The sequence below is a fragment of the Squalius cephalus genome, assembly GCF_949319135.1.
Source record: "Squalius cephalus genome assembly, chromosome: 5".
Taxonomy (NCBI): domain Eukaryota; kingdom Metazoa; phylum Chordata; class Actinopteri; order Cypriniformes; family Leuciscidae; genus Squalius; species Squalius cephalus.
In genome coordinates, this window is record NC_137126.1 from 22,883,304 (window position 1) to 23,027,482 (window position 144,179).

General features: G+C 36.5%; 5 protein-coding genes across 9 annotated transcripts in view; 2 read left to right on the forward strand and 3 right to left on the reverse strand.

Annotated features, from left to right (window-relative positions):
• The first annotated feature begins 4,201 nt into the window (after window positions 1-4,201).
• ssbp2a (single stranded DNA binding protein 2a) lies at window positions 4,202-34,829 on the forward strand. Of its 4 annotated transcripts, none has more exons than XR_013821316.1 (17): window positions 4,202-4,411; window positions 14,252-14,324; window positions 16,560-16,621; window positions 17,319-17,403; window positions 29,956-30,027; window positions 31,327-31,386; window positions 31,479-31,539; window positions 31,792-31,859; window positions 31,955-32,022; window positions 32,138-32,186; window positions 32,271-32,306; window positions 32,406-32,471; window positions 33,359-33,429; window positions 33,499-33,571; window positions 33,689-33,717; window positions 33,829-33,927; window positions 34,012-34,268. XR_013821316.1 is itself a non-coding variant. In XM_079871966.1 (17 exons), the coding sequence occupies exons 1-17, from the start codon at window positions 4,359-4,361 to the stop codon at window positions 34,039-34,041; spliced, it is 1,044 nt and encodes a 347-aa protein (XP_079728092.1). In that variant the 5' UTR covers window positions 4,202-4,358; the 3' UTR covers window positions 34,042-34,829. The 4 variants fall into 4 exon arrangements, 3 of the variants coding, with proteins under 3 accessions (XP_079728092.1, XP_079728093.1, XP_079728094.1); XM_079871966.1 differs by having other exon boundaries at window positions 32,417-32,471; window positions 34,012-34,829; XM_079871967.1 differs by having other exon boundaries at window positions 31,330-31,386; window positions 32,417-32,471.
• On the reverse strand, window positions 34,824-39,249 carry f2r (coagulation factor II (thrombin) receptor). Its single transcript, XM_079871964.1, has 2 exons — window positions 38,985-39,249; window positions 34,824-37,342 (listed from the first exon to the last, which is right to left on the reverse strand). Exons 1-2 carry the CDS (start codon window positions 39,052-39,054, stop codon window positions 36,165-36,167), a joined length of 1,248 nt encoding a protein of 415 aa, XP_079728090.1. The 5' UTR covers window positions 39,055-39,249; the 3' UTR covers window positions 34,824-36,164.
• Window positions 39,250-39,518: 269 nt separating this feature from the next.
• iqgap2 (IQ motif containing GTPase activating protein 2) lies at window positions 39,519-97,592 on the reverse strand. Its single transcript, XM_079871963.1, has 38 exons — window positions 97,308-97,592; window positions 91,323-91,422; window positions 75,909-76,065; window positions 74,855-74,932; window positions 72,863-72,939; window positions 68,666-68,733; window positions 67,326-67,439; window positions 67,016-67,194; window positions 65,558-65,645; window positions 64,459-64,622; window positions 64,280-64,367; window positions 62,286-62,446; window positions 62,028-62,194; window positions 61,795-61,919; window positions 60,612-60,775; window positions 57,462-57,552; window positions 56,497-56,664; window positions 55,923-56,065; window positions 55,660-55,830; window positions 53,336-53,419; window positions 53,140-53,211; window positions 52,988-53,057; window positions 52,659-52,867; window positions 52,233-52,385; window positions 51,675-51,838; window positions 51,265-51,489; window positions 49,560-49,700; window positions 49,145-49,229; window positions 48,650-48,882; window positions 46,836-46,968; window positions 45,369-45,471; window positions 45,011-45,152; window positions 43,664-43,751; window positions 43,342-43,554; window positions 42,887-43,047; window positions 42,120-42,263; window positions 40,871-40,979; window positions 39,519-40,747 (listed from the first exon to the last, which is right to left on the reverse strand). The coding sequence occupies exons 1-38, from the start codon at window positions 97,387-97,389 to the stop codon at window positions 40,634-40,636; spliced, it is 5,028 nt and encodes a 1,675-aa protein (XP_079728089.1). The 5' UTR covers window positions 97,390-97,592; the 3' UTR covers window positions 39,519-40,633.
• On the forward strand, window positions 58,559-60,617 carry f2rl2 (coagulation factor II (thrombin) receptor-like 2). The gene is made up of 2 exons (XM_079871965.1): window positions 58,559-58,704; window positions 59,260-60,617. The coding sequence occupies exons 1-2, from the start codon at window positions 58,608-58,610 to the stop codon at window positions 60,297-60,299; spliced, it is 1,137 nt and encodes a 378-aa protein (XP_079728091.1). The 5' UTR covers window positions 58,559-58,607; the 3' UTR covers window positions 60,300-60,617.
• A 12,898-nt stretch (window positions 97,593-110,490) lies between the features above and the next one.
• The window catches only part of sv2ca (synaptic vesicle glycoprotein 2Ca), a 35,703-nt gene continuing 2,014 nt past the window's right edge, over window positions 110,491-144,179 (reverse strand). Inside the window, exons 2-13 of one of the 2 annotated variants that reach the window (XM_079872604.1) lie at window positions 139,968-140,578; window positions 128,721-128,901; window positions 125,032-125,183; window positions 115,966-116,099; window positions 113,936-114,025; window positions 113,324-113,434; window positions 113,153-113,241; window positions 112,908-113,072; window positions 112,665-112,798; window positions 112,320-112,523; window positions 112,069-112,228; window positions 110,491-111,923 (exon numbers count right to left, since the gene is read on the reverse strand). In XM_079872604.1, coding sequence (XP_079728730.1) covers window positions 111,740-111,923; window positions 112,069-112,228; window positions 112,320-112,523; window positions 112,665-112,798; window positions 112,908-113,072; window positions 113,153-113,241; window positions 113,324-113,434; window positions 113,936-114,025; window positions 115,966-116,099; window positions 125,032-125,183; window positions 128,721-128,901; window positions 139,968-140,553 — 2,190 coding nt within the window. In that variant the 5' untranslated portion in view covers window positions 140,554-140,578 and the 3' untranslated portion in view covers window positions 110,491-111,739. Of the gene's footprint in view, window positions 111,924-112,068; window positions 112,229-112,319; window positions 112,524-112,664; window positions 112,799-112,907; window positions 113,073-113,152; window positions 113,242-113,323; window positions 113,435-113,935; window positions 114,026-115,965; window positions 116,100-125,031; window positions 125,184-128,720; window positions 128,902-139,967; window positions 140,628-144,179 lie in introns of both variants that reach the window. The other variant, XM_079872603.1, reaches the window with a different exon arrangement.

Genomic DNA, 144,179 nt, shown 5'->3' on the forward strand with positions numbered 1-144,179 from the left:
GCTTCACGCTCCACCCATTAGTCTGCAGTGAGCAGCCTCATATTATGTCTGCAGTGGTCTGCAGACATAATATGAGGCTGCTGCAGACATAATCCATTGGTCTGCAGTGAGCAGCCTCTTATTTCTAAAGGTAATATCATATTATTATATGATATTACCTTTAGAAATAAGAAATGTGACTGCTTGGTAAAGTTTGCATTAGAAATCTCAATTCTTATCAATCCTAATTATTCTGAAACTGTATTTAAAATTGTATTTCTGCATAACAATCTTGGTCTGTTTTTTTTTTTTTTTTTTTTTTTTTTTTAAATTGTCCACTAGGTGGCAGCACGCCATTGTTACCAGGCAGCCAAGACCATATGCTGCATTATGCAAATGTCTTACAAACCAATATAGGACACTTTGATCTTTATTACACACTACATCTACAATATACACACTACAATATATATATATATATATATATATATATATATATATATATATATATATATATATATATATATATATATATATATATATATACAGTGAGGAAAATAAGTATTTGAACACCCTGCTATTTTGCAAGTTCTCCCACTTAGAAATCATGGAGGGGTCTGAAATTGTCATCGTAGGTGCATGTCCACTGTGAGAGACATAATCTAAAAAAAAAAATCCAGAAATCACAATGTATGATTTTTTAACTATTTATTTGTATGATACAGCTGCAAATAAGTATTTGAACACCTGAGAAAATCAATGTTAATATTTGGTACAGTAGCCTTTGTTTGCAATTACAGAGGTCAAACGTTTCCTGTAGTTTTTCACCAGGTTTGCACACACTGCAGGAGGGATTTTGGCCCACTCCTCCACACAGATCTTCTCTAGATCAGTCAGGTTTCTGGGCTGTCGCTGAGAAACACGGAGTTTGAGCTCCCTCCAAAGATTCTCTATTGGGTTTAGGTCTGGAGACTGGCTAGGCCACGCCAGAACCTTGATATGCTTCTTACAGAGCCACTCTTTGGTTATCCTGGCTGTGTGCTTCGGGTCATTGTCATGTTGGAAGACCCAGCCTCGACCCATCTTCAATGCTCTAACTGAGGGAAGGAGGTTGTTCCCCAAAATCTCGCAATACATGGCCCCGGTCATCCTCTCCTTAATACAGTGCAGTCGCCCTGTCCCATGTGCAGAAAAACACCCCCAAAGCATGATGCTACCACCCCCATGCTTCACAGTAGGGATGGTGTTCTTGGGATGGTACTCATCATTCTTCTTCCTCCAAACACGTTTAGTGGAATTATGACCAAAAAGTTCTATTTTGGTCTCATCTGACCACATGACTTTCTCCCATGACTCCTCTGGATCATCCAAATGGTCATTGGCAAACTTAAGACGGCCTTGACATGTGCTGGTTTAAGCAGGGGAACCTTCCGTGCCATGCATGATTTCAAACCATGACGTCTTAGTGTATTACCAACAGTAACCTTGGAAACGGTGGTCCCAGCTCTTTTCAGGTCATTGACCAGCTCCTCCCGTGTAGTTCTGGGCTGATTTCTCACCTTTCTTAGGATCATTGAGACCCCACGAGGTGAGATCTTGCATGGAGCCCCAGTCCGAGTGAGATTGACAGTCATGTTTAGCTTCTTCCATTTTCTAATGATTGCTCCAACAGTGGACCTTTTTTCACCAAGCTGCTTGGCAATTTCCCCGTAGCCCTTTCCAGCCTTGTGGAGGTGTACAATTTTGTCTCTAGTGTCTTTGGACAGCTCTTTGGTCTTGGCCATGTTAGTAGTTGGATTCTTACTGATTGTATGGGGTGGACAGGTGTCTTTATGCAGCTAACGACCTCAAACAGGTGCATCTAATTTAGGATAATACATGGAGTGGAGGTGGACATTTTAAAGGCAGACTAACAGGTCTTTGAGGGTCAGAATTCTAGCTGATAGACAGGTGTTCAAATACTTATTTGCAGCTGTATCATACAAATAAATAGTTAAAAAATCATATATTGTGATTTCTGGATTTTTTTTTTTTAGATTATGTCTCTCACAGTGGACATGCACCTACGATGACAATTTCAGACCCCTCCATGATTTCCAAGTGGGAGAACTTGCAAAATAGCAGGGTGTTCAAATACTTATTTTCCTCACTGTATATATTGGTCAGCTTGGTCATCTGCATTTTCCGGATCAGATAGCTGTAGTATCACCTGTCATTATTGCTTTGGGAGCTGATGTTCCAAATATGGTAAGGGGCGTGACATTTCCGTCACACGCTTAAGGTATTCGGGCCAATCAGAATGCACTGGATCGCTGGCCAATCAGAGCACACTGGACTTTTCAGAACGATGAACTTTGTATAAAATCTATGCGTTTCATAAAGGCGGGGCATAAGTCCCGCCCATCCGTAAAACCCCACTGGACCTCTAGGTTGAAAAATCGTCAATGCAAGTGAATGGGAGAAAATAATTATTTTCTGGTCCCGTTTGAATTGTGCCATGAATGTGAACATATGTTGTCTGTGAATTTTTTATATAATTTTTCATGTTACGAGTTTGACAGTATATGGTATGATTCTTCGGCTAGCAGTTGTGGAAAAGACATAACGAGAAAGACTACATGTCGCCTATGTGACGTCACCCCATAAAGTTGACGTACCCGTGGTTTTCGCCAACCTCAACCTAGATTTTTCAACTTAGAGGTCCAGTGGGGTTAGCGGAAGGGGCGGGACTTACCAGCTCTGGTAAGTCCCGCCCCTTCCGCTAACCCCACTGGACCTCTAGATTGAAAAATCGTCAATGCAAGTGAATGTGAGAAAATAATTATTTTCTGGTCCCGTTTGAATTTTGCCATGAATGTGAACATATGTTGTCTGTGAATTTTTAATATAATTTTTCGTGTGAAGAATGCTACAATTTAGCGGGTAGAAGTTTGATACGGTTAGACTTTGTGTGAGAGCACTTTGTGGACTGCAACTCTTCGTTGCTTTCAGACGGGAATCTGAAGAAAGAACAGCCCATTTGGTTTGAATGGTGACATTTGGGTACAAAATACACAGGCATCTCGATCTGTCTCCATAGATTATCGCAGCATTAGCGCCGTGATTTGACAAGTGGAGGGAAATGTGTTATGGGGTGACGTCACATAGGCGACATGTAGTCTTTCTCGTTATGTCTTTTCCACAACTGCTAGCCAAAGAATCATACAATATACTGTTAAACTCGTAACATGTAAAATTATATATAAAAAAATCACAGACAATATGTTCACATTCATGGCACAATTCAAACGGGACCAGAAAATAATTATTTTCTCACATTCACTTGCATTGACGATTTTTCAATCTAGAGGTCCAGTGGGGTTTTACGGATGGGCGGGACTTACCAGCTCTATAGAGGAGCAACGGTATGTGTAAAATAATGACTTTTTTTTTTTAACCTAAAACCACGTAAACACGTAAACACATTGCATTAAACCAAATAATGTTGTTTTTTGAACCGTCATATGATATGACTCTAGCTTTTAAAGTATTTCAGCATACTAATCTTGGTCTGTATATTACTAAAGTGGATTGTTTTGTTCACTAGATGGCAGTGTACTATCTAGTTGACTCTCGCTTACAAGTTTGCCCCAAGATCAGTACAGAACCACAGACTGGACAGATAGTCACCAAAACTCAAAAGTCGATGATGATAATGATGATGATGATAATAATAATAATAATAATAATAAAACTAGTTGCTTATTAGCATGCATATTACTAGGATATTGGCTGTTTATTTGTAGCCTACTTATGAAGCACATTTTAATGCCTTCATGACCATTTTCTACATCCTACATCCAGCCCAGTTCAAACCCAAACCTTACTAACTATTAATAAACAGCAATTAGGAGTTCACTGAGGCAAAAGTCGTAGCCTAGTTAATTGTAATAAGTGTTGTTGCAGGCTATATCACACGTAGGTTACAGTCTTTCCAACTACGTACATTAGTGTTTAAAAAGCAAAATCACTTGTCACTTAGGAATTAAGACATTTGATGGCTTGTGAGGGGGAAATGTCATCAAAATAAATTGTATTGTGTGCAGTCACACACTTTCTTAGTCAGCCTTTATGTCATGCTTTGTGGGGTCAGACATCAAATTCACCGGATCACAGGGGGCGTGGCTGCAGTCAGAGCGAAAGAGAGAAAGGTGTTGAGTGGGCGAGGCCATTTAGGTTATTTGCTCAGAAATCGGGAGAGAGAGGGAGAGAGGGGGCGCCTGTTCTTCACCGACGTCCATCCAATGGTGAGGAGCAGACTGAGTCGCTATGGTGACGAGATTGTTTCGACGGAGGCTGTGATGGGTTGACAGGTGCGTGACAGTCGCGTCTGTGCAAGCATGTACGCCAAAGGCAAGAACAGCGTGCCATCGGACAGTCAAGCCCGAGAAAAGTAAGTTATATTGAGCAGGCGGTGGAGGAGGAATTCTCGCGGTCACATCTGCAGTCGCACACACATTTGGACAGAGAAGACATTTAAAAGACAGCAGCTGGCGCATGTACGCTTTGCTCCTCAAGTTACGTGCTTTCTGCATTATGAAAAAATATTTATATATCACTAAGTGTATCCTGTGGTCATTTATTAGCTTATATGATTATCAAGAATAATTTAGTTTCCTTCAACGTTCTTGAGCAGTCGATGGCAGAATCTTTCTTATACAGCACGTAGTTAACTTACTCGGATAGTTTGCTTCGCTTTTCCTACCAAAGTGTTTTATGCATTTTGAGTGACCTTTCAGCTGTCCATCTGAATGTCTCTTGGCTGGTTTTAATTGTTTTAGAAATTTTGACTGATCGTAAACAAATCAGGCTTGGTTGTGTTATGTTATGTTGTTCTTAAAAGGTGCTGTGCAAGGTGTTTACAAGGTGTGTGCAAGGATACTCAAATCATTTCACGGTTATTGGTAGTTGACAAATAGCATGGACATTAACTTTTTTATTTTAAATATCAAGATTTTAGGCTTAAATGTTTATATATTTTTACAGGAAATTGTTTTTTTAGGTGCTTTAACCATTCATTTTGGTTTCACCATCTGTTTTAAAGGGTTAGTTCACCCAAAAATTATTGGCGGGTCTGTTCATGTGTGTGATGCTGGCCAATAGTGAGCTTATATATTGCTATACGTACAACCCAGAAGCGATGCGCTGTTACACTACGTGAACTCACTCAGAGGCCCACACAGAAGAAAATGAATAATTGAATAAAGTCGTTATTTTTGTTTGTTTTTGCGCACAAAAAGTATTCTTGTCGCTTGATAAACTTATGGTTGAGCCACTGTAGTCACTTGGACTATTTTAGGCTAAACATTGTCTTTACTAACTTTCTGCGCCGGCAAGTTTCAATTACATAGAAGCCTATGGAGAAGTGAGGCAGCTCTCAGATTTAATCAAAAATATCTTAATTTGTGTTCCGAAGATGAACGAAAGTCTTACGGGGTTGGAACAACATGAGGGTGAGTAATTACTGACAGAATTGTCATTTTTTGGGTGAACTAACCCTTTAAAGTTTTCTTATTTTTTGCTGTTCACTTCAATAGTCCAGTGGTGTGATATTCTCCTTTTTTTTAAGTTTTACACATAAGTTTTACACATAAAGTGAACATCACCTCCAATTATGTTCATTCACATGAAGTTATTCTATATAAGTATTAGAAACGAGCTTTTTTATATGGACCAACAAGCAGTCCTGACATCACAGTTCCAAACTAAATTCATAGTCAAAGACAACACTAAGGCCTGGTTTCAAAGACATTAGATTACACCAGGATTAGTTCAATTAGGACATAGCTTTCTAAAATATGCCTTAGGAAACGTTACTGGTGTGCATCTTGAGAAAAACAATGGCACTGACATATTTTAAGATATGTCAATGCAAGTTGCTTTCTGTTAAAACAGCTCAAACCTGCATTTTAGAACTATAGGCTTAAGCCTTGTCTGTGAAACCATGGGTTTAGGTGTTATATAGCCTAAAGTGTGGAAGGTGGTGTCATTGTATTGTGTGTTGGGTGTTGTCAATCCCTTAGCAAGTTTAGGCCGAGGGCGACGCATATATCTGTCTAAACTTTAATTTTAGTTTATCCTCTACATTTGAACAATGACAGTTGAATAATATTACTGGATTAAAACAAATGTATAGTGAAGGTAAACCTTGTAGGCCTAGTCCTATATTGAACAGCAATCTTAAGCATCATCTTAACTTATAAATTGCTCTGATTTTAGACAGCTGTGAAGACCAGCAAATATTTATAAGCTCACCCTGTAGTCATTGGTTTGTAGGCCTATCTCAGTTTGAGGAGTCACATTTGTTCAATCTTCACTATCAGGAACGTGATTAAAACTCCCCTATAAGTAGCAATTTGACCTAGATAGCCACTGCGGTTAGACTTCCATAGTTAAGTATTCTCAAAACTATGGTTTTAGGGGTTCACTCTCTAGATAAAATGTCCCAAATTAACATTTGACAGCTGCTAAAAGTGAGTAAAAATTGACTTTGGTAAGTAAATAAAATAGGGTGACCATACGTCCTGTTTTTCCAGGACATGTCTGGCCAGGATTTCGAGATCGCCCAAAATGTCCGGGATTTGGCTTTTGCTTTCTACAGTCACCATTCATTATGTTTACATTATTACATTATTTGACACTGACACGTACGTGCCAGCTTTGCAGGTCATGCATTCTGCTTCACACGGATCCCGACCGAGACGAAAACACAGGAATTTTCTTAGCAATGCTAAAACGCACATCAACCGATCTTGTTTAGCGTTCATGTAAACACTACATTCAGATTCACCAATCGGAATTAATTCAGTCCTATTGAATCAAAAGGTGTGCATGTAAACAAAATAAATGGCGACTATAGAAAGCAAAAGCCGAATCCCGGATATTTTCTCGAAATCCCGGCCGGACACGTCCTGGAAAAAGAGGACGTATGGTCACCCTAAAATAAAATGTCAGCTGGGCTGTAACTTTATTAGGAACTACAACAAAATAATGGTTTAAACTCTCACTGATGTAAGTGATCTGAGCCATTCAAATCAAAGACATACAAACCGTCTGCTAAAGAAAACACCTGTCACAACGTGTCTTCCAACAGCTTTTAGCTCAGTGGAAAATGTACCATAGGATGTTTATCTAGAATGCCTGAATTCTTTTCTTCTCCAGAACTCCATATGTGGAATACACATTTGAGCGGCCACAACAAAAAAGAATGAAACAAAATCAGAATTTTTTTTTTTTTTTTTTTGAGTTTCCATAGATAGGCCTATCCGAAAGGAAAAAAAAGTTCAATAATTCAGCTGTCATTGAGATATAAATGTTTTTTTTGTTTTTTTTTACGTTTATGCATCGGCAGATGTTCTTATCCAAAACAACAATTTTTTACATTTTTTTTATTTCATGCATTACCTGGAACTCAAACCCATGACCTTGGTGTTGCATCAGCATTATCATGCTTTTTACTGTTTTAACACCTCAAAAACATTTCTACAGTTTCATTACAGTTGGAGAAATATGTATGACCCATAAATTGTCTTAAACCACTGACCATTGGCAGGTGTGGCCAAAAGTTAATTTTGAATCCTGCATACATATACTTTAAAATTTTGTTTCATTAAATACTTTTATATACTTCTACTATAAAGTTCCAGAATGATGCCTTTCAAATATATGTTCTCTTTATATTTTCTAATGTGGTGAGAAGTGTAATTTCTCTGTTCTGCAGTTTTGTTCAGTTTGTTAGAGAATGACTGGTTGTCGTTCCTGCTGCTGGAACAGTTTTTCCGCAGAGTGGTTGGCCTCTGATATTTCTCTCCATCATTGATATGCAAGCGGCATCACACCGGCCCTACTGCAAGGTTAAGCAACCGTGACGGCATGGCTTAGAAACCGGCTAGGAGTATTTTCTCTCTGTCTTTAGCCTATGTGTAATACAGCCTTCCTTTTTTATTCACAAATCACACACAGTCTGTGTGGTCCTATAGTTTTTCCATGCGTCCTTTGACCTATTTGAAATCCAACAGAGTTTCTCCTTTATTGTCGCTTTGGTCTATGTCTAGTTGTAAACTAGACTAAGATCTTCTGCTAAGATTGTGTTGTAAGTTCTTTTCCAGAGCTGCACATTTTCTCCATGCTTTCATCTGCAAGATAAGCTGGCATTTCCTGTTGTTGTCGTGGAGAAAGGCATTGTTTCTCGAGGTGTTGTACAGCATGCTTTGGTCTAAACCCCTGAACTTCTGGTTTTCATTTAGACTGTACACATTTTTTACCATCTACAGGTACATGCCTGCTCCAGTCAAACACCATTTTTAAAAAAATATTAAACACACACACTTATAAGCTGTGTTGTATTTTTATTTTTTATAAAATGATTTCTGTTGACACATTATGATAAAGATGAAAGCAAACCACATTCATATTAACCTAGTAGAGCATCTTAATTAATCCAGAATAGGCTGAGGAATGTAGCATTGTTCTGTCCACACAGGATATGAGTTTCATTCCTTAGACTTACCTAGATGGCCTTTTCCCCTCTGAAATTGTTCTGTTGTTCTTTCATTGCTCCATTTTTTTCCAGCAGTGTTTTTCCAAACAGACTGATTTTTTTTCCAACTGACACCATTTTAAAATTCAGCCATGAACATGATTTGCTTAGAAATAAATGTACAAAACTAAATTGAGTTATTAAATTGATCAAATGTGATAGTAAAGACCTTTTCATTGTAACAAAAAAGTTTCTATTTCAAAAATGTTCTTTTGAACTTGCTGTTCACAAAAATATTAAGCTGCACTATTTTCAACATTTATAATAATAGGCCTAGGCTAACTGTTTCTTGAGCAGCAAATCAGAATATTAGAATGATTTCTAAAGGATCATGTGACACTGAAGACTGGAGTAATGATGCTGAAATTTTAGCTTTGACATTACAGGGTTAAATTACATTTTAAAATATATCAAAATAGAAAACTTATTTTAAATGGTTATAATATCTTTGTTTAAATACTTTTTTACTGTATTTTTGATCAAATAAATGCAGCCTTGGTAAGCATAAGAGACAAAAAAATATTACTGACTAATTTCTTAACGCTTGTGTGTATGTAGCCTATATAATGTATTATACAGTATCTTCTGCAAAAAATATGCATCCCTGTATTCCGCCATTGTCTGTTGGCTACACATCAAAGGTCAAAATGACCATAATGTGTATAAATGTATAATGTTTCAAATGTTTAGTTAAAGATGTCAGATGCTGATGTTTCATGCACTGTTTTGTTAAATAAAAGCGACTTGTAATTTGTCAGCTATTTTACAAACCATGGTTGCGGTCATTTTCCACCGTTATCCTCATGTCACTCTCCTTCCTCCTTTTCAGCTCTCACCATTAATCATTTATGAGTTCCTGCTTTCCTGTCTCTCCTCTTCTACCCATCTCTATATTTGTCTTTCTGTGTTCATCCCCTGTTCTCTTTCACTGCAACTACAGTAATGTGTCAAACATATACCCATAGACAGATTTGTCCCAAAGATACAAATGCACACAGAGACACCCCGCTCTCTAATGTCTCTTGGGAAATGAATCTGTTTGCATCTAGCGAGTGTATGGCAGTCAATGAAGATGTTATCAGTTCTGGAGAATGGGAAAGAGCGCTGTGTTGATGGGATGAGGACGCAGCATGAGGTTAATGATGCACTCTTGCCACTGTTCTGTTCTGTCATTATTACCTCTCTTTATATAATTTCTCATATTGATTGTACAGCTAGTGTCTTGAGCTGTGAGGTCATTTTATTTTTTTTATTTATACATTGTAATTTTATTGATCTAAATAAGTGCAGATGTAGTTATTAAAGTGCCCCTATATGCTATTTTAAAGTTTCCTAATGTTGTTTTGGAGTCTCCTACAACAGGTTTACATGCATCAAAGGTCATTTTCTCATAAAATTCATTTGCACATCACTACATTTTCAACGACTCGTCAGATGAATCAATCTCTCTAAATCCATCCTTTCGGCGAGCTACTCTGCTCTGATTGGCCAGACAGCTCAGTCTGTTGTGATTGGTCTACCACGTACAGCGCGAGTCGAAACAAAAACGCCCATTGCCGTAACAACGTCAGCTCTGCATGTCCTGAGGCTTCCTACACTGTAAACTAAACACAGTAACGAACAATGACGTCGATTTTACCATATCAATCTGAGAGCGAGTCCGATGATGAAACATTGGAAGAACTATTCATTCAACCCGAACCTCCATCGCAAGATCAACTGCACATTATGACACATTATGAGATGTTGCAACTGTAATGTCCATCAACAAACAGATTATTTTACTTGTACTTATTTATTTACCGAGTATTTTTCTGATTTATTGCGGTGAACACGTGGAAACTGTATCAATAACAGTGCATTAGCCGAGCTCTAGCGTGAATGACTGATGAAATATAAACGTTGGTAAAACAAGTATTGTTCCATGCTTAATCTTTACTCAGTTTTAGGTAATAGTGGCCCACAACTGATTAGCAGAAGTATTTCAGTAAGACAGTAAGAATGTGAGTAACCAGTTAGCAGGAGACCTACACAATATAAAACTAAAAACTAAGTATTTTAAACACCATCTTTCAAGAGCAAGCGGTTTGCGAATCCTGCACTGAACTAGAAGTCTTCAGTAAAATAAAGGAAACACAGCAAAAGTTTAGGATTATACTGCTGTGGTATCATGGTAAAGATTAACTTTAACCACTGATTCTTCACATGCTTGTCCTTGGGCAGTGAAAAAAAAAAACTGGCTTTACCTTCACATTGTAGAGCACAGCGTCTTCTCAACATGATGCTATCCAGTATCCAGAGGAATCATCTGCCAGTTTGAGGGGGTTCAAGTTTTCCCTGGTGTCTGCGTGCGCAATAAGTGGGCGGGCAATATGCTAATGTTTCGTCTTGACGTCACAACGAAATGGCTTATGACTCGTTTAAAAAACGACTCAAAAGTAAGAGTCGACTCTTACTTTTGAAAGACAATAACTTTATATAGGGTGCACTTTCAGATTTAAAACTTTGCAGGATGTTTTCATTCACGTAGACCTCTGTTACACACTACATGAAAGGTCATTTTCAAAAATCCATAATAGGGGCACTTTAAAGTTATTTATAATTTGATTATGAGTTTGTTAATTAATGTTTTGATCAATGGTCCTTAGTTAGCTATTAAAAACTGGCTTAATATCAATCTTGTGCTCATTAATTATTTTATTTAGGGTTGATTACTTGGTTATTTGTATTTTAGTCTTTCTATTGCTTTTTTTTTTTTACTCTTTTTTTTTTATTTTAGATTGTTTGTTGGTTGTTATATTTCTTCGGCCTGTAATAAAAGCCTAAGTAGGGAAAAGTTATATATATATATATATATATATATATATATATATATATATATATATATACCAAATATATATAGAGCCCCTTGTCTCTGTCAAACAAAAAATTTAAATACATTTTTCATTAATTCAGCTTAAAGCACAACAGAAATTATCTCTGTCTATGTAGGTCAACTCTGTCTAATTGGAGTTTAAGACAGGCATCATTAATATTGCCCATACTGGAATTAAACTTCATCATGTAACTTGACTGCAAGACATGAATAATAGCTCAAATTGTGTGACTTGTGGAGAAGTGCTATTACTTTTTTTTCCCCGAGACCTGTTGCTTTCTGCGTTTACACCACGGTCTAAAGTACAGTGAATATTAGGCAAATTAGTCCGGTGATGTAGGACTGCAAGCACCTCAACATATTTTTAAACCAATCAGCATGTTCAGCGCCCAAGCCCCACCCCCGAAAGTTCCTGAGCTTTGAGAAAGTACTACCTTGTAAGCAGGGACTTTCTGAGGGGGATTTTTTCTACCCGGAACTTCATTTAGATCCTGCTCCTGTGGTCGAAACACACCGAGTAGAGTACCACCCCAAAGTTCCCAGTTCCTGGGGAAAGTTCCTGTGGTGGAAACGTGGGTTAAGTGATATTCACTTGATATTCACGTGATATTCAGTGAAAAAATCTTGTAGGTTTGACCAGTAAGCAACTACTTAGCAACTACCCAGAACCACCAAGCAATGTTCTAGCTACTATTCAGAATACCATAACAACCAATAGCAGTACTGTGGCAATCATACAACACCCAGACCTTATTCTCCAGAGAAATAAGGTGCAGCCATCTATAATTTTGTCTTTGAACTTCGGTTATTGCAGTAGTTCTGTATATTTCTATGGCATCGCTGTCGAAGAGTATTTAGCTAGTGAAGTGGATTCACTTGTTGTAGAGTTAATGAAAGTTATCATGAGCATTGTAATGTTTGAAGCAGATGTCATAACAAATGTCTGTAGACCGGGAAGATTTTAAAACTAGCGGTTCATTCATAAATCCGTAAGATCTTACCTTCCTGTTGTGGAAACAAACCGGAAAACAGAACACAACCGGCACAGTGCTGAAAAGGTCTAGGCTATTGGAGGAAAATGTTAAAATCTCATCTTAAAGTTGGTGAAGTATGTCTGTGCTCAATAACTGTTATTCTTAAAAAACCTAGTTTCTTTTCTGCTTCTGTTTGAAGATTTTGGATTTTGTTCATTTGGAGAAAGGGGAAGACTGCCGGAAAGATCCTCTCTCTGTCTCTTTTCTATCCTTCGTCATTAGAATATGAAAGTTTGCTGACAGTCTCTGGAAGATTGATTCTCAGGAGCTCAGGACCCCCCATCATTCCTCCAATCTCCAAATCTCCTCCCTCAATCTCACTTGTGTGTGATCTTGGTTTGCCAATGTTCCTCTGTCATTATTCCACTAGTACTTTCTTCTCTTGCACAAACACTGTCTTATACGTTGTAGTGAATGTTCGTCATATTTTTATTTTTGTTTTGTCTGAGTGTATGCGCATATTCTGAACATTTGGAGGTCGTTTTGTGCATCAAGTGTTGTTTCTGCAGAAACAAGCAGGAGAGAGAATACGTCGTCTGCATACATGTGAAATATTTTTTAATAAGGTGCCGCTGGACTCTGCTGACTCAGGTTCCCTCACACATTCATGGAGGATACTAAAAAAAAATCAATATGAAAATCCTCTATACAATGAATTTTCACCAATACAAAAATGACCAAATGTTATCGCAGAGATATGGAACTCTTAAAAATTCCAAATGAGATTGTACAACTGAAAGTGAAATGGTGAACTGAATAGTAATGGAAGACTGAACTCTCTGTGAACTCAGTGTTTACCCAAAGTTTGTCTTGATTATGATATCCAAACTAGGACTTGAGTTGCCTTATTAAAATCACATATGGGTTGCTTAAACATATGAGATTATACACAGCTAGAAGGTAAAGATATGGGTTCAATTAAAAGCATAGTGTATCCAAAAATATATTCCCTCTTGTTTTCCATATAATGAAAGTGAATCAAAAAGTGGGGCGCCAGAAATAAAAATGACCATAACAACTAGGCTATAGCATTAGTCCGTATGACTATATTCTTCTGAGGTCATATGATAGCTTTGTGTGAGGAACAGAGTGGAATTAAAGTCATTATTCGCTAAAAATCTTTCCCTCTGCTGTAACTCTGAAATCTCGTTGGAGCAATATTGAAAATGGACATTGCCAGGTTCATGGTTTTGTTTAGTGTGGTTTAATTCAGTTTTTCTCCTGGATAATTAAAACGACTTTCTGCATTCATTTTGAGTCGTGTATTATACTACACGTGACACACATAAGATATTGAACATTTTCATATTTGGTGAATTAACACAAATTTCAATCTTTCAGTCTTTTTTCTCACACAGACCTCTCATATGGCTTCAGGGGACTTGAAATTATATTGCATGTGTACTTGTATGTCATTTTTGGAGCTTAATTGGTCACAATTCACTTCCACTGTATGAAAAAAGTAGTATTAACACTGCTAAAAATCTCCTTTTGTGTCTCACAAAATAAAGTCAGCCATACGGGTTTGGAACAACATGAAACCGTGTAAATGATTACTGAATTTTCATTTTTGGCTGAACTATCGAGTTAAGTTACTTTGCTATTTCAAAGAGGGCATGATAATTATTTCTAATTAATTATTTTTGGAAACTGAACAATTGAGTTTTATTTAACCATTGGAGCAGGACCTAAGATAAAGGCTTCCTGAAGGATCTTATACAGTATATGACATGATGCTTTTAAAGTAGGTTTCCTCAATATCTTCTTAATTTTCTGTCTCGGCAGGTTAGCTCTGTATGTGTACGAATATCTGCTACATGTGGGAGCTCAGAAATCAGCGCAGACCTTTCTGTCAGAGGTAAGTGAACCAGTTCTTTGCATTTTTACTAAGACATTTACTGTGAATAAGGTGGACAATTTAAGATGATGTACTTTTTAGGAGGTAATATTTACATGTAGCCTTACAGTACCAGTAAACAGCTCCTATGGAACCCTTACTGTTCTCTGATCCCAGCTTAATTTAATTACACTGGATACAAAAGCACTCTGGCACTAGAAACTGGGCAAACTGTTTCTGTTTAATGGCACTGTCTCGTAGAGATACAGCGGGGGACTGTAAGCTTATTTACACAGATTCTCCTAAGCACTGAGTGTCCACTTGCTCTGCTCTTTAAATGAACATTGTTTATCTTCAACATGAAGTTAAAGGCTTGCCATCCTCTGGAACTGTGTTTGGGAAAGAGATGTTTATATCGGTGTCCACGACAGCTCACTTACTGATGACATGATCACTGACAAGATACAATTGAACAGTAAAAGTAAATGCAGATGCAGATGAGTGTTCTAGCTCTGAGTCAAGTAAATATTTGCGAATGACAGCGGATCAGATAAATACTGGAACAGAACAAAGAGAGATGAGGGAAAACGGAATGAGACTGGCACGATGACAGAGGTAAAAACACAAAGGCTGGCCCACCACTCAGACGTGAACATCAACAAGCCAGACAGAGCTGTCGTGACTCAGTCCAGCCTCTGTGACTAAGCCACCCGCCCCGTCCATTGTGGCCGGTTTCCTTTGCGACTCCTGTCTTTTGCCACCCTGCTCATGTAACCAGTTCCCGCTGGACTCGAACCCAAAAATAGCAGTGGCTCTCGCAGCAGTGTATTGAGATAATGTTGGGCACACCCGTGTTGTTTATGGCAGCTGTCGTCAGTGCTTTAATGTCTGTAAACCCATCTCACATGGTCAGTGACTAAAACTGATGATCTCATCAAGATGGATGGTGTTTTCTGTTCCTGTTTAGTCTTAGAGAAAGAGTTGCGGAGAAAGGAGAAGGATGTGCAGAAGGTCTAAGCCTAAAGTATACTTCAGTTTTTCCCGTATCCGTACAGCCGAACACACAGGCTTTCAAAGTATACTTCATTTGAAAGCACTCACAAACACAGGTGTTCGACACATGCACACTAGAAAGTTTCATCCTTGTTCAGTGTCTGCACTATTTCTCTCCAGAAGTTATGAGCTAAAAATGTCTTTGTACATCATGAAATCGCGCAGACTCTGATCAGCATTGCCGGTGGTTCTGTGGCTTACATTTTATCATTTTTTTATGATTATAGTTCTGTCATTACAGTTCTCTGAGTCTTTGGCATGGTAATGGGTATGACAATGTTGATATGTTTGGTTTGGCAGATTCGATCATAATAAAGTGATTTTCGAGGCATGCAGTTCAAATCCATTCAAATGACTTTCGAGTCATTGGTTCTCAAGTCAAAGTCAAGTAATTTTATTCATTTAGTCATATAGGCCTAAGTCACAAATTTGCTACTCGTGTCAGACTCAAGCCATGCAAGTCGAGACCCCTACCTCTGGTTGTTGCCGTCTCCAGTAGTTTGTTGTTGTTGCATCTCATTCAGTCTTTCTTTTTCAACTGTGAAACAACCTGTAGGTTCTTTTGTTAGTGGATCGTACATTGTACGTGCAGTTAGAAAAATCTGACTGTGCATGTACAGTACATACATACTATGCTGCTGATGAAATTTGGATCACTTGCACTGTGTGCATACCCTTGCATACATGCAAAAACCAAAGTATACTTTAGGCTTTAATGGCTTGATAACTGACCATCGCCAAATCCAGCCTGTTGCTGACCAGTCCTACCTTAGCAACTGTTGTCATCCGCCATGTTTTCAGACAAGTTTTTGCTCTTTTTCTAAACCTATGGAAGTCCTGTGTGCTTGAATAGTATCAAACACTATTTTCCAGAAATTATACAACAATATAATAAAAAAACGTTGTCACTTCTTTGAAAATGTCCAATTCCTTCCAAGCTAACAACCAAGGAGGATGGAGCTTAGCGAAGTGTCAGTTGGTTAACTGAACTGAATAATGACTGAGTCACACTGAGACTGTTTCAAACAGATGCCAAGTTACAGTTTTATCCCTCAGATTTATTCTAGGCACCATGTTTGACTCTGAGTTCAGCTCTCCATGGCAGAATTTGCCTTTAATTATGTTTAAATCACAAAGGGAGCACAGGTCAACTTGTCACTGAATCTTTATATCTCTTCCTTTGTTCTCTGTTTAACTCGGCAGATCCGATGGGAGAAGAATATAACATTAGGAGAGCCGCCAGGGTTCTTGCACTCATGGTGGTGGTAAGAATATCTGCTATCAGATTTCTTTAGCACTATGTGAATGGGATTAGTGTTCTAAAATACGTTTGAGTTATAATTATTAGAATATGAACGTCTGTAATTTCATGGGATCTTTAGTTGATACTGAGGTGGAGTGGGGATTATGGAGATCATGTTGTCTGGATGTGTGCAACACGAAACCCATTTAAAAAAAATAAATAATATAATAATATTACAGTATACAATATATTAATTAAGGGAATTAAGAAAGTTCAAAAGAACAGCATTTATTTGAAATCTTTTGTAACATTATAAATGTCTTTACTGTCAATTTTGATCAATTTAATTCATCCTTACTGAATAAACATATTAATTCCTTTCAAATGCCAAGTTTCAAATAAAAATCTTACTGACCCCAAAGTTTTGAATGGTAGTGTAAATCACAGACATTCTCACCAATAATCAATTAAATTTCTCTGAGGATCCCCAAGTTAGCTGAACAGTATATGCTTTGTAATTTATACAATGTTGTGCAAGAAAACAGACATATTTAATTCTGACAGGATAAAAAAAATCTCAAAGTACATCTGTGAAACAAACATTTCCTCAGGGAAAACTAGTCCCGTCCAAATAGAGCTTTAATTAACTGAGGATAGTGATTCATTCTCACACTGCAGTATTAGTCTTTTTATATTATATTGTGCATCTTTTATTGCAGTGTTTTCTGGGACCTCTACTGTGCTGCTTCTGAGAGGAGAGAATCATGTGAACACTCAAGTGAAGCCAAAGCTTTTCATGACTATGTGAGTATAAATACGTTCACCTGCAATGAGGATTAACAGGATGTTGTGCTGTTACCATGATTTTATTGGCTGCTGCTAACCACTAATAAACCAATTAATACATTTCACTGTTTTGAACTGTAAACAAAACCAGTAGGAATCCACTGACCTATAGAACAGCACTGAGTGATTTAGAGCTGGTCCCTGAGAAGCCTTGCAGGATAATTGTGAGTGAGTGTACAGCTCATAGAAGGAGAGGTAAGGAGAGCAGGAGGGGAATGAAAAGCGGGAAGGATGATAAATTGGTGGTCCGTGCTGGAGGCATTTGCAATGATGTCATACATTTGCGGTCATCTTGGCTAGAGGGAGGAGGACATCTTGACCTCTGTTCTGAGTGTGAAAGAGAGAGAAATAGAGATAGCAATAGAGACAAATATGAAGTGTGATTAGATTAAAGGCTTGTCTATAAGAAATAATGACCCATTTGGGTAATTTCAAAATGAGCATAATAACCTCATTGTTCCTCTAATACCGCTAACACTGATTCCAACTACAAGTCAGGTGCCTGTTTATCTACCACAAATTATATTGACTTCAGGACCAGAATCATCAAGATTAACTACTGACCAGCCACGGCTCATTACAGGAAGAGCCTCCACTTTTAGTTCATGTGTCAATCATGTGAAGTGCCACACTGATCCTCAGTCATGCATGAATTGATTTACACATGTCATTAAATCATATAATCCTCTAAAATGAGTCATGGCTACATTAGACATATTTCCAGAAGTGATTTCATCTTAATTAAAGGGGTCATATAATGCCATTTTTGTACAAGCTAATATGATTCTTTAGGGCAGGGGTGGGGAACGTTGATCCTGGAGGGCCGCTGTCCTGCAGAGTTTAGTTCCAACCCTGAAAGAAACATTCGGCTGCCTGCAATTTCAGTAATCCTGAAGACATTGATTAGCTTCAGGTGTGTTTGATTAGGGTTGGAGCTAAACTCTGCAGGACAATGGCCCTCCAGGATCAACGTTCCCCACCCCTGCTTTAGGGTCTAAATTAAAAGTTTGTAATATACTTTAATTAAAAATTCTCATTAGTATTGTAAGAAAACACTCATTTTACCTGGTCAAAAACAGCTCTGTTTTCAGCACGCCGTTTAAGTGCATGTGTCTTTAAATGATAATGAGCTTTGCTCACCCCGCTCCTCTGTTCTGTGCGTACACCGTTTGAAATAACACAATAACCATAATGCGTTGTTCATTATAAACGTGGGATTATGAATTATATTGAGAATGTTGTACATAGAAAACATGCCGTAATGTACCCTGAGTGTAAACCTTAGACGCATTCATCGTGAAGCTTGCTAGCGATTTGCAAAGATTAATATAAATATCAATATAAAGGTTAATAAAACGTTACACTCACTTCTTCTTCTGGAGGTGCAGCAGGAACACGAATAGTTGGTACAGATCCTTTTTTCAGGAGCAGCTTCTTAGCAAAACCAGCTTTATACTGACCCTCGTTTATAAAGCAGTCTGGTGTGTGAAATGATTCGCGCAAACATGAAAGCATTGACATTGATTGTGGGGAATATTCCCTTCGAAAACAAACTCAGCCACTGCATCTTCAGCGGTTCGGATTTAGGAACATCAACATGATGCTGTGTTCCTTATTGCACCCAAGAACAGAACACCACAATCGCTTAGACGCCATTCTGCTCATAGACAGTGCTCCAGCGTATCAACAATGACGTGCGGACTATGATTGACAGCTCGCTCACGAGCGAGGGCGGGTCTGTGTTGAAACGCTGCTGTCAATCAACAATCGTGGGAGGGGCGTCCGACCGTGTGACGTCACACGGTCGAACGGCTTGATTTGAGAGAGGGAAAAACATATAAGGATATTAAAAAAAAACACTGGATGGATTTTTATCATTTTATGATGGTTGTGTACAGGCACTGCCAACACACATTTCAGTACAATCAACTTGTAAAAGTGCATGTACCATTATATGACCCCTTTAACATATACATTATATATATATATTAGAGGTGGGAATCTCTAGGCACCGTACGATTCGATTCAATTACGATTCAGAGGGCTGCGATGCTAAAACGATTATCGATGCATCTTTTTTTTTGTGTGACTACTTGGTACTTTTAAAGCAAAGTATTTATAATGACCCATAAAGAATTTACTTCCAATACTTCCTATATTAATTTTATTAATAAACAAATGGAAGTGATTTGGCAAGTCAACTGTAAGGTTACATTTGCCAGCATATGTCCCAACATAGCAAAGAACCAACAGGAAAATAAATGTGTGCTTGTACTATTAGCGTACTTGTAGTAAATGAATACAAACTTCAGCATATTCTGAATCTCTAGCATTTAATAATATAATTTTAACCAACATCTTCCTGTTATGTGCAATGAGCAATATAATCCTTCAGACAAAAAAAACAAAGAATTATTTTGCTGTGGCAAAATCACAAACAGCTTTCGTTCAAAAATATAGAATTATGTACCAGCAGCTCTCATACAAAAATCATGCTTGTGGACTTACGCATATTCTGAATAATTATTAACATACAAAGCCGCTCTTATAACTTACAACTAAATAATAAAGAGTTATGACTTGAAATTTTTGCTGTATACCACAATCAAAAACAGCTTATACAAAAAAAGTAAATGAACACCTGCAGAGAGTACTGTCAAAATGTAACTTTTTGTGAAATGTGCTATATATATATATATATATATATATATATATATATATATATATATATATTAGATAGATGGGTAGATGGATGAATGGATGAGAGATAAATAAATTCAATTTTATTTCTTTATTTAATATGAACACACTTTATTTAATTATTTTTTTATTATTATACTTGCATCATTTACATTTATTAATATATTTGAAATAAAATTAATGATTTTTTTTTTAGCAAAATTGTGGTCTCTATATTTATGTGCTTTTTAAGCAATACAACAGTAATGATTTTACACAAATTGTCATATTCTCACTTAATATACAAGTCCAAAATGTAAAGTAACTAAATCCTGATGAACGATCCAGTGACTCAACCCGCATTGATTTCCATTGTTTAACTGCCATTTTTAGCATAGAAATATTACTGCTGTGCTTTAAGTGCTTTTCAGATTATTCTCTCCTGCCTAAACGAGGACATTCCATTTCCCTGGCAATCATAAACGCACTCTATTTTTACCCACTCTCCCACATTGTTTAAAAAAAAAAAAAAAGAAGGCAGACAATGACTGGTACTCTGTTGCCTTTCAGTCTTTTACACACATTGAATGAAGCCTGAAACTCAAACTGTTGGATTTTTGTCAGGGTTATTTTGACCGAATAGGGCTACACTTTGCATGTGTACACTTTTCCCTCAGTTGCTCAGAGTGGGTCACCTGTCGTAGTGGAATAGTAAACATATTAAATAAATAAATAAATCCAATTAAAATAGTCATACAGATAGTTTTCACATAGATGAGATGACACACAATTGTATCATTGCATTACATATCGTTAAATATAACATGAAGCTGAATCTTCAGTCTAGTGACTGATCATTGATATTCATTGTTGCCAGTGCTTAAATATATTTTAAAAATCAGCATCCTTTTTTAGACTTTAAATGATCTCAATGTTCTTCTCAGTCAAGTGAATCAAATCATAATACATTTTTACAACCGTTAGTGTTAGTGATGAGAGGTCAGACTGTTTAGGCCAGAGGTCTTCAATCCTGCTCCTGGAGGGCCATTGTCCTGCAGAGTTTAGTTCCAACCTGCTTCAGCACACCTGCCTTTGAATATGCAAGCGATTCTGAAGAGCTTGATGAGCTGATTCAGGTGTGTTTGATTAGGGTTGGAACTAAGCTTTGCAGGACAGTGGCCCTCCAGGAGCAGGATTGAAGACCTCTGGTTTAGGCTAAGTACACAAAGTGAAGTAAACTACTAAACCATGTTTTAATACTTACAACATATTCTGGTTAATCACTTATGCAACAGTTGTGTCCATTCATGCCATTCATCTCATAGCCTGAATAGCATATCACAAGTAACAGATCTGCTACGCTGCTGCTGCATTAATAAACATACATAAATCCCATAGCAGATCTAGGCAGGTGGAGCTGGGGGAGGTGGAGGGTTCTAGAAGAACTCTGTAGTAGGGCTGTGCGATCTGGGAAAAAATATTTACTTGCCATTTTCTTGCAATCTGAGAGATATTGCAATGTTAAATCAAGCTTCATCTCAATATTCTCAATAGTGTGCAGCACACACTCTAAATTAAAGGAGTACAACATGCCTTTAACCAGGGTTCTCAAGTCTCACACATTGGCCGTGAGACACACGCAATTCAACCAGTTCACATGCTCACATGCCACACCGTGTATTTCTCACGCTGAAAAGGCAATGCCAAACAAGTTGTCCTGCAAGCTTTATATATAACGTTGTATACGAGGCGCAGGCACACAAAGGGAAGTTTCCTGCCGCCAGCACGTATCTCGCGGCCAGATTGCGTTCGTAACTAGGCAACATAGATGCGCGAACACACGGAAGTTGACGGAAAATTCTCGGCCACCGTAAGTTCGTTACTATGTAACGAACAACATCGCGCGAACACACGTCGTGATGGAGAAGGTAAGTTGGAAGAAAGCTCGTCTAACATTTTTAGGCTAGAACATTTAATATAAAGCCCATCGTATACAGTATTATTGATGCAGTCAAAAACTCTACAACTACTTTGCAACCAGGCCAGAAGCTTTGGCTCAGTTTGGCTAGCTTACGTTATCTGAAACTAAGGGAAATGTTAATGGGTATGGGAAGGAATGAAGATGTATTTTCTTCAACACAAAACACATTTCATAAGCTGGAGTGTGTACTCTTGTGTACACACACACACAAACACACACACACACCTTAATACTCTAATATGTAATTTGTTCACAATGTCCCACCACACAAGAAATCATTATACCATTTCGACTAGACACATTCAAAATGCAAAAAGATTTGTTTTTCCAAACTGTTTGGAGCAATTTGTTATATTTTAGTAATTTTTGTATATTTGTAATTTTGAAATATAACATTAAAGAGTATATTTGATGTGATGAATTGCTCTGTCATTTATCAGATTTACCAATTGTTATAATTTCAATTTGTGCTGGTTAATTATGAACAATGGGTAAAATTGGGGGGCGGGGACAGGCGGGGACGGGGCTCCATTAGGGCTCCTCCCCTAACCGCACGTGATCTCACTCCAAGCTTTTGATAAAACTTGAGAACCCTGCTTTAACTGTAGACTATTCCACTACATTGTAGTCTAGCAGATGCAGTGTGCCTTTCAATTAGCATTCATTTTGTCAGCTATGTTTTTTTTATTTATTTAGTCTTAATCCTGTCAAATGTGCTTTTTAGTTTTTATCAGATTTAGTCAACCGTGTCCTGTTTTTGTTTAGTCAAGTTTTAGTCTGAGCACTTTAATCTACTTTTTGTCAATGCTGCATAATGGTTAAATTGATCATTCTTTTGCTAAAAATTATAATCATAATGATTGTTGTCATTTGAGAAATGTATTTTTATTATTTCATTAGGACAGACTCGCGGCATATTTTTCAAAATTCATCCAGATCGCAGCCTATTACGATTAGCTAATCGTAAAGTTTCAAATCGCGATTGCGATTCGATTTCGATTAATCATTCAGCCCTAGTCTTTAGCATGCTGCAGGACTAGCTTACAGCAAACGATGAACTAGACTATTTAAATGTTGAGCAAGCAATCTCATTGGCTGCAGGATCAGCAGAGGCCAATCAGCTTGCGCCATGCGGTAATGATGTGATTGCTTGCAGATTGCATGTAAAGGACCTATCAGCCTGCGTTCAGTTTCATGACTGAACTAGATATTTTACTGTCAACCTGGAAACTGAAAATACATGGTGGCATGAGGAACAACTAATTTTGATTGGGATTGAATATACTAAAACATAAATGTAATATGATGCTATAGGGTGTTTTTATTTACTTTCCCCCCTTTATTTAGCAAAGCTGTTGTATAGAAATGCAATATTGTCCACTCTACTAAAATCACACTGTGATGTTCCTGACAGTCAGGGAGTGCTCTATTAAATACTGAATATATAAATAAATTTGTAGATATGTACTGTAGTTTGTAGCTAAAACTACAAGCCGTTTGATTAATCAGCACCATTTAATAAATCAGCAAATCCTGAGCAAATTCTGTGTCAAGTTCTGATAAGCTTTTAACATATTGTCTTTACATTCACATCCTTCATATTCCCTAGTGATTTTTCTCCTGCCTGGCTTAGGGCTAGTCTCATCTGCACTTTCATTTTCTTTGTGTTCGCACAGAGTAGAACACAAACAGCAGCAAATTAAACATGAGAGGAAAAGGGGAAGCACGACAGCATGAAATGGCTTATAATATTATGCAGCCTATTCAAGCATGTTAATGAAGATTTTCACCCCTGAATGGAGAGGGATATTTCACACAGTGTATCCACATTCAAGCTTGGATTATTGCTGCTACACTGAATAGTATAGCCTACATGTGCTTTTTTATCTTTGTTTATCTTAAACGTTTATCTCTTGCCAGAGAAAATTGGGGTGCTCTAGATTTAGATTTTCACTTTAAAATGTGCAGTTCAATCAATGACTTTCTTAATTCATTGTTCTAATAAGATCTGACAAGCATGGCTTAGTGGTCTATTTTTCCTTCCATGTTTTTGAAGCTGTTTAACACATTTTAGCTTGACAGAAATGAGAATTATCACTTCTTATGGATGATGATGATGATGATGATAAGGTTATATTTAGAATAATATTGTGAGTAAGTAAGTACTCAATACAAGAATCTAAAAACAAAATATTTATTTAAACAATATTATTCAAGATTACATAATATATCATATCAATATCAAGATATGCTGAGAAATAATAAACATTCCTAGTCTAAAAAAAGCATGCCAAGTGCCCTGCTAACAGGACATTGACAATTGACAGGCTATTTTCTCAAAAAAAAAAACTTTTACATGTTCTCCATATGTCTCACTGTGTTGTCTGGGCCAGAGTGAAAGGTGATTGGCATGATGGGGTGAATCCTTTTATCATTATTGTGTGTTTAATCTCTGTATGTTCTGATGCATAATATGAGCCAGGGTACTTTTACACACAACTGAATTGATATGCACACACAGATGCACACACTATTCTCAGACGTTCCTGTAATGTCTGGTTGGCCGTGTTCCAGAGGTAGAGAAGCGGACTCAGGGTGGAGTGAGTTAGCAGCTGGGCAGGGTGTTCATTGCGGGTTAATTGAAAACACTGTTGTCCTGAAGTAACCCCCTTACACAAACAGAAGTAAACACACCGGTTGGTTAAAGTCTGCCATCTGTAAAGCAGAGAATGTTTCCAGCAGAGAGAGAGACAGCAGGAGAGGAGATGTGGTGAGGATGACCTCATCACTGCATTAGATTAGACTGCAGATATTATGGGAAAGGTTGTCTGGTGGGTATAGGACTGCATCATTACCCAGGAGGCTTCTGGCTCCATCCTTTATACACACGTTTTCTAAGTAACCATTCTAATGTTGTTCCTTAAGCGGTCGTTTATAAAAATGCAAAACGTAGGGCAGTGGAATGTGAAAACCGTGTTTTTAAAGTCATCATGATACGGAAGTTGGGATCATCTTTTCCTCCCTCTTGTGACGTATATCTGAGTGAAACGGCTTCTTGAACAGGAAAAAATATTGAGTGGGGCTTGATTCTGTTTTGGTTCATTGTGGTTTGCTATTGCTCTGATCTCATGTGGGTAACAGGTTGTCCTGTCCTTGCGCCATAAATGTGTCATCAGAGAAGAGATGTTGTTGCAAGAGGGAGGAGGACTTTGATTAAAGATTACGAGGGCACAGTTGATTTCATGGTGACGTTAAATGCTGAACTTCTTTTAACTTGAGCTCCACATTTGTTGAACTCGTTTCATGCTAGGTCGTAAGACACAAGGTTTCCAGGTACTTTGTTTTTGCTCCAGCATTTAAAATAGTTCCTAACAAAGCCACAGCAGAATCAAATGTTGAGCCTCCAAGGATGTAGTTGCATCCCTGAATGAATCAATGTTGATGAACGAATTGGTTGAGTGAAAGATTCGATGGCTCACTCATAAAGACAATCGGTGGCTGCGTCATAAATAACATGCTCTCTTGAGTAGGTCCTTATTTTGAATAAGTAATTACTTAAGGTGAAAATCAATTTGTGAAAGTCTATGTTGTGTTTTAATATGCTTTAAGATAAACCATGTGCAAATTGACAAGTCAACACCATTGCTGAGTATGTTTTCCTTAAAACTGCAGTGAACCAAAGACACTCTCAAAAATATGGTTTGAAATCTCTGGTGTTTCTTGCGTAACAAACTACCTTGTAACAAATCACGCCAGTATGCGGGTGGGCTTTAGCATATTATTAACTGCAAGCAGGGGAGTCTCGAGAAGTCAGGTTATCCTGGTATATTTTTCTGTTGATATAAAAAATCAGAGGTGGACAAAGAACACAACTTCCTTACTTGAGTGAAAGTACATATACTACTGGTCAAATATTACTCCGTTACAAGTAAAAGTTGTAAAGACCGATTTTTACTCAAGTAAAAGTACAGAAGTACTTGTTTTTAAAAGTACTTAAGTATCAAAAGTAAAAAGTAAATGTAAATGCATTGTTTTATTGTTGTTGCATTGTTGTCGTATGTAATACTTACAGTACCTTATGCCTCTGAATCTATGCCTGCTTACCTACCCTCATTTTAATATCAAGTTTATTTCTAGAACACAGTTCCAGTAGTGGGATTGAATGTGAGATTGAATAAGTGCACTCAATAACATCCACAATGGTTTTGGACACCCAAATGGCTGTTCCCTCAAATAGTGCCCTATTTAAAGTTGTTTGGCTTTTAGTATGAAAATGTTAGCCTTACTGTCATCTATAAGCTAGTGTGCTTCAAAACAATGACAAAATTCGCATTTAGAAGTCCAAACCCAATGTTGAAAATGAAAATCAGATTGATGTCAGAATCCAACGCCAGATTGACATTATGTAAATGTACTTTGTTACTGTTAGCAATATAGCAGGTGAATTATGTTTATGATGTTTATTACGATATTATGATGATGAACTATATGCCTTTCTCCACTGACGTTCTATAATGTTCAAAGCGTTTCTAAGGATGCTGGTTTTTAGAAGGCAGACTGAGATGGTGAACGGAAACATGGTTTGTGTAATATTAGTAACACATTATTAGCTGTTTGATAACATAGTCAAGCTAAAGGCTAATCATATTAATTGCCATTATGTGTGACGTTGTAAAGAGCGATATCATTGTGCAGCGTTTACTACAGTAGCTTGAGTAAAGTTAAGCGAGCGCATCTCTGAGCTGGTAACCTATCAGCGTCAGTTGCGTTGCTTCACTTCCATTCACAAATCCTCTTTTGTGTCCTCATGGGATAGTAAAGTGTCCAGCGTATACACACTTCAGAATCTTCCCAGAAGTAGTAGGTCATCCGGGTACACTGTTCTATGAGTACTGTGAATTCAGACACACTTCTTTTGTCACATACTTTTTTTCACCTAATATATAGTAGGGAAGTATGCGATTTTGGATGCGGCACCTATTTAGTTAGGCCACTGAATGAATGAGGGTTCTTGATTGAATCGGTTGAATAAATGACTCAATGAGTTGCTTATAAGGACAGTCACTTGTTGCAAACTATAATGGCACAACAATGTAAACGGAGTCACTGAAAAAAACTCACCACTAATCACAACAGACACAGTCAGTAAAATGGCACAAACCGCAAAAGTCCTGAATTCTATTAAGGACATGATGGACATTTTACATTTTATTTTCTACAATAAATCCACATCCAATTTTGGGTTTCAACAGGAAGTGTCGGCATTACAGGGGATGAATGGATGAAGGGCGAGAGAGAGATTAATAGAGGACTAGAGACTTTCTTCCTGTCGGTATTATTGAGATATATCCTGTTATTATATTGGTCTGTCTGTATTCTCAGCTGGCTTACTCTTCCCATCCTATACACATGGCTCAGGTCCAACTGTCACTATAATGTATCTCTGTTGTCTCTCAGTCAGTGGAGCTTATGTAACAAGTCACATGCTTAAAATAACAGATGTGAGAATGAGAGAAAAAGAGGACAGACAACATAGCGAATAGGCATTGTTATTTTATTACATTTAATTTCCTTATTTATAAGTTTAGCTTTATTTAGGATGAATTTCAGTTTGTGAATGTGATGTTTTTGTATTTTGATATATTTCAATATCAGTCTCTCTCAAGTTAAAGGGATGGTTCGGAGTAAAATCAACCTAGGGTCCTTTGCACCATGACCTCGAGCCAAACCCCCCCCCCAAAAGCTTTAATTCCCTTGGTTGAACGTTATTAAAGTTAAAGCTTATATAGAGATATCAGCCGAATGGCTTAGTGCAGGCGCTAACGGATCCAAGGATGTATCTTGTAAATTACCCCACTAATAATGCCCAGAATGGTACCAAACTTATACAGTAGTACAAATAGGTTCTGTACTCATAAAACGAGGCATTGGAAAGTTTGTAAGTACATCATGAGCTTATTTAAATAACACTTGCCTGATGGCTTATGTTACCGCTAACCCGGACGTCGAGGTCACTTCAGTGTTTTGGGAAAAGCCCGTAAAAGTCCTTTGCAAAACTCACAAGTGTAAATAAAGGCCCTTGCACACTGAGTCCGAAATTATTAATTTGAAATTTCGAATTTTCTAATTTGAGCTGAGTAGATTTATTTCTCTCTCTGAGTGTAAGGACTAGGGATGTTGTCCTGATGCAGCTGATGAGAAAGTCTAGACAAGGGTACTTGCCATTCTACCCACGTTTCTCTAATGAGTAGAGAAATGAGTCTCTCTACCCAGCCAGCCACTGAAGGAATCTCTCTCTCACTCACACACACACACACACACACACACGCACGCATGCAGCCTCCTTATTGCAGACAGAAGGAGCAAATCTAATAAATATGGAAATGTACTGCAGGCTTAAACCTTAAGAATCTGGAACATGTCGGCCATGTGTATAGTACAACTTTTTCCTTCACCAAGTAAGAAGTGAGAAAATAAACAAAGAAATTTCATTGCACTTGTATACTAATTGTCACGGTTTAGTCCAGAGGATGATGATGTCATCATCAGATGCAAAAAGATCTTAAATAACAAAAAGGGTTTATTTAAAGGGGTGGTTGATTATGAGTTCACTTTTTTAACTTTAGTTAGTGTGTAATGTTGCTGTTTGAGCATAAACAACATCTGCAAAGTTACAACGCTCAAAGTTCAAAGCAAAGGGAGATATATTTCTTTTAAAGAAATTGCTTTTTAAGGACTACAACAAACGGCTGGTAGGGACTACACAACATTCCTCTGTTGTAAACATACCTATTATTTTGTATTAAGGCATAAAGGCATTATCATATAAAGATACTTTTCAGTGAATAATATATATATATATATATATATATATATATATATATATATATATATATAAATCACATTACAATGAAAATGTGCAGAGTCATAATTTTCCCCCCCAAAAAAACAAATGTATTTAGATATTTGGGATGAAATACAGTAAGACCCAGACACACTCCTGGTCATTTTCATCCTACTGTAATTACTGCTGGGCAGCTCATGGCACTTAGGTTGGTATGTTGAGGTAACTGCCATCATTGTATTTAGTGGCAAACAGGGAAAAGCAGTTGTTTCTGTTCCATTTCCAGTGAGTAGAAAGTCTAAACTGCCAGTGAAACTGTAGTACACCAACACTAGTGCTTTTAATTATTCAGTGGACAAAATGTGTTTGCCAGGAGGTGCAACTTCTCAGTGTCTATGTCTTCCCACTGTTTCATATTTCCTCCCATTGTTCAACTCTTAGGTTTGTGTGTGTGAGCGTGTCAGTGCTGGAGCACGTGATATCAGATGTGAGGTTTTAAAACTACAGGCTAATAGGGATAGTTCACCCAAAAAATAATTTAAAGAAATCTATCATGATTTGCTTATGACAAACAATGTTTTGATGAATGTTGGTAATTGTATGTGCAAAAAAAAAAAAAAAAAGAAAAAAAAAAGTATATATATATATATATATTTATATACAATTGAAGTCAATGGGAAAACGTTTAGTTACCAACATTCTTCAAAATATTTTTTTGTGTTGTGACTTTTGTATCTGATTTTGAAGTGTACAGTAACTTGTCTTATAAGAAAAGAGCTGTAATTATTTTACAGCACCAATGCTGAATTTTTTTTTTTTTTTTTTTGCTGCTTGTTTATTGCACTGGCTCTTCAAAGAATCCATACATTTTCAGGTTATTTATAGAGTATGTTATTCTCAAAATGATACGTTACATGTGAAATCCTACTCCTCTTCCTCAGTCTTCCTGTGCCCTTTATGTGTGGGTATTTCAACTGAGTTGTGTGTTTGTGTGTGTGTCCTGCAGAGTGCAACACAGAGTCCGGTGATTGGAAGTCCTCCTGGGGACGGTATGCCTTTGCCCCCGGGATTTTTCCAGGTACACACATACTGTATATATTAAAAGTTTTGCACTGAGACACTTCTGATTTGCATCTTTTTGTGCTTACCTTACCTGATAAAAGCCATTGAAAGACAGTCTGAAACAGGATTATATCACAACAAACAAGCAGCATGTAAAAAAAAAATGAATTCAGATAATGGAGGTGTGGAATACTGTATAAAAAGAAATTCATTTCTTCCTCTGTGATTGACAGTTGAGCCGGGGAGACAGTGCTGAGTCAGGAGAGATTATAGTGAATGGGCCATTAAATATTTATTCAGGTCAAGAAAACTATATGTGGATGTCTATAACAGCAGATTATGCAAACATTTCCACACTTTGATTTTTTTAATTGGAAAGAGAAAATGTGTGTCTTTTCAATTATTTGTTTAATTATCTGTTATAATGTGGTATTTTTGAAGGAGGATTTCGAGTGCATAAACACTGGGCTGTGTACGTCAGTTAAAATGCACCAGAACGTACATCGATTAACTGTCGGCAGACAGTCTGAGAGCTGCTGTCCTGCCTGATGTGTATTGACAATCGCTCAGATTCCAGAAGAATCCAGCTCTAACAATCCTTTTTTCAGTCCTCCTCTCAAACTCGCTCAGTTTGATCTGGTTTTATCTTAACCAACCCTCTGAGATATCTGCTTTGGACATCACAAATATAGCATTGTTTACTACACATCTGTTGAAACAGTACTTTTTCATTTTGAAGTCAATGTGAAATGCTGTTTGCAAGCCATTTGACATCCATTGTTTGATGTATTTACGAGTAAAACAGGATGTATGTTCATTGGGATTTGGTGATTAAAAAGTAGGTGTTATTTTCCAGAATGGAGCCAAACCTGAATGTGAGTTGGGTAAAATAATGCCTAAATAGAATAAAGAGCATCAATGATTCATTCATAATAAGACCAAGAATATGCATTTAAAAAGCAAATAGGCTCATTTTTGACTTGGAAAGTAAAGAGAGATGCTGTACAATCACTCAATTGACTTCTAATTGCATTACTGTTTACATGCTTTTGCTGTTTTGCATTGAGGGATCAATTGAAGCCACATATGTTGATTATAAAGTTTATCCCACACAGATTTGACATCAGCATTGAAGTTAAACATCTGTAAGACTAAATAACAGATTTAAAATAGAAATGCAGTGTTGCCATCTGGTGGTGTGATTTACAGTGCCCGTTGTGCTCTGGTTTGCCTGCAGGGTGAACCATGAAGGATTTGTGTTCAGGTTCTTGAAAATTGAATTGATCAGTTGTTCTCTGTCCTTGTGTTTCCTCAGCAGTTTCTGTCTCCTCGATACCCAGGTGGGCCCAGAGGCTCTCTCAGAATACCCAATCAGGTATTTTCACTCATATATTCTGTTTTCGGGAACTAGGTTTTCATTCCTCGCATTATAATGCCTGAAACTTCAATCTGAATGGTTTTGAACAGGCTTTGGGGCCTGGGAACCAGCCTCTCCTTCCCAGTGGGATGGATCCTACCAGACAGCCAGGTATTTAAAATAAAACTCTTATGATCAAGTCAACACTTCTACTTCTGCCCTTTGTGTGTTTTTTATATGAAATACTTTGGCTAATTTGAATGTGTATGCAGCTATCAAATGTATTTAAATCCATTCAACAGTTTCTTTCTATAATTATAGAAATTGTGAAAAAAGTCTGTCGATTCCCTAAACAGCCATAATAATACATAAAACCATAGCGTATATGAAGCAACCTCTTTGCTTAATTTGCCCATTTGCAAGGCCATCCCAACATGAGTGGGCCTATGCAGCGGATGACCCCTCGAGGAATGGTTCCTATTGGACCACAGGTGAGTTATCCATGGAAAATTAGGTAAAGGTGTGTAAGCATGTTCACAAACTTGAGTGTATTGTGATGTATTATTGGGTATAATTGATGTTCCAGAACTATGGTGGTGGGATGAGACCTCCCCTAAATGCCATATTGGGACCCGGAATGCCTGGGATTAACATGTAATTGTATTCATATCACAGTTCATCATCATTCCATAAATACTTCAGCAATCATTAAGTCAGAATCCCTATTGTTGTACTGTAAAACTATATATTTGTATGCTGTTGTGTAAAGGGGTCCTGCAGGAGGAAGACCATGGCCCAATCCTCCAAATAACAATTCGGTTAGTTCTCAACATGGCATGATAATTGATCAGAAGTCTTGCATCCTAAATCTAAATACCAGTACATGTTCTTTCTCCCTGCAGATCCCTTATTCATCTGGGTCTCCGGGCAGTTATTCGGTAGGTAATGTAATGCTGTCTAAGGTTTCTCTGGTACAGTACCTTGTCTTAGATACACTTTGGGTAACACATTCTGGTCATGTGAATAAGCAGAATCAGTGTGTTTGCAGGGTCCCCCAGCAGGAGGCGGACCTCCCGGGACACCCATCATGCCCAGTCCTGCAGGTAATTTTTTTTTATCTTAGGACTAAGTGTACGTTTACACGACAACGATGTATTTAAAGCAGAAAAGTTTTTTCTTTCCTATCCGTGAAAATGATTAAAAACGCCTTATTATTCTTCCAGGCCAGTAGTTGGCGTTGTCACTTTTGTAAAGAAACATTAAACTCCATATAAACTGAACACATAATATTCGCACGCATGACATCACAGTTTTTACAAATTCCCATTTTTGTATTTTACATGGAGACGATAACTTGCACTTTGAATCCTGTTGTCGTGTGAATGAACTGCAAAAACACATAAAGTTTTCCATTTTTAGTTGAAAACGGTGTCGTGTTCCATCCAGATGGAGGATATCAAGCATGTTTGATATTTTGAGTTGATTTTAGGACATATTGTTTTCATTCGTCATGCGTCTCCTAGTAATAAGCCACATTTCTGTGGGAGTTTATTTTTGAATGACTTGAAAGTTTGGTAGTGTCCTCATTCATTTAGTGTATGATGCCCAGTTTTTCTCTGTAACTATTTACAAAGTCAGCAAGTGTTTTTTATACACGGTGATTTAAAATCTGTTCAGTCTTGTATCCTAAACAATACAATACTGAACAGATTTTAAGATATGACTGTTTTAGCAACATTTGCTAACAGCATTGCCATCAGCAGAGAGGGTTAATCAATATTCTTGTGAGTTGCTGCTATGAAGTTATGCAGTGTTTCACATCAGTCAACGTGGTTCTATTTCAGTTAGCATTAGCATAGACGATAGTTGCAGCCTATGTAGATGCTAGACAGCAGGAAACACACTACATTGTTTACCCCTACCAAGTCGGTTCTTTTATCTTTAGCTAATAATGAAAAGACTAATGTGTGATGTACAATATTGATTTTAGAGTCAAACAATTCGAGTGACAACATGTACACCATGATCAGCTCAGTCCCTCCAAATGGAAACAGACCAAATGTGAGTATTTTTTTAAAATAAGAACATGAGAAGTATATTTTGTTTTCTTTATGGCATTTTTCCTTTCAGTTTCCTTTAGGTTCAGATGGCCCAATAGGCAGCATGGCAGGCATGGAGCCTCATCATATAAATGGTTCATTAGGTGTGACAGATTTAACTGACACAACACAATGTCAAACATAAACATTTTCCATCCATTTGCACATTCTCGCCTTTCATTCAATACTTTAGTCTTTTCCTTTTCCCCCCCATTCAACAGGATCTGGTGACATTGAAAGCCTCCCAAAGGTATGGGACATTTCTGTACTGTTTTGAAAGATATTTAAACTCTGACGTACATTTCTTTGAAATTCAGTGTGGTTGCTGTCCTCAAACTTCTATTTTTTCCACATTCATCAGAGCTCACCAGGAAACCTCAGCATGAATAATCAGCCTGGCACACCAAGAGATGATGGAGAAATGAGTGGCAACTTCCTCAACCCATTTCAAAGTGAAAGTGTATGTATGCAGAAAGATGTTTCCATAGGATCATTAAAGTACAGCAGCAGCTGTCATTTTAAATACCTTCTTGTCTTCTTGCAGTATTCTCCAAACATGACAATGAGTGTGTGAGAGGACAGCACGGGAGTGAAATTACAAGTTTTTACCACGTTAATTGACTAAACAGAATCTTCTCTCCATCGGCTCTTCGCTTTTCTACTCATTTTGTCTTTGGTGAACTATCGTGAATTACAGTGAAGTCATCCTACTCCAAATCTAAACAAACTCAAGCAAGCCATGAAAGGAAGCAGAAGACACCTAGAACAAGCTTTTGTCAAATTTTTTTTTTTTGTCATTACATGGTTAATGTCTGTGTCTTGTTTGGATTCACACAGGGCTGGACTGTACATGTTTACTTTTTTATATACATTTTTGTTTTCTGTTCTATGCAGTATAGCTGATACCAAGGAAGCCCTCAGTATCCCATACAACAGTTCCCCAATGATAACTTCCACTTTTAGATAAGCATCATTTACAGTTACACACTGTTATGTTTGAACAGCAAATGTTTTTTTTTTTTTTTTAGTTGAGCAACTGAGTATGTGGTGGTTTTCCTCAAGATTCTTCAAGGCTTTCATTCAATATATGTTGTTTTCACAAGTTTAAACAAGGTTTTTAGCTTCAATGCAATGAATTTGACCAGACAACCACTACTGGCAAAATCACCTTGTAACAAACACACTGTTTGGGCAAACCACAGTTTCGCTTAATTTCTGTTAGGTTGTGGAAAAAGACTAATGTATATCCTGAACTTACATTTTTAGGACTCACCTCAGTTCTTTTCATGTTGGATTTGTTCTTGTAAATACAGCTATCTGTGAAGAATTTGGATATGCTGATATATAAAAATCATTTTCACCATTTGTAGTGTTTGTGTATGTGACCTTTCTGGAAAAAAAGAGAGAGAGAAAAAAAAAAACCTGCACAGGGCACCATGAATATTTATATTGGTCCCACCCTGCTAGTTTATACTGGTGTTGATCTAAAACTACAATATTTCTCACTGATTAACTGGTCAATTGATGTGCTCTTGATGGATAAAAAAAAAAAGTGAGCAGGATTGGTTAAATAGCTTGGAGACAACCCTAAAACCAGTTCAAAGCACAACATATGTTGATGGTAATTTTAGCAGGGCAAAAATATGTTATGCCTTTATTTACATAATTTGCATTTGCAATTATGTGGATCTGAAAACAGATTGATCATAAAGGCAATATTTATTGGCCAGCAAGTATTCAGTGAAGTGATTGATGTCCATGTGTTATGTTTGAACTAATATTCCAACTGAGAGACAGCCTCGATAAACGTGATATAAGGGGTGAACTGTTTGATTTTTGGGTAACTAAACATGCTGAAGACATTAGAAATGATTTTTGCTAGTTAATTGTACTTATTTTACGGAATGAAGTTTATTCCGTAGCTTAGCTACATCAATTGTGTTACTCGGAGATTGACGTCTTGCTCGTCAAAAAATTTACATTCACCTGTCGCAAATTCATTGACTTATGAATATCAAGTTCCGCCTTCCCCGTTAGCAGACTGACTCGGTTGAAAAGAAATAAAAATCTTTTTCAACATTATAAATGTCTTTACCGTCACTTTTGATCAATTTATTGCATCCTTGCTGAATAAAGTAGGCCTATTCATTTCCTGACAGTATAGTGTAGGCCTATATATTGTAACATCTACCTACTCATCAAAGACAAAAAGAACACACCAGGCAACTTCATAAAAATAAAAAAAATCAGCCAGCTGGTCCATTAAACTAGCATGCAAATTACAGTAATCAGAAATGATGTTAACAAACCATTTTAATCTTTACAAGCATTAGTATCTGATTTGTACTGTAAACTGTTTTCATTAGCTATTTGACATGGTCACAATTCACAAATGATTACAAAAATAAGGCAAGAATCTATACATTAGCAAAGACGTTACAAGAGCACAGAAATGGTTGAAGTGCCAATAGCGTTATTTGGATACAAAAAAAAAAAAAAAAGCATGAATAATTAAAGAGTTCCAGTGAATGATAATGCAATCAACCCCCACCATTCTACTGAGCTAGGTTAAACGAAATGTGATTGAAAGTCCTTGGAAACCTGCTGCAGCTGGGTTAAGAAAGTCTCTCACTCAGGCCAGCTGCAAAGTTCTCAAAACCCCTCTAGAAGCAGCCATCAGACCAGCCTGTTTGCTTTTCATGCCATCAGCTTCCTGTACTGGTTGCTCACGCTGCTTTGAAAAGTCTCGACCTTGCTTGACCTGGTGCTGCTGGTGAACTGTGCGCTCCTCTCCATGCCCGAGACCGCCTGACACTTGAGAAAGGCGAGAACTTGTTTTTGGCACTGAGACGACCCAAAGTAGTAGATGAGGGGGTCCAGACAGCAGCTGACGCTCCCGATGCACGTGGAGACCAGGTACGCGGCGTAGGACGCATCGTTTTGCTTGCGAGCGAACTGCACGTAATGCGCCAACAGGATGACGTTTGTTGGTGTGAAGCATATGACGAAAACGGCAAAAACAGTTACCGCCATAAAAACGGCCCGCGTTTTCTTCGAACGGTTTTCCACGTTGGCTGCGCACAAGGCCTGGATGATGCGCACGTAGCAGACGGTGCTAAAAATGAGCGGAATGAAAAAGAAAAGTGAAGAGATGACGGGGAAGAAGTACAGGTAGTACTCGCGGAGATGGTGGATGTCAAGGACGTCGTGACACGTGGTTATGCCCAGGTCAGGTAAGTGAATGGTCTGATTGGAAATCAGCAAAGGCATCGTCCCGCCGATGGACAAAATCCACATGGCGGCGCACACGACGGACGCGGTTTGAGGACTGCGCCAGGTAAGCGAGTCCATCGGGTACACGACAGCCATGAAGCGATCCACACTAATGCACATAATCAGCAGCACTGAGCAGTACATGTTGCAGTAGAAAGCAGCCGTCACGAAACGACACATCCCAGCCCCGTATATCCAGTTATTTCCATTGTAATTGTAGGCTATTCTAAACGGAAGGACCAGGACGAACAGAAGGTCAGCGCAGGCTAGATTCATCATATAAATCGCAGCCGGTTTCTTTGGTCTCACTTTGCGCACAAACATGACGAGCGCCAGCAGATTTAGAGGAGCGCTGATAACAAACACTATAATATATATTGTAGGGATGACAGCGGTCACCACGCGGCCTGTGAGGAAGCTGGAGGCCTCTTGAGAGATGTGATAGGTCTTTTTGGGCACATGGTGGTGGTGGTGATCTTTCCTGGGTTTGGATGCTTGGCCCGAACTGGAGCCGCTGCCTTCGTCCTGCACGTCCAGATAATCAAATATTGGCTCATCGGTGACGGTGAGGAAATAACCCGAAAATGTCCGAATTAACGTTCCTGAGAAAAAAAACAAAAACAAAAAGGTGTAAAATGTTTAGCAAAAAAAAAAAAAAAAAAACATTGTCTGAACGATCGTTAATGTTGTTCGTCACTGTTACACATTATGAATAATAAAAAAAAAATTTTTTGTTTGATGTATTTATTTATTGCCTCTTAATTTTATTTATTTAAATATTTTAGATGAATATTTATGTATATATTCAAATATACTAACCCTGCTTAAATAAATAAATAACTAGGTTTGCTGGTTGCTTTCTGCCTGGTCATAGAGCTGCAACAAACGATTAATCTCAGTTACATTTAGGCTACATTTACACATTTGGCAGACGCTGACTTACATTGCTTTTCAAGGTACACATTTCCATTTTTATCAGTTATTGTTTTCCCTGGGAATCGAACCCATGACCTTAGCGTTGCAAGCGCCAACGCTCTACTATGAGCTACAGATTATTTTTTTTATAAATCCCAAAGAAAAATCTAAAGAGTATTAATACAACGTAATATTTTAACAATAATATTCCACATCCTGCCCACTGTCCTCCACATGTGTAAAATAAAGCCATGCAACCATATAGTAAATGTAGCCTACATTATAAGCAAAAAATATTCAAATTCATTCTAAAAAATCAATTTTAAAGTAGAAATTAAAACGACTCATTAAAAACGATAAGAAACAAAAAAGCACAAAATGCCTGTGTACGAGGTATACCGCAAGAAGAACACTCAGATGCACTCCTCTAAACATAAGGCTTAAATTATTAGCCTACATTAAAGGGCTATACCAACAAATTACTGTTACTCCTCTCGTAAATATGATTATAGTGTTGCATGTATATGTTTAAATCTACACTTAATTTCTAACAAAAAAATATTTTAGCAAAATGTGTTTTTTATTTATAGCCTAACTGTTGCGCTCCGTCTGTTTGACGCGCATGCGCGCACCGGCGCTCGTTCATTGACGTTTAACAAGACGCCTGTTGTCAGAATATGCAAAAAGGAGGATAATACGCTGGTCTTTCTAACATTTACAGATAAGTATAACCATAAAATGTTATGCGCTGAGGAAGAAAATTGTTAAAGGCATTAAACAGCACACGCTGTCAAAACACACAGCGCGCAGACGCGACCAATCGATAATTCAATTATTTATTTATTTTTGCAGAATGGATTTCATGATTACTTGGATGCATTTAAATAGTAATGTAGTTCATTACTACTCTCACTAGTTTCATTAAATTAAAATGTTTTTTTTTTATTATTACAGCAAAAACAACATTTAAGTATGACATTTATTGCCTCTGATTTTAACTTTATTTTAAAATTTAGATTGTTTATTATTTATATTTGAATATGCTAATATGCCTCCCTGCTAAAATGCTCATGGCCCTTTTCAAAGCTGGTTTAAACTTTTTTTTTCCCAGAAGAGATTAAACGATTACTTGGTAGCCTACAAAAAAAATGAATTACCATAAACGGAGTTGCTCAGGATTTCAACTTTAGACCAATTAGTCTTGCTTTAAGAAGTTAATTTCAAATGAATTAGTAAGCACCTAGTGTGTAATTAGCTCCGCTTACCAAAGAACTTTAAGTTACTAAAGTTGTTTGTCCAGTGCAAAGAAAGAGGCAGTAAGTGTCTTACCGTTACTGGGCAGCGCAACCGCAGATCCCTCCACAGCCAGAAGCCCCATCAACACCACAACCCTCAACATCACGACTGAATTAAACAGGGCAGCTCAAAATTCTTTTATTTTTTTTATTCACGCACTTAACATCAAATACTTTTTTCCCGAGTGAGCCTAATCGCGCACGCTCTCAAGACATCAGGAAAGAATAGAGGGAGGATGCTGGATTCAATCCGTCTGGCGCGTGCACGTCAACGCCTACTCGTGCAGCTCAAGGACTCTAAAATCCACTAACACAGGAAAGACCAGGACTAGTTGATACAAATGTTAACTTAATTTGATATTTCTAAGGGTTGTTATTTTACAGTATATTATATTGTTGATTTGTTTCACCAAGTGCTATTACAAACATATGAAGTTGCAGTTTTTGTCTGGAGGACAGAATTGACAGACAAAATTATTAATATTGAATTTATACTTGGGTTATACTTTGATTCATAATACAGCCCTAAAGTCAGATCTGCCCTACATAAATGAATAAACGCAGTTTTGATGTAAGATGTATTTAATTAAAACCAATACATTCATCCTTCTCAGTCAGTACATTTCTTTTAACTGAAAACGTTTAGGAATGTTCTTTAATAGGCATATTTTAAAAGATGTACAATTGAGCACTTAAAAATGATAGGCACTAGTTATTGTCAGGCCTGTGAAAAGTCTCCTCCAGTTTATCTTTTTAACAGCCACACGGCAGTAGTGCATTTTGAGTCATTTGTCTTATTCCCACATTATACATTTTGAACATATTAAAACATTGCAGCTTCCAATACATTATTTATTTGCCATCAAATATATATTTCAATTATATTTGTATTTCAAAAATATAATCCATACACAATTTAAAAAACAAAAAATTCCAGTCATCATGCAATATTGTGAACATCTGTTTCTTTGATTGTGGTGATTAAAGTAAAATCTTAAGTATGCTATGTATGTACATCTTGGCATGTATCATATCATTCTTAGAGTGGCGAGATCTCATTTTATAGTTAACTAAATATAGAAAACCTGCAAAAACAGTTGCACAAATACCCTGAATGCTCAAAGACATTTCTTTTACAAAAACATCTAAAAACCAAAGGCACGTTCCATTCTTTTTGCACAATTTGCAAAGTGTAAACTAACATTGATTGCTAGTTAATATTTCCAAACATATGTGACCCTGGATCACAAAACCAGTCACAAGTAGCACGGGTATATTTGTGGCAATAGCCAACAATACATTGTATGGGTCAAAATTAACAATTTTTCTTTTATGCCAAAAATCATTAGGATATTAAGTAAAGATCATGTTCCATGAAGATATTTAGTAAATTTACTACCGTAAATATATAAAACATTTATTTTTGTGAGTGAATGCAGCACAATCGTGAACATAAATTGACAATTTTAATTTTCTCAATGTTTTGATTTTTTTTACACCCTCAGATTCCAGATTTTGAAATAGTTGTATATCGGCCAAATATTGTCCTATCATAACAAACCATACATCAATGGAAAGCTTATTTATTCAGCTTTCAGATGATGTATACATCTCAATTAAAAAAACTGACTGGTTTTGTGGTCCAGGGTCACATATCTGCACTGCATTAACTCCAAGGGATTCTCATTTTCCATAGAACTTTTTGTTCAAAAGGAAGATCAGTAGATTGACGTTGACTTTGGCCTTGCCAAACATTTTCATGACAGCTACTCCCTCATACTGAAGCTGCAACAGGTCCTGACAAAAAAAAAAACACAAGACATTAAAAATGTCCATAAATACAATTCTGAATAATAAAAGTAGTATCCTGCATGCATTGGAGAAGAACTTGTGCCAGGCTCTGTGCACCTGGAAACTGACCTGGAAATGCAGTTGCACCTTCTCCATTTCAACACCCATAAACTTGGCCTTTATCTCAAAGTCACCCACTTCCTCACAAGGGCAAATGTCAAACATGACATTTTTTAACCTGAAACGTACAAAACACTTACTGAAGTACTGGAATAGGTGGGGCTTAGAGTGCAAAATGACTGGTAGTGCCTGGTCAAAAAGTACGATAAGCATAATACATTCCTGAAACGGACAACAAATTAAACGACTAAATCCCTTAGTACTGAAAGATAACATTATTAATATTCTTTTGATCTGCCTGAAGAGATAGTGAAAATAGTTGGCTTGTCACTCACTAAACTCCTATTTGGCCTGCATGAGGAAGAGCAAAACAGGATGGATAACTCCTCATAATCAGGGGCGTGTCTAGAGGGGGGCACGGGGTGGCACCGCCCCCCCCCCCCGGTGCCCCCCCCCCCAACATCATTGGGCTAGATTTACTGTCAACATGACAATGCCCAACGCCATTGGATCAGAGCACTGTCAATCACTGCTTGATTTGCGATCCGCAAAGCAGAATCACTGGTCCGCGTTTTTCAAACAGGAGAGAGAGACACCTCGACACGTCACTGTTTATGGTATAATACACACTCAATTACAGTATATATACTTTGAAGTATCGCACCGTATGTTAGTCTGATTACTTTCATGTGTGACTGATCAAGCTATTGTAATTCGCCAGTAACGTTAGATTAGCTAACGTAACTTCGTCAGACTATAACGTTACTGAATAATAGAGATGACTTGTCAGTGTTATTCAGCGGCAGTGCACTGCACCGCATAAATATAAAATAGATAAATATTACTTTATCTGTTGTTTTAAAGACTAAAGGCACAATAATATTTTTCCAAAAAAGCCATGGCATGGTAAACATTAAAATCTGAGAACGTTAACTAACACCATAGTTACATGCAACTAATTTTGATACTTAATGGTTTTTTATTTATTTTTAGGCAGAATTTAGTGTGTGTGTGTGTGTGAGAAGGACAAAAAAAGTTTTTTTTATTTATTTTTTTTAACAAAACTGTCGTCCAATAAATGCAGTGCCATTAATACCATCTATATTAGGGCACTGGGCATTGCAAAGATTTTTTAAATCGTGCTTAATATTTTCTAACCAAGTATTTATTTCCAGTTTAATTTTCTGATTTCCCATGGGCCCCCCCTCACTGGTTATTGGTAGAATAAAAATAAATGGTGTAAAGAGGAAGTACACACTGATTAGTCTGGAGGCCTTCAATCTCCAGAATGACTCCTTTCTCATGCAGTTTGGCAGCTGTGTACTTCAGGGACGAGGCCTTGGACTTCTTAGTGCTCTTCTCTTCTTCCTTTCTGTCCAGTTTGATGGACCTTCGTGAATTCCTGGTGGTGAAACAACCATTAGTGAAATATTATATGTCAGATAGGACACTTCCCAATTTACACACCACTAAGTGCCCCTCTTAAGCTATTGTGTATCATTGGTTAATTGCATTATGTATTGTGCCAATCAATAATCATTTGAGATATTAATAAACTTGTGAAAATGTCTCAACATGGGGATAAGATCAAATAAATTTAAGTTAGTCAGTCATTGGGACAGATTAAAAATTGGCTAAAGTTAATTAAATTAATTTATGAACAAATTGATATTAACAACAGATTTGGTGCTGCACCTCAAATGAGCAGGAAACCAACAAAAAGGCTAAATATAATAAAGAAAAGCAATAATTAAACTGAAAAAGCAAATAATAAATGTCATAAGTTTTAACATTATTTTCTAAATGACTACATTTAATTAAATATACAATGAATATATCTGTTTTATTACTTGATTAATTATTTGCTAATCAAATTGCAGGCTCTTATCTATGTATTAACACAATGAATTGCTTAATTGATTTCTTATTGATTATTGAGTGGTACAAATAGGCCCACATAATTATGAGCATGCTTGTACAAAATATGAAAAGTTGCCAGAGAACATTACATGTATCCCCACTCACTTTCTGTTGAGGTTATCCAGACAAGTTTTGATGTATGTGTCATAGTAGTTGATCTGTTCTTGATAGAAAGCTGCCTTGGAATTGAGCGCAGTCAGAGTCTGCTGCAATTTCACCAATTCGGCTTTCCTCCTCTGCCTATAGCGCCGCTGGTATCGAATGTCCTGCCACATGCAAAAAAAAAAATCATTACATTACAAAAAAAACAATACAAATACAGTCACACTAAAGACAAACTAATTAGTTGAAGGCGTTTATGGCACCCTGCAGTCCTAAAGGGAGCAAGATAAGGTCATGCCATTGTTTAATAGACGCATAGGGCATAGCAATCATTATATGGCTTAGGAATAGCTACATTCATCCCATATGCAATTACTCATCAGTGAGCCATGCTTAATGTGCGCCAAGCTCTTTTCACATAGTTCCTGCACCCCTGAATGAAGTCATAACGGCCTGACCTTGGAGATGTCATTGATGACTTCCTGGTACTTGTGTTTCGAGCTGGCCAGACCAGCCTGCTCTAGAGTTCTCAGGTTCCTGAGGATCTTCCTCTTCTTCTGCTCCAGAGGCAGCTGACGGTCTTCTAGCATGGCCTGGCTGCTCTTTAACCCTTCTGGAGTCTGAGAGTCCTGCACCACCTGACGCTCCACAAGCTTAGCATGCTCTGCCTCCTACAACACCAGAGAGAGAGGGTTGAGGTTAATCGTTTGAACTTCATCTGAATCTGTTGGAAGACTGGCCTCCATTCAATCTTGATCATGGGGGAAAGGCCTACTGTACCTGTGCAGCAGAGGCGGGAGTTTCCAGGATATCGGTGAGTGTCTCCCCTGGTTGAATTTTCACCACATCCACTATCAGTTTCTTTGTTCTGCAAAGTGACAGGCAGACAAAGATGAGGATGCACTTATCAGAGTGTCTCAACATGTTCTGCGTTTTCTCATCTGGTAAGATACGGGCTGACATTGTTCAGCAGATAATGCAATACAAGTCTACTTCTTTGAGACTTGATAAAGCCTGCAATATGCTGGTGACATAAGGGAAAAAACTGAATTTTAATTTTTGATTGAAATAACCCCAACTTAAAAATGTTCGAACTTGACTGAATTTATGCTTGTTGTGATTTTAAAAACTATTGATATTCGGACTTTTTCTTCTGCTGAGCATAAAAGAGTATATGTCTTAGTGTTTTTTTTTGTTTGTTTTTTTCTGTCTATACATTCTGTCACTGGGGTCCAATGTTGTTTTGGCTTTTTTATTAAATGGACAAGAACATTCTTCAAAATATGTTTTATGTTCAACAGAAGAAAGAAACAATTTCATGCAGGTTTGGAACGACATAAAGGAGAGTAAATGATAATAAAATTTTCATTTTTGATTAAACTATCCCTTTGAGAACAAGTTTGTCCAAAGTTTGTCTGGTAGTAAACACATACCAAAAGTGCTTGCAGGGAAAACACAGACTCGTTTGTGATTTGTCTCACAATGTACATACACAAACTGGCTGGTTACTGTAATTCATGTTTATATGGTCTGTAAACAGAAGATCATACACGTCTGGGTCACAGGGGCCTCACAGATGTAGTGTTTTTTTGGAAATGGAAATGGAGCAGGGTGTAAACATATAGACAATGAGTTATGATGTCACTCTTCCTGCTTCCTCCCTAAGGAAATACTGCCATAAAGATCCATAGACTAGAATTCTAGCAGTTAGCATGCAAGTTTAACAGAAGGACAATACTGGCCAGCAAATGATAGAATGAAACAAATGTTTCCTTTGAGTATTATTACACATTTCAAGTATTCAAGGCATTGAAATGTTTGTGTTGTTCTTAACAGACACATTAATATTGAAATGTAAAATGTTTGTTGCACTGAATTTTCACACTGAATCATCTTGTGAACAGGCCTTTACTTAATGCTAATTACACAAAGCGAGTCAAGAGGCCCATTTTAGAAGTGAAGATAAAACTGGTCACCAAACCACTTCCTCCCATGGGCAAGGAGAGATATGAAGACAGGAAATGAGGACAGTGAAGAATAGTTGAGTGTGGCAAGAGAGATATTTATATGTGAGGACATTTCAAATTTTAAGGCAGTTGAAGAAGTGTTGATTACTTGCTCCCTTACTTTGTCATTAGACCCTTCATGTCTTTGTCATCTCCATCCAGCAGCTCAAACTTGTTGGTGAGGGTAAGGGAGATCTCTGTTTTGGCCAGCTGACTCAGTGAGTTCTCCTTGTTGGGGTCATTTGTGTCCACAGTTCCTTCACCTGAGTGTCAGAGTGTGTTTTACTTTCATTATTGTCTAACTTCTGACAGCAGTTTCTGCTAATTTCTGTCATTTTCTATTAATCAACATTCAGTGAGTGAAAATGTATCTAAACTCACACACTTGCAAAAACATCAAATCAAGTCTTTTGTCATCTAGGTGGATAATTCTGGTGATGTCTAAAATTCTGGAAATGTTGTATTTGTTATCATATTACCAAGTAGAGACTCGATGTCAGGAACCTCCCCCAGGTCCTTCAGGAGCTCAAGCAGAAGATCATTGTGATCTGGAGCAATGGCTTCCTTGTGTTCCAGCACCAACTAGAAAAAAAGTACATTTAACTATCAGCTACAACTAGTCTGTATAGACTACAAAACAACAAAACGTATTAACACATCATCACCATATCAAAATCGACCTTGGATCAAGTTAATGTATATTGCAATTACAGATACTATTATGGTGATATCTACTTAAAGATGATGGTCAAAAAATCATTAAAAATGAATGCTCTTTATTCTGTAAAATGCAAAGTTGAAAATGTAAAATCTGGGAATCTATTTTTTTTAATAGAATCCGCAACATGACTAAGATGATGAGTATTTGTTTCCAATCCATCTCATTGTCCTAAAATATGGAAGAGAAACCAGGCCAACACCAAACTTTAGGATTCAATACACACAGTTCAATTTGAAGGGAATTTCTTCCTTGTATATCTCCTAAATATCTGTTTTGAACTCCACATCACCTCAAATCACAGAGTATATCTGGTTCAATAAAATATGTATATTACAGTCATAGAGCTGAAGACGGACATCACTTCTCTTAATTTATGTGTTGCACTCTTGAAAACAAATAAATGTTAGTTCTCCAATAGAAAGAATGTAGGCGTTTGGCTGAGTTGAGAAAAGTATACAGGCGCTATTTATTATGTCTGCACAGGTCATGATGTCACTTCCTCACACATATGGATCAAGTTAAGCCGCTCCTCACAGTAGATTCCTCTCATGACTCAAAGGTGGCTAATGAAACTCAGTCACAATGAGTTGCAGATCTAAAAAAAGCATTTGACTTCACATTCCAGATCACATGCCTACAGATACAGTAAGTCTTGAAAATACACGTTTTGACAAGTTGTGTGTCTCGTTTTCATATGAACAGCCCAGCAATAAAAGAAGAGGCCATCTCTTCCACTGAATGATGTTGTACAGCTGTAATACAAACCTCTTTGTTAAATTTGGCCTGAAATGAAAATTCACCTTATCCTTTTTTCTAAAAGCAAGTTATAGATCTTATTGTGGATGGTTAGTACAGGCACGTTTTATTATTTAATAATGTTTTGACCTTGTGATGTTAAATCTAAATGTCATAACTAGATCTTGCAGTGAAAATGACTTCTCTCTATTGATGCATGCAGGATTTCTCCAATCATTCAGTCTGTTTAAACCCCGCCCCTGCAAGCACTCATTTATCTGCCACCACTTTTGCCCACATCTCGAAATCCAATTAACAACTAATGCATAGAACCAAGTCCCGCCCTACATTTTGTTCTTTTCCGACAATCCGTTACACTCGGGTGCGTTACAATACGAAAAAAAAAAAAAAATCTTTTGCTACTTCCATTTCATTGCAACTTTGAAAAAAAGAGGTTTCTTTTGAATTGGTTGGTTCTATTGTGGCTTACAGAGTGTGTGTTGATGATCTCCTCAATAGAGATGTAGATGACAGGTTTGCTGAGTGTCACCATGTCAGAGTACTCGTCCACGTTAAACTTCTCCTCAGGAGCTGGAACGTCGCAAGCTGCCTGGAAGAAGCCCCTGAAAAGCAATAAAAAAAAAAAAAAGCTCACGTTTATTTGCCGGCAAAAGCTCCAGGGCTTTTGTGAAAACTACAGATTGTCCATCCACATTTTTGTATCCCGGCCCACAGTCGGGTTGACAAGGGGGTTATTTAGAGAACAGTTATTGTAAGAGTAGGTTTATCACTGAAAATTATACTATGTCTACTCTTTAAACAGCATTATAGTAAAACAAGAACACTATGGCAACAGCTTTCTTACCTGTACGCAATAGTGTTTTACTTTGGGAGGTTCTGACAGAACGGCAGTTTCCCCCCTCCATTTGGCCTAAAACACTGTTTGTGGTCATCCAGTTTGAAATGTTGACTACAAAACACTAAGGATTTTCAGATTTTCTATTGCGGCATTCTCTCCGTGTTCTTTGCAGCTTTTAGCCACTGCCTACAATGTGCTGGATCCTTCACTGGAAACCCAAAGTAATCCACTACGCTAAACATTTACACTTTAAATTCTTACAGACTTGCACCCAGGAACAATACAAGTCGACACCATTATGACTAAAAGTTTGCTAAGAAGTGTTTCCTACTAAAGCAAGGTGGTATCTGACTGGTGAGCGTACTACACACAGCAGACTGGTGGGAGTGGACATGCCCAGTGCATTATGGGTGTTTTCCTACCTATTTGACAAAAGGGAAGACAACAGGCCTTTTCTGTTTTTTCTTCTGTCAGGTAAGCACCTTTTTTTGCCTTTCTACCATATAGGCAGCCAAGTTTTATTGAAAGCCCATTTTGCCATCTGTGAAGTACCCTTTAAATCTGTTGATTTTTTTTTTTTTTTTTTTTTGTGATTTTAGTGGAAAATCTGTGGATTTCGGTATAATCAATGGTAAAATATGAAAACCCAAATATTTAATACACACATACGCAGGAGACATGGGAGTGTGTAATTTTGTGAGTAACAGCTGTTCAAATTCTGTGGAAATCTGTTTTGAACCAAAAAAAATTCTAAACAAGATGTCTGAACCAAATGCATAATCAATTTACAATGCAAATTATACTTGAATGAGGAGGTCACATGCTGTAATAAACTGCACTAATCCAGATCATCAGGCAGAATTGCTGAGAATCAGAGAGGAAAAGAAATCAGCAGGGAGTTTCCAGTAAGAATGACTCACCGGCATGGGAATGAGGGGCTTTGGGCAAAAGGTCATTTAGCACTTCCAGCTGCCTCACACAAGCATACACAAACTAATCATGTCTGAAGTGGCAACACACGTCCCTCCTCACTGCTGATGCCTTACTTTCATACAAAAACACTTCCTCACCTTTAACCTCAATTTCCATGCATCTTTAGCCTGTCCTGACTAAAGATTTGTCTGATTGTTAAAAGGATTTTGTTCTACTCATCAGTTTCTACATAAAGTATTTTTGTTTCCATGAGAAGAAAACAACATTGGACCCTATTGACTTTCAAAAACACACTGAGATGTTCTTCAAAATATCTTCTTTTATGTCCCACAGAAGAAAGTAAGTCATGCATGTTTTTAACAACATGAGGGTGAGTAAATGATGACAGAACTGTCATTTTTAGGTGAACTATCCCTTTAAGTATTTGATTCTTCTCAACAGTAATAGTATTTTTTTTGTGTGACCATAGACAAACTAAACCTTAATCTCATGAAGTGCTCTGTTCTCCTCACCTGAACCTTTGATAGGTCTGGGAGATGTAGCTGTTCATGGGGGTGAGGTGATCGCTCTCGTCCTCAAAAAGCTTGTTGGCAGCAGCATGCTGTAGCATCTTAGCCACTGACGCCAGGTTCCTCCTCTGCTCTGAATGCACCTGACCTCCGGCCGTCATGTCAATGATGTCAAAGCCATCTGGAGCCACAATGGCAGGATTCATGTAACGGTAATAGAGCAGAGTCCCTACAATCTGTGGGAAGAAGATGCTGCTATTCAAACTGAACTTATTTCATGTGAACCATTATTTTTCTGGGTTCTTGAGACGTTGACTCCACAAAATGTGATTTAGTTCATCTTTAATCTGTTGTGGTTCACCATGTGTCAAGCAATTATAGCTACATTTCAAGTATGAAAGGAGCTTTGCAGGCAGGACCCATTGAATACATATTTTAAAATAAACATTTGTATGGAATCTGGATACACGAGTACCACTAAAATATTCAACATCTGACCTTTAATAATTCATCCTCTGTGGCGTCAGGGAATTTCTCATGAAGCGTGTCCTTTAGAACTTTAGCAATATATCTCATGCCGTAACTGCATGCAAAAGAAAACAGATATCAAATAATACAAAATAAAAATCTGGCCATACCTTAAATTAATGAGAGGGTAGTAATGAATGCTGTGTACAAAAACAACACACAACGCTGATTATGTATTGAAAATATTTCTTGTTTTTGGCAGACTCTCTCTGTTTTAACTACAGTGCTGCCCCCTGGTGCACAATGACACTGTAAAGTTATATTGTATAAAAGAATCATTCATAATACAAGCATATTTGGCAAATATAACAGGCGAAATGAAAATGAACTGCATGAAGCATAACTGAACATCTGTTAGAAAGGTTGAAATGGTCTTTGTTCTTACGGGATGTTGTCCAGCGATGACATGATAGAGCCGAGCACTTTGTCCGTGACGGTACGGAGCACCTGATTGGAGGATTCCAGTTTAACCCTCACTTCCTCGTGTGACAGAGCCTGGTCTGGTGTGACCTCATATGGCAGCTTACTATGAAGTGAAGTTCAACAACAGTAGTAAAAAAAAAAGAATTAAACAAAAACAAAACTAAAGATAGAAAGAGGGGGTCGGTATGAGATATGCAGTTTTTTTATTAAAAATAACTGTTTTCATTTGAATATATTTTAAAAGGTCAAGTAATCTTAAATCATAATGCAAAAGCTGAATTTTCAGCTACATTGCTCCAGTCTTCAGTCACATGATCCTTCAGAAATCATTCTAATATGCTGATTTGGTGCTCTAGAAACATTTTTAATATCATCAGTTAAAAACAGTTGTGCTGCTGAATATTTTTGTGGAAACCTATTTATTTCAAATAGAACAATTTAAATTTAATTTAATGCATCTTTGCTAAATAAAAGCATTAATTTCTTGCAAAAGAATCTTACTGACCCCAAACTTTTGGTCATTGTTTTATTGTTATGATTTACAAATAGTATGGAGAAAAAAATGTAAATATGCTAACAAAGTTGGAGGGGAAATGGATGTGAGAAAGTGTGTGCAATATGTGAGATGAGAAAATATTAAGGGTGTCACGATTCTCCAAATCCTCGATTCGATTACATTTTCGATTCTAAAGTCACGGTTCGATTCGATTCTCGATTTGTTTGATTGTAAAAAAATTGCATCACAATAAGTGTATTGTGATTGTCACTAACATTTTAGTAACTAAACTGAATTTTATTAGGTTTAGTGACAACATGTTACAATGTTTACATGGTACAATTTCTGGTAAGCTACACTTTTTTTATTATTTCAGTTCAATTCAATTATTGTGATTTGATTTAATATTGACTTATTTGGATAAATATTAGGTAGGCTACACAAGATAGGCTAATTTGTCTTAAAAAAAAACCAACTCACCTAATGCTGTAAACATACAGAGAGCCCTATCAGCAGGCAGTAGGCTATTATTTAAGGTTAAAATTAATTAAATATAATGCGTTTTTTTTATTATTACCGTATAATAACTTTATTTAATGATATAAGTAAAAAATATAATATGTAATATAGAACACATATTTAGCAAAATGCTCTCTATAGCTATTTTTTGCTATAGCCTATATTATGTTCATTAAATGGCTTTCCTGAGGTAAATGTGACATAATTGTTCTCCAGCTATGTTATTGACCTCTTCACGCTGATGAAAAACACTGATTAATCGATATTATGTATAAGGAATATACATTTCGGTAAGTTGTACTGTATCTTTCAACAGTGTTCGTGGTTTTCTTTACTATTAGCTAGTAGAGATCGATCATCGCATCTTCACGTGCGCTAGGGATCTGTCACATAACATTTACAAGTGCCAAAACGGTATTTATTGTTTGAATTTCGTAATAAAATTGACAGAATCTGAGAGCTAAGATTTTTGGTCTCCGTGTCCTCTTTGCTTCGCGATTTTTCTGTGCGTGAGAGCGTGTGAAAAGTTCCATAAATGCGTGAGAGTTGGCAGCCCGTCTCGCAGCACTTCAACACTTGTGTTTTTTTTCCGCTTGGCAAGCCGAGCTGAAATCGTGACACCCTTAGAAAATATGCATATGAAAATATGAACCTGGCTTCTCCTGTAGCGGTCTCTAGCTGATTAACCCAGGCTTTGTAGATGTCTACAGGGTTAGTGTTGATGCCCAGGTTTTTGTCCTCAATGATCTCTTTAACCACTGGTCCAAGCAGCTGCCTGAGGGCGTTCTGTCCACGAGCACCACGGTAAAAGCTCAGAACCATCTTAATGACTGTAGGGTTTCCCGTCACTATTTCCTGGATATGATCCACCTTAGATCTGCCAGAGATGACAGCAAAGTTAAAATGATATTTGCCATACTGTTTATAATAAAGCAAAACTATACACATTGTCTCAGAGACATTTGATTCACGTCTGATGCAATAATTATGAATTGAAATATATTAGTCTCTCTGAAAAATTATTTCTTTTGCATGCTCAAAATCTCAGTCTCTATATCTTACTTGATCTCCTCTCGCAGCGCTGACTCAAAAAGCTTGAGCAGCAAGTACTCTTCCCGCTGGTTAGAGGCATAGTTATACAACGTGAAGATCACAGTGTCCATGAACTTGGTGGATTTGTTCTGGGGCATCTGGAAGATTAGCTTGGCCAGGTATGAAGGATTAGTCTGTTAAATTAAGAAAACTCATTGATTAAAAAAATTAACTGAAAGGATTTACAGTATTTATAACAGTTTGTGCATTTTTTTTAAATGTATGTTTTATATATATATATATATTCACACACACATATATAAAACATAAAAATAATAATAATTATATATATATATATATATATATATATATATATAATATATATATATACTGTATATACATACATACATACATACACATTGTTTTACAAATACATTTTCAAATGCTGTTTTTTACATTTATATATCATATTTATAAATTATATATAATGTCCCTTTAATGCCTTTGGTTAGCCACCAGTTGCAATTCAACATTCCAGTCTATTTCTTAAATGATTTAAAATGACTGAATTTGGGCCAAAGGTCTCACTTGTAGAAGGTAAAAGAGATGCTGGTAGGCCTCCAGTTTCTTCCTCTTGTCTTTGCTCAGGCCCTTGATGCCCTGCTTTTCCCCCATGGCCAGATCTTCTTTACTCATTTTGTTCTTTTTGCTTTTCATCTTTTTGCTGTGTGACACCACATCCTGCCAAAGGAGAAAACATTGAAGTGGTTGGAAAAATTAGGATGGGTCAAAGGTTAAACTCAACTGGTTTGAACATCTGTAACTGCTTCTACTCTCATGAGACTCAAGAAAACATAAATGTTTTTTTGTCTTTTTGGGAAAAGTCAAACCCATGTACATCAAAGGATAATGTAACATTTGTCTCATTAATCCATAGCATATACAACAAACAATCCACATAGTTGAACAATCTCAGTCTTTAAATTATTTAAAGCCACCGCATAAAAAAAGCACCTGTAGTGTGATTCTGTTCTTTACTAACAGGCCAATCTTAATATCCATTAAATTCAGATCCTTTTCCATTTGCTGATTAGCACGAATCTTGGTGACCACTTCCTCTCTGAGCCGTGTCACTTCCTGTTCCTCCTGTAAATCGAGGCTACTTTGTTCCAGCAAATGTACAAATTTACGGACCACTGAGAGAGGGGGGTGCTGAGAACCGGCTGTTTGAAAAATAAATGGAAAAACAATTATATTTACCATGCAAACCAATCAACTAACAATACAAGTATATGTAAATTAAATTACATAATACATTCAATATAATAATGTAATCAACTTACTCAAAGTTCTGTAGTCAACTCTTGCTTTATTAGCCTTAAGGTAAGCTTGAATCGTCACTATTTCTTTCTCCTAAACACGACACAGAATATTTCAGCGTCATGAGTATGCAGATGTAGAAGCTGCTCGTTCACTTGTGAGTGAGATGACTTACATGGTCTTTGAAGAACTGCATTCTCTTAATGTAGCTTCGTTTAGCTTTCCACATCTTCACCAGTGACTGTAACTAAAGTGTAGAGGAAACATGTTTTCATGCTAAGAATAATTCAAGTTCTGCAATTCAAAACAACAAGGTGGATATGGTATGATGAAAAACTGTAATAAAAGAGCATCAGTGATATAACCGTTACCTTAATCACAGTGTGCACGCTGTCTTGGAAGGTCTTTAGTCTGTCTTTATAGACTCTTCTCTGTTTGTAGCCCTTCCAGGATGCCTGCAATGGTAAACCAAACCCAATGTGAAAACTACCCGATGGCTGCATCCGAAATCGCATACTTCCCTACTATATAGTAGGCGAAAAAAAGTATGTGGCAAAATAAGTATGTCCGAATTCACAGTACTCATAAAAGAGTGAACCCGGATGATATTCTGAAGTGTGCATGGATACGATGGACACTTTACTATCCCATGAGGCCACGGGAGATGATTTGTGAATGACAGTGAAGCGACGCAACTAATGCTGGTAGGTCACACGATAATGACAATATGGCGAACGTAGTACACATTCATAGTAGGGATGCGCGGTATACCGGTACTGCAAAAATACCGGTATATATTATATTTCAAACGGTACAATATCATAATTTTGCTCACTTCGGTATTTGATGCGCTGCTGTTTCGAAGTTCACCGCTCGGCGGCAGTGCGCTACCCAAACTGACGCGGGTCACGCAAAACCGGCAAACGGTGACAACGGAGGAACACGATGGATCAAACAGATGAAGCTCATTCTACACGCCCGAAATTAATAAATAAAGAGAGCAATAGGAGTGAAATATGGCATTACTTTACCTACAAAAGTAATGAGAAAGGTGAAGCAACAGACCTCAATGCACCACTGTACAAACGCTGCTTTAAATTTGCCACGGGAGGCAACACATAATCTGGCTAACGTTGACCACTTGTCACTTGATCATCCTGACTTGTTCAAAGAGTTCAGAGATCGACACGTGAGTCCATCATTCAACTGATTTAATTTAGACTTTTATTCACAGCGCACATAGAGCTTATCAATTAAATATGACACGGTAAACACGAAAGCTCAAATGTGCTTTCATGACACGCTAGAACCAATGAAGTTTAGTTCTCATAATTTTTTTGCCCTTTCAAACAATCATATATTAATTGAATTTGAATGAATAAAGAGATAAGTGATATTAATTTTAGTATTGGTGATAGTAAAATGAAAGGCATATCTATCACTGCTGCTGTGGCGACCGACTGAGGAATCAGCTGAGAGAGAGTAATAGTAGTAATATGGATATTACTAATATGAATGTTAGAGTAACACTTTACATTTAAGCTACATTTGTCAACATTCATTAGGTAACCTGACCTGACAGTATTATAGCATTTATTAATCTAGAATAGATCAATCCGTAATTATTATTTAAATATACTAATACATGTTTAGCATGTTAACATTATGCATTAAACTAATATGAACCCAAACCAAACAGTAATCAAACCAAGATGAATAAATGCTATAAATGTTGATAATTCTGTTGATGCATGACAGCTAATGGTTTACATTTCATTTCATTATTCTATTATTATTCTATATTAATCAATTATTATAGATAATAGATATTAACCTATTTTAATTGTATCATTTCAGGTGTCCTTTTCTTTTTTTTCTTTTTTTTTTTAAATCAAAATTTAACCTACTGTAAGTTCCCTGACTGTTTTTTATTTATTAATTTTTTTTTTTTTTTACATTTTGATAACTTTTTGTTTGCACATTCGGTGCAGCAGAGTTTCAAGCAGTGTTTTTTAATAAAACTGTTTCAATTCACTTAAATTTTGAGGCTGGTTATTTGTCACCTGTGGTATCGATTTAGTATCGATACCGAGGTATTAGGTTCTGGTACCGTACCGAAACCAAAATTGTGGTATCGAGCCATCCCTAATTCATAGTAATATATATATATATATATATATATATATATATATATATATATATATAGAACATACTTTTTTTAGCAGTTGCAAAGTAATTACTTATTCAAAATAAGTACCAACTCAAGGGAGTATGCGATTTTGGACGAAGCCCCAAACACCTTTTTTTCTACTATACTTTCATAGTTTAGTGTGTTTTTCAGTGTTTTGTTATTGGTGCAAATAAAAAGCCCTATGACAATTTTTCAAGTGCTAACATGAAATAATTTAGATTTACATTCTTTGGATGTGTAAATTAAGTACACGAAAGTGCCAATTATAAAACTATGAACTTAAGTAGTATATTGTTTTCTTTAATAAACAATAATTTAAACAAATAATAAAAATGAATTCAAAAGAAGTTTTTTTTATTTTAATTTTAAAACTTTTTAAAACTTTTAAAAATTTTAAGTGTAAACAACAACAAACAAACAAAAAAAAATTCACAAGGCTGTAGGAGGTCTGGTATACCAGTAATCAGGTTAAGTATCTATCAATAATTTAACACAGTTAAGCACCTGTAGTTTGATGACGCTCGGCTCTTGTTTTTGCAGGTACTCCAGTCTGTCAGTATGTGCCCGCCTCACCAGGTATCCACGAATCAGGGCCTGCAGTTTGATGATCAGCGGCTCATTGGCCAACCACAGCTGCTCTCTGCTATACTCAGCTGTTACACTGCTCAAAACACTCTAGTTAGGGGGAAAGAAAATATGAAATGAACTGCAGAGCTGTCACAAACAACACAAAAAACTACAAATGTATGTTTGTGCTAAAGACATACCTGAATATCTTCTTTGGTGAGCTGTGAACTGTCATGAAAAAAATTATCTGGCTCAACCCATGTCCCTTCTTTGCTTTCAATGTTATAGAAGTAATCATATTTATCCTTGATCTTGTGTTTTACCCATGAACTGCCACTGGTCCCTACAGATAACACAATTAAAATTAAAGCACCGTGATAGCCCAGAGTTCCTGTGAAGAATAACTTATTTATGAAGAATTGCATATGTATTTGCCTCTGTCTGAAATCAAATAAACCAGTAAATGTTTTAGATGATGCTTGAAAAGTCTGTGGAATATTTACAACTAATATCTAACAATTTATCAAATTAAACTGGCAAAATTTGCACAAATTTAACACAATAGGTTTGTTAATGCTAATTATAAACATATACAAGAAAAGGCTTGATAATACCATACACAATATTCTGTATTTTTATATAATAAATTACATTTAATATGCATGACAATACATTCTCCAGCCTCAAAGAGTAAGGCAGATAACAAGAGCTAAGTTAACGTTCAAATTATAGCTAGACCTTCTAGACCCCAGTCATTAGGGGTGTGATAGTTACCTTGCTCTGTTTGAGTGCTCTGTAACTGAGAGAGCTGGCTGTGGTAGATATGAGCACATTCAGACAGTACTGCTCGAAGACCTGCATCAGGACACTGCAGAGCACCCAGTGTGGTCATAGCATCGCCCTCAGATACTGACCTGTTTATGTCTGCGACGGCCTCAGCCACTGAAATCAGACACGCAATATACAGAACAATCACTTTCAATAGTTGGCGATGTCGCTTAGCAAGGAAACACTATGCGCCTATAAGACTGAACACATAATACGCACGCGCACGACGTCACCAATTACGGTATCGTTTTCAAAGACTTTGAAACACATTTTAAAAAGCTTGCATTTGCAGGCCCCCAAAATGGCGTTGTTGTGTATATCAATGGCCAAAACGCATAAAAAGTTTTCCATTTTTCGTTGAAAATGGTGTCATGTAAATAGTTTGGTTAGTTTGGTTTGCCCTGTCTGCCTGCCTATTCTCTAGTTAGTTTCCTTGGTTACTGACTATGTTACACACCTGTTTCTATTTTGTTGATTATCTAGTATTTAAGCTCTTAGTTCCCTCAGTTAATTGTGTCGTCTTTGTATGATGTGGTTGCGTTCTAGTGGTTTCCTGATATATCCTGGGTATCTCCGAGGTATGTTGTTAATAAAGTGTTTTTCTGTTAGATTCTCCATAGTCACGCTTCTATTGCAGCCAAACGTGACAATTTTATTTTTAATTTTATATAGATTATTATTAATAGCTTATATATAAAATATATATTATATACGTTATAAAATATATTGTGCTTTGTAAGTATAACATTTCCTTTTAAGCGTCAAACCCAATTTGAAAGGTTATATGCCATTATGTGAATCATATATAATACTATACATCCTTCACAGGGATGTGCAAAGGATATTAACAGAATTAACATAGAAGTTAATCATACATCTTTCATGCAACTTATATTTGGGTAAAAACTTACATTTGAGTGCATCCTCCTGGTCCTGGTTGGCAGTGTGTACGGCCTCCTGGATCTGGTCCAGCCACAGCACAGCAGACTCATCTCCGGAGCTCTATTACAGCGCAACACACAGTCAGCGCAGGCTCAATACAATACATGTGTATACAATACAATACACAGGCTCAATACAAGACATGTGTACTGCTCACACACTGTCACAGTGCAAACCAAATCATCTGCTACTACACACCAATGTATTCTGAATGTGAACAACTATAGTAAATCAAGTATTAGAGGCTGTATTATACATTCTGTGCAAATATCACTGTTAAACAGGAAGTGTCTCTTTGGTAAATATCTTGTTTATGCAGGTGTTTTCACAGCAGTCATATAATATTATAGCATCTCAGTGCATGATGTCAAATGTTAAGAGCAAAGTTAACCCAAACGTTTCCATAATATATTTTGGAATTTTGAAAACACAGTGAACTGTATGATAACTGGCCTAAAGTGTCATCAAATAGTTCATATGTTGTTTGGTAAATAGTGTGGCCAGATTGCAAAGTCACTTTTACACATTTTTAACAGAATAAAAAGAAAAAGGTAAGAACCTGCAGCCTGATGATATCGACTGCTGTGAAAAACTAAAGATTTATCATTCTACCTATCATTTGCTGACACTGAGATCCTGAAAAACAAAACAAAAAAGTACTGTTTCCTTTATTTGAAGGGATAAGACCTGAATGAAGAAAGAAAGAAAGAAAGAAAGAAAGAAAGAAAGAAAGAAAGAAAGAAAGAAAGAAAGAAAGAAAGAAAGAAAGAAAGAAAGAAAGAAAGAAAGAAAGAAATCCATTAAAGAACTTACTCAAGTGGTCAGAACACCAAAACATCATAAAAACATTCCTGTATGTTATTTAGGAACTATTTGTGGACAGATATTTGTAAATAGTTTAGTCCACGAATTGGAACCATTTGGGGGAAATGGTCACATCATATAGCATGTCCTGACATGCCTGAGAAATGAGCACTGAGCAATTCTGAATCCAAATTCCCTAAACCCTTACAGGAAACCGTCACGCCCTTTGACGCAGACGTCTAGCTTTGTGGTTATCTCATACAGATTACTGATTCTCAGAACAGAAACTTGTAGGTCATGTTTAGTTGTTCATGTTTAAAATTCACTGGAAAAACATTTCAAGCATGTGGAGAGTATTTGTGCTGCTGCTATTACCATTAATGTTTGAGGATTCACTTCAAGATTCAGGTAAGACCACTTTTCTCTAACAGTTAAAGATAGTTAGAGATCAACAGCAGATTGCTATTGAACATGGAGATATTAGACTGTAGCAGTCTATGATGAAAACTAAGTAGATCTAGAGAATTTTCAATCATCTAAAACAAATAATTCTCAAAATACAATGTGCCGCAATTATAACAACAAAGGTGACGAGTTTGTGAGAATTTTGTTTAAAGCATATCGGCCATAGTTATATTTAATGTCAAATACAGTCTGTTCAATTGATAAGACTTAATGATTTATAGTCACGTCAAATTTCCACAACCAATGTTTTCCAGATTATTCCAGCTAAAACAATTACTAAAATATGTATTTAGAATTGAATGTGCAATGCTATTATTATTACAGTTAAAAATAATGACTTGAAGCCATGTCTGCTCATCTAATATTTTGCTGAATTACATTCAATTCAGTTTAAATGTAACTACATATTTCAGTATCAAGCTGTGTGAAGCTATATAGAGAATAAAGAATACACTTAATTTAAGTATTTTAACATTGTGTTTTCTAACATTTTTTCAGCATCAATATATTCCAGCATCAATATGCCAAAACAGTCAATTCAGCCAAAAACATTTTCTGGAACAATAGTGTTCAATATTTCCCTGTTCTCCAACACATCTATCCAGCAGCCTGTGATAAACGCCTCTGACGAAGTCATCAAGTACACCACTGGAATAGTCAGCACTAGGATCATTCCATCCGCGTACATGCTAACCATCCTCATCGGGATCCCCTCTAACGTCTTTGTGTTGGCTTGCCTCAGTGGAAGAAAGAATCTTTCCATTGGTATCCTATATTTTAGCCTAGCAGTTTCAGACCTACTCCTGCTACTTTCTCTCACACTCAGAATCCACTATCACTTCAATAACAACAACTGGATCTTTGGAGAGCTGGCCTGCAAGGTGGTGACTGCCTGCTTTTATGGTAACACCTACTGCTCGATCCATGCCCACATGTGTATTAGTGTGATGCGCTACCTTGCGGTGGTCCACCCGTTCCTCTACAGGACAATGTTGAAAAGGTACTGTGCGATCTGGGCGAGCTTAACCATTTGGGTGGTTTTTGCTATTGCGATGGCACCAGAGTTTCTGGTGCAGCAAAGCTACCATGTTTTCAGGCAAGAGTCGGTGACTTGTCATGATATCCAGCCCTATATGGAAGCGTCCTACAAACCTTTGATTCCATACAGATTGAGTCTGATCTGCCTGGGGTTCATCCTTCCATCGCTGGTCATAGCATTTGTTTACGGATCCATCATCTACCACCTAAATTGTTCCAGTCTTGACTGGAAACACTACATGAAGGCCAGCACGTTAGTGTTTGGGATCTTTTTAGTGTGTTTTACTCCATGTAGTGCACTTCTTTTTGCACACTATGTGAAGTTGTCCACTGAGAAGCATTATGACCTGTATTATTACTACAGAGCAGCCGTGTGTCTGTGTTCTTTCCACAGCTGTCTGGACCCTTTCCTCTCTTATCTGCTCACAAAGACTTCAACTTCCCAAGTCAAATTTAGATCCTTTAGCTCTAGACCTTTGAAAGCTCTGTCCACTGTCTAAGGCCTTTTAAATAGCAGGATGTTTTATGTTGCGGACCCTGCAAGGGTGGGCTTCCTTATCTAAAATGGCTTAACAGTGGATTGAGGATGTTATGGTTGGACTTCCTACTTTGTACTATAGTAGAGGCTCATTACTTTGTACAGAAATTAAAGAAGTTGGACACACAGAAGTCAAGCTGAATACAAAGTATTTGAGACCATGAAAGAAGTGTTTAAGTAATTTGAATAAGAGAAGAATAATTCAAGAGTAATTCAAATAAGAGATGTAACCTCTTAGACATTTCATTGGTTCAGTGCTGTTATTCTATTTCACCTTGCAGATGAGGTCTTTGGTGGTCAGCAGTAGATCATGATAGTGTTTGGCGGTGGCTGGATTGACTCCCTGTAGTTTAGCTGTAGGGAGTAGGAGGGCGGCGAGTGTCTTCTCTGGATCTCCAGAATTTAGAGCTTCGTTGATCTCAGCGATAGCAATGACTCCTACACACAGAACATGGGAATTTTATGCGATCAACAACTCGTGATGCAATGGAAGAGTCATTGATATGTGTACATTTCCATTTAGAAATTGACAAAAATGTCTTAAATTCATTATGTTTATACAATAACAAATATGTTGTTTTAAGATATTTAACTTGTATATATTCCACCTTTATATAAGTCCACCTGTTTATTTGTGAGATTCATTAAATGTTCAATAAAACTGTTCTGTGTGATTCATACAGACTGGATCAATTGTTCTTAATTCATACACACACACCCACACAACCACATAGCGACACCAGCTTATCAGAACATTATGGAGTCATTTTCTCAAAAAAGACATTCTTTGTATGTTTTAATAACCTTCAAGGTTCAATGTATTTGAAAGACCACCTATGAGTTAAACACATCATTAATGAGTTTAAGGCCTTTTGCTACACCTTATTTTGATATTATATTATATTTTATTATATTATTCAGCTCATTTGAAAGAAATAATGTAAAGAAATAGAGCAAAAAGCTATATTTATAAGAAAATATATTAATGTCCTTCTTTTTTTTTTAGAAGAGTGAAATGCACTAAAATTGTATACACTACATTTTGAAAAGAAAAAGCTATTTAAATACCTCCCTTTCAAACTTCGGTAAGCTTTTTAAAATGTCTCTTATGCTCATCAAGGCTGTATTTATTTAATCAAATCCTGATTTGGTGCTCAAGAAACATTTATAATTATCAATATTGAAAATGTTGTGCTGCTTAATATTTTTTTTGTGGAAAATGTGATACATTTATTCAGGATTCTTAGATGAAAAGAAAGTTCAATAGAACAGTATGATCTTTTGTAGCATTATATGAATATCTTTACTGTCACTTTGAGCAATTTAATGCATCTTTGCTGAATAAAAGTATTAATTAATTTAAAAAAATAAAAGTTTATAGAAAGAAAGTTTAGTTAAAAATAACTAACTATATATATATAGAGTTTAGTTTATAATTTATTTGAAAGTTTGCTTACTCTCATGTTCCTCGTGCACCTGGATATTGACAGTGTCGATGCACTTCTGAACATCATTCCAGGTGAGGAACTCTTGACCCTGGGCGAGGGACTCTGCTCTAAGACGGAGCAGTGTGTCTGCATATCTAACAAAGCAAAACAACCACATGATCAAGTCAATTATTAAATTGTTTCTCAGAGTGGCATAGTATTCTTGGCATCTCTCTCTTTTTCAATCAGTAGTGTCACTGTACCTCTGTAAATTGTCAGCATCCAGACCACTGAAGCCCAGTGGAGAGTCACTGAGCTGCTCAATGATGGCCACTGAGTCTTTGGTGTCCAGAACCTCATTTAACACAGACACAGCAGACAGCATCTCCACAGCTACACACAGCTCCTCATGAGTAAGACCGGCCTTGTTCTGAGATGATAGAAAATTTAAACTTGTTTTGTAAGGAAGGACAAGAAAGAGCTTAACATTGGAGGGTGGGATAGAGAGAAAGAGAGCTGACCTGAGAGCCGAGCTGCAGGCTGAAGAGCTCGGCCTGGTACAGGCTGGCAGCAGTGTGGTAGACGATGGGTAACTGGGCCTCTGGGTTCAGGAGCTCCTCCACGGTCTCTTCTGGAACACCTCGACGAATAGCTGCATTGATCGCAATAATCGCCTCCTGCTCTGTGTCCATCAAGAGCACAATAAGCAGTAGTATCAGAAAAACACAAGAACAATCATATGAATAGAAAAACAAAGTATATGCTGGTAACAAATCAGTAATCAGCTGCTTTTTTACACATACATATACATATATATTTTTACATTTAGATTACCTCAGTCAGCCATCATCTGATGCTCACTTAAAGATAATATTTTAAAACACTAATCATTTAATAACACTGTTAAATGTTATCTTTAGCAGATCTCAAAATGAATTTTTCACATTGCACATTATCATTTTAAATATTTAATTTAAAGGGGACATATCATGCTAAACCCACTTTTTTAGCCCTTAAATGCATTTTGTTGTATATTTGGAGTGTTTAGAAGTACAGAAAAGTTGAAATTATTCTCTTCAGGTGCTTCGTTGATATCTTTATATTCTGTTTTGGCCTTATTTTTCAACCTGTTCCGATTTTTCTGTTATCTATGACGTTTTGTGAACTATTACGTCACAGTATTTGCAGCGGAACTGCCAAATAAGGACATTGACTTCCAGCCCAACACTTCGAGCAATCCGCCATTTTTATTTCTCGCTGCAATTTTGTAGTCCAAGCTAAAAGATGCAGAAGTTACGAGAGGGTAAGTTAAAATGTTGTTGGATGTAGTAACCCACACGCTTCATTACACCGTCTAATGTAGATGAACTGCCGCGCTTGTGACAGGGCATGTTTAACTGAAAGAACGAGCAGAGAGAGAGAGAGACCCGGTCACGCGCACGCACTCTCTCTCTCTTCGGAGCCAGGCGAAAATGTAAACAAGACACCATCTCCAAACTAGACGCTGTCTCCCTCGCACATATTAATCAAAATAAATCGACACGGTGGTAAAAGGTCGGAAGACCAAAGTTTCATGTGTAAATACAGTAACACACCATTGCGATACATCCATATGAAGACGTTGTTCTGCAGGTTCGTCGTCTTCATTTTCATCTCGCTCCGACTCCGACTCTGGCTCGAACATGTAAGGCTGGCTGGACAAGTCTTCCGTTGTTGACATTTTGTTAATAACGTGTGAATAAAAAGTTTCTGTGCCGCTAGATAATCGTATCTCTGCTATCAAACTACAAAAATGGCCGAACGGGGTGGAGTTGAACCGAGTGTCACCTCTGCATCCTGGAGAGGGGGCGGGGTATGAAGTGTCTCAATTGTATTTAAAGAGACCGCACTAAAACGAGTTGCTCTCAGACGCACATCAGAAAAGGGGTAGAAAAGGGGCCTGTGGAGCTATAATAATGAGGAATTCAGACCCAAGCATTGCAGTTCCGCTTTATATAGACTACAAATGTATGATTTATATGTAAAAAGGAACGATTTAAAAGCATGATATGTCTCCTTTAATAAATTCACTTGTATCAATTGAATTTCAGTTTTTAGCGTTTAAGCAAAAAATTGATATAAATTATTTGTTTTTATTTATTCAATTACTTATTTATTTTGATAGTATAGCTGGAGAGAGGACAGGAAGCGAAGTGGGAGAGACAGAGAAAGGACCACGAGCTGGCACTCGAACTCGGGTTGCCCGAAGCGCAACTGCACTACATGTCGGCATGCTGCCCATGAGGCTATTGGCTCAGAATTATTTGTTCTATGGCACTCAAAATGAATGAACTCAAAACTATATGTTGATCCATTAAGAAAGCCATTCACGTTATTGTTAATTTAACTTTTATTGTAACACCATCTAAACCAACAATGGTGACATAGAGAGCTTAATAATCTACAGAGGATCTACACTACACTCAAGTCTATACGTTATCAGCCAGTCAAGGGCAAATGTATGTGTGCAACATACTTCGTTTCTCGGCCTCTGCAAACTCATTACAGGAAGTGATGACCCTCTGAATCTCTTCTCTCTCCAGCTGAGCACCCGCACCAGCATCCTACATACAGATGTCATAAACATGCTCATCAAATTAATTTGACCCAAAATCAAGAGTAATTTCAACTGATATAGATAATCTGCTTCAGTACCTTAACTTTATGCTTCCTGTAGGACGTGAAGTGCTCCAGGTAAAAGCAGGAGTTGTCATCAAGGACTCCTACAAGACCAAGTGCAGGCAACCGAAGGCTGGCCAGTAGGGCTTTCTGATCCTCAGCATCAAGAGCCTGGCTTACTTGCTGAATAGCTGCTGATGCTAGAGAGAGAAAATCATTATTACTGTACATAACATTTACATTACATTATATTCACTTCAGAGAATCTCAAGAATATTTTCAAAGCAGCCTACTATGCCATACAGTAAAAATTCATTGCTATATTTCCATGGATGAAAATATCCCCTAAATTTGAAATCATGAGAAGCAAACAATAAAAAGCTACAGAATGAGCAATATACTGTATCATGAGTCCAAAGTGGTCTGAGGCTACTAATAAAGAGTGTTGTTATTGTTAACTTAAACTAAAACGTTTAAAAATGTTTTTGGTAATTGAAAGCTGAAATAAAATAAATTATAAAAATTAGATGAAAAACGTAAAAAATTTAAACTTAATGAGAAACATTGCCTTGGCAACAAACCAAAACAAATACATTTAAGTTGAAGAACTAAAAATACACACACACACACACACACACACACACACACACACACACACACACACACACACACACATATATATATAATTTGTATTTTAGTTTTAGTATTTTTAGTTCTTCAACTTACATTTATTATATGTATAAAAAGGAAAAAAGCATATAACAGAATTACAAAACCTAAAATTTAAATAAAAAACAAAAATAGAAAAATAAAAGCTAGTTTAAAATAACAAATAATTGTATATAAATAATACTAAAATAACACTGCTAATGAAAATGCAATTTTTATATTGCAAATCATACTGTTAGCATAACAATTTGAATGAAACGCTGCAGACAAATAGTGTTGAATTTGAAATATTTCACCTAGATTTTAAGACATAACTTTGCATTGTTTTATTATTTTTTTGCAATTTAAAAACTAAACTAAAATATTTATTTCCAGTATTAATCTTCACAACAACAACAACAAAAACAATAAACATTATTTTATATGTGGTCTCAGCCCACTTTCCTGATTAATGTCCCACACTTACTGTTCACGAGGTCTACACTGCTCTGGATCTCTTGCTGGGTCAGTAATTCTTCATACACATCTCTCTCTTCAGTTGCAACAGACGAGCGCTAAACACACATACAATATGTCACAACAAGACTTTTTTTAAAAGAGATTAAAAAAACAAAAACAAAAATAAAAACAGGATAATCAGGGGCCTTGTGCCCTTGAGCAAAGATTTTAACAGCAGTTTGAAAATTAAATGAAAAAAAATAAAAAGCCTAATACAACATTTACCCACTTAGATGTGGACACACAACAAAATGACTATTCAATTAAGTCACCATCAGGGGATCAGGTGATACTGGAGTCAGCAGAGTGTGTGAGGAGTGTTAGAAGACATCAGCATTTAACAAGCGAGGCTGATTCTCTGTTATTTTTTAATCAGAATCCTGCTGATTTTGCAACTAAAGGAATGCTAGAGCTTGTTTGAAAGGAGGTTGCAAAAAGAAACACAAACCAATTTGCTTTGCATGTAAAAATCAGATATTTGCATACACGTGTCTAAAGTTTTCTGTAAATTATGAATAGTCCTCCTTGTAAATTATTGCTTAATCTTTAAGTTAAAAAGATTCTGATATTTACTTGTGTGCACAGTTTTTACTGTTTGCCTTTGTATGACTAAGGTTTTGTTTATACAACACATAATTCCAAAAATCCTATTTAAACCAGGTTTTAATTCATACAAATGTGGTTTGCACTGGGTTTGTAAAACATTAGTCCTGACATGCAGATGTAAAAACATTATCATTCTTGCTGCCTATTATCCAGTTAAAGGTTGAGGAATAGTAACTCACTACTGAAAGATCTGTCTAAAACTGTCCTAAAATCACTTTACCAATAGCATGTTAAACTATAGACTATATGCAAGAAAACTATTTTATCTAAAATGTAAAAAATTGATGGGAGTTTTTGACGGGAAAGTTTGGGATTAATATTTTTTTTTAAACAAAATCAATACTTTTATTCGGCAAGCATGCATTACATTGATTTCATTGTTACATTAAATTTCTAATAAAGACTGTTCTTTTTAATTTTTTATTTCATGAATTCATCAAAGAATCATAAACAAAATCATTGTTTCCACAAAACTATTAAGCAGCACAACTTTTTTCAACATTGTTAATAATAATAACAGTTTCTTGAGCAGCAAATCATCATATTAGAATGATTTCTGAAGGATCATGTGACACTGAAGACTGGAGTAATGATGCTGAAAATTCAGCTTTGCCATCACAGGAATAAATTACATTTTAAAATATAATATAAAATAACAGTTATTTTAACTTGCAATAATATTTCACAATATTACAGTTTTTACTGTATTTTGATCAAATAAATGCAGCCTTGGTGAGCATAAGAAATCATTAAAAATATGACTGACACCAAACTTTTGAACTGAAGTGTGTTTTTAAATTTATATGAATATCTAGTTTACCCGTCCCGAGGCCTGGTCCTCTTTCCTCCTCTTGGCGTTGCTGAGTGTGTCCTGGTAGGCCTGGGCCAGTGGTTTCTTTGTGTTTCTCAGTAAGGCGTTAGGGTTCTGCAGAGCCGCCATTGTGTTCTCAGCGTGCCCTTTGTCTATGGCCTCATTAATGGCAAAGACAGCAGCGTGTACTGCAGATATAAATCAAAAAGAGGACACAAAAACATGCGATCATGAGAATGAGGATAATAGGTATGCAATTTAAACAGATGTATACTTACACAAACATATAACTAGATAAAAAACAGATGAAGTCACTCACATGCAGCTTCATCTACTGAAAGTTCATTGGCCAGGATGCCACCGATCTTGCTGAAGGTGGGCATCTGGATCCCATATTTCTCCAGTTCTTTCCTCATGTTACTGATCTCTTCCTCTGTGGAATGAGAATATGAAATGTCATCATTTAGGTTACGTATCTTACATATATCTTTTAATTCTAGCCTATTTACTATCACTGACACATTACTAATCTGTGGCATTTTATACATGCATATTCACAGGACCTGCACCTGTAACGCGTTTGAAAAACAACAATGGCTGTCTTGCCAACATACAGGTCGACACAAATCAAGGTCCTTGTTACTTTAAATCATTCCACAATAAGTGTGTCAACATCAAACCATTACAGCAAAAACAACAAGCTATAATCTTAAATGTATTTTCATCTCCATCATTAATTCATTACAGACCACATTATTATGACTTGAACTCAATTTCCTGATGAGGTGTCATTATAGCTATTAACAAAACACAATGAATGAGATGAAGAGTTACACTCTGAACCGAGCTAAAGTGGTAATTACCTGTCATAACATTCCCTTCATTAATCAAACGCAGTCAGCCACGTTTCTGCAGAGCATTCGCTATCATTGAAACCTGAGGCACTTTTCTGCCTTGTCCTGTAAACTGAGCTGACAGAGGATCTACTCTTCAGTTATGGATATAATTGTGTGGCTGTGCTTTGAACTCTGTTATTGTAAGGGAACACCACTACAGTATATGCTTCAAAACTCAAATGTAAGATTGCAGGAAACCACATATTTTCGATTGAGGTAGTTTAAGTATTATCCTTTGAAAAACCCATATTTGTTTATAGTTAGAATAACAATGGCAACTATAGTATGTATAATTAAGGTTGCACGATCATCGTACTGTGGTTCCAGCCCTGTACTGTAGAAGAAAAAAAAAAAGGTTCAATGGGGTTCTATATAGAACCCTAGGGTTCTTGATTTTAAAGAACTATTTAAGGGAAAATGGTTCTATATAAGGAGAAATGTCTTAAATGATTGCATAATACTTTCATGTTTAACAAGTTGTTTCAGTTGTTTCTAGTGATAAAGTGTGTTTACAAGCGGTTTAATTCATAAAGTTAAATTAAAAAATGAATTGAAACTAAATTAATTAATTAAACTAAATCCATAAAATGATCCCATGATGGGAATCCCAAAAAGGTTCTATGTATGAGGCATCTGAAACCTTTTAAGGTTCAAAATAGAACCTTTTCTTCTAAAAGTGTGGTTAGCTGAGGTAGAAAATAAAAAATGTATTGGCATTTTCTGGTAAAAATGGCATTAATCTATGAGAATGACTGTGGTTTACCTGTGAAGTCAACTTTCCCCAACAGGTCCTGGATCTGAGGGGCAATTCCCAATTTGTAGAGGTACAAGCTGCACAAAGAAGAACAAACAAATACCCAAACAAATAAATGCACTATATATAGCGAGGGAATGAGAGAAAATCAGAGATAGAACAGCAATTTCTGCATGAGAGCAGGGTTAAGGATTACACAATGAATTTGGAAGTCAAAATTAAAGTCAGTTTATTTCCATTTCTCTCCAAAATGGTAGAAGAAAAAGACAATTAGAAATATTTAAAATCTTTCTACTGCTTTGAGTAAGAAACATATCTCAGCTTTTAGCCAGGGTGAAACCATCATTAACGACTAAGCAGCTAGACTTTTTTTAAGCGTTGGAGTACAGCTACACGTTCACTGGCTGTTGCAGAGACACAACTTCAATTCTCTTGGTTTTACTGTAATATGAGGGAGCAACATCTCTAACTGAACTACTAAGTCAGGAAAGAAAAGTTCTCGCAACTAAATTTAAAATGCAGGATTAAATCCCATAGTTGAAAATTAAGTTAAAATTGTTTATTAAAAAAAAAAAAAAAATTATTCCAAACAAACTTCTATCCTTGGATGTATGCCCATACAACCATGCATTATAGCAAAGTAAATAGGTTGATCAACTTTTAAAAATGAGGAGAAATCAACATTGACATTTTCTTAATCCTTGAGTGCCTTGGCCATATATGTTTCTGAACCAATTGAACTATCCCTTATCCAAAGAGCACTGAGATATGAAGATTTTTACCCCAGTAGCACTCTTTGCATTTCTTGAATTCCCATACGTTTTGTTGTTGATGTCAAAGGTCATGTGTACAATTAAACTTGATATTTTGAAGAAAATGATTATGTTACTTGGTAAAAGCAGCGAAATTAGAACAAAAATATGCAAGAAAACAAAAATAATTACATATAGGTTCACACACAATGTGGAAAAACATGGTTTGTCCAAACCGCATCTTGAATTATTGTAATTAATATATAAAAAAGAAAGAGGTTAAAGCAAGCAAGTTTTCAGTTTGATACTGTGTTGTGCCCTGAAGCCAAAACCAGTTGGGAAAACACTGTTTTAAATATTTCACTAGCTTTCTCTGCAATACCGTCCATTACAAATCAAAAGTGTAGCTACAATTCTCTTCCACTAGATGGCAGTATACAGTTGTGTTAAGTCTGACACTATGCTAATTCTGGAACAGGAAAATAGCCTGCAGTAAGTGTAGAACACATGCTGGAAACTGCATTAAACTTTTATCTATCCACTGACTGAGGACAAATAGAGGAGTAATGAATTATTAAAGGTGGTGTGCAACTGAACGTTTATGCATGAGAGATAAACTTAACGTGCTTTCCTTAACCTTTGACCCCTACATCAATAGCCAGTGAGATAGACACAGTCTGGTATGAATTTTTCCTCCTAACTACAGAAGGGCCAAAGGTTAAGTGGCTTAAGAGATGCAGGCCACTATACCTCATGAGTCACAAGCTTGATTATATTCTTCAGAGCCAACTGATACAAACATTTCCTTTTATGGATATCAAAGTATAAATGCATAATGAAAAAATATTTGATATAAATATATTACATATAAAATAATTGTGGCAAATTATGAAAGGAGCCGTACCTCGAGTGACGGCAGTGAAGGACGAGAGAGGACTAGGCCTGGGACTTTATGTTTTTGTTTTGTTTTAATTTATGTGGCAGTCGTCTGTGAGGGGCTGCCACTTCACTTTCGTTTTGTTGTTTGTTTATTTTTTTGGATTAAAGTTTTGTTAAACGTTCGCCGGTTCCCACCTCCTTCTTCCTTGAACACAAACCTTGTTACAATAATATATAAACATAATTGTATCATATATACTATTATATTAGATATTTTGACCCTAAAATACTGATGATCTAGGGAAAAAAAATGTATACATATGTCAACTATCTAATGCGAAGTATAGGTGATATAATGATGTCTGAGGCATCTCTGGGCACAGTCTCAGTGATGTCTAGTCTTACTGAGCAACTTAACAACAGGGTCAGGAAGGAAGAGTGTGTGCAAGGCAAATGGAGGAAGCCAGGCAACCCACACACAAGACAAGTGAGAGAACGAGAGAGCAGGAAACACTATAAATCATTTACTATAAAAGAAGCCTTCCTGTGGTCATTCATTAGACACATTCCCCTGTGCTCACTAGCTGCCAAATAACTAAAAGTTATGATTTGCATACATTAAGACACCAATGAATTACCTGGCTTTCTATTTAAAATGGCTCACCATGAATGGCTTTCTACGCTTTCAGTCACTCAATGGTTTTCTGATAAATCACTTAGCATAAAATAAAACGTTAACAACTGAATGCTATATGAAATTTTCTGAGAAAATCTAAGTAGTGTTTCCCATGAAAACTCATCTTTACAATTATAGGGTTTTGTGGGTGTTTGTCAGGGTGTTGCTATGTGGTCACTAATGTTCTGAATTGCGGTTTGGCAGATAAGCCCACCCTGTTTGCATGATACAACTCAAGTCCCTCCTTTCATGTACACTAGTTTCAAAAGTCTGTATTTTTTATGATTGTGAAATAATTATCTTATGCTCACCAATGCTCAAAAATACAATAAAAACTGTACAATTGTGAAATATTATAAATTTTTTAATATGTAATTTATTCCTGTGATGGCAAAGCTGTATTTTCAGCATCATTACTTCAGTCTTCAGTGTCACATGATCCTTCAGAAACCATTCTAATATGCTGATTTGGGGTTTAAGAAAAAAATATTATCAATGTTGAAAACAGTTGTGCTGCTTAACATTTTTGTGGAAACCATGATACAAGTAAAATTTACAGGAATCTTTGATAAACAGAAAGTTCAAAAACAGCATTTATTTGAAACAGAATTATTTTGTATCATTATAAGTGTCTTTACTGACACTTTTGATAAATGTAATGTGTACTTGTCGAAAAAAATATATAACTCGTATAAATTAACTTTGGTTAGTGTATAATGAATGAAAAAATAAGCAATGAACAATAGTATATTTATAAATTAGCATTAACCTAAGAGTCGGAAATACCTAAAAGAGAGCAATAACCTTGCATACCTTAAATAGAAACCTTTTGTTACATTATAAATGCATTAACTGCCATTTCTTACAAAAAAAAATCTTACTGACCCCAAACTGTTTAACGGTAATTTAAGTTAATGGTATTTATTTGCCCATTTAATTGTTACCAGATAAAAAATCCTAAGTCGGATTGTTTAGAAAAGTGAAAGCACACTTCTCCTCAGCAATTATTCATATTCATGTGTGTAGAACAAACAGTGTGGAACAAGTTACATGCCAAAGTTCTTTAAAACAAATCTCTATATAATGCCTGAATGACCCACAGAGTGGATTTCTAATCAATATTCCCATGAGCTTTGATTATAAAGGCAGACATTTACAGTAGGACAGACGAAATATTGCTTTCAGATTTTACGTTGCACATTTTCAGTAGTGGCAGACAAACAGGAAACAGAAACCTCTGCTAATCTCTGAGTGTACACTTCCTGCAAGGGAGGGCGGGAATCTGATATCATAACAGTGCAGGATCACACCTCAGAGTTCATACTTCAGAGAATTCAATCCTTGGCAGGCCATAAAAACTTAAATGTGAATTATCCATGAAGCAGATAAAAACATAAAACATTAACTTGACGGATGTGTTTACGTCCTAAAGCACTACTCTCAGGAAGTCAATGATCTGAGGATGCTCAGCACAACAGAAGAGGTGAGAAAATGAGTTTTGTCTCTGAAGCATAGTGACAGGAATTGTCAGGAAACAGTGACAGGAAAAAATGACTTAAGACAGACAGGAAGTTAACCAGCAGGACGGATATTTAGATTCTCTATAGGCACCCCCTAGTCACACCATTACTCCAAAAACGGCTGCTTTTCTCAGTGGTGAGATTGCCATGACAATGGCTGCCAAAAGGAAGCAGCAGTCATACATGCTGATGCTCTACAAACCGGCTGTCATAACTGAGAGATCAAGAGACCATGACCACAAAGTAACCGCCATTTTTATAATTTCAGGTTATGAAACCTGATGAAGCAAGCAAACCTTATTAGTCCACAGCTTGTAAACATTAAAAAGCATGAAAGAACAGAATGAGGAGTAGAGAAACAATAGAAGGTCTATAGTACCTCAGTGCATGAATGCAGTAGATCACCTTGGGCATATTCTTGCGATCATATACATCGGTGGTCTCAGGATAGAATATCTGAAAGAGAAATGGCAAAATATTTTTTTTGAATAAATAATACACTACAAGTACTGTACACTACCGTTCAAAAGTCTGGGGTTGGTAAGATTTTTTTTTAGCTCACCAAAGCTCCATTTATTTGGTATAGTAAAACAGAAATATTGATAATGTTACATTTTAAAATAACTTGTGTGAACACTACTGTTATTTATGTATTGTATTTATACAACAAAACATCATAAAATAGTGTGCATTCATCATGTCATCATGGCCTCCATTATTTTGAAGAACGCATGATTCCAAACATTCTTCAAAATATCTTCTTTTGTGTTCCACAGAATAAAGAAATGCATTCAGGTTTGGAACGACATGAGGGTGAGTAAATAATTACAGAACGTTCATTTTTGGGTGAACTAATCCTTTCTTCTTCTTTTTTTCAAATGAAGGCAAATCATAATGCTACAGCACGAAGACATTATAAAGAATTGTGTGCAGCCAACTTTATTGCAAGAGTTTGGGAAGGGCTTTTTTTTGTCCCAACACAACAATGGCCATGTGCACAAAGCAAGATCCATATAGAAATTATTTAAAGAGTCTGTGAACTGGCCAGCACAAAGTTCAGACTGGAACCCCACTGAACACCTTTGGGTGAACTGAATAGCAACCGTGAATCAGACCCCCAAAAACCCAACAACAATGCCAGACCTCACTTACGCTCGAGTCTGAACGGTAGCAACCTATTACAGCCATGTTCAACATGTTCAAATCTTCCTTGTAGCAGCACAGGGAGGTCAACTCTCAATTAATGCCAATGGTTTTGAAATAAAATGTTCAACAAAGCACTTACACTATAATTTTGCCCATATAGTATATGTAAACATGATGCCTGTTTACTTCTGTGGCTTTGTGTAATGTACTGCACTGAGTTTTTATACTTGGATGAAACTTACTGTTTTCCTGCCCTTGAGTGAAACAGAGGGCCAATGCTAATTTAAGTCAACAAGTCAAACCATGAGTAAATATACAATAATAACCTTATAACAATGGTAACTGTAAACTGTCCAAACTGACAGAGTGGACACACATTGTGTACAGGACACAGTTTTGTATCACAGTTTCAGAGGCATTATGCACATGCCCCCTCAGATTTTTGAGTCAAATGGATTTGAATGCAGCTTCCAAACGACTAAAAAAATAGTTTTTTTTAACATTCGATAATTAACCCTTTGAACAGTACGATCACACCGAAACGTTCAGTGCGTTACATTATCAACTGATGAATTAATTTGTGCATTTTCGTGGTTGGGAGAATCCGTCAAAATTTTACAAAATATAAATTTTTAGCCTTCTGTTAAAATGATTTTTACAGATCGACCGAACTTTTAGGTACCGTGTACGCTAGGTAACAAAGGACACTAGGTTTGAAGGACTTCAAAAACAGACTCTGATTCACAAAATGGGCTGTCAAACACTGAGATAAAGTGCAGTTTGCCTTGCAGTGTCAGTGCTTGTATGCTTCAAATTAGTTTGTTTCTATAAGCTACAGGATACGTGGAAGACTGAATTGATGCAGTACTTACAAGCCTAATGTTCTTAGTATTCTGGAATAGCGACAGAAAATGCATTAATAATGTGTTCTTGCTTAGATAATTCAAAAGTATAATCGGATATGATGATATTGCAGTAATTATTACAGTGAAAGCTTAAGTAAAGCTGTATTATAAATAATAGTAGCTAGTAAATATTTGTATTGGTTTTCCCAATGAAACATAACTTCTCAAAAAATACCAAGGTCACAGTTTGATTCCAACTTGTCGCTCCTTTGAATGCAAGTCGAATAAAATGCACTGTTATCTTCAAAGAGAGAGGACGGCAAAGATATGTGTCAGTGTGTGTGTGTGTATTTCTTTAAAAGCGTGTACTTGTGCCTCACCTTGGGCAAACCAACCGACTCCATGGCTCTGAGCCACTGCACAGTGTTGTCTGTGTGTCTGAAATGTAGTCCTGAGTGCTGGGGAAAAAGTGCAAATAAATATATAAATACAACAGTAACACATTATTGCACATATTGTTTAAACTGAATTATATATAAAGCTTTGTTCCTTCTGTTTTCTATGTGCAACAGAAATGAGGTAATGAGCAACCATTTAAAAGTTTGGGGTCAGTAAGATTTGTTTTCATACTTTTATTCAGCAAGTATGCATTAAAAGTTTCTTGAGCAGTAAAGCAGCATATTATAATGATTTCTGAAGGATCATGTGATACTGATGACTAGGAGTAATGATGCTGAAAATTCAGCTTTGTCATCACAGGAATAAACTGCATTTTTAAATTTATTAAAATAGAAAACACTTGTTTTAAATTGTAATAATATTTCACAAAATGTACTGTTTTTACTGTATTTTTGATCAAATAAATGCAGCCTTGGTGAGCATAAAATAAGTTACAACTTCTTAAAAACTTTGTATGGTATGTACACACAATTCAGTTTAACCAGGTGCTAAATGCTCTAAAATAGTGCCTAACAAAGTGTCATTAGTTTCAGCACAAACATGCCACTTTCATATGCTGTGTCATGTAAATTGAATTCAGCACAACATTTTTGGGTGTGTTTGCATCATTACCTGATTATTTGCATAATTTCTTTGAAAACAATATGTGCAAATAAACAACACTATCAGTGGACACAATTCAATCGGAATCTGCTATTTCTCCTCCCATGGGAATGAGACATTCAGGATGTGAGGATGTCTGTGTTGCATTAAGGAAAAGGCACATCCTGACGAAGCACTGTAACACACTGGCTCCGTTCACACAGACACAGTCACTGTTTGGGTCTGACATCTGTATTTACCAACAGGTGTGACTTACAAAATGTACTTTTTAGGAGTGTCTGTGTGAACTTAGGGTAACATACAGCATTTGTGTGCTAAGCTAAAGAGTTGCTAAAAACAATTTTAAAAAGTGAAACATCAGAAAATCAGTACCTTATAACGAGATTGGTCCCTGTCATAAATCTTCTTCTCTGTCACCAGCTGCGGGGCAAAGAACTTGGCCAGTTTGCCAAGGTAGACACCATTCCTCAAGCCGTTCTCCAGTTCTGTGGTAGGAGGCAGCTGCTCCTCCAGACAGGCCTCCATCCATCTGAACACAAAAGGCTTAATGTTTCAGCTGCTTACTCAAAGACGACATACTGAAACTTAATAGACTGATAGACTAATGGACGTTAAATGTTTTAACTAGCAGGTTTTTCACTACAGTATAAAATCAATACTTTCAAATGACAGTAACATGCTTTATCATGCATTATATACTGAATGTACTTCCAAGACAGAGATTCCTTCTGGGAAAAAAAAGTGTGCTGCTTTAGAAATTACAGGTTAAATCTTTAAATGAATTACAGAAAAAGAAGGGTTAAAGAAAATTAAACGTAGGAACACTATCAATTAATAAACACTTTGCACCATGTAAGGAAAAGTTCAAATGCACCATTATGCCTACGGGCATCAACAATTATTTTTCTCAGCATCATAAAACCTGAATCAATGGTATTTTTAAACTTGTTAAAGAAGCAAAAATGTAGCAATCAGGACATGCTTATATAAATGTATTCACTAGTTCTTCTGTTTAATAGATGACTGAGATCTCACAGAGCTTCCTATCTAACAGCAAAATCAAGTTTGTCTTTCTGATATACTGCACTTTTTAATTATTAATATTAATTTCAGATGTAAAGTCCCTAAAGCACACCCAAATGACAAAATCTCAGTTCCCCCAAAAAGTGAAACCAAACTGTTGGTGTGATATTCTCTAATTTCTTTACAAAACCCAAGGTCTGTAAGGTCTGTAATGCCTGGATAAAGTAATTTGTCAGTATTTCCATTCCTCTCAATGGCAGTTATTTGCCTTGTGTAAAACTCCCTATACGTTTTCTCAGCTTTTTGGGCAAATGTTAAATACTGGCTTTTCTGGCATGAACAGTTAATACGTTACTACAGGTCACACTTACTGTTTTTACTGCATTTTTTATTAAATAAATTAAGCCTTGATGAGCATAAGACGCCTTATCTATGTGTATTTATTTTATCATTTGAATTAAACATTGATTTTTAATGTACAATAACAACTGAAAATCATACAGTTATAATAATTGCATTACTGTATTATGGACTAATTTATTAGCCTGCAGTCTCAATAAGCACGCAGCCACTTCAGTTCAGTTTTCCAGATCACTGAATCACTGAAATTCACCTGGATCATTCAGCACAAGAAACTACATTTCAAACTGGTTGCTAGTCAGTGACCAGATGACACAAGTGACCTTTGACATTTTCAGAGAAAGCTATATTGTCATGGCACCTACATTGGCGTATCTTTTCTCTTCCCAGAGTGGGAATCTGGCGTTGGGCCCTGTAGAGCTGCCCAACAAACTGTCAGCTAAGTGTCCTGCATTCAGCTCACAAACATGGAGCAGAATACATTTAAAGTGCCCCGATCATGCTATATTTAGGTCCCATTTTGAACGAGGGGTCTATTACAATAGGATTACATGCATCCAAGGTCAAAACACACTTTAATTTTCTCATAATGTACATTGCAGCATCACCTCTTTTTTCACAGTGTCTGAAACGGTTTGATAAAGGGTTCGCTCTCTCTAAACCCCTCCTTTCCGAGAGCCTACTCTGCTCTGATTGGTCAGATGGCCCAGCCTGTTGTGATTGGTCTACAGCTTTACTATATCTGAATTTCAGCTACAGAGGCTTCCTTGTACACACATTGATACGGACAGTAACTATCGCGTCGGTTTTACAGTATCAATTCAAGCCTGAGTCATTGTCCTTTGGAAGTGCGTGCAAAGTGTATTTGCTTTTGCAGAGCAGAAAGCTTCTTGCCATGTCGACAACACAAAACAACCTCTTCCAGGCCTCAGTTACAACTACAGAGTTTGTGTGCGATTCAAAGTAGACGATGTTCGCGGGAAGCTGCAAATTTGTTTCAATTCTACATTGAATTACTGACGACTCGTTTTAGGCAGTTCAGAATCGGTTCTTTCTAGACATAACTCCATTTATCGACCGTTTTAATCTCAGAAGCAGTGCAGGCATTTTACATTGACGAACAGCTATGCAACACATGGCATGAAAGATAATATCCGAAAAAGCATGATGGGGCACTTAAAAAAAATCCAATATCTGTAAATCAATTTAATATCAGTAAATCACTACTCTCGTTTAATGATTTATGGGTTATCTATGCATAAATATAAGGGACTATAATCAGCGTTAGAACTAACAGATCTGGTTAGGTAAGACACCTTACACTAATACACAGAGGAGAGTCAATCAGTAAAAATGCCAAAAATTTGCAGTTATTTGCAAACCTTTGGTTAATCATCTATTAAGTCACTCTGGAGTTGGGTGGGTTAACTGAGATCATTGGCAATTTAGCATAGTCAAGAGTTAGTCAGTTGTGGGGTCATAGGTGAGGTCACGGGGACACTCTGTTCATTTTGAGGTACAGCACAATCAAAGAGGAGGTACTTGCTTTTATTATGCCCGTAGTGGGTTACATCATGATATTTTTGATCAAAGAAACGTTCTCTGATATTTGATGCTTCCTTTAAATGGGCCAAAAGATGACATTCCTTGCATGTCCATCCAGCTCTTTAGGTTGATTTAATTAAAGACAACATGACAATGGCAAAGAAAACATTCTGCCCAGACATGTGTCAGCAATTCCCCAGCCTCCCACAAAACCTGCTCTGTTTCAACACAGCCCATCTGCTAGAGTGCCTCTAAAATCACACTTGCACATGAGATTGCATCAGTGATATCGAACCACGATTGTGACATACAGATTCAGTACAATATATCATGGATATGAAAGGAGAATAACAGTAAAATTTCAAACAATCATTGTGTATATGACAGCTTGCTATAGAAGAGGCTAAAACTGAGTAGGCCATTTGCCAATGCAAACTGTGCCTTTCAAAGCAAAAAACATGTTTATATTATATCACCTGATGGAGTTTGGGTTCCTTGCCACTGTCACCACTGGCTTGCTTAAATGGCGACACTTAATATTCATCAATATTATTAATTTCTCTGCACTGACACTATTGGATGAGAACTAAACTGAGTTGGATGATGACATCACTGTTTTCTGCAGAACTGCTTTATAGGTGAAATTAACTAATTTAATAATTGATAGTCTTTACAACGGAACTGAATTAAAACTAAACTGACTTCAGCTGAACAGTAGCTATATTTCCATCCACATTTTCATCATTCACATTAAAAAAATACGCTGGATGGAAACGCCAAAATGCGCATAAATTCTAAAAATTAGCATAAAAAAAACATATGTGCTCAATTGAGTCGGATAAACTTTTTATATAAGAAAACATGCACAATAAACTCCTTTATGCGCATCAAAAAAGACATGTGACTTTTGAGATGGGACGGCATAACTGGACCAACCAGTAGACCGAACTTGCTGAACAGCATCTGACATGCCGGTTTGGTCATTCTGGTCATTGCTCAGGTCCGTCGTCAAAGTAGTTCGGTATAATTCTCTTCCAGAACTGTTTTACACGACTATGTTCTCAAACAGCAGGCATCCGAAGCACCTCAAGCAAGATAACTTTATTTTGTTTCGCCTGAGCGCTCTGAGACGCAAGTCATTTATTATTGCTATACGAAATTAGTTTATACAGTGGCTTCTCCTACTGCAGCAACTTTCATGTTTCTTAGTGATATTTAACACCACTTTATCAGGAACTGACGATTGTGTTCTCTTCGACTCAATGGATGGAAACGGTGCTTTATTCGCAAATGTTTTAATGCGATATTCCAATTTTGCGCATCAGTTAATTTTGCAACTTTGGATGGAAGCATATCTAATGACATTATTTTATTTTACAGCTGTTTTACAGCTGAATTGAACACTGTTTGCATCACTGTATATTTTGCTGTTATCACTGTAAAGCTGCATTGAAACAAACTGCATTCTATACAGCGCTATATAAATAAAGGTGACTTGACTTTATATTTCACTTGTTAATATGACAGAGGTCTTTAACTTTAAATGAACAGCACTGATAAAGAATCAGTGAAACAGTTCAGTTACCATACCATTGATTAAATGCCCTACTTGCAGATCAATTTGTCACCCATGATTAATGAACTCATTATTAAGCTGTGTCATAAAATAAGTCATTTCAAGCTTTTAAAGCCCCTCCAGCCATTCTGACAATGGTAAAACATCTACTACACTACAGAGCAGTGGTTCTTAACTGGATTTGTTTCAGTTCACCAAACTCAGCAAACTATGTTTAACGTACAAAAGTAAACAACAACAATTTTTCGGTCCCTAAATACAAACATTATAAGGTTTAGTTTATTATTCACATTTAACAGTTTTTTTCCCTCTGCCATCAGACCCTATAAGAAAGGACAACACTATTCTAGGTCGTGACCACTATTATTATTTTTTTTAAAATGATGTGTTCAAAAATATGTTCTGAAGAAAGATGTTTATTAGACTACAGTACCAGAAAAGGTAAAAACGTATTTGTCAAAACAAGTATTTATTTATTTAAGCGCAAAATTTTGTCACTAAATTAGATATTTTGAAGAATGTTGTAACCAAACAGTTTCAGTTCCCATTGACTTTCATTATATTTTCTGCCCATACAATGAAGTCAATGGGAACTGAAACTGTTTGGTTACCAACATTCTTCAAAATATCTTCTTCTGTGTTTCGCACAAGAAAGAAAGTCATAACGACATGAGGGTGTAAGGTGAGTACATGAAAATGTTTTTGGGTGGATTATCTGTTTAATCTGAAAAAAAAAAAAAAAAAATGTAGTGCACCTTTTACAATGAAAATGAATGAGTGTTGCTGTATCAGGATATGTGGCAGCCCAGATCAGAAGAGGAGTATCCGGCCGTTGTGCACACCTCTCCCTGTCCCCGCTGCTCTCTACCAAACAATGCAGCCGTCTGTTACACTGTCTAAAAGAGATCTGACTGTTTACAGCATTCAGGAGACACTTTCCTGTGATTGTTAGGCTGCAGGGGTTCACAATGAAAGAAACATTCAAAGCTCTGCTCCAATCTGGCAATGACTCCTAATAAACAGCTTTGACTAATATGTTGCTTGAACAGTTTAACAAACTGTGCATTTAAAAAAACACACACTCTTGAGGTGAGTGCTCTGACAGCGAAACTAGAACACACTGTGGGATAATATTGCTTCAGCTGGGGAAGGAACAAAGCAATGGACCAAAAAATATCTATTTGGTCTGGTAGTTTACTGTCAGATAAATAACTGGACTGAGGCACAGAGGTTAACATTATCTTCCATGACTTTTCACCTATTTTTCTGATTGTTTTGAACCCATTACCTGTACAAAACATATAGTGTCTGTGTGCTGTTTCTACTTAATTTATTTTAAATATATTTTAAAATGTAATTTATTCCTGTGATGGCGAAGCTGAATTTTCAGCATCATTACTCCAGTCTTCAGTATCACATGATCTTTCAGAAATCATTCTAATATTCTGATTTGCTGAAAAAAAAAAGTTTTATTAATGTTGAAAACAGTTCTTATTAAAACTTCTTAATATTTTTGTGATTTTTTGATGATTTTTTTAGTATTCTTTGATGAATGTAAAGTTCAAAAGAACAGCATTTATTTATAATGAAAATCTTTAACAATATAAATGTCTTTGCTGTCACTTTTGATTAATGTAATGCATTGGTGCTAAATAAAAGTATTAACTTCTTTAAAAAAAAAACAACCCTACTGAGCCCAAACTTATGAACGCTGCTGTATATTATTGAAAAGTAATCTTGATAAACCAGTTTTGGAGGGTTCCATTAAAGTATGCCTGTTAGCAACACAGAAAATAGCTGGCCAGAGGCATTAAGACGGGCACCGAGTGGATTGACTTGTCTTAAAATTACGTTGTATAGTAAATTAAAATAACTTTGTCAGTGAATGGAATTATGACAACAACACTTAATTTGCCCTATTTTTCATGTGACCCTGGATCACAAACCCAGTCACAAGTCACACGGGTATATTTGTGGCAATAGCCAACAATACATTGTATGGGTCAAAATTATCAATTTTTCTTTTATGCCAAAAATCATTAGGATATTAAGTGAAGATCATGTTCCTTGAAGATATTTAGTCAATTTTCTGCCGTTAATGTATAAAACATTTATTTTTGTGAGTAAATGCAACACAATCACGAACATAAATGGACAACTTTAAAGGCGATTTTCTCAATGTTTCGATTTTTTTGCACCCTTAGATTCCAGGTTTTCAAATAGTTGTATCTTGGTCAAATATCCTAAAAAAATGTCCTATCCTAACAAACCATACATCAATGGAAAGCTTCTTTATTCAGCTTTTTGGTGATTTCAAAATTCAATTTCAAAACATTGACCTATGTGACTGGTTTTGTGGTCCAGGGTCACATATAAAGAGTTATGATTTCCGATTTTCCAGACTTGGCAGACAAAGCAGACAATAGTGACAGACAGTATAACCTGTAAAGATGGGAATGGAAAATGTTTTACTGCAGCAAAAAAGTAAACTCTAAAAGGTTTCTAATCTTGACTCAGGGAACGAGAATTATAAGATGCTAAAAAGGAGACAATGGCATGAAGTCTAATTAACATCTAGAAAAAAAAAACAGTCTCAGATGTATGACATGTTACTCACATAAATCTGTTGTGACTAATGCGGTTTAGGGGATTACACAATGACAAAATTAGAAATGGCAAAAGCTCACAACTAGGTCCCCCTATCTAAAATAACACATGCTCTGTTTGCTTAAGTCAACGGGTACAAAGTTTCCCAGTCACAGTGCTGGAAAGGGCTTGGGATTGTGTAAGAAGGTATGTTTGTCAGTAGGGCTGGGTTTCGATTCAAATTTCAAGAATCGATTCGATTCCGATTCTCAAGATCTTGAATCGATTATCATTATTCGATTCGATCCGATCCGATCCGATCTTCGAGATTTAGATAATGGTTTTTGAAAAAAGCATTTTTTTCCAGCTGTTACCTGAATTACAGGACTGTAGTTATGCAACATATTGATACTATTATTATAGACATTCAACTGCAAATTAATGGAGTATTGGTGGTTGTAAAGAACAATCCCCCTTCCAGAGTGTTGATACAACTGCTTTCACAAACTTGCACTGGTGTAGACGACCGAGGACGCAGAGGTACATCAGCAGCAGTAGACCGATTATTTAGACGCGAACCTGATGTAGGCCTAATATTAAAAATGACATTAAGAATTTTCCAAAAAGCTGCTACAGTTCAGATGCAAATGCACCTTTATTTTTTATTTTAATGATCAACATTTAGAACACATTTGTTCTAAGCCAGTGCAAATGTAAACAGATTGTTGGTTACTGGCTTCACAGTAAACAGACAACGAGATGCGCGGATGGGCTATTATTTCAACCGCATCACAAAACTCATCCGTCCGCACCATAGACTGTAAAAAATATGGACAAAGCGTCTGTGACGTCACCCATAGACTTTCTGAAGAACGGGTTTGAAGCCGTTTATGGGGGGTATGGGCGGCGCCATCTTGGGAAATCCTAACCCCGCCCACCTTCTAACGCAGCGCACGTCACTCAGCTCACTCTGCTACCCCGGTTATCTCTGTGTATATTTCAGGCAACGAAATATGTTATAAAACACCATACTAACTCTTTTCGTTTTCATTTAAAGAAATCTTAAACATTATAGCCACACAAATGTGGTTCAGGCAACGCATACTGATTATATTCAACTGCACATAACGTTTGCCTATTTATGAAAAATATATATATATAAAACACAAACCTGCCTCTTTTCATTTTAAATATAATATAAAAATATTAAACATTCTATGGTCCAGGCAATATGTGCATTTGTACTAAACAACAGATTTTGCAGTAAACAACATTACATATCATCTTCGTTGTATTAAAATTTAAAATGACAAAAACTCAACCCAGTCTCTTTTTGTTAAATTTCAGTTTTATCAATGTTAGCCATTTTAAAAGTATAAGTAAAAGGTATAAGAAGCTATACAAATAAAGCAAACAATTCAGTCAAACATACAAAGTCAGCGCGAGTCTAACCATACATCGGTAAAGTTAAATAGCTTATAAAGTTATGAAACTTCCCCTCAGCCAAAACGATTGCCCTGGGAAAAAAATATAGATTCACGAGACCAAAAATCGCCCGTTAGATATACACAAGATGAATTATATCTCATGTTTAACCACTACAGAGACGCCAGAGTCCGCGGCATTGGCGGCAAACCTCAGAACGTCAAGCCGATGAAAGACTGCTCCAGGCGGGGTACATCGCGCCGAGCGCCCGGTCATCGCTGGATCAACTGGATAAAATTTTCATAAATCTTTAAATAAACCACAGATTTGAGCTTTAAACAACTACATTCTCGCCTGAAAAACTCTTAAAACTACATTTCATGATACAGAAACAGTAGTATTATATATCAACTGTATTAAAAAATGGCGCTTCTTGTTGTCATTCTCCGTGGCGCTGCCTTGTCAGCTGTCAATCAAGCTGTCAATCAAAGTTAACCACGCCCTTATTGTCATATATTTTATAACTAAATATGATCTAAACTAACGAGTTAGAAAAAAATTCACCCCCCTCACAGTTGTCAGGCACTCGGAACCTATCGAAAAATACAATAAAAGTCCATGGGACCAACCTGTAAAAACATGAATTTATGCTGTGAAAACGGACATTTTAACATGGGGGCTATGGACTTTTGCTCCCTTTTGGGACCTGCCCCTAGCGGATTTTCGATGTATTGCAGTTTTTCGCACTTCCGGGTAGGCTTCATTTTTCAGATCAGAATGTTGCCGCTTGGTCCGCACCAACGTTTTTGACCAATTTTCAAAACAGCACCCGCCCGCCATCCGCTTAATGTATGCATATATTTTTTATTTGATTGGTTAACCGCCCGCCACCCATCCGAAAATATAATTTTTCGTCACGTCATCAGCCCGAGTTTATCCGCGGAGTCCGCGGCTGTAACCGCCAACCGCGCATCTCTATTGTAAATAAAATTTGAACTTACAAAACCTTTGCTTTTGTCAAGCTCGTTCTCTGCATTGCTTCTGAACCCGAAATGGTGCCAGATCGCAGCTTTGAGCGTTTCTGGAGTTTTCAAAGCAACCGCTTGCTTAACGTTACTGACGTTGTTTTAATGTCCTTCCACATCGCGCGCATGCGTGAATTCAATGACGCGGAAAGTTAAAGTTCACGGGGAAAATCGATCCTCTGAGTTACGGATCGATCTTTAGAAATTAATATGAAAATCGATTCAGAATCGGTGAATCGATTTTTTCAACACAGCCCTATTTGTCAGCTGCATTAACAGTCCAATAGAAATAGAATTGAATTAATATACAATTATATAAATTATGCAGATCAGTTCAGGGGTTTTCAATTTGGGGTCCCGGGAGGCCACAAAGGCATGCTGAGGGGTTTGAAGACAAGTTCAGAGAAAAGTACTGTAAAAATGTAAAATAAATAAATAAATAATAAATAAACAAATAAATGTATTTATGTAAAGTGTTTTTATATATATATATATATATATATATATATATATATAAAATCGCGATTAATCACATCCAAAATAAAAGTTTGTTTTTAATAATATATGTGTGTGTACTGTGTATAATTAAATTTGTATATATAAATACACACACATGCATGTATATATTTAAGAAAAATGTGTTATTTATATATAAAAAAAATTATATTTATATATAATATAAACTATATAAATATATATACAGTATATGTATACAAATATTTCTTAAATATATACATGCATGTGTGTGTATTTATATATACAAAATAATTATACACAGTACACACACATATATTATGTAAACACAAACTTTTATTTTGGATGCGATTAATCGCGATTAATCTTTTGACAGCCCTAATATATATATATATATATATATATTTTTTTTTTTTTTTTTTTTTTTTTTTTTAATACTGTTCAAAAATGTTTGGGGTTAGTAAGATTGTTCATGTTTTTAATAGAAGTCTAAAAAAAATTATTATTGTGAAATATTATTACAATAAATTATTTAAATAAAACACCCTTTGAATGGTAGCATATGAATTAACATTTCATTAAAAAATAAGATAAATCTTTAGTAGAAATGAATTAGAAATGAATGTGCTATATTATTATTATTATTATTATTATTATTATATTTAATTGAAATGAAATAGACAAAAGCAAACATGTGGTTATAAAAAACAATGAAAACATTTTACTGTGTTTCAAAAGATAACTTGCCAGGTGTAATGAAGTCTGAGAATATTAAGGCTAGTAGCATCTCTTTACAGCTCTATACTGAACTTCAAAAACCACCACACTAATTGGTTGTTTTGATTGTTAAAAATCTGCACAGCAGGCATCAGATATTTAGTGAAACCTGTGGGCCTCCAAGGGTGACTCCTGACGTCTCAGTGGAACACAGGGATGACATGTTACTCCCTTACTAACAAGCAGATTAGTGACCAGCCTTATAATCCTGATCCAACACGACAGGATTCCCAGAACAGAGGCTTTGCATTAAAGTCATTGCCAAAACTGCGCTGCCAGGAAAGTCAGGATGTGTAACAACTGATTCATTAATTCATTAACTTGCACACTTTCCTCTGATTGTCCAATTTTATCATCCTGTCATCAGACAAACTGCGCAGAATTTTGAACTATTATATTGAGAAGTGAAAAAAATGTCCTCATCTCAGAACAATGCACATTGCAATACTCCCTCACATTCTTTCATGCTTTCATCAGATTTGGGTCAAGTTCCCAGTGATACAAATGACCGCTGATGCATTTAACTGCTCTCTGTGTCTTAACAGCAAAACGAGCCTCAACCCTCACAACTGAAAATGTGCTAACCATGCACACAATATGCCTGGTTCATAACCTGAACATACTGTACACCTCTATTAAAGAGTCTGGGATCAATAAGATTCTCTCTCTTTTTTACAAGGATACATTACATCGATCAAAGTGACAGTACAGGCATTTAAAATGTTGCAAAAGATTTCTATTTCAAATAAAAGCTGTTTAAAAAAAAAAAAATTCTATTCATCAAAACAATCCTGAAAAAATATCAGTTTCCACAAACATATTAAACAGCACAACTGGTTTTTAACATTGATAATAATAACTGTTTATGGAGCAGCATATTAGAATGATTTCAGAAGGATCATGTGACACTGAAAAATGGAGTAATGATGCAGAAATCACAGGAATAAATACAATTTTGAAAGTATAGCCTATTAAAATAGAAAACTGTAATAATATTTCACAATATTACTGTTATTACTGTGTTTTTGATCATATAAATGTAGCCTTGGTGAGAATAAGAGACTTCTTTCAAAAACATTTCAAAATCGTACTGACTCCAAACTTTTGAATGGTAGTGGACACATTGAAGTAAATCATAGGTTTAATTTCTCAAAAGCATATTGCGAGAATTTAAGTGACTGCTAGTGATGTTTTGACCCATAAACGGCCGTGACGCATACGGACACATAATGGCCCTAAAATATACTTAAGAGTGGAACAGAATTGCTATGGCCCAACAAATGATATGCTTCTAACCCTCCTGTAAAAAGGTATTCCAAAAATATATATATATATTTTTGCCATCCAGTTCAAAATAATATTGACTAATCAGAAATAGACTACAATATCATACTGATAAGTTATCACACTGTGAGCACAACCACATGCTACAAAACACACCCTCTGAATAGGGCTGCACGATTTTGAAGAAAAAATGGGATATGCGATAACTCGTTAAACATTGTGTTATTCGATATGCGATACAATAAAGTGTGTAAAATAAATTTGAGTTATATTTAGGCTGAATATATTTAAATGATATAACCAACATATGTTTCTTTTGTGAGAAGAAAGCATCCCTACAACTTCTGAAAGTGAACAGCAGTTTTACTGTAGCATTACATGATCAGACGGTCGCTGCTCGCCACCACCTTCAACTAAGAATTGCTTGTGGTCCCGGCCAACCCAACACTACCACACCACAACTTCTCCATTCAGCTAGGTTCGTCATCCATAACTCCATCAAGGTCAGCCAGGAACCTTGGAGTTGTGACTGATGATCAATTTAACTTTACAGACCACAATGCTAAAACTGCCTGGTCCTGCAGATTTGCCTTATACAACATTAGGAGGATCAGGCCCTTCCTATCAGAGCTACACAACTCCTTGTCCAAGCTCTTGTTCTATCCAGACTAGACTATTGTAATGCTCTCCTGGCTGGTCTTCCAGCTTGCACTGTCAAACCTCTGCAACTGATCCAGAATGCTGAGGCTAGAGTGGTCTTTAACGAGCCGAAGAGAGCATATGTCACTCCTCTCCTCACAAAATTGCACTGGTTGCCAGTTCAAATTCAAGTCACTGACTTTTGCCTACAGAACCACTGGCTCTGCTCCCTCCTACATAAAAATTAATTCTGACTTGCGTGCCATCCAGAAACTTGTGCTCTGCAAGTGAACGTCGTCTTGTGGTGCCATCTCAAAGAGGCACAAAATTTCTTTCTCTGACCTTTACCTTGACAGTTCCCTGGAATGACCTGCCTAACTCAACTAGAGCTGCTAAATCCGTGGCCATTTTCAAGAAAGGCTGAAGACGCATCTTTTTCAGCAACACTTGATCCATTAATACTAACACTTTCTCTTCTCTTCTATATCTATTTATTAAAATAAAAAGTACATGTACTGCATTAAGATTAAACTGGGAAGGGTCGTAGCACTTTTGCATATTGTTGTCCTATTGGTAGTTTAACTGCTTCTATTCTCATTTGTAAGTTGCTTTGGATAAAAGCGTCTGCTAAATGAATAAATGTAAATGTAAAGTAAATGCCATTTTAGGTTTCAGGTAGCCTTATATATTTTGTTTATTTAACAACAGAAATTGAATAATCAAAAATAAAAATAAAACACAGCTTAGTCTTCACTGTATGAATTAAATATATACTGATTCTTATTAAATCTACAAAAGTTATTCAGTCAAGAGCAGTGAGTGATTTTCTCTTTGTCTTTTGTTGTTTGATTAACACATATTATTAGGCTGCTGTCACTTTAAGAACTGAACGAATCCAATATTGTTACATGCGCGCTTTCTTTCTCAACTGTTTAGTCCACTTAAGACATAACTGTGTTTACATGAATACTCAACATTTTGAATTAATTTTGTGTGTAATTGGCCATTTAAGCTGCAGAAGAGAGCAGAATTGGGGATTGCGTGCTGTCCGAGAGGTGACTTTCTGTGCGCGTGAGTACTTCGCTTAATGGGCCCTATACACAAGGCACAATGCAGCGCTAGGTGCGACGCAAGTTTTTTTTTTGCTAGTTTCAGCCCCACGCAGTTATCATTTTCACGTCCTGCGCCACGTTGTTCAAATAGCGAATGCATTTGTGCGCCCATGGGCGTACTGGTCTGAAAACTAGGTGGGTTCTGGCGCATTGTTGGCGTGTTGCTATTTTGAGGCAACTGAAATAGACTACGCCCATTGACCAACTGAAACCTGGTCTAAAGTCAATGGTGCAGTATTTCTTCTTGTTATTTAAAGAGCGCGTTAGTAATGTGCGCCTATAGGCGGTTCCACAACGTGCGTACACTCTGCTTATTACACACACAGGGACGCGCAGCAGCACACTAACTAGCCAAATATTAAAAAATAAAAGGATTACAATGTAAAAGATTAATATTGTGTACAAAAAGATATGGTGGAATCTGGCTTGTCCCGTAGATGGTCTGCTTGTGCGCGTTAACCTTGTGCACAAGGAGATCCGTTTGCTCTCTGGAGAAGCGTTCAGTCTTTCACAATAACGCAACTGGCATTTAAAGGGAATGGGAAATTACACTCTGATTGGTTTTTTGCACGTTACACCTAATACACACCCATTACTCATTAAGAGTAATAGGAACAACCCTTTTAGACCATGCGCCTGGCGCGCAGACCATTTTTCCGTCATTAAACTAGCAAAAGTGGATTCGGACACGCCCTAACTGCACTTGTGCCGTGCGCTTTAGACCGTGCGCTTAGATCGGTAAAATAGGGCCCATTGCATTTAATAACATTAAAGGAATAGTTCACCCAAAATGAAAATTTTGTAATCACTTACTCAGCCTCCTGTTGTTCCCAACCTGTATGAGTTTATTTCTTCTGTTGAACACAAAAGAAGATATTTTGAAGAATGTTAGCAATCAAACAGCCATTGACTTCCATAGTAGGAAAAAAATACTATGGAAGTCAATGGTTACTGTCAACTGTCTGGTTACCAACATTCTTTAAAATATCTTCTTTTGTGTTCAACAGAACAAAGAAACTCATTCAGGTTTAGAACAACATGAGGGTGAGTAAATGATGACAACATTTTCATTTTTGGGTGAACTATCCCTTTAAGCATGCCACACGTACTGTATGTATTACTATGTAACAGTCATGTGTCCAGTCTACTCTCTGCTGTCTGCATCGACCTAAAACTTGAGACTTTTTGTAATATTAAAATAATGCAGTTATCGCAAGCCGTTGCGATATGCATCTCGTGATATGCACATTTGTGATATTCCAGTAATTCCGATACATCATGCAGCCTTACCTCTGAAAATACCTCACTAAAGTTCATGTCCATAATAAATCTTCACCCTTTTACAGTAGAAGGACCCTGAGTATCATAAAGTTACTGTAATCTATATGACTCATTTGAGGGAACCATATTATAATATACCTTAAATGTCCCTTCACTTCCCTTTAGCTTTTTTAAGTTTATCCAAAGTCCCTTTAAGGCAAGTGACTCAGCAACCATCTCTGAAACTCCTCTCTGGCAGCTATTTTAGTCATGCAAGTAGAGCTCCCATCTCTGTGAATGAGGAAACATCAAATTCTCCAAAGCTGTTCACTAAAGCTTACGATTAAATTTCATATTTGAAATCACCAATGAAATCTGACAACAACTGTCTCATAAATTGTTTCTAAAAACTCAAATCACGACAAGAAAAACTGCATTTTTCAGGCTGGACCAGCCAATGCACGTGTGCAGTCAGAAGCGCACATCTCAGAGCACTGACTGATTCTGTATCGACCGGAGCTTCTAAAGGCAGCTGCAGTGATGCAATAACTGTACCAATACGCGATTGGCTCTTTTATTTAGAAGGCGGGACTTATTCTGTCATAAAGTATTTGGTTTACCCAACATTGTATTTTTATCTGGTCCCATGACAATGGCTCAATATGTAGGCCTATCTGTGGCGTGACAAACTTCTACTCACTGTTTGGCTTCCTCTAGGTGACAAAGGTATTCATATGCAATATTCTGCCTCCTCCTCTCGTCCATTTCTTCCGCCGACAGCCTCTCATCGTCCACAATGGCTGTAGGATAAACAAAGGAAAATAACAGTTGGAGAATGCAAGAATAGCTTTTTCCATACTGGTGGAATAACACATCAGAACGCTGAGAGTGACATTTTCCTCTCCAGTTTAATCAGCCAACTTTAGCACAGCCAACACAACAACCACTAGACACACTATGACAAAAGGTATTGAATCTGATGGTGTGTAGCCAAGTTCCATTCTGCTGATTATATTTTATTCAGACTTTGTGTGTTTCAGACAGCTGTTGATTTAAGTCACACTGGAATTAGATTTTAGCAGCGTGAACTGGAAAAGGTTTCTCAAGCAATTTGTTATGAAGGAGAGAAGTGAATCAGAAACACACCACACTTAAACCCCTATAAGAACAACTAGACAAAACACTGAATGTGTGTGCAAGGTTGAGTAATTTTATACAATATACACATGCAGAAATAATCAACATCTCTTTCATCACTGTCAGCGGTACATGAAAGCATCAGGAAGTGACACTCTCACGACAAGCGGCTGTCAGCTGTCAGTACTGATGCATTACGAAACCATTTGTGGCTGACATTTACGTGATTGCTACTACGTTTCCTTTCCGCCACCTTCATCTTCAGCTCACAACACTGCCGAGTTCAATGCAATCGCTTTATTTCTGCTTAAGCAGAGCTGACATCTTTTACACATGACTTAAGCTGGTCACACGAAGAGGTTGGTCAATCCTCACTGTCTTTGCTCTAAACTTGTAGTGACTCCAAAAAGTAATTCAAGACACTTAAGTCACATGAACATCATTGCATTAGATACAAAATATCAAAATCAAGTGGCATCTGAAAACAAATGATGCTAGGTCATTCCTTGTCAACTCAACCAGAGGTCCCGGCTAAAATTTTTGATTTTTATCATTTCTTTTCTAGTGAAAGACATACATAAATGAAGAAGAAAGCCAAAATATGAAATGTCATGAATGAATATTTACTGAGTAATCCACTATTTTGTAGAGGGGACTGAAAATGATCATTTTCACCTGAGATTTGGAGCCAAATTACGGGGGGGGGGGGGGGGGGGGGGGGGGGAAATGACTTTAAAAGCCTCATTAATTTATTATTTTAGGTCTATTACTTAACTTTTGATAGAGCAATCTTTGTTGCATTATATGCCAATGATGAAAGTTGGGATAAAAAAAAAAATGGGAAGGACCCTGGGAAAAAGCACTTCCTATGTTTTTTCCCCAAAGTGTGCATGCCTGTAACTCAAGAAGTATTAAAGATATTTTAATATCCTTTTAGATTTTGGTTCTTAACAAACTTTCCTCTTGATATGTCAATTATTAAGGCCCTACATGGTTAATTTCCAGATATATAGGGATTTCAATGTGGCTCTTTGAGTAAATTGTTATTTTAAGGGGTCAAAAAACAAATGTGGGCCATATTTGTACAAACGATAATTTTTTATTTTAAAGAGGAATGTCTGAATAACAAATTCTGTTAAAACTAGAAATGTTTCTTGTTTCCCTTTATCAAAACAAATGCATAGAACATTCCTGTCTGAGCACCATAAATACTATTTTTCCATAGTTTGCATGCCTGTAACTCTAGAAGTAGGCTATTAAACATATCTTATATCCTTTTTTTTAAATCTGGTTCTTCATAAACTTCTCTTTTGGAATCTTCATTTTAAGGCCCTATATGGTTAAATCCCAGAGATATGGAGATCCCAATGTGACTTTGTTCAACATGTAGAATTTTACCTATTTTCACTGGTTGAAAACCAAATGTGGGTCACTATGCATACAGCTAATACTTAATGTATTTAAAGAATAATCTCTGAAAAACAAATAATATTTAAAGTGAAATGTATATTGTTTCCCTATAACATTTACTTGTTATTTAATCATTTATTTTAATGGCATGGAGCTGCCACTTAAACACTCACCAACCACATGATGTAGGCTAACCAACACAATCATGTCAAAAATCATGTTAAAATCAGGACTGAATTTCAAATATGGATTCTATTTTGAATTTAAACTGCTAAAAAAGTTTGTGAAGCCCTTGTTTGACATGCTGTGACCCACTGCATGACACACTTAGGCTACAGATCAACTGTCAACCACATCTCACCATCACAAGACCATCTATGAAAGCAGCACAGAATTTCACAATCTGTTGCATTTACCACAGAGCTCATGATTGATTCTGAGAACCCTAGCAGATGTAGTGGCACTCACGTCAATTGGTTTAATAAGTTATTTGATTATACAATCGCCCATCCCATGACTGAAATATATGGAGTATCTCTATAGCCTGGTGGAGCCCAGGTGAAACATCAATAAAATAGTAAAATATGACACTTATTATGACTCTTAGTGAAGTAGGCCACATCCATTCTCAAAAGCAAAAAACAAAGACCAGTTCAGTCAAAAAGAAACCTAAAGGCACCTAAAGAGAACTTTGTGATGCTCTGACATGCAACAAGAAGTTTCATTTTTACCTCTGATAAGATCAGACTGAGCACAAGACTGTCCAACTACTAAGTGTTTTCACAATCCTCACTCATCTAGTAATAATTAAGCTTGCTGACACACGGTCACATGCTGGCCTTTGTTCGAGTAAATGAGATTCAATCCTGTTATAGCAAACAACACTGCAAATTTCTCACCCTGTCGCACAGGCTCAGGCTTGCCAGTTAACCTCTGTGGGGATTCATTACGTAGGTCAGCATTATCACCTTAAATCTGTCCCATAGACAATAACTCAATATTTTGAAAACATGGCAACAAAGGTGGGTTCTCATAAAGCATCTGTGCATTTCAAATATTATAATTAAAGAAAGAACAATCCAACGGCCACTTGAGGAAACATCAGAGATGTTCAGGAGCCGGTTGACTAAGATCTGATGCTGCACTTGCAACATTATAGTAATAGATGCTACTATTCTAAAGTTGTGGTGTCAATAAGATTTTTATTAAGAAATTACATTTACATTACATTTACATTTACATTTATTCATTTAGCTGACGCTTTTATCCAAAGCGACTTACAATTGCTATATATGTCAGAGGTCGCACGCCTCTGGAGCAACTAGGGGTTAAGTGTCTTGCTCAGGGACACATTGGTGTCTTACAGTGGATTCAAACCCGGGTCTCTCACACCAAAGGCATGTGTCTTATCCACTGCGCCACCACCAACCCATACAATTAAAAATTGTATTCAGCAAGGATGCTTTAAATTGATCAAAAGTTATAATTTTAGAAGATATTTATAAATGCTGTCCTTTATGAAATTCATCAAATAATTTTGAACTGTTTTCAACACTGATAATAATAATAAGAACTATTTCTTGAGCAGCGAATCAGCATATTATAATAATTTCTTAAGGCTTATCTCAAAATCATTCAAACACTTTTACACTTTTGAACAGTAATGTGCATTGTGCCAGCAACCGCACCACACGTATAGTGGTTGTGAGGGGAACATCAGTTAGTAAACTGTGGCCATCCAATCTCTCATATCAATACATGTATGTGTCACAGATACCTCACACATGATAATGAGATGCACTGTATGGCATTTCAGTTTTCATTGCTCAATATGATGTCATTCCATGTATATATCCTGCACAGTCCTCAACCAAAGGATGCCATCCCTTGTGATGCACACTTTGACCCAACCATTCCTCTTCAAACAAACAGCATAAGACACAGGGAATAGTTGTACAACAGCTTTTTGAGTCAAATGCAATATGAGAATGTGTTGTCATATCTAAAAATCTGCTTTTTATGAATAAAAAAAGCAATTAATAACAAAAATGCTAATGCTAAACACCCTAGATAAATCAGCAGAATGAAACCAGCGGCCTTGTCAGCAGTTTAGCTGGAATGTGATCTCGGTCACGGTGCCAGTGTTGACACGAGTTAAGTAAACTTCATTTAAAGAGCCGACAAATAGTGCTCAAGTACATCTCTCAACCTTGATTTGATATGGTGGAGTTAATCTCAAACTAGCAGGTTCTGATACACAACCAACTAGTAGTTCACACCAGAATCAAATGCGTGCTACGCAAACAGCATCTTGAACATTCCTCATCATAGATATAAACAGTATAGACATGATGTCTTGTCAGCATGGCGCAATGTGTGTGTTTAATAAAACCTGCACAGATAAACTCCTCAAACCGAATTCCTCAAATATCTGAACTGTACAGACTGTCAGGTGCTTTTACAAAGGGCAGAGGTAATGTTTAACTGGAGAAAACTATCATGGAGCTTCTCTTTGCTCAGGCCACAGCATGAGATCTAATGCCAAAAATACACAAGCACCTTTCTGAGGCAACATACCATCAGGATATATCAGGAAAATATCTGGGATCTAGCTCAGGACAAAGGACAAAATAGTTGCATATATCGAAATATCGCAAATGTATATATCGCAACAGCTTGCAATAACTGGGGTCATGAACAAAAGACAAAGAGAAAATCACTCACTGCTCTTGGCTGAATAACTTTTGTTTTAAGAGTCAGTATAGATATTTACTTCATAGAGAGAAAACTAAGCAGAGTTTTATTTTTACATTTGATTATTCAGTTTCTGTTGTTAAATAATCCTAATATAGGCCTTCCTGAAACGCTAAACCCAGTGGTTTACACTGATGTTAAAATAGGCCTAACATTTCTTATGCTACAGTAAAACACTGATGTTCACTTTCAGAAGTTGAAGTCACTTTTCTTCAATATCGTGCAGCCCTAGTTGCATATTTGTAGGGTCCAAAAGACATTTTTAATGTTTCAGAGAAGTTCTGTCATCATTTACTCACCCTAAATTTGTTCCAAACCTCTATGAGTTTCTTTTTTTCTATGGATATAGACTGATAATCATATCATTCTAAACAGTTTTCACACTTTTCTACTTTATCAGTTAAGGGATAGTTCACCCAAAAATGAACATTTTGTCATCATTTACTCACCCTCACGTTGTTCCAAACCTCTATGAGTTTCTTTGTTCTGTTGAACACAAAAGAAGATATTTTGAAGAATGTTGGTAATCAAACAGTTGATGGGCCCCATTGACTTCCATAGTATTTTTTGTTTCCTACTATGGAAGTCAATGGGGTCCATCAACTGTTTGATTACCAACATTCTTCAAATTATCTTATTTTGTGCTCAACAGAAGACAGAAACTCATACAGGTCTGAAATAAGTTGAGGGCAAGTAAATGATGACAGAATTTTCATTTTTGGATGAACTATCCCTTTAAACTTTTAAGGAATAAGTAACACTTATTTAATATATTGCTTCCAAAAAATTACTCAACTCTTTACCAACCACTAGATCTGCATGTCAGTTATTTAACACAGAAATAATCAGTATTGTTCGTATATCAATCTTTCATCTCTAGATAAAACTTGCCTTTGTGTTAAATACAACTAGTGAGAGGCCTTCAGGGGTAACTTCAAATACACATTTCCAGCACTCTAAAAAAAAGCATGTTCATGTCACCTAATAAACGTTAACTGGCTTTATTCAAGTCCAAAATATGATTTAAAATCAGCAATGCATTAGGTTACACCATTGAAAATCATATTTTAAACATCAGGTAAGGTACAAATGGATCCTAAGGCAAAAATGCTACCACATTTTATAGTGTGCTTCCAAATAATTCTGTTTAATTATTGAGAAAATATTGTGCAAAAAAAAAATCACACAGGGGGAATCACCCAAACTAACCATCCACTGCAGTGATAATGGATGTCAGACTGCTGTTGCAGATACTCTTGCTGGCCAACTGTCATGGACATTGGGCACTACAGTAAATTCACATTCAATTTATACTCATTTCGTTTAATAACATTAATAGTATAGTTTCATATAACTGACATGAAGTGAAGTGGCTCTTACTTACATCCATATCGTGGTCTGAGAGAGCTTGCACCGTCTTCATGGTACATCCTGCTTCCTCTGAAACTCTGCTGAGCCTCTACCATAAACTGCGCGAGGACTTTCTCACACTTACTTCGTTCGGACTTCTTTCTCAAGAGAGCAAAACAAAATCTACTCCTTTTGTCAGCATTGGTGCCGAGAAAAGCGCCGTACCCCTAGCATTGAGATGCTTTCGCTTACTGCGTCTCTTCCTTTGCCTGTCAACCTGACGAAACCCCCTGTGAGCTCGTGCTGAAGCTCTGAAACTGACACTGAATGGCGGCTCCACCTGCTGGCGCGTGACGCTTCTGGACTCTGACACTTATTTGCACTTATTTTGGCCTCAAATATTGGCCTCAAAAAGTGTTTGGACACTTAAGCTATACATAAAAGTATGAATGAAATTGGATTATAAAACAAAACGTGATCAGTTTCTATAAATAAAGATAGAGCACACAAACAAATGCAAAAACAAAACAGTTCTCCATAAATAAACAAACAAACAAATAATTTCAAGGTTTTGAATGATAAAATGATACATAAAACAATAGAAACGCCTGTTGTTACTCTGTGTGAAGTAAACTTACTAGGGGATTGACTTAATATGAAAACAAAAAAACAAAAACAAAACATGGGACATGAATCATGATTAAAAGTTGTTGCAAAAATGCTATTCTGGGGGAAATCTCAAGCATTATTTGTGCAGATGCCGCCTGGTTTTATATTATGTATCTAATGCAATGATATTTAAGTGTGACTTAAGTGTTCAAAAGTGCACAAATACTTCCATTCACGGTTCATATCCATTTTGGCCTAATACAATGTATTTGAATGGTATCTAATTTCATAGACGCTTTATTTTAATACTTTACACACAAAGATATGTTTCTAAACAGAGATAAAGGCCTGGTTTCACAGACAGGGCTTAGATTAAACCAGGGTTAGGCCTTACTTAAGACATTTAAGTAGCTTTTATAAACATGCCTTAGAAAAAAAAAAACATTATTGTGTGCATTTTGAGACAAAACAATGGCACTGATATATTTTAAGATGTCAATGCAAGTTACTTTCGGTTAAGACTGCTCAAACATGCATTTTAGTCTGGGACTAGGCTTAAGCCTTGTCTGTGAAACCGGGGGTAAATGTGACAGATGGGCTTCTCCTTTTAGAGTAAAAATTCTATAATATTTTCATGAACTAGCTAGTTCCAGAAACCACTCCTCCAGCAGATGTCAGTGTCGTACTGCATTTAAGGATCCAATCCAGAATACAACATAAAATAGGGTGAAAGTCAGGGAAATTTGGCATATTTTGACAATTTATCTATGCAAGTAAGGCTCAGTTTCTCAGTGATTTTTGTGTGTGTTAAAATCAGAAATGTTGTCCTGCTATACAGTATGTGATGAGAAGAGCCCACTAGGGTCCTCCAGTGTCCAGAGAAGAGGGGGCCAACACATAATTTTTTTTTTCTTGTTTTTTAGGATTGGTACTGAAAATATTTCCCTATAAAGTCTGTAAAATAAAAAAAACCTTCCCCCTCCCTCTTGCAGCAACATCTATTCTCTTCTCTTCTCTGATGACGTGTTTACTGGTGTGAGTCGCTCACATGAGATCACAGCAATAGCAAACAACTATCCACTCGGATATGTCACAATAAGGAAGAAAAGACAATCACAACTTCCAATTCATGCTTAACTAGCTAGTCTAGCAGACCTGACTAGCCATATATAAACCCCAGTTGCACAGTGGGGTGTAACCCATTAACAAGCTATGCGATTAGTGATGTAATTTTAATTCCTTTTATAACTTCTATTTACTGCAACCTTCGATCTGTTCATATATTTATCATTTTGGGAGAGATGTGTGGAAAGAGATGTGTGGAAAGAAATGTGTGTCTGCTGTGTTGAATGTGTGTTTATATTGTCTTTATCTCATCATTACTTGAGTTTTTGTCCTATTGTTGCATAGGTGCACGTTGTCAGGCACCACAATTAGTTAGTTTTGAATTCATAAAAATAATTTTACTATTTCACTTCATAATTTTATTGCCATTTTGTTGAAAATATTTTAAAGGTCCTGTTCTTCGTGATCCCATGTTTCAAACTTTAGTTAGTGTGTAATGTTGTTGTTAGAGTATAATATCTGTAAAATGATAAAACTCAAAGTTCAATGCCAAGCGAGATATTTTATTTAACAGAAGTCGACTACAGCGAACGGCCCGTTTGGACTACACCCCTCTACATCCTGCTTTAATGACGTCATTAAAACCGTGTTTTGACTAACCTCCGCCCACAGGAATGCTCCCTCATCTCTACCGAAATTCGTTTATGTAAGTTACTTGCGCACTTCTAATAACTTACTGTGTTTACTCAGCTCTTACGGTGATTTTCTGAAGTAAAACTGACGCTTCATCTTTTGTGTGATGTACAATAAACTTTATTAAACTCATCAGTATATGTTTGATCATCATTCAGACAGCAGACTTGTAGGCTATTATACCTGTTATACAGCACTCTGACTCTGTAGGCATTATTGTCCGACTTGAAATGAACGCCGTTACTGAGAGTTTCTGATATAATCATCATTCCGTGAGATGAAATTGTCCTGAGAGACTGAACGCGAGCTCGTGAGGCTCCGCCCCCTGTGCCGTGCAGCAGAAGCTTATTTGCATTTAAAGGGCACACACTAAAACAGAGCATTTTTCTGAGCCCCAAAAAATGACAATTTAAACATGCTGTAAAAAATGATCTGTTGGGTATTTTGAGCTGAAACTTCACATACACACACTGGGGACATCGGAGACTTATTTTACATCTTGTGAAAAGGGGCATAATATGGGACCTTTAATTTATTACAGCGCTCTGGAATACTTGATTCTGATTGGTCAGTCGCAGTATTTAGCAGTCAATGCTAATGTGTTCATGCTATAGCATATGATAGTATATATGTATACATATATATATTGTAGGCTAATTACCGTAATTACGAGATTCCGACCTAAAAAGCATCTTCTTAGAACTCATAATTACAACTTGTAAACTTGGAATTTTCTGAGAGCTCCGACTTAACCTCTGTGCCATCTGACCGTTGCAGATTCATATTGGTCTTGATAGTGTTGCCATAGAAAAAAAAAATTCTTCTGAGTCATCTCATAATTACGGTAATTAAGCTACAACATGGCGTGAACGCAGCCTTAGTTTGCAAGAGAGTGATTATAAACAAAATGACTCTGTAAAAGCGGACTAGTGTGTAGATGAGTTTTCCTGTTCGGTGTGATAACGTCTAATCTTCCCAACAACCTCTTTAGTCCCATTTAGCCACTTATCAACCGCCTTTTTCAAGACATGCAAAAGCTTGAAAAAAAACACTGAGGTATTAGGCCTACTACTGATGTATTTTATGTATTAGGCCTATACCTCTAATCTTTAACTGAAGTGACATCCAGTAATTTCCTCAGTGCATAACTTACATTTCACGGGCATATTCTCCATCTGTAAATGTTAGAAAATCAAGCAAATATTCCTTCTGCAAGATAAACTTCACGAACGAGCGCCGCCGAGCGCACGCCAAACAGACGAAGCGCAATATAATAGGAGCGCAATAATTCCGACTAAAATATACATTAACACTAAAATATAAATATATTTTGCTTGAATATTTGTTGTTGGTAGTGAATATAAATGTGATAGGCCTATGTAGAATTTCAAACATACATTATGATAGCAGTTTTGTTTTTATTTATTTTAATTTTAAGTTTAGTGAATTTAACTAGGCTACTTCTTTAAAAAGCATTATTTTGTTTTTAGATTGTAATGTTACAATGTTAGAATGTAATGTGATTTGATTTAACCCTTTTTTTTCTTTCTTTTTTTTTTTACACATAATAGACAGACTGCAAGGTTATTCACTATGTTTGTTTTCATAGCCTTGAATATGAACATTGTTTTTTTGGCCATATTGCCCAACCCTACCTTATGGCATGCTTTTAAATGCAAAATTTTCCACATTTTAGCTAATACATTATTATCACTGTTAAATGGTTATTTAACAATTATCCCACATTCAGTCCTGCAGTACTAATTCAGTTTGCTTGCGACAAAACAAAAACCCATTCAAAAAGCCCACTGACTTCAGGACGATGGACCTGCAAGTGCAATGAAAAAAATTATTTGTTGAAATTAATCAATTTTTTTATTGTAAGTGGTTGCATTCAATTGATTTTATCTACATTTAAACAAATGCATTAAGTTGAACTTAATCAATTTTAGTTCAACTTAATGCATTTGTTTAAATGTAGATCAAATAAATTGAATGCAACCACTTACGATAAATTTTTGTATTAATTTCAACGAATCATTTTTTTCAGTGTGCTATAATTTCCTACAAAAATGCATCATCCCTTCAGGGAAAAAAAAAAAAACACCTGACCAACCCATACCCAACAAACATGCAAACCTGGCTCATGAAAGGACTTGAACTGGGGAGGCGAAGGGCTCTCCACTGAGCTGCCCTACAAGAAGTCCCTGTTCTCAAGAGACAGGCACACAGAGGAGGAATATCATACACATGATTTTTTTTTTTTTTTTTTTTCTCACCCCAAGCACTCTGGCAGCTTTAAAGTCGACTTTCTTTCTCTCCATGTCCTGCTCTGCTTTAATCAGTTTCTCTTGCCTTTTCTTTTACTTCCAGGCCAAGAATGTTTCCAGAGTAATTTGAGGAACATTTGCTACAAAAATAACAGCTGACCATTACAACAGTTTTGAAAAATAATATTCAATGCAATGACATTCATTAAAATGTTACTTTACAATCATGTTCTGTGACACTCTTTTCTCTTCCTCCTCACCCCAGTGTCCATCAAATCCTCCGGCAAGATCTTTCTTTTCTTCTTTCTTCAGAAGCCTACAGGAAGAGTGCGGCGCTACCTACAGTTGCCATTGCACGCCTTACGTAAATAATAATAATAAAACAATTATTTCCTTTTATGATGGGAGAAAAAATCAAAACGGGTTGAAAACAGAGTTTATTATGTGAACAGCAGCACATATGTGCATTTGTATTATCATTCACATACAAGATTGTCTCTGTCAAACTCAAAACACAGACTGTCAGTATTTGTTTAGTAGATTCAGAACACAAAAAGCTCTTTTCTCAGGCCGCACTCGAGAGCTATAGTAAATTTTTGTAAGCAGGAAACGTCACCAAAGCATTTATGAACTTCAAAAAGAAGAGAATTCAGTTAACAAAAGTAGATACGAGTTAGTGCACGAAGGATTCATTCACATAAAAGATTCATTAAAAAAACAGATATGACCAACGAACAGTTCCGAGCAGTTCCTAATAATGCTGGCCTTTATAGACACCACTGCATACAGAAGTGGAATTTATACCCTATATAACTGTGAATGACGATGATAATGGTGATAGAGAATCATACAGTACATGTAGCCTAACATAGAGCTTATGCTGCTCTAATTGACTTACTGCTGATATCAAGTGTTGTTTACATTTAAATGAGCCTCAACACTCTAAGTCAGTAGTTGACATTTGAAATCAACACAACTGTCCCTGCAGCCTTGAAGTTTGATTATACGTACTACACGCTCTTTACAACTCTTCAGGTCAGTACGTTTCTTCAATTTGTCTAATTTTGGAAGTTGTTCTTCAGTCATCAGCATGGAACGGCGTCGCTCAAGAAGAACCAGGGCTCATCCCGCACGCCTGAGGGGATTCTTGGTGGAGGGCGTCTCTTCCATTCAAGACCTTTCACAGCTGGCAGCTGTAGTCAAGTTAGATCACAATTACAGCTGCACCTCTGTGGAAGTTCGAAGACCCAACGGTTTAGAAGAGCGCTAACTACAGAACGCTGCTGTCCTTCCCGACATCCATCCAGCAGCATCAGTCTCTTCAGTGGTCGTGTGTCAGCAGGAAGACCCTGTCTCCATCCATGGCTCCAGTGTGCAGGGCTACCAGGACATTTACCACTCTATGGTGGAGCCCATGAAGAAGACACGCTCTGGTCGGCACCGTCCCAACAGCCTTGATCTGGGACTGACGATCAAGCAGCGGCTGTGGGAAACCCTCAACTGCCCTACACTGGTGGAGACGGAGCAGCCTGACGGACGTGTCCTGATCACCGAGAGCTTCTCCACACCCAGCAGAAGAAGCTTCGCTCCACGAATCCATGTGGACATCAGTGAAGAGCCCCTGCCTGAGGAACCCAGAAGACACTGAGTGTTCAGTGTCACATGGAGGCTGGAGTATCACACAGCGGGGCCTAAGCATAAATATTGTGTATACCTTGTAGGCTATATAGTTATATAGTAAGTTTTATAGTTTGAAGAGTACGTTTTTATTTTGATGAATACGTTTTTAGCACACTGCTATGAGATTGTTTGGATGCTTTTGGTGATTTTGTTATGTGGCTCCTCCTAAGTTGTTCTAAGTGGTTTTTAATGCATTGCTACATGGTTGTCACAATGTTTGCGGTGGTGTTGACGTGTTTGGCAAGGTTTTCTGAGAGCTTGTTAGCTTGTTGCTATAGTTGCTGGACTTTCGGAGTGGTTTTTCATGCATTAATACGTGGTCGATAGGATGTTTTGAGTGATTGGTTGATATGCGGTTGCCTTTAAACCTGTTAGGTTAGGGTCCCTCACACGGTTTGCAGCTTGACGTGCTGTGAGGGCTTGTGTGCATCAGTGATGCTGAGAGCTACACCACTGGTACTTCACAACTACTGGGGCCGGTTTCACAAAGATAGACTTTGACTATGGCTTAGATATAGTAGATAGTCAGACTTCAGATAGACATCTAAATCAGACCGTTGCACAAAGCACTTAAGACTCTGACTATCTTAAGTAGGACTACACTGCAATGCATTCTGGGTAAAATAAGACACTTTTCAAAACAAAAAACATGGCGGATCGAGTAAGCGCATTCAACCGCTCAGTGCAGTTTACCCCAGCGGAAAATATGTGTTTGTTGGAGGAGTATAAATGACGGAGTATGTTTTTATGTTTCCACTGTTCGATCGCGCCCGTGCCATCTCTCTCTCTGACATACATTGCAATCTTGACATCGCAGCCTGTTATTATGCAGCATTCACACCAAACGCGAATAGAGCGTCAAATTCGCGTCTAGTTCGACGCTTGAACATTTTGAATCCATTCGCGCGTCCAAGGCGAATAGGACGCGCGTATAAAGCGAGCGTTTGAAGCGAAATAGACGGTTGAACAGTCACGGTGTATTGCATTTCACGCATCGCCCGTGACTGCGTATGAAAGGGAGCGCGTCGATCGTTGCTCGCGTTGACTATGTAACGGCTCTAACAGTTACAAGGACATTTTACTTGGGAATGTAGTAACAAGAAGAAATGTTTAAATTATGAGCCATTTTCCCTTTTCTTTTGGCAGTTTGTGAGTCATTCCACGAAACCGGTACGATTTGGACAAACACATTTTTGGATTTTTTACTTTTATGTATTACTTTTCTGAACAACCCACAACATTAATTACATGTTTAACTTCCAGAAAATCATATTTTCCCACCTCAGGCATCAAATCCCTATTATTATTGGTAATTATTTTAAGATATGGGCACTATTAGTCTTCAACCCCGTTATGGACACTATGGGAGCTCTCTGAATATATAAATATATTTGTAATGAAATCAACATTTTCCTATTAATCATATGTCCCTCACACTAATTCAGTAATTGTAAATGTAAAATTTACATATAATTTTACACTTATGCTATACTAAAGCCTGAAATGGGCACTTTTTGTGACAGCAACCTCATCATTTTTGATCAAAGATGTGGCTTAACTTCAGAATTTTAACTAAAATCAGTATTCTTATGATTGCTCTGAACATTTCTGACTAAGTTCAACAAACATTAAATTACTTATTCATAAACTTTAAAAAAAAATGAATAAAAATGTAGGTGTGACGGGGTTGAGACTAAGATTAACAGGGTTGAAGATGGTAACGGGGTTGAAGAGACAAATACAGCTAAACATATACATCGTTGTTTTTTTCTCAAATTCACTGAAAGATTTTCTATGAGCACTGTATTTCATTATGTAACCAAGAAAAACAACATATATAAATTGCAATTGCAACTCAGTTTTATTAACCCGACTGCAGGAAAAACAACAATAACTTTAAATACATTAGAACATTATAAACTGACTAAATAGGTCATCAAAATAAAACATATTACTTGTGTGCTTTTTTGATGTGTTTGTGTGTCTGTGCGAACATGTTTTTGTGTGTTTTTTTGCATGTGCGCACGCTTCGTGGCAAAAAAGTAACGGGGTTGAGTGTGACGGGGTTGTGATTTTTTGCTTGAAAATGGCCACTGCTCTACATGTAGTGAACAACAAGAGAGTACATGGCATTCATTGTATTAAGAAATCATGTATATTTTTGAAATAACAAAGATAATTTTCACAAGTAATAGAATTCTATCTTTATTTGATGTAACAGGGTTGAGTCGTTGAGCTTGACGACCACAATATCAGATTCTAAATAAGTTATAGTTATAAAAGAAGGTGGTAACTTGCCTGTGTCTACACACAGTGTTGTTCAGAAGACTTCTATGATGTTAATTCATGTTATTGATGTCACATATAAGGATCTGTTCATTAGTTTTATGGGGGAGAATGGTTTGTGTAACGGGGTTGAGGGATTACTGAGGGACGGAACTAAATAATGTGATTTTAATAAATAATCATGAATTTACTTAGAAAAAAAACATTACCAGCAAAAAAGCACAGATAGATATTCATGGGAATGGCAAAATGTATGGACTTTTTTCTAATTATATTATTCATATTCCAAGTACACTTTCAAAGAAGGCCATGAGGGACATGACAAAATAGGTGGTGTCAACTGAAAAACAAGATAATTTCTAATATAAAGATAATATGTATGTCATTATTTTTAAACTTTATTAAAGGAGACATTTCAATTGATACAAAAAGCTTTTAAGAATAGATTTTGGTGACCCAATAGGTAAAATACACTTAAAAACTTCAGAGGGACTCAAATCGTACCGGTTTCGTGGAATGACTCTTGTAATGTAACTCATTGTTACTGCTGGTTGCCAAGGTAACATAGAGTCTTAGACCTAAGTTAGCCTGGGGGTAAGGTGTCTAATTTTTTTGGTCTAAATTAAGTCAGTCTTTATTTTTGTGAAACAGTCTAACTTGCATTAGACTGTCTATGAGCCAATTTTAGACTTGTCTAACACTATAGACCGGTCTAAAATAGCTTTGTGAAACCGGCCCCTGGTAGGGTCACCCCAGAGCCATATAGAGAGATATCTCTCTCTATGGCTCTGGGTCACCCATAGTGGACAGGTCTCAGCTGAGGCGCCAGACGGAGACAAACCACCTTCTGGACAGGAGAGGATTGGCCTGATGTTCTTGGCAGAAGATCACAGTCTTGTGACAATGGCAACATCACCAGAATTACCTGTTTGGAAGAAACTTTAAACTGATTACATATGTGAAAGCCATCGATGGATCGATGGAAGCAACTGTTCCAACAGAATGAGGAAACACAGAATGGTTTAATATTGGTAAAGGTGTAGACAAGGCTGCATTCCTTCTTCAGCACTCTTGCAACAGCGTCCAGCCAATCGAATTTAAGGGCCAGTAATTATATTTTATTGCTTCTTAAATGTTTCTATGCGTGTGGTAAAAACATTAAAAATAAATCCCTACTGAAATTATCTCTAAATTTAGGCATATGATGATGTAAATTGATTGGAGCATTGAAAATTATGTAAATACAAGAATTACTATTTACTGTATAACAGGTAAAACAGTCATCTAAAATTCTTAAACCAGAGCTTAACAAAGCAGACTGTACTTTGTAATGTAATTATTCACTGATTATTATGAATAATCAAAACATGCATATTAAACCTAAAAACTAGTGCTATCAGTCATATATCTAATCACAAACTAATGTTTTATCATTAAATATTTAATCACAAACAATCACGTATTTTTTAAAGTGCTGAAATCTGAATTTGTATTGAATTATTTTCCTGTCAAAATGCATTTAGTTTCTTCTTAATGAAAGAACACAGAATATGTAACAGTGTTTTATTAACATTTTACACAAACAAAGCCTTACTAAAACTAACTTAAAAATAAAATGTACTGAAAAACTAAAATTATAAAACACTCTCAACTAAAACAGTCACAGCGAGAAAAACAGCATCAGAAGCTCAAAACTATTGTGTTGCACTGTGTTGTCGGTCACCAGAGCGTCGTTTCAATATGTAGTGGCATAGGTGAGAAAATAATAAATAAATAAAATGCATTTTATTCAAGTTGTACTTTTTCTGAGTTGCATTTCTAATGTCTGATTGTATTTTAATATATCTGTATGCAATAAGACAAAATGAATTATTATTAAAAATATATTAATTAACCCTCTGATGGTCTTCGTTTAGCAGTCACACTGGGGGCCTTCCCGGTCATAAATGACCGGACACCTAAAAATGAAACTTCCTCCATCCCAGTAAAAACCAATGCAATTTATTTTTGTTCTATAATATTTATTCTTTTTAATTTAGAATTTTGAGACAATTTGATTGAACTTATTAATATTTATGCAATATTTATAGTCCATTTTTTGCCATTGAAAATAATGATTTTTTTTTTTTTTTTTTTGATTTAAAAAAAAAAAAAATCTATGCAGTATTTTCGGGTAAAATAGAGACTAGGCTTTCAGAAAAAAAATAAAATAAAAAAAAATCATCAATTTATTAATCATAAAATTAAATAAAACATGATATTGCATGGGTTTACCACTAGATGCCTGTATAGCTCTAAATGGAGATGTTTGTGAATTCTAGTTGTTTTTGGACCAAATTACTTACTTTTAAGATGTGGATTGAATGTATTTTTTTAGAAATTCTCAAATAATACTTTTTGCCAAGGTTTATAACATTTTATTAATTATTATTTTAATAATTTTAATAATTATTATATTAATTATATATACATATATTAATTATAATTATTAATTATGTTATGTTTTTCATGTGAGGGTGAATAAATTATGACTCTTTGAGTTACTATCCCTTTAATATCTGTGAGCTTGATTTCCAGAAGGCCGGTTTAAAGAGCAGAAACCTCTCAGATTTCTCAAGCACTCTGGCAGCTTCAAAGTCGACTTTCTTTCTCTCCATGTCCTGCTCTGCTTTGACCAGTTTCTCTTGCCTTTTCCTTTACTTCCAGGCCAAGAATGTTTCAATACTTTAATACTTACAACGTTTCTGATATTGAATCTTTTGACACTACAACAATCACATCTGGCCAGTCTTTTCTCATGGCCAGAATTCACCCTTTTCACATTCTAAGGACTTCCTTCAGATTAACAGTCACAGACACTTTTCAACACGTTTATTACCTTGACAAAATATGACAGTTATATTCATTTGAATTTTTCTGTCATGAAACACAACAGTGTGATATTCTTGGAGAGATGAGCACACACACCCAAAAAGTTTAATACATGCAGTTTTGATTAGCGATGTCTCAGGACGGCTGAATCTTAGGGACAGTGTGCTGCAATGACAAATGAACAATGGAAAGTTTCAGCAATGTACGTACATTAAAGCTTCATCCATTGCAGTCACCAAAAATGTGTACACACAGTATTCAGCTTTTGAGTCGATCACTGTAACAATATGTACAAAATATACACGGATAAGCACACATTTACCCATACAAAGATATACACACAAACAGTATGCACTGTTCACAAAGCATACACACATCATTTCAGACAGTGTTAACACTAAAATATATGCACAAATAATAAAAAAGGTTTTCAGATTAAGACAGGCTTAGATCAAGGACAGTAGGCCTACAGCAATTATCATTTATAATCTCATTTATAGGCCTAAATAATGCCTTCAAGAAACTGCATAGCTTTGCTGAGACTGAGACAGCATTAAGCCGGTTAGTTGAAAGCCAAATTTTTAAAAAACATCAGTGATACTTTATGAGGTCTGTTTTTCTTACTTTTTTCTTATTGCAGACCTCTCAAAACATTTAAAAAGCTAGACAATAGTAACATTATTGATTTGTGACCCTGGATCACAAAACCAGTCACAAGTCGCACGAGTCTATTTGTGGCAATAGCCAACAATACATTGTATGGGTCAAAATTATCGATTTTTCTTTTATGCCAAAAATCATTAGGATATTAAGTAAAGATCATGTTCCATGAAGATATTTTGTAAATTTCCTACCGTAAATATATAAAACATTTCTTTTTGCGAGTGAATGCAGCACAATCGTGAACATAAATGGACAACTTTAAAGGCGATTTTCTCAAAGTTTAGATTTTTTTGCACCCTCAGATTCCAGATGTATAGACCCATGCGACTGGTTTTGTAGTCCAGGGTCACATTTATGTTATTCAGAGAACTCTATTTGGCACTGACTGCAAAAGCTAAACTGTAAAATGTGACATTGAAACAAATATTTTACTGCTAAGCATATCAAACTGTTGAGGCTTGTAATAACTTTTCATTTTAGGGGCAAGTATATAGATATTATTATGAAGACATTATCTATGGGCTTTAAAATACAACTGTATAACAAAACCGTTCCACTGCATTCAAAAGTTTGAGCTTTTTTTTTTTTAATACATCTCTTATTTATTTGATTGTAAAACCGTTATATATTATAAACTATTTTTTAGAATTTAAAAATAACTGTTTTCTATTTTGTATATATTTTAAAATGTATTTTATTCCTGTGATGGCAAAGCTGAATTTCAAAGTGTCACATGATCCTTCAGAAATCATTCTAATTTGCCGATATGCTGCTCAAGAAACATTTCTTACTATTATCAGTGTTGAAAACAGTTGTGTTGTGGAAACAGTGGTACATTTTTGTTCAGGATTCTTTGATAAATAAAAAAGAACAGCATTTATTTGTAATAGAAATCTGTTGAAACATTATAAACATCTTTACTATAACGTTTGATCAACTGAATGCATTCTTGTGGAATTAAAAAAATGGTAATTTCTTTTGGGATATTTTGTTTTTTTACTCACCACAAACTTTTGAAATATATATATATATATATATAGTCATTATGTAGAATCAACCAAATAACACATAGTTCTCTTCCCTTGGTTTGTAAATGATACTTGTAAATTAATCATGTGTCATGTGGTTATCAAACACATCTCTCTTCCCCTCTCTACAGATTGTAGACCCCATATGTTGAGGCGGGCCCTCTAAACTCCCTCTGCACCAAGTGTCAACAAGATAAGTCTTTGACATTGTACATAAAAGAGGTTTATCACTAGCCTGATTCTTATCAGTCCTTTCTGTCAGATTGTAAGATGGTTTTCATAAATGACAGTGGCAGAAACACACTCTGATATCAATTACAGCAGCTACACCTCATGTTCATATGTGATAATGATCATATGTAGGAGAGGCACAGTTTCCCAAGGCCATTCGCTGTTAGACAAATCACAAAGTGGCAGAACAAGTCAGATAACACATGTCTGTTGTATATGAAATCAAACTGACTTTGTTGATAACAATACAAAGCTTACGAGCAAAATATACTCCACTTATAAGTATCTGCAGAGCACAAAATAGGATTTTGGATTTTCATAAATCTATTAATACATGTGCTTAAAGCATGAGAGTACAGTGCACATTTCTGGCCTTGTCATCAGAGGTTGGAGTACATATGCAAAAGGCGTGATTATAAAAATACTGATGATAATAGTTAAAAATAACACCCCCCACAAATAATACTCAATGAAATTGTTCTAATAACAAACCCTGCTCCAATAATGTTTTCAGCATGTATAGTCAAATTCTGAAACTAGGCACTGAATAAAGAGTTGTTTACCAGTAGACCAGTCTCAGTCTCTCATCTCTTCAGTAACTCTCTGGGTTCAGTCAGCCAGCTGTGATGCAGCTGTGCCGCCAAGCTCTCGGCGCATCTGATCATCCTCTCTGCATATTTGCAGCAGGTTTGGACGGCTCATTAATAGCTTGTTTTGCTCAAGTCTTAATAAGGGGACATTAATATTTATGCTCACGCCCATTCCTAGGCCGTTACAAACCCTTGAAAAGCCACAAGGAAACACAAGGGTTTTTGGTCGAATCAACCGTACAGTATGTAGGTGCACAAGTTGTATCATTGCAAAAGGAAAGTGTAAAGATTGTCAAAATATTTACCCACTGTTTGATGACTAATTGAAAAGGATCTTGTTTTGAGCCACCAACATTCACCAGACTATATAGAAACACCACTGAAACAGTATATGCATTTATGTAAGTACGCAATGTACCGTGATGATTAATGAGGGTTAAGTCAAGCCTTTTGAGTTTCTCCAGACCTCTGATACAAGGGTTACATGAGGACATTAGACCTGGTGTCAGGTAGTCGCAATCCCACCAGACCTCCGCCAACAAGCACTGAGGAGGCCAGAAGAATAGGGATAGCTTTGGTGATGCCAACTAAAGATCCAAAAATCAGATTTCCCATCGCCGCGGCTAGCTTGCACAAGGCATTACAGAAGCCAAATCCAGTACCTCTGAAATAGAGAGGTGGAGGGAGGGAGGATGGATGAGAAAAAAGGTAAAAAGTTGGTGTTACATTGATATTTAATGGGCTTTGAGATTTGGGAGCTTTGTTGTGTGTCTGTTAGCATATTTTATTATGTATGAGCACAAGCCCACCTTCTGTCCGTAGGGAACAGCTCTACTGTCACAACGTCCAGGGAGTTCCAGGCAGAGATACTCAGCCCATTGTATAGGCACAACATCCCAATCATCATTGACTCACTGGTGCCAAACCACAGGAAGAAGCAGCTGATACCAGACAGGATCATGGAAAACCCTGACAAAACAAACTAAATACTTACACACTATTCTTTCACACAATGATAAAAAGTGTAAATCTCACTAAAGTCTAAAGACTAAAGTCTCACCTAACATAGACAAGCGGCCAATTTTGTCCATGAGAAGTGCAGACACAATGTTGCCAGGCAGAACAGCCAGTGTTCCCAAGAAATTGACAAAGTAGACCCAGTATGCACTATAATCATCCTCAAACGTCATTTGACAGCCTGTTTTGTTGTGGTAAAATGTGCCGTTTATGACGTCTGTATTTATCAGTTTGGAATCGTCAATATCTGTCAAATGAATGAATTCATTTCATGAGATTTCAACCACAGTAGAAAGTGATGGTTAAGTATGCACAGACATGTAGCAAAATGGTAAAATGCAGAAAAGTGTGTGTCTGTTTTGCATTCAAAAAGAAATGACAATTTTACCAGTGTTGTAGAAGACAGCATCAATAAATGTGCAGTTTCGAAAGAAAGATCCCACCGATGTCACATGCTTAAAAAAGCAGTTTTCAAAGGTGGAATTGATGAAAGTGACGGACTTGAATTTCATATTTAAGAACCTGTGTAACAAATATAGGAAATGAATTACAGTGTGTAATAATATGCAGGCATACACAAAATAAGATTTAGGATTAAGATTGCTGTAACATAAGCATTTGAATAAGTCACCTGTCATTTATAAATAAGCTATTAGTGTGTATCTGGTTCTCGAGGGTGAAATTGAAGGTGAAGTCTTCAATGCGTTCGCTGTTATGCCTTTGTACTTTGGAGGCGTATTCATCAGCCTGAAGGTGCTTGATGACGTCAGGGAACCACACAGATAAACCATAATACCTGCAGAAGTATTGGAGTTCTTTAAAGACTGGATGGATGGATGGATGGATGGATGGGTGACACAAAAAGGAAGGTCTTACCCAAATGACAGTGTAAGCCACACAATAGCAAGTTTCACTGTAATGTCTTTCAGTGGATAATTAAAGCACTTCAAGAAGTTCAACCAAATCTGGAAGGACAGAAAAAGGATTTATTTTCATTTGTATCATAAAAAATATCACAAGTATCCTGTAATGTATTGTGAATCTCACCCCATGAAGCTCAGTCTTTATTCTGAAGATCGCTTTTGAGAAAGAGTTGCCGGATTCATTCTGCATCTCCACAAACTCATCAATATGCTTTGGGATCTTGATTCTGTTCACCTACAAAAAGAAACAAGACTAAGACATATGGGCTTTATTCTATGATGAAGATCAAGCTGTCACATACATTTTACACTTTTATACCTTCTTAAACATATTCTTTCTTTTTTCTATTACAGTGGTCTTAAAATGTATTTGGATACTTAAAGGAATAGTTCACTTAATAGTTCACAGAATTTTCATTTTTAAGTGAACTATTCCTTTAAGTATCCAAATACGTTTTAAGACCACTGTAATAGAAAAAAGAAAGAATATGTTTAAGAAGGTATAAAAGTGTAAAATTTATGTGACAGCTTTATTTTCATCATTGGGCTGCTCACAAAGCCTTGATGCAGTCTGCAATCTGTCTCTATTTCTGAAGCTCAGTAAATGACACCGAAAACATCCATGAAGCCCACATACAGGGCAGGATGAGACAATCATTCATGAATTTATGCAACTTTAAAGCATAGTTGGTGCTCTAAGCAGCTTAAAGTTAGTGCAGTGAGGGAATCGACTCACGGTAAAGACTTTCTCGGGCTGTCCACGCGCTCGCATGTTTGTGTCATGAATCTGCTTGAGGATCATCCAGGCCTCGTCGTGCTTCCCCACCTGAAAGGATAAGAAAAATCCCTGAGAGATTAACTGGATTAAGTGGAAACCGGAGCGCTAGATGACAGCCGCCCACCTCCATTGCCACGGCAGGCCCGGGAGAGGGGCGTAGGGAGTCACGACAAGCACGCGTCATTAGCTTCAAAGAGAGTCGTGTTCCCTGAAGCCAGGCTGTTTCCTCAGATTTTCAAGGCATTCAAGTCATATAAACTGAATTGATGTTCTTGTAAACATGCAGTTAGCAATAAAACAGTAGCTTAATTTCTAACAACATATCTGAGTTACTTTTTTAAATAAGTAAAGCAAGTTATATAGTTATCCCATTTATTGACTGAAACCTCTCCTGACCCCATGTTGAGAGAAATTGGGAGTAAGGTGCAGAGGCGTTGTGTGCAATGTGTAAACTTGATGGCTATTGTAGTACAAGACTAAATGTGAGCATGCATTTACTCATCTCACTTGCACAAAAACATTCAGTATTCTCAAAAGGAATAAAAATGGTAAAATGCAAACTGAGAATATTATGCAAATCTGCAGTAATTCATGGTAAAGAATACACTTTATGTATTTAATCTCACTTTATTAAGCAATGTATTTGCTGCTGACCTATGATGATCCAATTAAACCATACTAATAAGCAAAATGACTAAATAAACATCACATTTTGTGTTTCAATTTTTTTCAAAGATTTTTGAACTTTCTTTTCCTGCATCTTACCTATTCTTCTGCAATTTAGAATGGCAGCACAGCTGAAAGGTTTGTTTGAGCTCTGCCATCTACTGTACAGGTGGGAATTTGCATTATGCATTATTCATCTTTTGACTTTTGGTGTGAAAGGGCCTTTACATTTGCCAAAAAATAACTTTTTGTTTAAAAATACAGACAAACAGCCCAGCCCAGATAAGAAAAAGTAACGCAAAAGTAACATAATGCATTACTTTCCATAAAAAGTAACTAAGTAGCACAATTAGTTACTTTTTTATGAAGTTACACAAATATTGTAATGCACAGGGGTGCACATCACTTTTTGGGTCTGGTTCTCAAGGGAGCACCTGGAGATGCTGCTTGGTACTCACACTTTACTTTTCAACCTGTCGTCATCACTTTCCTCCTGACTATCTTCTTTTCTCTCAAACATGATAGATGATGATGATGATGATGATGTTTTTTATTTTATCAACATTAATGGCACAGAAAACAGCAGGAATATTAGGCTGCTGTCACTTTATGACCGAATGCACGGACTGAAAATACTGACATACATCCGGTTTCTTTCTCAACTGTTCACTTATGACGTAACCAAGAGAATACTTGCCGAGATGGGTATTTTGACATCATTTTGTGTGTGTCGGTTCAAACCCAAGTAAACGCGAAAGAGAAATCAATTCGGTGTTCGAGCACTGTCTGAAACGTGCCTATCTCTCTGCGTGTGCGCGAGTCCAGATTTGCGCCTCTTCTTCCACGTTTAAAATCATTTCAATGAGTAAATTGGCAAGACAAAACGTTCAAATGATAAACTTTCACTCTATGATGGTTAAACTTAGCACTTAATCCGTGAATCACATGTGTGCCAAACCGTGGGGCCTGTTCTGTACGGATCACGGATCAACTGCGATCCGTCGCACCCCTAATAATTATTGAACACACTTATCATAGTGATTGCTATCTTACCAGAGATGGAGAAAAATCCTACTACAATAAGTAAGCGTGTCCCTGTCCCAAAAATGCCCAAAATGTTGGTACTGCGCATAGTTTATTTGTACCACGCATGCGCACCTGCACACCAGTTACTGTATGTGCACCCCTGGTAATGCATTACTTTTAAAAGTAACTGTCGCCAACACTGACGATAACGATAAAGATATAGTTCTAAAAATCATTCTAAACGTAAAAGAATAGCGAAGTCCACACCACAACTATAACGAAAATGTTCTACTTACCTCCAAGTAGAACCTCGGGCTCTCCGGCATGAACATTAAAGCCACCACGGCACAGAGGCAGGGAAGAGCGCACACCACCACAAACACCCTCCAGCTGTGGAACTGATAAGCTGAGCCCATACTGAAACTCCAGCCTAAAAAAAAAACAAAAAACCTCAAACAATTTTTCATGTTATTGATCCAGCACAGAAAAGGGCTAGGCTGGTAGCACTTCAAGGCGTAAGACTGTAGGATTTGAACAGGCAACATTTGTCAATAACTGCTGGCATGTCACAGTGATTACGGTCTGTCTGAGTACATCCATTTAATTTGTCCAACGCTGATTGATTACATAAATAGTGAATCTGTTTGTCTTTTGAACTGAAAACCATCAGAATTAATATGTGTAACAGATTGGGTTTCCTTTTATTATGCAGTAGAGCCCTGCATTTCAGCACGAGCCCGACGGGCCCCGACTTTTTTACGCCCCTAGGGCCGGGCTTCGGGTCAATTTTCACGTCATAGTTAAAATGCGGGCCGGGCCTCGGGCCTTTTTTGGGTTATCCTGCTTTTTATATTTTTAGACATTAATTAAAAAAAAAATATGAGAAGTTGACGTTGACGATAGAAAAACAAACATAGAAAGACATTTCGTAACCTCATAACTTATGGCGTTTTTTTCCTGTCAAATGTCGAGAGCGCATTATTGTAGCGTGAAAGTAGGCTACATTAATATAATGCGCGAGCGCGAATCTCTCTGCTCGCACACGGAATATAATGTGCCGAGCGCGAATCTCTCTGCTCGCGCGCGGGAACTGGACGTGCCCTGCACTTAAAACGTGTTTTAAATACTGGCCATTATAGCCATCAGCTAATCTTAAAATTACACTGACATATGACTGACATGACAGTCTGTCTCACGCACGCACACAGAAGGTTTCCCGTCAGCGCGACTCACGATTCACCTCATGTGCAAATAATGGAGAATATTAAGAGAAAAATCGCGTGCGTGAGAAGAATTCGTGATAGAAGAAAGGAGGACTGGGTTAAAACCTTCCACTGTGGATGCTTAGCTATTCTTTTTCTCCACGATGCTCTGTTAGAGACTGTTCTAACTTTTCGTTTGATTGGACTTTATTTTCGTTTAACTGTTGGAAACCTCTGATGTTTTTCGTTTGATTGGACTTTGTTTTCGTTTAACTGTTGGAAACCACTGGAAAAAAAGAATGGCCATGTTCTGTGGTGCATTTTTGAGGTAAGATAATCTGCCAGTTTGTTTTTAATTTATTTAATTTAATAAGCTATTGCTCATTTCGTTTGCAAGCGCTGTTGCGAGCAGCCTGAGCCTGCCTCAGTATTTCAAAAAAAAAAATTTACTCACTGTGGTTTAATAAACATTTATTAAACTAACTGTCTGTGTGATATGCTTGAAGTTTTTTATATCTATTGATTTTATTGTAGACAAGTAAAGTATTATAGCATTGATTTGAGAGGCTCAATTGATCAAACATGTTTTACTCGCTGTCGGCTCGGTTTGCTTGGTCGCCATTTAAAAAAAAAAAATGCTCCAAACATTTGTCTAAATGAACCTAATAAAGAAATGAAAAGAAACATTAATTTACATAACTAACAAAGAAACATAACTAACAAAACTGAGCTATTTTAATGGCTGCAAATAGGGCAGGCTGCCGCTGTGTAATGAAAAAAAAAAAAAAAAAAAAAAAAGGGGCTCGGGTCGGGCTCGGGCTGATAATTCTGATGAGCTGTCGGACACGGGTCGGGCTAGGGCCTGAGCGTCTCGGGCCAGGGCCGGGCTCGGGCCTAAATTTGAGGCCCGTGCAGGGCTCTATTATGCAGTCCTGATTTTAGTTAGTTAGTGTTTGTTTATTTAAATAAAGCTGAAATAAAAATAAAATATAAATATTAGACAAAAACCTTAAACTTAAAAAAAATGTATGAGATATGTTGCATTCGCAAATAACTGACATAATTATTAATGTAAAACAAAACAAAAAAAAAAATGTATTATTACAAATATTATATTATTTAAAATACTACATGAAAATATTTTTAAAAATGAACAAAAATTACAAAAGCACCAAAAAATGACTAAAGCTAAAATCAAAATTTAAATATGGAAAAAAAGAACCTACACCAGCATTGCCTTTATCAACAAATGTTTCTTTTAAGGCCTCAAATATCTTAAAAACCTAAGAAATGAATACAATTATTCAATAATAAAAGGGACGGTTTAATGTATATATGTGACCTGATCCAGCAAAATGAGTCACAGTGACCCAAATTTAAAAATTGAGATTTTGGTATTAATGGAAAGAGGAGACCATAAGCTTTCAAATGATATCCAAGTCAAAGTCATACCTTGAATGGTTGTAAAGATATACACATTTGAATTATGGTCGTCTGTCCTCTTTTTACAATTGAAAACCTGAGAAAATCGCTTTTAAAGTTTTTTGCCCGTTTTTTGTTGATATCTTTCAAAATCCATTGCATTTAAAGGGATAAACTATTTATTGTACAGCTTAATTTGACCAAAGACATTAATATATGCTATTAAACCAGGCTGAAGCTCAAATTATTTTAAAGTTTTTATTTTAATAAATAATTTAAAAGGCACTTTTACAAACATTTGGGTCATTCCAGAATTGGGGATACATTTCGAGTCTCCCAGATAAACCTTCTTTTATTTAAATAATAAAAAACTTTTTTGAATCAATTTTGAATAATAACACAAATTATATTACACTATCACTAAAAATAATGCTTTATGTATATTTAGGAATATAATTTAATGGGGAAATATTAACTAAATGACTCCCACTGCACCTATTATTGACTGTCTCCGCCTCCTGATTCATACTTTCAACTTGAATTATCATGAAATAATTAAGTCTAATTTTCAAATATTTTTTTTGTTTACTCTTTTAAGTTATATAAACAATTGCATAGAATATATATTTTCTGTATTATTTGTAATTTAATTAATAAATAAATAGATTTTGTGTCTGTCCCTACATTCTGGTCAACTCTGTTACCTCTGTTATAAAACAAAACCTCCAAAGCATTTGTAGAAAAAGCATGTGACTTGCACCAAGGGATGTCACTTCCTCTGGTGGGAAACTCTGGAAAAGCGTGAAGTATTTTATTATTCTTCTCTCATTAATTTGTACAAAATGTTTAGTATACACCAATAATAGATTAATTATTTGTCAAATATATTATTGTGATATTGCAGTGAATCTCTCATTCACTTTTTAAAAAACGACAATATGGTGAAAACCCATAAAATTATGATTTTAGACATGCCATGTGGTATCTGGTTTGAGGTTAGCATTTTGAGATAAAGCACAAAATGGTGGAAAATGTCAACTCTGTTGTCGTCAACTCTGTTATCAACCCACATAAATCAACCCATTTTGTCTGTAACAGAGTTGACAGATTTTTACATTGATGTTCAGTTAGTAAATTGATGTTCAGCATTAATATTTTAAATCTTACAAGTTTAATTTGAGAAATGTCGCTGTCAAAAGAGAGCAAAGTCGCCAAAAGCGTTGAAATCACTAGAGGCTTCTAACCTAAGCTCTGCTGCTGGTCATCAAGAGTGGCTAAGGCTAGTCAGTGATTTTTTTTGGATCTGGAGACGTGTCATCCTCTGATGACAGCGACAGCAGTGACAGCCCTGTGGTATTTATTGTGTATGGATGTGAGTGAGTGCAATTATTCTGTGAGTGTATTTATCTGCAAGGAGAATCCATTACAATGTGTTTGATTTATTTTAACCCAATATTTAACTGTTGGTATCTCCGTTATGAATGTGTTAAACTGTTATTGTCAACTAGCCTACACAAAGATATGATTGCATAGGCTAACATTATTTTGTTCTCTGTTTCCTTGTCTCTCTGCCTCTCTCAATTTCTCTCTCTCTCGCTCTCTCTCTCTCTCTCTCTCTCTCTCTCTCTCTCTCTCTCTCTCTCTCTCACACACACACACACACACACACACACACACACACACACACACACACACACACACCCACCCTCTCTCAAGGAAAACTGTAGCACCTCTGTTCAATCTTACTGATTTTAGTAAATGGGTCATTCCAGAATTGCGGGTACATTTCAAGTATAGAAAGAAAACAAAAAAATATGATTTTTTTTTTCTGTTAAACCTTTTTATTTTCATAGAAGGCACTTTAAATTCAACATTTTAAATATTTGCTGATCTTAATAATATTTAATCTTTCTGAGGAGATCTGCTAGCTTGTTTACACATAGCGCTACGAGTCTGACCTGACAGGAGGATGGCTGGACCAATCGCGTGCCGGTCAGTCGAAACGGGGCTTCCCATTGACAAATGATCAGCGTTGTGTACATTTCTAAGCTCTTTGATTGGTTCTATACAACGTGAAACACCATATTTGGAGAGCAGAGACGTTTGAGGGGATTCCCGGGAAATGCTCAGAGGTGACGAGAGAAGTTGAGAAAAGCAATATTCATTTTCAGCGAATTTAGTAAAACTTTGTAAACTTTAATAGTCATTTAAATACCTTTACTCAATTATCTGGACTACGAAACTTTAGGAGATTATTTTTGGATGTCTGTTCTTTGGATTTTAGCTAAAAAAAATTAAATAAAAAAAATCTATTATTTCATTGTTTTTCCACATAATCGGCCCATATCTTAAAATGGAACGTTGCGACTTCCGACTCATTTCGCCAGATCGGGTCACATATAATGTATGTATATATACACACACTTCCAACCAGACACATTTTCATGGACATTCGGTGTGCAGAAATAATTTAGAAACTGTAGAAAATCGAATTGCTTCATTTACATTATCTTGCGTTTATCTCCATGGCAAGACAGTAATGTTTTGGTTAAGTGTATGGAGCATGATATTCATCATAATATGTAGGCTTGAAGAGAACAGAGAGACCACTGAGCTACAGGATTGCACAGTTCTGTTATAATATGCATGCATATAAAAAGACCAATCAACATACACACTATCCAAAACTATTTCACATTTCTAAATTTAAGTGGTGTCAGGCAGGTTTCTGAAATCAAGTAAAGCAGCTTTAAGACTGTCATGGACTCCTAAGCTGAAAATTTTTGTCTCATTACTTTACAGTTTAAGTGGTGCTTTTTCTACTCCACCATATGTATCTTTTTCTTTACAGTAATGTCTGATGCGCTGAGCTGTAAAACTGTGTGGGGTGCTAATGATGTCATTAAAGTTGAAATGTCCCATTGAAAGGCAGAAAGTACCTTTTATTGCTTCAAACGCAAAGTGGCCATTAAATTAATTATTTATGTTTTATGCATGATTAAAATAAGATCATAAAAAAAGTTTTTTTTAATAAAGTTTTTACGGGTGGATGCCCTCTGCCAATTTCTTATGCCCCCCAAACCCCCCGCCCCATCACAAGGACCCAGGAGAATGTTTGTAGACATTAAATACCATATGTCTAAATAAACACTGTGGTATTTTATATCAAATTTAGCTGTCATTTGGTAGATGCTAGGCAAACTAGACAGATGCCAACATTCCTAAAAGTCACTAACATAACAGCACAAAGTAAAAGAAAAACCCAAACTACATTAAATATGGGTAACATAAAAGTGTATAATATGCAAAGTAAATATAAAATCATGAGTTTACAGCTGATGATGTTATGATGATGGTGGTTTACAGAAGATCGTGGTAAAAATAATGGTTTATGTCTGTACCGGAGTGAAAGACACTCTAGAAATACAGCGTGGTAAAACCAGTCACTCAATGTGTGTGTTCATTTGTGCATCTCTGTGAGGACCTGTGGTAAATTATGACGGTAACACTACACAAGATGTGATTGCGGCAACAGGCAAGCCCAGAGGGTTAATGTTTCGCCATGTCATTAAACAGATTATGTGCATAATTGACTGAGGAAACGAGTCAGCAGATAGTAAACCTACGCGTTTGAACTCATGTACAGTGACTTGCCAGCGGCTCTACTATGGCCGGCTTCAATGCAAATAAAACGGCACACTCACAAACACACAAACTGAGTGAAAGTAAAAATGGAAAAAATTCAATTCTATGTACATTCACACTTTTGCTCTGTTACAAACCCTAGCATGCTGACTCCAGAGGCACTGAAACTTCATGTTGGCATGTATCCTTTGTGAAGAAATTCCCTGCGACAAGCTCAGTGAAAAAATGCTATTACTATTTTTACTAAGATATGGTAAAAAACGTAAGAGTGCGTACTGAATTCAGCACAAGTCTAAGAAGAAATGTTCATTCAATACTTCTTTCAAAAATGAATTTGACCTAATATTTGTGTTTGTATTATCTTTTACTCATATTAGCATATTGTTGTGTTAGCTTAGCAACGTGTGAACGTCAAACTGTTGTGTTTCAAATCTCTTTTGATTTGTGATAAATAAATCACTTATGAGGCTGTTTTACATGCAATGCTGCCTTAGATGGGAGCTGACGATGTAAAATGTGTTTATGTACCTTGCTTGAAGGTAACTCGTTTGTGTATGGATGTACGAACCGAGTGACAAATAACAAAAGAGCTTTTGAAAGTGTCAGGCAACTGATATATTACCCATAGTGCACACATAGCTTTGTAACTCACATATTTGCATTTATATTCCATTTATTATTAGTTGTGCTTGCTAAGGCATATTATTACTATTTGATTCAGAGATTTAAACAAATGCCAAACCATATTACACTTCAGTGTGTAACTCCCAGACTGTCTGCACAACAAACATGAATGATACCTCAAATTGTGAAGCCTCTTTAGGAGAAGTGCCATGTCACAGTCAGTAGCTTTGTTTACATGCAACAAAATAATAATCTATTTAAAATTGGAGTGATGCCTCACCCCCCCCACCCCAATCAATGAGAATGCTTTATCCGAATGAAATTTCGATATGATTAAAAGAGGTGGTGTATGCAACAAAGTTCAAGTTCAGGGAAAGTCCCCCGTTCCCTTGTCTCAGCCTCAGACGTCACGCCCACGGACCGTTGGCTGAACATCTGATACATATGGCACACTTTACTGGAAACAGTTCAGTTACCACATGTGGTTCTTTTCAGGCACAGAGTCCCTCCCCCCCCCCCCTCCCCAACAGACACACTCAGACTCCCAATTTACTGGGCCTATGATTGTTTCCCATTGATTCTCGGCATACAGACTATAACATAGACTCCCTAATACTCTCCTAGACACTGTGTTTGACAGCTTGTCCCCAGCCCGGGCTCCACCGAGGGCCATTCATAAATCAAGCACCCCTTTCGCTTTGTTTCACAAGGCAAGGAGAAAAACCTCATTATGGTCTCAAGGAACAAAACAGAGCGAACCCCCCCTTAAATAGGTGTGAAAACGGTCAGCTCTCGTCATCATTTTGCCCGAAAGACTCCTCTCCATATCCATTCAGCTCCTTTCCTCCACCCCTTCCCCTCTATTCCATCATTTCGCTATACTGATGAGTGCAGCTTATTTCCAGAGTAGAGGTTCTCATAAATCATTGGGCTATGGCTTCCCCCACAGGAGCCACTTCATCCTTTAAATATCCCTGCAGTGCTCTGTTTCTACATTAATCACTTAACCTAAAGCTCTGCTGTTCTCCGCTCCCTCACAGTCGTCCCTGTCTGTGAGAGGACAGCCCACACGTGGCGGAGGAAAAGCAGACACCTTGACCTAAGCTTGCTGAGTACCTTGTTGTAATCGGACTGTCGGTCTACCTGTGTCATGTGATACTTGATTTACAGGTTTATACAATCGCTAGAACACATTTCTGATTTCTCAATACTTGAACTGTTAAAACTGAAAACTGTTAAACTTAAGTTAAAACCTAACATAATACAAAATTGAATAAGACAGCTATTTGCAACAGTTCTACAGTAATACTATATTCAATTATATTACGAATGCAAAAAGTACAATCGAAACAATTCGATGCAGCTGAACTCCTACACAGGTTTTAGTCTTTCAATTTCTTTACCATCTATACAAAAGATGTAAACTTAGTTATAATTTTGTAATATAAACATGGACTAAGTTCGATATACTGTGGTGAACTATAAACAGCAGAGAGTGTCATTCTTGTTTTGTAAGGAAATTTTACAAAAGCAATCATTATATAATGCTGCCTGTTGTTAGTGGTTTTAGGTCATTGTTTTATGAGTGACAGTGTGAGTTTGTTGGTTGACAAACTTTGCCAGTGTTGGTTGAGACTTGATTTGAAGTGATTTGGTAGTTTTAGTGCATTTTGAGTGTGAAATTAACTGCTATGACAAGTTGAAAGTTGGTTAGGAAAACTGTGAGAAGAGTTTTGAAAAAGTGACCAAAGTATTGAGAAATGTGTCCTAGTGATTGTAAAAAAGAAAAGAAAACTGTAAATGGAAATGAAAACAGGTATTATCATAGGTTTTTGGACATGATTTTTGGACATGTACAGTCGTAGTGCCATAGTATTTGTACATGTATTATGGTAATGCCACAGTATTCTTTAAAATACCTTGTAAATGCCATGTAAAACTCGATCAAACATTATACTGTTCAAAGGTTTGGGGACGGTAGGATTTTTTATGTTTTTGATAGAAGTCTTTTATGCTTACGAAAGATGCATTTTGATCAAAACTACAATAAATTTAAAATAACCTTTTTTATTTTCATATATTTTATTAAAATGTATATTCATGCAATGGCAAAGCTGACTTTTCAGCATCATCTTTAGTATCACATGATGCTGATTTGGTGCTCAATAAACATTTCTTATTTGTATCAATGTTGAAAACAGTTGTGCTGTAATTTATTTGTGGAAGCAGTGAGTGATTGATATATATATATATATATATATATATATATATATATATATATATATATATATATATATACAGTATACTTTTGTAACAATGTGTAACTTTACTGTCACTTTTTATCTGTTTATGCTTCCTTACTGAAAAAGGTCATCATTTTAAATAGTATTTGTTTTATTTAATAGTGTAATATTATTACAGTTCACTAATAAATTAACATTTTTGAAGTACATGATCTGGTTCTCTTACCGTAGTGAGGTATGATGGCCCAGGCCATGGCAGAGGCATAAATCTCCCCTATCATCCAGAACATGCAAAGCCAGCTCAGATGTTCTCCACGCTTCTCTCTTGCTAACACCTCAGCAAAGTATGAGAAGACGATGGGCACCGCTCCACCAATCCTGAAGGACAAGAGAAGGAAGAATAAAGCAGAGAAGCACAACCTCAAGGCCAGTGCAGAGGGTATAAGTGCTCAGCGAATTAAGACAGCTGTTTTCTTTTTTATGTACTTCCAATTTGAATAATTTTGAAACACAATAACAAGTGTGCATCTGTGGACATTTTTAAATTGTGTTTACAGTTTTTCTCATTTGCTAACACAATTCATGAAGCAATTTACCATTTTCTCACACCTATAAACACATTCTTAAAACTGCACACCAACTTGCACAAACCTCAAACTTCCACATCAAAATCTAATATTTTAGTCAAAAACATATTCTCTTGTGAGAATTAAACTTTGGTCTCAGAAGACACACAAAAACCTAACAAATACACAGACTGCTTTCCTCTCCAGGGAACACTAATGAGATCAACTCATACCACTGTAACAAAAACCTCTTTTTAGGTTTCAGGAAATATTTTGCAGCTCAATGTCTATTACAGTATGTAACATGAACAGAGGGGTCTAGATACAGCAAAATACTGTACAACAATGAGCTTAAAGAAAAGTTGATTTACATTGCCTAGGGAAGGTACATAGAGAATGTCTGCTTTACAGAAGTGCAGTCATTTCTCAGTTTTGCAAAAATACAGAACATGAAAAAAATATTTGGCTAAAAATTAATTTGACAATCACGAGTTTGATGGTATACAAAGTTTACTGTACAAAGGGAAATTTCCCTCTTTGAAAGTACTGTTTCTGTGTACTGTAATTTCACTGTATGAATAATCCCTGTAGATGATTCTTTCAGCTCTCTCTCCAGTGTTAGGATGCATTTTCTAAAGCACAATCACTTGTGCTCCTACTTATATTATCCTGAGATTCTGATGCGTCATCAGTTTTGCTATGTAATGTTTACACAAGGAGGAATTTGTCTTACTTGAGTACACATTGTGATGCCTGAGTGAATTATATTATGTGTTTGTTTTCTGAATGAGGTTAAGCCTGTGTAAAATGAAAGCATTTTTGTGTAGAATTTTGAAGAAATCGTTAAGAAAACTGGTATGTGTGCGAAAAGAGGTGAAATGTGTCTTTGTTTTGAGAACTGAATGAATGGTTTGGGAAACTGTGTCAACTGAATCAGTTATAGTGTGTTAGCAATCGAGACAAACTGTAAGTGTGTAATTCCTGTGTTGCCACCATCATCAAATTGAATTGCAAAAATTTCAAGATGGTTTCCAAAACCATTTTTTTAAATAATAATGTTACACTTTTAGGGAAATCAAACTAAAAATGGCTTGTACTGCACATTAAGTTAGGATAGGCAAACAAATATTTAAGACTGAAACATTACAATGAAAAATGTGAAAAATGAGCTTTAACTGCTAAAAAGAATCTACTGAGGGCTATGAGGAGCACTCCTCCCTTAACAAGTCAATTGTAAATCATTAATCTTTTAGATAGATATTTTAAATCTTGAGAAATTTTCATTTGATTTGACGATCAATCAGAAAAACACTAGATGTGTAAAGCAATAGACTTGATGTAATTAAAGACTACTCTGTGTCCACACAAGAAAAACTAAATAAGTCTTGTCTGTGAGATTTCATTTAATTGCTACTACTGGGTTAATTAGTCCCCGGTTTCTTCTTCTGATCAATATTTGAAGGAAAGACACTGAAATACAATGTAAACCAGAAACTTCCAAAATGGTAGCATTTAAAAGAATCAAAGATTATTTAAATCTGGACTTTACCAACCTTTTCTGATACTACCATTTAAAAGTCAATAAGATATTTTATTTGGAGACTTTTACCTTGTAAAAAAAAATAAAAAATAAAATCTATATAAAAAATGCTGTTCTTTTGAACTTTCTATTCATCAAAGAATCCTGAAAAAAAATATATACATATATTACTGTTTCCACATACGAACTGTTTTCAACATTGATCAAATTAATAAGAAATGTTACCAAATCAGCATATTATAATGATTTCTGAAGGATCATGTGACAGTGAAGACTGAAGTAATGAGACTGAAAATGTAGCTTTACCATCACAGGAATAAATTACATTTTAAAATATATTTAATAAGAAATCAGTTGCAAATTATAATAATTTTCACATTATTACTGTCTTTACTGTATTTTTGATCAAATAAATGCATCCTTGGTGAGCATAAGAGACTTCTTTTTTTTTTTTTTTTTTATCGAAAAATGGCCATTCAAAGATTTCTTTATCAGCAAAAATACTTATCTCTGTGTTGAAGATTTGGGTTAACACTGCGAATTGTAAACCTGTATGACAGCGACCTCATCCTGTATTATTTTTTAAATATGAAATTAAAACTGAAACATATATTATTTTATACAGACATAATACTGCTTATCATTGTACCCATATTGACATCCTAATTAGCAACAACATCCTGTGAAATGCTCATTAGGAGGCGCAGGCTTCAGTGCAAGTCATTACAGGCTGAATGTGTTCAAAGATTCACAAGAACACCATCATCAGAGAGACAAGTGCTTTAGCCATGGACCAATAGACAATGTCCGCCAGCAATGGAGAATCAGAGACCCAAGAAAGCAGCACTGCAGAGGCTATTGATCCAGCCAGATGTAATGTATTGTCTGTCTGAAAAAGACTATTATCTAAAGAATAGGGGAGACATTCTCGTTTTAGAGGAGGGTTGATAAAAGATGCCCATTGTATAGTTTCTCATGATACCAGCCAAAATTTCTTTCCAGAAACACGTCAAGGTGCAGGTGGAGACTATATTTAGGTAGTGTGTTAAATTGATGATTTCCATATATGTCTGTTTACACATGGGAGTGGCAGAGATATTGTTCAGTGTTGTGTGTGGAAGACTTCTTTACAAACATCGGAAGAATCACTGTAGGATGTTCCGAAAAATAGCCTATATTGAGGCATGATCTTGGCATAAAAAATACAATCTACAATCAGTATAAACTATCTACTTAAACAGTATTTTCTCACTTTATACACCTTTATTTATTTTTTTATTTAATCAAAAATACAGTAAAGTACTAATATTGTGAAATGTAATTTATCCCTGTGATGGCAAAGCTGAATTTTCAGCATCATTACTCCAGTCTTCAGCATCACATGATCCTTCAGAACTCATTCTAATATTCAGATTTGCTGCTCAAGAAACATTTCTTATTGTTGTCAATGTTGAAAACAGTTCCGCTGCTTAATATTTTTGTGGAAACCGTAATCATTTTTTTTTTGTCAGGATTCTTTAATGAATAGAAAGTAAAACAACAACATTTATTCTAAATAGAAATCTTTTGTAACAGTGTAAAAGTTTTTACTGTCACTTTTGATCAATTTAAAGGATCCTTGAATAAAAGTATTCATTTCTTAAAGAAAAAAAAATCTTACTGACCTCAAACAATGGTGTATATATTTTTATCGATATTTTCTTGTATTGTAGTGATGTACAGAATCTAAAGTCTTTATGAAGATCCACATTTTGGACTTTTCAAACTTAAATGTCAATTTAATGTTGTAGACGCAGGAAACGCACTCACCCTAAGCCGGCTATCGTGCGACAAAGCAAGAAGACGCCATAGCCTTGCACAAAAGATGATAGGAAGGCGAAGAAGCCATTTATGGACATACAAAGGAGCAAACACTGCCGTCTGCCCAACTTGTCGGCCAAGCCGCCCCAGAAGAAGGCCCCTACCATCATTCCCAGATACACAATGCTGCCTGTAGTGAATAAAAGGAGAGGGAAAAAAAGAACAAAGTGAAACAGTAGGAACACACCACAGGCAGAGAAACACACAGATTGAAGTTGTAATATTCAGGAGAGCTTGTTTTTGCCTTCATTCTTGTTTGCGTGCTGATTTATAAGAACAAAATTATTTATATGCTGCTTCTTGGAACAGGAACTCCATTAAACTTTCAGTTGACTGATGTTTTCACCTGAGGACTTTGTTTGTTGTTTTCCAGGTGAAATGCAGGAGACTTTCTGTGATGATGCTATTAGCACAAGGGACCGTGAAAACTGATTACATAAGTAGTCCAAAGGAAAAACAAATAGCCATTAAAAATGTATCAGATTTTAGTGATCTCAGAATTCTCTACAGAAGCTTTGATATCACTTTGATATAACATTTACTCCATCTGTGCAACAATATTAGCAACTGAAAAGGATCTGCAGTGATTGTGTATTGTAATAAGATGCCTACATATCTAGAGCACAGCATTAGGATACTGCAGATAAAATGTTAAATACAGACAAAAACACAACCTAATATTTTGAGTCTGATATTTTCTAACATTATTATTTTGATGAAAAATGTGCCGCTTTACAGGTACAATAAAATCAAATAAATGTTATTCCTCTTCAGCAGACTGAATTATCTACAAATAATCTGATTGTGTCACGAAACAGAAGAGGAGTCATGAAGGTAAAAGTAACAGTTCTTTATTAAAGGGTTGATGGTGATCTGGAAGATCGTCAGACATGTTAGTGATGAGTATAAGCAGTTCAAATGACAGTCACACTTAGCTGATGGGGTATTTCTGCATGCAGGGTTAAAGACAAGCATGATGAAGATAATGGGTACAAGGCAATGAGTCTCTGGAGGAGAACTGGTGCTGGGGGTGTGTTGGCTGAATCCATGACAATTTGACACAATTTATTGAAAAAAAAAAAGGGAAGAGCTTGGTCTCATAAATGGACTGTAATGATGCACATGAAGACGAGAAATCAAAAAAAGACAGCCTTTAATAGATTCAAACGGGAACACGCAGAAGATCACACAGAGTAATTAAAAACAACCACATAAAATAAAGACATAAAAACGAAACCGGACAAAGAACAGACAGAACTCAGGGAATAAATACACAAGGAGAACTAATCGAGGTAAAACAGAACAGGTGCAGGAATTGATGAACAACTAGGAAACTAACGATGTCTAGGAACTCAGGCAAAACGGAAGATGGCACTGACTGAAAATGAAAACGAAACGCAACATAAATGTTAGACTGGGTTAGCCTAAATAAAAGTATACCATACATTTAACAATGCTCTTCCCTTTGATCCAAAAATCATTGTTACGTCCAGGCAAGACAAGGAAGAAGTGAGAGAGGAGGATCCAACTGCAGCACTCTTAAACTTTTATTTAAAGAAAAACAAAACATGAATTCCAAGACGGCTGGCTGAACCATGACTACTAAGCAAATAGCAAAGACAATACAGGACAGTGAACTGAAACAAACTGAGGGCTTAAATACGGAGGCTTAATCAAACCAAACAAGACCCATGTGAACATAATCAAATAACCAATGAGTAACCATAGTAAGAAAGGACCTAATCAGAAACCAAGGAAACCAAGCAAACTAAAAACAGGAAGGAAACACAACGTAAGGCTGAATCCGAAATCACATACTTCCCTATTATATAGTAGGTGAAAAACAGTATGTGACAAAAGAAGTACGTCTGAATTCACAGTACTTATAAAAGGGTAGGCAAAAAGTACCCGGTATGACATAATACTTCTGATGAGATTCTTAAGTGAGCATACAATGGACACTTTACTATCCCATGAGGCCACAGGAGAGGATTTGTGAATGGTGGTGACCCGACACGACTGATGCTGGTAGGTTACATGATAATGACAACATGGCAAATGTAGTACGAATTACATTCATAGTACACACATTCACACAATACAGAATGCAATTGCAATTGGAACGTAATGACTTATTTAAAATAATTAGCCTACCTACTCAAGAGAGTAGCGATTTTGGAAGCAGCCTAAAGGTCAATTCACACAGCACAGACAAACACCAACAATTGTTGGGATTTTTCTGATCAGCGTGTTATGTCGGCGTCCATGACTGACCATGTTCAATCAGTGTTTGCAATGTTTGTTGGGGCAGTGTGAACATGAAAAGTTATTTTTCATAAAATTCTAAATCCAACGGCCAACTTGTTTGTTGGTGTTTGTTGGTGTTTGACTGTGCAGTGTGAATTGGCCTTAAGAGTCCACAAACAGAACATTATTTACAGATTATTATTTGCAGAACAATCCCTGTTTTCCAATACATGGGCAAAAAAGGAAGAGCTTAAATGTTAATAAAAATGGTTTATAATGGTTAAAAGAAATAATAATAAAGTAAATAAAATATTTGTAGCAGACATACAATAATTCATAGAAAAGGGAGAAGTTAAAAAATATTACATAAGACTGATTATTAGCTTTCTTATCAGACATAGAGAGAATGATAAAGAGAAATTGTGAGTAACAGGTGGATATAGTTGTATTTGACAGAAGGGACAATATGTACAGAGATGCAGTGACACTTTTTATACAGACCATGTGTTGCAATGCACAAAACGTTTTGGAGATTTGCTGATTACTCAGAGTGTAAATTTTCATCTGATACAGCAGCTTTCTCTGTGACCAAGCACTTACACAATCTGCTGCTTTAGAACTAGCACAGCAATTAACAATGTGCAGTAAAACTGCTTTGCTGGTACAGTATAAGACCGGTACATAGATTTACTTTTGAAGTTGACTATAAGACTTGTGTGATTATGCATTTTGTTTTATATAATAAAGCAGAAAGTGTGTATGATAAATGCATGTCTCACATTTCTTATAATAATACAAACTCAGAGGCATAAAAGACACGTTTATCTCCAAAAGTTCATTATTTATAATGAAGACTCCAGAGATCATGCCAGGCATTGCGCTTTTCAGCAAGGTGCTCACTTAAAAAGGTCAAACATTTCTAATTATTTTTCCCATTTAGGTCCATTTTTAACCTTAAAGTTGTATGCCAAAAGCATCATTTATTACCTTAAAAACTCTTATCCCAATCTATTGTAAATGCAAGAAGGGCAGCCATAATTATTGTGATTACCATTTTAAATATATATTTAGCTTTCTATTATTTTACTGTAGCATTGACAGCGTAGTTTTCTTCTTTTTTTGTGTAGGCTTCTGGGCAATGAAAGTTACATGTTCCACACAAATAAACAATCATCCAGGTTTGGAACAGCATTAGGGTGAGTAATTTGTGTTGGTCCCTTTAAGCATGCAGTGATATCAGCAGCAACAATTAATACAAAAAGTATTAATTTAACAAACTATCAAAACTGTCTGCCTGTGTCTTGGCTTACTGAATCTGTAGTGTGCAAGAAAGGTGATACTGAGTATGTCTGCTGTATGAAAGCAGTTTGGTGAAGACTGAGGCTGATGACACAGCAGGGAGTGATGGTGTATGGAGACCTGTCTATGGAGTCTGTCAAGAACATCCCATACTTGTGATTTTAACAGTTACTATTATTTAAGAAATATCTCACAGCAATAGTCCTGTTGTGATTACCTGTGCTACTGCCAATTCAATCTAGTGATTGTAAGTAGACATTGCTTTTATACAACAGTTCAAAACAAGAAGGTAATATTAGGTTGTGTCTGAAATTATATACCCTCTTGAGTAGGTAATTATTTAAAATAAGTAATTACTTTACGACTGCTAAAAACGTATGTTCTATATAGCATGAATGTGTGTACTATGAATGTAATCTGGACGTATTTGCCATGCCATTATCATGTGACCTACCAGCGTCAGTTGCATTACTTCACTGTCATTCACAAATCATCTCCCGTGGCCTCATGGGAAAGTAAATCCATCGTATGCACACTTCAGAAATTCGCCCGGAAGTATTAGGTCATCCGGGGACTTTATGCTTACTCTTTTATGAGTACTGTGAATTCACAGTCGTACTTATTTTGCCACGTGCTGTTTTTCGTCTACTATAGGGAAGTATGCAATTCCGGATGCAGGTTTACATTTTACAAACAATATTCAAAATGACTTTGTTGGTCTTTGCTCTGCTAATGAAAATAGTTCCAAACAACGCCAATGTAGAATCAGAGTAGTAGCACATCGGTGTTTTGAACAAATGGATTAAATGAATGATTCAATGATTCATAAAGATATTGTCACCACCTACTGGCGTAACAATAACCTACACTGTAAAACCTTTCCATTAAAGTCACTATGAAATGAAAATGGACAATTCCTATTTTCTTATTGAAAATTGCAGTATTTATTATGAATGATTTATCTGCACACATTATTAATTACTTAAATTCATGTGCTGATTCAAAATAACTTTCAGAAACCACAATAATACAACGATCCAATCAATTCCCAATGAAAAAAAAAAAACGTCCCATCCTACATTTTTCCATATGGAACAAAATACTATCACAACTTCCATTTTATGTCATCTTGCAAAAACTGTATGGAAAGTGAAAACACATTCAAGCACAGTGACACAAAAATATCTGTCCATAATTTAAAATACCATACTTACTGCAGTTAGTGTTACCTCTCAAAAGTCATAAAAGATTAAAACAGGTTATGTTTCAAACTGTGTAAGAAGCTTCATGAGTCTTAGTTTCATTCCTTTTTAATGTCAGTAATGACTACTAAACCAAAAGTTTTGCGTTCCACGAGAAACTTTGCCATTTCATATTTTTGGCCATCACCATGACCTCTTATGGTCTCTGTCAGTTGCAACAACTTTATGCCATGGTCCTTCTGAATACTCGATTTTGACTGGTTGGAACGTGCACATTAAAACCGTTTAATGCACTAGTAGTTCCAATCAGTTTAATCACCATTCTATATTAACGTGCTGTTTTCATTGAAGCACAGACACATCACTTGCAGAGATCGGAGATAGCACTGAGCACACACAGAAACACTCAGGAGCACAGAAACTTGTTATCAACACTACACAGCAACTTTTATTAATAAAATAGCTTCTCTGCTGAATCGCTATTTTATATTACTCAGCAAGGAGGTGGTAATGTTGCTGTTCTTGAAGTAATTAAGCTTGCAGCGTAATTGTTAGTAGAGAGAGATGCTGCAAAGACTCAGGTAATTCACACAAGCATCTCTCATCTAAGCGTGCAGAATGTTAGATCTAACGAGTCGTAGGCAAGCTGATGAAAATAACCATTATTGTATCCCTTCCAGTCAAATTTAGTGCTGCAAACATCAATGAAAGCTTTAACTTGTCAATGCTGGTAAATGACCATGGTATAAGTGGGATAATCCATGGCTAGCTGTGCATTAAACGTTCAGAATTTGTGAATTTCGCTCCACGTCATGCATTAAAGTTTAATGCACAGTTAGCTGTGGATTATCCTTTACATAGTAAGCATGGTTACCATGTTAAAAAATGTTACTTGTTTACTAATATGTTCACTATAATGTTGTACCAGGAACTCAATCTATATAACCTCACAGTGAAAACATAGTGATAACCAGTCAAGAACATTCACTGCCAATCAACAGTTTGATGATTGTGGAAGAGGAAAGCACAAGCTCCTTTATTCATGGCTTTCAAAAAATGAATTACCCACATAAGGGCAATGACTCACACATTTTTACTACCTGTACTTTTGTTATTTTTCCATTGTCAGCTTGTCTTTATGATCTGCACTTTAAAAACCATATGGATGGATCTCACATGGCTGAGTGAGGCTATAGCAGTGTGATTTATATTCTGTTTCATATCTGGGCCATTTAATTTAAAAGAGTGTTTAACAGAGAAATGAAAGAGAATAAAAGGTTTGGGAAAATATCAGAGTCAGGAAGCCAGGATTATTTTGGGAAAATGTTCTCTGTAAAAACCGAGTATATATCTTTCAATTCCTCTGTTGCACAATTGAGAGTCTGCATGTGCAGGTCTTGTAATCTCTGCAGTGGGGTGATTTTACTGCAGTTTAGGCAAGCTCAGCGTCTCATAGTCACCAACACACGAAAAGAGACAGATAAAAGGGAATAATGAGAGAGGGAGGACAGAGAAATAGAGAGAAATGGGGTTGTGGTAAGATGTAGTAGATAAAACAGCCACAAATTAATAGACAAAGGTGGACTCCTGGATCTAAGCCAAAAGTAATGAAAGACACACCACACAAAATATTCAAAACACCATCAGTTCCTGTAACTAGGTGATGCAGCAATTTTCTTCAAAATTTCCACAGAATACTCAATGCCCCTTTGGTATAAATCATAGATTTTTGTCAGGATGAATAGACTGATAGTAGATGGGTAATTAGGAAAGCCAAGACTGTGAAACTATATTTAACTAAATTGCTCTGTACATACAGCAGGAAACAAAAATGGATCAAATAAACGGAAATAAAATGGATCATGCATAAACAAAAAAATTTAATTTTCCTTTACTAACGCATGATAGCCTTGAGTAATGCCTGAAACTATTATGACAGAAAAGAATAGTAAATATCAAAGTCATATCATAGTCATATCACTATATATCAGCCAAACTTGCTCTCAAAATTGGGTTACAAATCCTTAAAATTCATTACAGCTAAATAATGTGGTCAGCCATTTTAGTAAAAGCTCAAATATCAAAGGTTTATAACACCACAACTGTACAAATTGAACAAATTTGACAGAATCACATATGTCTGTTGTCTTAATATTCTTTCCAATATTTGCTTAAAAGACTAATATATATAATCTATATGTAATGTAGTGCATGAAGTTGTATGAAGTACTGATGGTGCCTTTTTGTAGGCTATTTATTGAAGCCTGCAAGCATAAATCAGCATAATAAATCAAATAGGGTTTTGAATGACTTGAGGATTAGTAAATGATGACAGAAATTGCATGTGTGAATTGTGAATGGTCAAAGTGATCAGGTTTAAAGATCAAATGTGGAATATGAAGCAATGCAATTTCACTTGTTACACTATGATAGCAAACATAAAAAGACTCAAGAGCTGCAGAAAGTTCACAATCCGACTGGCAACACTGCATCATCTCTGCACTAAATTACCACTGCACCACTGTGCCTGCTGGAAAGCAGCCATTATCTTACTCACCGAGAGATATTCAGTGTTTTTAGCATGAGTCAGCAGGTTCTGAAAATCTAGAAATATTCAAATAAATAAATAAATAAATATAATTTTAGCAAGGATGCATTAAACTGATCAAAAGGGACAGTTAAGACTTTTACATTGTCACAAAAAAAAAATCTATTTCAAATAGTTATTTTGAGCTTTCTACTCATCAAAGAATCCTGAAAAAAACATCATGGTTTACACAACAATATTAAGCAGCACAACTGTTTTCAACATTGATAATAATAAAAATATTTACTTTAGCAGCAAATCAGCATATTAGAATGATTTCTGAAGAATCATGTGACACTGAAGACTGGAGTAATGATGCCGAAAATACAGCTGTATACATTTTAAAGTATATCATAGTTATCTTAAATTGTAATAATGTTTCACAGTATTATGATCATATAAATGTAACCTCAGTAATAAGAGACTTCTTTCAATAACATTAAAAAACGCACTGACCCCAAACTTTTATATTTATATTGGCTTTGACAATGTCTGGGATGCAAGAGCATTTGAGATTTTTTATATAAATGTCTTTTGGTCCCTACATGTTTTAATCTTTCTGGCTAAGGAGCAGCAATTTCTTCAGCTGAGGACCGTATCCGATCTCAAAGGCCAGTACAAAGGCTGTACCGACAGTCACGGCCGGCCACGTGCGATTATGTCTTAAAAGCCATTGACAGAGTATAAGGACAAAGAGAGAGAGAGGGAGCATGAAAGAGAGGGAAGCAGAGCATGCCACACAATGCCCTCAGGGCTCTCCAGATGAGTGCATAAGTGAAGAAAAGGCAGGATAAAAAAGAATGATAGAAAGAAAGAGAGATGCTCAGACTTGATTAAACTGATAAACATATAAGAATGTCAATTGATATCAATTGAACCAAGTCAAAGAGAACTACAAGACTGTTTAAATAGCCGTCCCAGGTGAAAAAGACATACTGTTAAATGTATTAAAAATGCATTATAGTATATTTGTATTGTACTAAAAACATACTCAAGTACATTTTTAATACATTTAATAATATGCCCTTATGTGGGTATTATAATACTTTTTTTTTTCAAATGGGTATCACACACTTGTTCTAGAAATAACAATTATAAAATGAAGAAAAAGAACATGAAAACATAAAAAAATTGTATTGCCCTTTTGTTGCTTCCTTTTTGTCCAACATAATAACTGTCTGGCTACACTAGATATTAATCCCTCACATATATAAGTTCAATGTTGTTGCGACACTTTGATAAAAAAAGGACATTAAATGAAAAAAAAAAAATTATTAAAAGATATAAACTTTTACAATTCCTGTCTCGTTTCCCCTGTTTTGTGCCCTATTATACACCCGGCGCATTGTTTTTTGCTAGTTTCAGCCCGACGCAGTTATCATTTTCACATCCGTCGCCACGTTGTTTAAATGGCAAATGCATTTGCACCTATTTGTGCGCCCATGAGCGTGCTGGTCTGAAAACGAGGTGTGTTGGCTTGTTGCTATTTTGAGGCAACTGAAATAGACTGCGCCATTGACCAACTGAAACCTACCCTGCATCTCAATGTCCATACTATCCATCCTAAACAGTATGTTAGATTAAAATAAGTGTGTCCCAAAGCATAGTACGTTGAAAAGAGTATGCCAGAAGTACCCGGATGGTCTACTATTTCTGGTGGATTTTCGAAGTGTGGACGTGCACACTCTAAAGGCTAATATTGCCCACAACCAATTGCGCTTTGGAGGAGGAACTACAAATACGAGTAAAAAGAGTTAAAAAAACAACACTACAAAACATGGTGGATATGCGCGACCAATGGAGAGAGGTTAAGGCTGGATCCCAAATGGCACACTCCAGCCTTGTGGACCTCCTTCGAGTTCACACTTGGTGACGTCAGGAAGTGCAGACCTAAGGGGCACTGGCCTTGAGTCCAAGAGGGCACACAAGAGTGTATTTTGGGACAGGCTTGATGATATCATGCCACCGAAAGCCAAACAGCCACGAAACTCCTCCCCTCAATTGTAGGACGTGATAGTATCTTGAACCAGTATCTCAAAGCTTGTCTACTTTTTGCTGCACACTCAGAAGTATCTACTTTTTCTTCACAAAAAGAGTACATACTTTTAGGGCGTAGTATAAGTAGGCGAATTGAGATGCAGCACTGGTCTAAAGTCAATGGCGCAATATTTTTTTGTTATTTATAGAGCGCGTTAGTAATGTGCGCCTATAGGCGAGTCTACAACGCGCGTACACTCTGCTCATTACACACACAGGGACGCGCAGCAGCACACTAACTAGCCAAATATAAAAAAAAAGAAAAGGATTACAATGTAAAAGATTAATATTGTATACGTAGAGATATGGTAGAATCTGGCTTGTCCCATAGATGGTCTGCTTGCACGCTTTAACCTTGCGCACGAGCAGATCCGTTTCCTCTCTGGAGACGCGTTCAGTCTTTCTGCTTGCAAATTCCGTCATGTAAATAGCAATCTGACATGGCGTGAGCGCAACTGGCTTTTAAAGGGAATGGGAGATGAGACTCTGGTTGGTTTATTTCACGTTACGCCCAAAACACACCCATTACTCATTAAGAAAATAGGGACAACCTTTATGACCATGCGCCGCATGCGCCAACCATTTTTCCCGTCATTAAACTAGCAAAAGTGGATTCGGACCATATGTGCGCTTTAGATCGTTAAAATAGGGCCCATTGTGTTTAAGGACTCTTATTTTGAAGTGTATTTTTTGTTCCTATTGTTGTTGGTTTTCACTTCCTGTGTTTAGTTTGTTGCCTTAGTTATGCTTGTTTGTTTCCTTAGCAATTGATTACCACCACCTGTTCCTAGTTTGCCTCTGATTATCCTGTGTATTTATACTCGTGTTTTCCCTTGTTTAGTGTCTGGTGTTGGATGTTATGCGTGTGTATTTTTCAGTTCTTTTGCAGTCTTGCGCCATCTCTGGATTGGTTTTTGCCTACGTATCCCTGTGCCAGATTTTTTGCTTGTTAATAAACATTTATGTTGCAATTAGATTTTCTGAAACCCACATTATACTATCATTCAAAAGTTTGGGGTCTATTTTTTATTGATGTTTTTGAAAAAGTATCTGATGCTCATCAGGTAAGCATTTATTTGATTAAAAAAAAAAAAAAAAATATAATATATATATATATATATATAAATTGTAAAACTCTGTCATGGAAACTAGCATGGATAAACCTTAATTAAACAATTTAATAATCAATTAAATATACCTGTATTTATACCTGTATATGATATTATGCTGTACCTACATTAGACCAGCAGTTTGGAAAATGGACGGATGAATGATTCAGCTGCGGGTGCTATCTTCAGGCCAGATGCGGGAATTAATTCGGTGCCCGACTCTCATAATGAATTATGGGTATTCTTTAGCAGTTGAGTGTACATTGGTTGTACACTTGTTATTGCGGTGCATTATGGGATTGAATGAGTGCACTCGATAACGTCCATTATGGTTTTGGACACCACTTGGCTGTCCTTTCAAATAGTGCCCTATTTAAGGGTATAAGGGGGCAATTTCCGACTAAGCCTCTGTCTTTGTTCAGTTGTCCGTTCTTGTCTGTTATTCCGTTCCTGTTCAAGTATTTCACTAAGAATAGATGGAAGAAATTCTAGTTTTACATTTTTATAATTCTACTTTTTTTATTTGTCGATTTTAGGCCACTTACCCCAAACAGTTGTGCATGGTGCTGCCAAAACCAAGGTCACGGGTTTGATTTCCAGGGAATGTATGAACTAATAAAATGTATACCTTGCATGCAATGTGCGTTGGTTTTAATAAAAGCAAATGCACAATATAGTGTCAATGTGTATTTGCTATTATTCCTGTTATTCTTACCTAGCCATCCAGAGCTCGAGTCAGACGCACACATATCCGTCTCTGCGCTAGGGAGAACGAAGCCCACCACGAAAACCTCCACACCATCGGACATGAGCGCCAGCCCCAGCGTGAAGAACAGCTGCCACTGAAACCTGCCATGTCCACACTCCTGTATGATGAGCTCGTACTGCTGGGCCAATTCCTCCTCGTCTGCTTGCCTCTCATTCTCCAGCTCTCGCCGGTCCTTCAGGCCATCCGCCAGCGGCTGTCCCAAAGCCACCTGCCCATCCCTGGGCTTTGCATCCGATGGGATCCCCTGGTACTCCCCTTCATATATCTCATCCTCATCATCATGACCCTCAGTGGCGTCGCTGGATCCCTCTTCATCATTGGCGTTGTGGCCTGTGTAGTTTCCATCCGGCTGGCTGTAGTAGTCATCATCTTCATCCTGGAAGCGTTGGTAGGCGCGACTGTGGGAGTACTCGTTTGAGGCATGGTCCACAACTTTGTTGACTTTCTTAGCGGCTTGTCTTTTGGCCACCTTAGCAATGTCTCTGGCCCCCTTCATGAGGGAAGATGTGTCTTGTTGAGCTGTATCATCCATGATTAGATGATGGAGGGGAAGAGGTCTGCAGTCAGCACAGAAGAAGAGATTTTGCCTTTATGCCTCTCATGAGTCTAGGGGAGAAACACATGTTCAAAGTTATACTGTGAGTACTAAAGTTTTGGGCTTCATATAGTTCATAAATAATCAAAGTTTGGAAAAGCTACCATAATGTACAAGTACTTATACTGCAAAAACTATCTGGGTCTGGGGCCGTATTCACAAAGCATTCTATCTTACCACTAGGAGTACTCCTAAATCGCACTAAAATATTTTAGCTAGGAGTTTTCTCTTAAAAGTTATTCACAACACCTTTCAGACCTACTCTTAGTAAAGAAAAATGACAACTCCTAAACTAAGAGTGAGTCTTCGTTGCTATGGATGACGTCATTACTCATGCACGAGCTTGACTGAAGTGACCACATTGATTGGCTGATGATTGTAACGCGGGAATGATTCCAAACACCTCCCCTATACGATGATGAGTGACAGGTGACAGGTCTGAGAATGCGTGCGCTACACAAGTAGTGCGAAGGACGGAAGATGATGAATAACTGGATAAATAGCCTACATGAATAAAGAGTAAGGCAAAACAAATAGCCTAGTAGCCTAATGAAACATATGGATTGATGCAATATCTTTGCAACATTATTGAATTAATCGGTCACTATATGCCTCTGCCTACGTTTGCAAAGAGAAGAACATTTTAATTTGATTCACAATGAAACAATTAGTTTACATGCAATGAGTAGCCTAGTTTTGGTTGTTGTTGATGGCGTTATTGCATCCCTAGTTATGCCTACAATGCAAAATTGTTCCTCGCGATTAGAAGCTCCTGTAGCCGCCGCATACGCATTTCAAAACATCGCAACGTGAAATGCCACAAAAAGCGGTTTGTGAATAGGTCTTAGTGAGTTAGGAGTCCTCTCGACTTCTTTTAAGCTGTCCCAGACTTAGGTGCTACTTTTAGGGCTAAAATGCTTCGTGAATTACTCTTAGTGAAAAAAATTAGGAGTCCTAAAGTTACGAGTGACACGCCCATTATTTTTAGGAGTTGCTCCTAAATTCGCCAGTTAGGAGCTACTTTTAGCCTTAAAATTCTTTGTGAATACGGCCCCTGATCATCATAGATGGCAATTTATAAATATATCTTGATTTCTGAAGGATTATGTGACACCAAAGACTGGAGTAAATGCTGCTGAAAATTATTTTAAATTGCAATAATAGTTCACAGTATTAATGTATTTTTAATCAAATAAATGCAGCCTAGGTGAGCTTAAGAGACTTCTTTCAAAACACAATCTTTCTGACCCAAAACCTTTGTATGTTGTATATTATTTATATACAAATAATGTAAATGGCCATTGTTTCATAATTGTTAAGATGAAAACAGATAGGGTTGATGCTCGTAATTAAAGCAATCAGCAAGCATCAGCCCACTTATATAATATTTACTTATATTTTAGAATCATTGTCCGTATGCATTAGAACATTAGTTTTTTTTTTTACATCAATTTCCAGATAGTTTATTCATTTTTACAACTTTTTACATTAAGAAAATGAATAAAATACTTTAAAGGGTAAGTTCACCCAAAAATGAAAATTCTGTCAGTAATTACTCACCCTCATGTTTTTCCAACCCCGTAAGACTTTCGTTCATCTTCGGAACACAAATTAAGATATTTTTGATGAAATCTGAGAGCTGGATCACTCCTTCATAGGCTTCTAGGCAATTTCATTCTGCCGGTCCAGAAAAGTTAGTAAAAACATCGTTAAAATAGTCCAAGTGACTACAGTGGCTCAACCTTAAGTTTATCAAGCGACGAGAATACTTTTTGTGCGAAAAAAACAAAACAACTAAAATTACGACTTTATTCGACTATTCATTTTCTTCTATGTGGGCCTCTGACATGAGTTCACGAGAGCGCCACGATGTATGTGTGAGAACTGAGAAGATGGCACAGATGGGTCTCGATGTAGTGTTTAAAATGGTTCTAAAGTGTGCATTTACCAAAGAAGTGCCTTACCAATGCAAAAAGTATTCTCGTCGCTTGATAAACTTAAGGTTGAGCCACTGTAGTCACTAGGACTATTTTAACTATGTTTTTACTAACTTTTCTGGACCGACAGAATGAAATTGCATAGAAGTCTAAGGAGTGATCCAGCTCTCAGATTTCATTAAAAATATCTTAATTTGTGTTCCGAAGATGAACAAAACTTACGGGGTTGGAACAACATGAGGGTGAGTAATTACTGACAGCATTTTTGGGTGAACTAACCCTTTAAATGTAGTAGTTTCATAAAGTGCAGAAACAATCAGGAAAATCTTCAGCTGACTTTCAGCTGTTTGCAATGAACAAATCAAATAAAAGTAATTGAAATAGCTCAACACAACAGATGTTTCAAGTGGTTTCCAAAATTCAACTGAAAATACACCTTTTAATGACTTCTGCAGTCTCATAATTATTCAACCCTCTGAATAGAATCTCTCACAACAGCACAAATCTGCAAAACAGGTTTTGTCTCAAGTACACCTGATGCAACTAATCAAGGGCTTCATTAGTTGCACCAGGTGTGCTTAAGCTAGAATACATGAAATATCTGAACGGGCTAGGTTTGTTGAGTGTCACGTTTGATTGCATGTTAGAAATGTGGCTAAGTCAAAAGAATGGTCCAAAAAGTTAAGATAAAATATCATCGCCCTTCACGAACAAGGAACAGGATACAAAAAGATACATGTTCTTTTAGATAGACATGCACTACATGTTCCAAGAGACACCGTTGGAAGCATAGTTTGCAAGTTCAAAGTTAAAGGAACAGTGGTTACACCACCTGGATGGGGCAGAAAAATTAATGCTATCAACGGCTGCAACCAGATTTCTGAAAAATCCTCCAGTGACTGCAAAAGACCTGCAGCAAGACTTGGTGGCAACAGGCACTGAGGTTTCAGCTTGCACAGTTAGGCCCGTGCTAAACGCATGCCCGAACTCAAAGACGTACACAACTACTGACCCAAAAGCACAAGAAAACTCGGCTCCAATTTGCTCAAAATCATATAAATAAGCCACAGAAGTTTTGGGATTTTGTTCTGTGGAGCGATGAAACAAAACTGGAACTTTTGGGCCCCATGTCTGGAGTAAAAAGAATGAAGCATATGCTGAAAATAATTCCTCTGTCTACAGTTGGTGGTGGCTTATGATGCTCTGGGGCTGCTTTGCATCCTCTGGCACTGGAAACCTGCAGCGTGTGGAAGGCAAGATGGATTCATTTTGTGTATCAGGAAATCCTAGGAGAAAACGTCATTCCGTCAGTGAGGAAGCTGAAGCTTAGGCTTCATTGGATCAGGACAATTATCCCAAGCATGCCTCAATTTCCATCAGGGCTTGGTTGCAAAAGAAGTCCTGGAAGATTTTACAGTGGCCATCACAGTCACCTGACTTGAACCCCATAGAAAATCCCTGGTGGGATTTGAAGAAGGTGAATTTGGGACAAAACATTTCATAGGCTGCAACATAATTTAATAATCGCAAATAAGATTGTATATTTTAACTGAACAGTTGTTTTATTATCTTATATTTTGTATGACTTATAGTAAGCACCATACATACTCAGAGCCATACACATCC

Coding starts and splice junctions, on each gene's coding strand:
- f2r (XM_079871964.1), bottom strand. CDS start 39,054: ATGTTGAGGGTTGTGGTGTTGATGGGGCTTCTGGCTGTGGAGGGATCT. Junction 37,343..38,984: donor GGTTGCGCTGCCCAGTAACG/GTAAGACACTTA, acceptor TTTTTTTCTCAG/GAACGTTAATTCGGACATTT.
- f2rl2 (XM_079871965.1), top strand. CDS start 58,608: ATGTTTAAAATTCACTGGAAAAACATTTCAAGCATGTGGAGAGTATTT. Junction 58,705..59,259: donor GGATTCACTTCAAGATTCAG/GTAAGACCACTT, acceptor ACATTTTTTCAG/CATCAATATATTCCAGCATC.
- iqgap2 (XM_079871963.1), bottom strand. CDS start 97,389: ATGGTAGAGGCTCAGCAGAGTTTCAGAGGAAGCAGGATGTACCATGAA. Junction 57,553..60,611: donor CCAAAGACCTCATCTGCAAG/GTGAAATAGAAT, acceptor GCGCTGTAATAG/AGCTCCGGAGATGAGTCTGC. Junction 52,868..52,987: donor AGTTGACTACAGAACTTTGA/GTAAGTTGATTA, acceptor TTTTTCAAACAG/CCGGTTCTCAGCACCCCCCT.
- ssbp2a (XM_079871966.1), top strand. CDS start 4,359: ATGTACGCCAAAGGCAAGAACAGCGTGCCATCGGACAGTCAAGCCCGA. Junction 16,622..17,318: donor TTCTTGCACTCATGGTGGTG/GTAAGAATATCT, acceptor CTTTTATTGCAG/TGTTTTCTGGGACCTCTACT. Junction 33,572..33,688: donor TCATATAAATGGTTCATTAG/GTGTGACAGATT, acceptor CCCATTCAACAG/GATCTGGTGACATTGAAAGC.